The sequence below is a fragment of the Magnolia sinica genome, chromosome 1 (genome assembly GCF_029962835.1).
Source record: "Magnolia sinica isolate HGM2019 chromosome 1, MsV1, whole genome shotgun sequence".
Classification (NCBI taxonomy): domain Eukaryota; kingdom Viridiplantae; phylum Streptophyta; class Magnoliopsida; order Magnoliales; family Magnoliaceae; genus Magnolia; species Magnolia sinica.
In genome coordinates, this window is record NC_080573.1 from 43,170,702 (window position 1) to 43,301,508 (window position 130,807).

Genomic DNA, 130,807 nt, shown 5'->3' on the forward strand with positions numbered 1-130,807 from the left:
CCACAATAACTCCCTAACTCCCTCTCATTTTTACCATTTCCTAGTAAGAGTAGAGTGGGATTAAGAGAGAAAAATATTAGAAAGATTAGGGAGAGATTAAGAGAGAAAAGAAAGAAAGAGTAAAGAGAGATTAAAAGAAAAGAGAGTATTTAGGAGAGATTAGAAAGAGAGCTTAAGAGAGGGTTATGAGGGATGAAGAGAGTAAGTGAAAGAGAAAAATGAGATTAAAGAAGATTAGGGGTGAAGAGGAGCTTGGTTGGCCATCCGATCGTCGATTCGAGACGATCCAACCGTCCATCCTTCTAAGTGAGTACATGGGAGGGTCAAAACCCTCCCCTTATTTGTGATTTCTCTATGTTGGTGGGCCCATAAAGGTATGACCCACCTTGGTCATGTATTGAGTATGTGGTGGACCCCATAGTGGTGGGGGGCCATCCCAATGGCCGAATTTTTTTCCCTTCTTTTCCCTTTCTTTTCTTATTCTCATGATATTATGGGACCCACAAGTGGGCCATGCTATTGGAGAGCGTGTCTCGTATGCTATCATAGCGTGGACCACCTTGTGTGGCCCACTGTGATGTTTATTTTCTATTTAAACCAATTGATTGTGTAAACACACTTGGATGGTGAAGATACACAAAATAGATGTGATCCAAAGTTTCTTGGCCCCACCATGAGTAAATAAACGAATTTACAAAGTAAAGATTGTTAGTTGTTTGGATTTTAATTTGAGCTTGATAATCACTACACCAAAAAGACCATTTAGGAACGACCACGTATTTGGTTCCGAAACGGTTCTAAATTTTTACAAATGTGGAACTGTTTTAAGCCGTGCCAGAACCAAACACAAATCCCTTCCAGCTCTAATCTCCATCCCACTCCCTCACTCCCTTGCGCTCTCGCGCCTGCCCCTCTCCCAACCCTCTCTCTCTCTCTCTCTCTCTCTCTCTCTCTCTCTCTCTCTCTCTCTCTCTCGATGTCTCTCTCCCTCGTTCTCTTCGACGTACTGTCCCTTCATCGATCTCTCTCCATTCCCAATCCTCCCTCTCGATCTTCCTCCGTCTCAATTTGTCCCTCTCTCTTTAGCTCCCTTCTCTCTTTCTCTCTCACTCTCTCTATTTCCCTCTCCCTCTTCCTCTCCCTTCAACAGAAACAGCGCTCTTCGAGTCATTGATTCGATCGAATTTCGCAGGTGTGGAGTGGCTGGAGTTTGGATTTGGTCCGTACGCTTAGGGATCTCCATCCATAAGGTGCGCTCGCTTAGGTAATTTCCAGAGATTGATGCAAAATTGTCCATCTGCATTTAAATCTACATTTCCATGATTTTCCTTACTCAGTTTTTGTTTTCCCCCAACCAATACGATGAATAGCACAAACGTCTCAATCAGTTTTCTTTTGTTTGATTCTTTCTATTTGAATTATTATTATTATTTTTTAATTTGACTATTTTAAATACTTTAGATTCTTAGGAGTAAGACAATCATAGAGGAAAATTATTGATACTCTAGAGGAGTGTTGGATGATATGCATGCCCTTGGAAATAAACTAGAAATTGCACACATGGCACATAAGTAGTAACATTAAACCGTCCACCCAGTGCCCATGTATGGTGAATTAAAAAAGAAGAAGCTTAATTCATTCTTTAACTGTTGGATTGGTGGACATTTATTGGATGATTAAAAATGAAAATATCCAACGGTTTTCCACAAAAAAAGTGTCCATTCAGAGGTTATACGATTCTCTGATCAATCCAATCCTGAGATTGTGACTTTGAAACAATGGGCTGAACGATTTAGCCAGTTTTATTTGAGTCAAATGCCATGTATACGATTTATGACTGCCCGTGTATCAAAGCGTCATAGGCAGCAGAGGCACCCTTTTCCTCTCATATTAGTATAATCATCCTTTTGTAATTGTGTGCCACACTTTCTTAACATGTATGTTAGCATAGCCTTGGAAATGTCTTCCCTGGTGTTCTGACACGTAGCTAACCATGTGCACATTAATGGCTGCACTAATAGACATTTTCACTGGTGTGGTATCCTAATCCGACTCATGCTTACAAGACAGCTCGTATACATGGTACCACATGTGCGAACGTGGCACATGGGTTCAAGATTGAAACCGTCCATCAGGTGGCTCCTGTTGTTTACATGCCCATGCCGAAGGTCTGGCTGATCCAATTATCTGGTAGGCTACATATATTTTTTGGAATGAATGGATAGATAAAAAAAGACTTAGCAAAGTTTTTCTAACCCCGCCATTTGTTTCTAACATTGTGGCCTACCCAAAGACTGTACGAGGATGTTTTTGGGAACTAAACGGTGGGACCCACCTGATGTTCAGTTTCGATCTCGAACCATTTGCAGCATTAATATGTATGGTGTGTGTGTATATGGGATTAGCAAACCTCTTATTTGGTTATGGGAATTGTACAGCCCAATTGAGATGCATGGGAACCTTCAAAGAACAACTATTTGGTGATTTGATGGGCTTTGCTGAGTTGCCACATGCTTCTAGATGCGGCCAGGCGTGCCTACCTGGCACATGCCACGACAATCTGAGCCATTCTGCAAGTTGTGCTACAGTGCATAGATGCTCTGGCACAGGAGGAGCTAGTCAACTCATCAGGTGGGGCTACACGTACAGAAACAACTGAAGTGTTTTAAGAATATTTGCCAAAAATCCACATTTGACATGCACATTTAGACACCTGATGAGTTGACCTGCCTTAGTTTTGGGCAGTGAGTGGTCATCCACAAAGTGGGGCCCATCTGATGCTAGGCTTTTGCATCTACCACAGGTGCTAGGTTGGCAAGTGTGGCCTCGTGTAGAATTGTGAGCGGTCATAAGCAGAATCGTTGATTTGATCCAAGCACGACTAACATCTTGAAACATCATATTTTAAATCCAAAAATTTTGATGGCAAGTACAGATTCTGTTGAAGGATTATGTTAGCATTGTGGAAACATGCGGAAGGCATGCAAAAGAGACTTGCATGTAAAGATAGTGAAACATCTCGCTTTTAGCAATTTTCTGTGTATTTCTTGTGGCATAGTGGATATGCTCGAAATCATAATGCATAAATGCTGTGAATGAGCAAAAGACTGTATTCTACAGTCAACTAGTTGTGCTGGTCCGGCAGCTGTGCATGTTTGTTAAAAGCTCAAAAAGTTTATGTTCAGACTCCAGATAGATTGGGTCAACTCGAAGACTCAATCGCATCTTTACAATAATTAAATTAAGAATATTAAAGTATTAGTCAACAAAGGTACATCCATTGGGGGTGTGCTGTGGTTGGTCTTTTCTTCCTCAAGGGAAGGTTGTGAGTTGCTGAAGAGAGGCATCGGGAGTGACGAAAGAGAGAAGCTGATAAGTATGTTGTCTACCAAACATACTTTATCTTCTTAATAAGTAGAAACTGAGATAAGCTACTTGTGGTATAAGTAGCTTATCTTAAGCAACTTAAGAACCAAATGGCTCCTAAATGAGAATGCCCGATTTCGAAAAATAATATAAATAGAATCATCAATGTGATTGGATAACATACTCTATTGGATGGAATGAGATGGAAAAATTCAAAGATAAAGGAAACTCAATTCTTACAGTATGAAGATTGAGACTGCAATAACTTGCTGGTCTATGCTTCACAAAGCTTGCAATTGAACCAGCCTTTGCAATAATCCAACGTGATTCGCAGGATGGACATGGAAGAGTCTGTTTGTGCTATTTGTTGGTGGTAACTTTTCAATACAACACAATTTGAAATGTAGCTATTGCAGTAACGTTTGCATTCAAATCTTCTTCTTCTTTTTCATTCGTTTATAACCCAATGTTCAGTTGCTGCATTTGTTTTTGTTACTTCTCTCTCCCTCATCAATCACTTCTATTTAACATTTCATTAGGAATGCCATAGATTAGGCCCACAAAACCCCACAAATTAACATTATAAACTTCTCTTCTTCTTCTTCTTCTTCTTCTTCTTCTTTTCTTTTTTCTTTTCTTTCTTTCTTTATTTTATTTATTTATTTATTTTGAAAGATGATAGACTTCAAAATTCAAGACTAACAAAAGGACCACTATAGGTCCCTGCAACCTTAAAACATCGAATCAAATGCAAGCAAATTTAAATCCATGAATCCATCAAATCACCATAGAAGAGCAGCCAAAAAGACTCCTCTGTGTTAGTGTTGTTGTTTTTTATAAGCATTTGATTATACATGTGGATGATCATGCCAAATACCATAATTCCTTTCCCAGGGCATTCTGAAAACACTAAAAACTGTGATGAACCAAATGGCATGGTGAAAAGCAGTAACAAGCCATCAAGTAAAACAAAACAAAGCTTGTTTGAACAGATCCATACCAGATGGATTCCCAAAAACCTTTCAAAACAGGCTGATAAATCAAATGGCATGCTGAATAGTAAGAAAAAACAGTGGCCACTTGAAATTGTTTGAAGAGATCCTTAACCAGCTGATGAATCAAATGGCATGGTGAAAAGTAGTAAGACAAACAGTGGCCACTGGAACTTGTTTGAACCCTCCCTCCCTCTGTGAAGTGTCAAAATGCAGAACTGTCAGTTCAGTTGGAACTGTCTCCTCACCAATCAATGGCCAGTAAATTCTGACAATATTGAATTGTAGACTAAATGAACATATCAGATTGGAAACAGTTACCGACTGGCCATGTCGTGCATGCTGCAAACTGACTAATGGATAAGATATTTCAAAACAAGTGGTTTCAATTTGTGGTGGGTAAACTGCTACGGTACTCTAGAACCCGAATTTATTTGGGATCCTTTGAACTTACTGGAATTTACCAAGAGGTCAAAACTGGTACTATGTAATTTGTTTCCCATCTTTATGGATCAGCGCAGAAATTTGTTTGATTTGATCAATTTAGAATGTCAATGATTGTGTATTTGTTCATAAATGCCACTTTACAATATAATGTTTATCAATGAGAACCTAACCTTCTGGCGATTATGAACACCATTGACTCCAGCTATCACATTGCCTGATGCATATGTAGCAAATCCAAAAGTTCAAAATCGGAAGCATTCTGAATGCAAAATGGCATAATTTATAGATTGAAGAAAAGCATGAAGGAAACAAAAAGATTTTGTTGTTTGAATTCACGATGAGAGATAAGATCAGTTGCTTTCACGCAGAGTTTAAGAAATAACAAAACCATGCATGCACTTGATCAAAGCTTTCCAGTGAGATAGTAACTTTTGGCTCAACACTTACAGGTAGGAACATTAAAATTGGATACACATCAATGTAATAATTATCTTCCTTTATATTGGGCTTTGGTCACCTCTGCTGCTGGTATTGAGTTATGTTTGCTTTCTTTTTATTGGGCTTAAAGAATCAATCATCTTCTCAATAAAATAAAGCAAAATTCTGCATTTGGAATTTTGCTTGTTAGAGGCATTCAATGGCAGCATAGCAAAGATTTAATATTCAAGCATACTTTTTTCCAAACTAAAAAATACATGCCATTCAGGTTATGTATATGCAGTGGATTTTTCTTGACAGCTGGACTGGTTTCCGCTTTTCAAGGCCTCTTGCAAGCGTTCTGTGATTCAGAAGCTAATCCTTGAACTTCTGAATGACCACTATTTGAAAATTCCTCCAACTTCATGCAGCAGTCAGCTTGGTTCTTCCTAAATTTCAAGTAACCGGTGTCCATAAAGAACAAGCTGTAGAGTTCCTTTTTGAGCAATGCAGGCCAATCAAGAAAATGGGTCTTGGTAATTCATTTTGCGAGTTTCTTGAGCAAGGAGATATTGTAGGGTCTTACCTGGATGTGCAATGTGAACCTTTTTCACCAGGTCAACTCCTTTCGAGAGCTCAGTATTCTGATGTCTCCAATAGTGGTATTTTATTATTCTTTTATATTACTAATAAAATGTCACTTTCCATTTAATAATAAGGCAATAGATTATTACCTCTGGTTTACCATGAGACGACACTTGCTATCCACGAGATGACATTGAAGCTAACAAAAGGGACGCGCTCCAGTGGTACCAGTACCACCCATAAACTCTAGTCATACCAGTCAGATCTAGGGTCAGGTGCTGCATGAATGAAATCCCAACCGTCCATCAGATGCATGAAGCATGTTCATCTCAGATCCCCAAAAGCGGGCTGATCCGTGAATCCAGTGGACAATACCGGGCTGCAAGTTAGAAAGAACACCCACCCTTGATTTTCACTGAGGACCCACCATGTTGTTTATATGGAATCTATGCTGTTACAACCATACGTTTAGCCCGGATGAAGGATCAGGCCAAAACTCTGGTTTTTTTTTTTTTTTTTCAATTAAGATGGGCCACTGTGCAAATCAAGGGTGACGTCCTCTCTCACATTGTCCCTGTGTTGTGGCCCACCTGAGTGTTCAATGGGGCTGATTTTTGGCACATTGGGGTACTATGAGTTGATGTGTCTAATGGACTGGTTGGATGGCCTGTATATATATCATATGGGTCCCACATTTGCCTTGTACCAAATTTTAGGGGGGTACCGGTACCACTTGAGGCGTGCCTCTTAATTGTAACACCATACATCTTTTATATTTGAAACTTTAAATTATAGCCATGATTAGTTGGATAGCATAAGAACCTCCTAATATTAAGAGTAGTTATGTCGTACTCCTCTCATATGTAGTCACCACACCTCTTTACTCCATTTGTGAGAATGACACATGCATTTTAGAGATCCGACCTGAAAATCAGGCTGAACCACTCATCAGATGGACAATGATGCATGTCAAATATGTCTTGTCAGTTATCCTTTTCTAACTAATCAAATTCATACACATGTGGTCCGCTTGATGATTAGGCCAGGCCGGTTTCTCAGCTAAGGTACATTCACCTTGGAGACTTCCTGATAAATGGCCCAGGTCTCACTCAGGTATGTGCGAGCATGGCATATGTGGGGGAGTCAGTTTGGCAATTGGAGATGTGCGAGTGGTCTCAGCAGTCTTCGTTGAATGAATCAAGTAGCAATTGCGTCTATGCTTTGTCATAGGCATTGAAGCAGTTGAGTCAGGCAGACTCTATATTCCTTGTTTCAGATTTTGCATTTTGGTTGCAATAAGTGAATTCTTGATGCAAATCAGGCCAGACTCAAACAAAGGATCAACATTTTTACACGATCACCATGCTTCTGTACATTTTGTGTTTCCGAAAGTTAAAATTGCTTCTGATTTGATTTCATTATTACTTTGCCTACATCTGGTGTTTGCTCCAACAGGAAGATGCTGAAACTGGCAAGCAGTTTGTATTCTCGCGTTTGGATAGGTTTGGTTATAAGCTGCAGGTTGAAATTACGGTCGAAGCATATCTGGCCCCATATTCCTCCAGTGATGCTGCAGCATTGAGGTGTCATGTTCCTTAGAGATATCGATGTAATCCAAGCAACATGAGGCTGGGGATGCCTCATCCAAGACATTGAGTTATGGGACCCAGAGTTTGATTGTTGCCGGGGTCGACAATCATGCCATACCCCTTCAAAGTGCAGATTTTGCAGTTTCTAATGAGCAGGTAGAAGAAACAGAGGAAAAATCAAGGTCGGTCTTGCTGGAGATTTTTGGGGTGACTCTGATAACCCAGCTTTGGCTTCTGATAAGAGGCTGGAGACCTGCGCGGTTGAAGATACTCAGGAGGGGGATGCTGTTGCTGAGAGCAAGGAGATTCAGGATTCGTTTATCCCCTGCCAACAAAACCATCCTTCTCGTCAGGATGTTGAAACAACAGAAAACTGCTAGCCCCTTTGAGTGATGATCGTGTGCAATTGAGCGGCATAGGTTTGGAGAAAAGCAACAGGCCCACAAACGCTTAAAGGTCACACCTCCTGATGGAGAAAAGGAACACATGCAAAGCATGGCAAGGGATTGTGAATTATGAATTTGGCTCCAGTTTCCAAACTTGCAGCGTCACTGTTATGACTACTGACTTGAGTTGATCTCCCATGCTGTTCATATTGTAATGGCTTTTCTGTTACATGGTTCAAAGGTAGTAGCCGAGCTCAAGAAGGCCGTTTGGTCAGGTGCTTTCCAAGAACAATTCTCTTCATCAGATGTACATGTAAAATATGCTTTTCTCTTTTTCCCTGTTTCCATCACTGATGTTGATGTAGTCCCTGTAAAATATGTTTCAAATGTTTTATAATTTCGGGTTGTTGTGGAACTCCATCAATGGTGTGATTAAATTAGTAGATCGCAAATATAAGTCTTGTGCTTCTTCCCCAACCGACAATGATTGCACTGTTTAGTGGAAATGGTTTTTTCAGGCTCAAGGGTCTAACGAAATAGATTTTGTCATTGCTGGTTGAATTGTTTTCCTGTCCAGACCAAGTGCAGGGATCAAACTATGTTTTAGTATCAGTGATTTGGTTGATTAGACAAATGGTACAAACGACTTTGCTTCTATAAAGTATCATTTAGGATATATGTTTAGAAGCACAGTTGAATTGTATTGCAATCATTGGTATAATTAAATGAATTAACTAAATTGTAGTTTTTTTTTTCTTTTCAAAGTATTCATATTCAGGTTCTGTACCCTAGTTCTAACACTAGGTGACTTTACTTGAAACTTGCCCGAGTCAACTCGACTCAACATGATCTCGAGTTGAGTCACTGAAAAACACACTGACAAGCGAGACTCATTTGGGACTTGGCAAGACGCATAAAGTCGAGATGAGGCTCAAGCACCCAACCTTCCTGGAGAAATTCCCATCTTGTTTCCATCTTATCATTCATTGTATTTGTAACAGAATGAGTTTTTTTTTTTAAAAACATCGAATATAACAAACATCCAACGGTCCTATGTCAACAAACTAGGGTCTACAGATCAAAGCATAGTGCATGGAAGGAATCACCCAACCAATCGTTTGGACCAGTGAAACATCGACCCAGTTAACATAATAACCAAAAAAAAAGAAGCAAGTATATCATGTTTGAGGATATTTAGGAGACATTTGGATTGTAAGTTACTTTGGATAAGCTACTTATTTCATAAATAGCTTATCTCAGTTTCTATTTAATCAAGAAATAAGTATATTTGGTAAACAACGCCCCATCAAAAAGTAGAAAGGAATTTTGTTTTCAAATATTAATAGTAATTATCTGGAAAGTCCTTTTGGTACCACTCCTATCTACTGTTCATCATGTTGGACCAACCTTGTGGATCGTTTATTGTGAGCCCTACCTTTGATCTGGGTCGTCCATCATGCGGGATCCCAACTTGGTTTTGGGCCATTCATGATTAGGGTGAGACCTTTAATGTGCAAAATTCATTAGATAAGGCCCACATTTGATGTTAGTTATCCATCATATGTGGCCCACCAGCAATATTATTGTCCATCATGTGGGGCCCATCTTCAACATCTACAGCCCATCATGTAGAGCCCACCTTTGATGTGGACTGTCCATCATGTGCACCCACCTTCAATGTGGGCCATCCATCATACGGGGCTTGCTTGGATATGGGCCACTCATCGTTAGGCTGACCTTTGATGTGGACTGTCCATCATGTGGGGCCCACCATTATTAATTGGCCATCATGTGGAGCCCACCTTTGATGTGGGTTGCCATCATGTGAGTCCCACCATTATTAATTGGCCATCATGTAGAGCCCACCTTTGATGTGGGTCGCCATCATGTGCGTCCCACCTTCAATGTAGGTTGCTCATCTTGCCAGGCTTGCCTTAGATGTGGGTCATTCATAATTAGGAGTGAACTTTTGATGTGGATAGTCCATCATTTGAGGCCACTTTGATATGGATGATCCATCATGTGGGGCTCACTAGATCATCCGAACATTTATCATATGGTTTTCCAATACCATTAACTCAAAAAGAGTTCATAGCCACATGGAGTATATTCTCTTAAAGAATTTTGTAAATTGTTGTGTTAATGATGAAAATGAAGGAAATAATTTTGAATCTGACTCACTTTGAAATTCGTGTCCTATTGTGGTCTTGTGAAACTGATGGGCGGAGTTGATATGTCATATGCATCTCAGTGGGCTCCACACAGCTTCTGACCACATGGTAGTGGTCAGCATGGGCAATCGGCATCTATGTCATCTGGGAAAGAAGAAACGGTATTGTAATCGTTTCTCGACGCGGCTTCCGTGGATCCGTTTGTGGGGCCACGTAATGTATGTCTTATATCCACTCTGTCCATCCGTTTTTCCAGAACCCAGCAGATCTAAATAATAGGTGGACCACACCACAGGAAATAGTGGTGATTCACCGCTAAAACCTTCTTGAGCCACGAAAGTTTGGGATGAAGCTGATGTTTGCGTGTTCCATTCATTCATCTAGGTCTCTGTCATGTTCTCAACCTAAGAAGTTTTTAAAATGGTCACCGTCCACCTGAAATTTTGATCTGCTGAATTTTTGAGCTCATGCCATAAAATAAGACAGGAAACGGATGGAACACCATGGTAGGCCCTACAGTAAAGATCCACCGAAGTAGCGTCCTATTTTCTCAGATCGATCTGCATTTCTTCCGTGAAAATGATGATGTACGCGCTGACGCCTACACCAGCCAGCTAGCTTATGTCAAATCTGTGTGGGCCTCACTATAATGTAGGTGTTTCATCCATACTGTCCAGTTATTTTTTCAACTCATTTTAGGGCATGATCTAGGAAAACGCAGCAGATCCAAAGCTCAAATGGACCACACGGAAAAAAGTGGGATTCGAACGTTTAACGTTGAAAACTTTCTTGAAGGCCATAAAAGTTTCGGATCAATCTGCTATTTATGTTTCATTTCATCCAGTATGTAACCCTATGAACAGGTTGGATGACAAATAAATATCACGGTGGGCCAAAAGAAGATTTCAATGATAGACATCATTCTCCCCACTGTTTCTTATGGTGTGGTCTACTTGAGCATTGGATCTTCCTTATTTTTGGCATCATGCCCTAAACTGATGTGAAAAAATGGATAGACAGAATGGATAAAAAAGATATATCACAGTAGGGCCCACGGGACTTTGACACCAGCTAGCTGGTGGGTATTCGGGTCGCCGGCCCAAACCGCCTCCCCTGCTTGACTATTTATCAACGCGGAGACTTTTGTTGCACGCATCATTCGCTGATAACTCATAGCAAATATCCCATCTTACGAGCAAAGGTTAGAAAGATTTTGAATCGCTAGATTTTTCCAATTTGGTCCATCCAAAGGATTCCATCTCCACGGGAAAGTTACGAACGTTTCTTCTCCTCTTTCCCTTCTTTCTTTTTTACCACTTTTTCACGTTCCCCATACTTAGCTACTTTATTTTCAGATGACTTCTTCTTTTACTGAAATGGGCCAAATTCTATGATAGAAATGCAGTATAAAAATAACAAAATACAATAACGGATTATCTTAAGCCATCCCAGCTATGACCTTCAAAGGCCCCTCTCCCCAATTAATTTCTGTTTTTAAATCCTTCTCTGTTTTTCCCTGTATTGATGGTTCTCTTGAAAATTGGAACTAGATCTAAGCCATTCTGATTGACATATGATATCTGATTTCACTCATTCTAGATCTAAATCATGTATTTTGTTATCTTGCATATCCTTCCTCTAAAGACATGTATATTGTATCCTTGTTTCTTCAATTTGTACAAGTGACCTCATGGATGGATCTTGCTTTAAAGTCTCAATTGTATGATCATGACCCCTTGATTGGTGGTCCTGATGGTCAAGCCAAGGTCCTTAGATGCGATAGGCACTTGATAACCTTATCAAATTCAGGTCTGGGTCATCAAAAGATGGTACCTGAACCTGAAATGGGTCCCGATTGGACCCTAACCCACACCCATTGAATTATCTTCTTCATGGGATTGGTTAACCTTTTCTTAGTGTGGACCATTGGCAAAGTTATGCATATGGAGTTTACTAGTTTGAAAATTTAAAATCATTCAATAAAAGTGATTATCCTAGTAGAATCTTCTTGATGGCCCCCATATTAGTGAAAGGTGGATCAAAACCTGCATGTTTTGCTTGATTGAAAATCATATGATACTTGCATTTTGAGAGTTTTGGGACAAGAAAATGTGTGGTAACTTGGAGCTTTTTGATTGTACAAGCGGGAAACATGGTTCGTAATTAACTAAGACCTGTGATTTTGGCCTGCTCTGATTGGACCATGCCCCAATTATCTTCACGATGGGACAATTCTATCCCGATTCTAACTCTTCAATGTGTCCCCTGTGAGTAGACAATAAGGAAGAAAGCATTGCAACAAGCACCCAACTCAATAGGAAAACAGCTAAACGTTGGATTGGTAGGATTCTCTAATCTCGGCAAATTTTAAGGCGTGTTTCATCCACCATGAGGCCCATGAGGTCCTTTTCCTCAAAAACAAGATCATGCTCCTCACTTGTTTAAGTAAATACAAAGGGAAATTGTGAATAATTACTATAGAATTGAGATTAGGTCAAAAGTAAACAATTAAGTAGACAAGAGTTTGGCTCCTTTCTTTTCTAAACATGCATGTAAAAGTTATTTGTCTTGAACTTCTTAAGCATAACAACATTTCTCTTGTTATAAATTTTCAGTTCATTACAACACATCCAAATGATGTCTATGAACAAGATGCCAGTGCTCTGTAAATTTGGGGGTGACTTCATTTGGGAATCAAATAAGGTTTATTACAAGGGAGGCACAAATCACATCGTTCATGTCGATCCAGGGATTGATTACATCAATCTTGTATCCAAAGTGCATGGGACTTGCAAGTTTAATAACATTAGCAGTATCAAGTACAAATATCCTGGTCTAGATTTGGATTCACTTGTGTCGATTGAGAATGATGATGACGTATCCAATATGATGGAAGCATTTCCTCAAAGCAGTGAGCCTATTCAGCTCTTCATTTTTTGTGGCCAAAACCTTTCAATCCCCACTGTGAATTCCAGGTACTTAAAATACCAATTTGTTTGTGTTTGCAATTATGCAGTTCATTGATTCTCTCTCTCTCTCTCTCTCTCTTGTTTCTAACTCTCTCTGTTTCTTAAGTTTTCTGAAGCAGAATGCCGATAATGAAAATGATCAAGCATCATTGCAGAATTTCCATCAAAATGATGGAACACCTACACCTTTCTCATATAATACCAATGTCAATAACAATAATGTTCCAAGTGCATCAAATGATTTATGTAAAGTGGACTGCTTGTTGATGGATAATCAAGAATTACATTATGGGGTGGTTGGTAGTTGTGTTAATGACATGCCGAAAATTATGTCAGTTTTAAAAGAAGGCCAAGAATTTGAAGATGCAAATGCTTTCCACAAGGTTTTAAGGGAGTACACCATACGTTCAAATTTTGAATACAAGCGAACCAAGTCAGGTGGTGGCCGTTATCAGGCGAAATGCATTAAAGACAATTACTCATGGTGCATACATGCATGGAAGCTTCCCGACAAGCCTACGTTCAAGATAAAATCCTTGAAGGGAGATCATACTTCTAACATTGTGAATGAGTCAACAATGTCAAATACAAGAACGCATCGATAAGCCAGTAGGAAATGAATTCCTGATTTGATGAAGGACCGACTTTAGAAAAAATTGTGCTGTACACCCAAAGATATTGTCGATGAGATTAGTTGAGAATATGGAATCAAAGTGAGTTATGATAAAGCTTGGAGGGGTAAAGAATTGGCAGTAAAAGAGAGGAACTTGATTACAACTCTCATGGAGATTTGTGAAGAAATACAGAGAACAAATCCAGGAAGCACAACAAAGCTTAGTAGGTCATCAGACAACTCCTTGAGACTTTTTGTTGCATATAAGGCTGTCATTCATGGTTTCAAGCAAACATGCCGACCACTTATAAGGCTTACTTGTATAAAAATGGAAGGAAAATGCAGAGGCGTGTGGCTGTTTGCCATAGCCTTTGATGCAAAATACAATTGGTTCCCAGTCTCATATGCATTTGTTGAATCAAAGAACGTAGGGAGTTGGAAATGATTTTGTGATGAGTTGGCTCAAGTCCTGGAATGCATACCTAAATTAATATTTATATCAGAGATACAAGAAGGAATTCTTGAAGTGGTTAGTGGTATCTTTCCCCTTGCATGTCATCGTTACTCTCAGTGGGTTAGAGAAATTTGTCAGAAATTCAACTATGGGGATTTGAATAACCTTTTTAAGAGTGCAATTTATGAAGGGGGTCATTATGAATTCGATGCTTGCATGCGCGAAATTCATGATAAATATAAAGAAGCATGGAATGTTGTAAAGGATATTAATCCTAAGCACTAGGCCACTTCTTACTTCGAAGAGAAGCTTTATTTTGATGAGGATTATTATTATTATTTAGACTCGTACTATTGGTGGAACGACTTGCCTATCACTAGGGTGTTGGTAAAGTGGCACGATTTTATAATATAAATATTTAATAAAGCTTTTAATGATAGTTTAAAGTGGAACACACAATTCGTTCCTGGAGTTTCAACTCCCAGTCAAGGGTTCGAGTACCCATAGCATGAGTGTGTGGGGTGTTGGGTGCGTGTGTAAAAAAAAAAAAAAAATCCCGATCAAGGGTTCGAGTACCCATAGCGTGAGTGTGTGGGGTGTTGGGTGCATGTGTAAAAAAAAAAAAAACCGATTCGTTCCTGGAGTTGAAGAAATTATTTGTGTGGGAAAGATGATGTCAGAAAATTATTGTGCGTCAGGTGGTGCAGCAGAGTTTGAAGTTCGTGATGTGAACAATGCAAATGCAGATCCAAAGGTGGATCTTGAACGGCGAACATGCTCTTACCTTGAATGGCAAATGTGTGGGTACTGTTGCATACATGTCATTGCAGCTATCAAATACAGTGGACGTAACATACATGACTATGTTGATGTGTAATCCACGGTTGACAAATACAGGGAAACATATTCAGAGGTTATTAATCCATGGCATTTGGCTAACACAAGCCTAAGTAAAGGGAAGAAGAGAAAATATGTTGATATTGAAGATAGACGCCTTGTCTAATCCATTTGGGTACAAACAAAACAGGATATGATGATTAGTAGTTATCCCGAGGAAGACGGTGCTTGACCTCAGCATGTCCTTCCCTGCATCAACTTCCTACCAAGAGCCTGTCTTTCATTTTCTTCCACCCATTGTTTCAATAATTGTGCAAAACAATAGCAAGTGAACATCTTTCTTTTTTCTTGTATTAATCTTTTTAAAAATAATATAAGTAGTTCCATTTCCATACATAGAGACAGGATGTAAAATAGACTTTATACTTGAAAATGGTAAGGTATCAGCATTTGCTTAATGGATAAACCTGCACTAACAATAATTATCTTTTAATAGATGAGTGTGTTTTGGCATAGACTGGAAAAACACCTAAGCTATGTAGACCCATCATACTCTGTCATTGGAAAAACCCATTGAATTAAAACACAATGCCCCAAGCTTAGCCATGTTAAGAAACAATGCCCCAAGAAAGGAAAAAGAAGCTATGATGGATCCAATCATTATTCTTTGAATTAGAATCTATTTTGAATTAAAACCCATTTAAATAGAATAAAGATATTGCTGAATCCTCTCCAATGTCAAAAATTAAAGAGTTAAAAAGTTCGAATGGCTTTAATTTACTCCAACATCTCAAACAGTTTGTACTGTTTTAATTTATTAAAAATCATGAAACTTCATGATTAATCAAACTAATTTAGTGCGAAAATATCTTGAAATGATAGTTTTTGCAAACAAACACACCATGGAGGGAAAACAAAACACTGATTACACTTCTGTTTTATCTTCTTCGAGCGGGGTAATTCATCAAACTGGAGAAGATTTCATAGGTAGATTATCATGCTGAAAGTATGCTTAGACCTAACTTATCATGCTTCTTGTATTTTTGGTTATTTTATATAATAGATTAAGAATAACAAATAAATGAATGTTTGCTTTGTCATGCAAGATGTTTGTTTGTCCATCTAGTCCGTCCTAATTTATATCTGCCATGACCATGAAAATCATGTTGGTTGGTTCATCAAGTGGGCCACACTCAAAGGAAAAATGGATGGTTGAGTAGAATTAATGATGTTTATCTGATGACCATCAAAATTTCCAACCATAAAGTAATAATGCTCGGCCCAATCTGATGAATGGCTTGGATCTCACATACATGGTGGCCCTGAATGGGCCTTTACTACATCTAATTAAAGCATGGCTCAACAGTGCCAGTGATGAGGGGCCTACCGTGATGTATGGATTTTATCCATGCCATTCATACATTTTTTTTTCAGATCATCCTGGTGAATGAATCCAAAAATGAGGCAGTTCCAAAGCTCAAGTGGACCACACGGTAGGGATTGAATACTCACCATTAAAGCTTCTTGTGAGCCACAGAATTTTTGGATCAAGCTGAAATTTGTGTTTTCCCTTCATCCAAGTCTATGTGACCTCATGAACAGGTTGGATGGTAAATAAACATCAAGGTGGGCCCTAGAAAAGTTTCAATGGTGGGCGTCAATCCACTACCACACGATTGATTATCTTACCATCCAGATTATTGGATGGTTATGCAATGGTCATTTTTCAACAAGGTGTCCATGAATCAGTGGCCAGGATTGTTCAATCAGCCACAAAGGTGAGCTGCACATGAAGCGGCCTTAATCAATTCCATTTTAACGGCTCTGGGTAATGGTAGGCTGTGGGGCCCGTTTCGTGTGTAACCCAGATTGAGAAGAGAACAGGTGCACGTGCATGCAAAGTTCTGTGCTCTCTCATTCATCCATACAAGCACAATCATAAATACTAACACGTGTGTTCATCACTGTGGGAGCGTCCAGGCCAGAAAATCACATTACTCAACAATCTCAACCGTCAATTTTGCCCATTGAAATTAGACGACTAAACATTTATTCTGTGGAAATCAACTGAACGGTCATAAAAAGGATCATCCGATCAGTGTTATTGCTCCTTCATAGATGGGACACATAGGCACATGTACCGTTGGGGATAACACAAAAAATCTCCTTAATGAAAAGATCCTGGCCATCCAATCTTTGGCGTGTTTTCTGGACCGTTTGTAGCGTTTGTCCCATGACCACCCATGTTTAAACGGATGATTAAAGGCTTAAAGTCACCCAAATTGGGAGATTTTTTGGGCACTTACCCATCCATGACGTGGGCCATAAAATCAATGGTTTCGATCACCAAACCATGGCACTCACACCACGATGGGTGCCCATGACCTCGCGTTGAAACTCTTGTGAGTCCACCACACATTTGCAAACACCCACTCTTGAATTTCCACATGTGAAGCCCAGGCTTAGTTTATCAGAGCCGTTAATATGATGGCCTCATCATGGATTACCATCCCAAAAAAAATCCCAAACTGGAAGATCCCAATCATCTTATCCTTGGCTTTAATTCTTGGTGTCTTCGCCATTAAGGAAAATGCTTGAACACCTTGCGTGGGTTTCTCCAAGATAGGGGAACCTACTTCACCTGTATGAGATCCACACCATCCAACAGATGCATCACCCCTTGCTTAGGATTGATCCCAAAAATCAGGCTGATTCGGGGCAAAGTTGGTAAAATTTGGCAACAAACATTTGAAATCTTTCGATAAGAGTAAATGAGAATAATGGGATCCTTACTCTTGCTCCGGTGGTAGACTCTCGGGAGTTTCAACACCCGGTCAAGGGTTTGAGCATCCATAGGTGGTGAAATCCCACTACGGCGTGAGTGTGTGGCGTGTGTGCGTGTGTTAAAAAAAATTCAAAAAAAAATGAGAATAATGGGAATGCATATTTCATCATGATGATTATTATGATTTCATTATGATGCTGAGCAAATTTATGTTTTGCAGTCGATGGACGGAGAGAATATAACACAACACAACACAATGGTTACCACACTGCTTGGATGTTGTGCCCATTGCCTATAACATTGTTGTACTCGATGAGTATGCCACGTGTCCTAGCCTCCGTTTCATGTTCACTATAGCATTATGTGGATGGAGTAATCTCAATATGGGTATTTTATGATGATACTGCTTATTTATAACGTTTGGCACTGGTGATGTTTGTGTTTTCCCTTCATCCATCCAGTTCTATATGACCTAATGAACGGGTGGTCCCCGTAAGAAGGTTTTCACGGTGAGTTTTGCTTCCACATCAGTGATGTTTGTGTTTTCCTTTCATCCATCCAGTTCTATATGACCTAATGAACAGGTGGCCCCCGTAAGAAGGTTTTCACGATGAGTTTCGCTTCCACACCGGTGCTTCCTATGGTGCGGTATATATGGGCATTGGCCCTACCTAATTTTTAAAGAAAAAATTAGCACTGCAGACGAGTCCGTATAATGCCTTTTTTTTATTTTTTTTATTTTTTTATAGCTGCCCGAAAACTTATTTCACCAAACACGATTTTTAGGATACAGACGTTGTTATTTTGACGAAAATACCACTGCCTGTTAGGGTAAAGCAGCTGAAAAAAGCAGAGGTATTTTCATCTTTTTAGGTTCGTCAGTACGAACAGAGGTTTACTTTGGTGCTTAAGGTTTTTTTTCGGGTCCAATGAAAAAAGGTGGGTAGTACGTTGGGTCTATACGATGCAAAATCCCATTTTTAAACTCACACCCTAAATTAATCTGAAAAAAATAGATGTACGGCGTGGATCAAACCCATACATCATGGTGCCCTACGGAGCCCTTGTCTGGACGCATTAAGTAGATCTGTGTGGGGCCCACCATCATGCATCTGTTTATCTACGCCGTTCATCCCTCTTGGCAGATCCAACGCTCAAATGGACCACACCAAATAGTAAGCTTAGGTTGCATTAAATGCAAGAGTCATTTCTGGTGTGGTCCATTAGAGCCTTGGATTTGCCTGATTTTTTAGCTTATACCGTAAAATGACCTAAGAAAAGGGATGGGCATGGATAACAGATACATCAAGGTAGCCCCCACACAGATTAGGCCAGGTGGGAATTTCGGATGATCGGAAGGATTGCATCTTACCCCACCCGTCTCTAACTATGGGTAGATGTGTGGTGTCACGCCCCAAACTCAGAAACTGGGCTCCCGATTGCCGAATCCAGTGGCGACAGCCTCCATAGTACCCCATTCTTGGCTCCTGGCGCCCATTCACCAGGTTCCGATCCTAAGATCCTACAATGAGGATTTCTATAACATAAGTCTGATTCACAATGAGCATACCCAAGATCATAACATCATAACCATAGATAAATAACTATAAGAACAATATTACAAAATCCACTAAGAATTTAAACTTTTTACAAGTACAAGGCTCAAGGGGAAATACAAGGTCTATATAAAGAAAACTCTAAAAGGATCAACGTCACGCTCCAGCTCCTGCTCCGCTCTCTGGCCTCGAATCACCTACACGCATCAATCGTGCATAAGCTTATAGAAAGCTTAGAGGGCAGTGTAAGTGTGCGCAGGATAGGTGCCATGAATGCGATATCAGAGTATGTAGAAGAATGCGGTAAGACCATTAATACCACTAGCCGTCACAAGGCTAAGCAATGCAAGGCAGAAATACCATCTGCCAATCAAAGGATATGCAATGCGAGGCTATACAGCCAAGTGTCATATGCAATATGCAATGCGGTCATGCTCATCCTCATATCAAGTCCATAAATCAGTACAATTCCTCTTTGGGAAATCATCGGGTCAAATACACTACCTGCTGACTGCCGCTCTCCTAGTCGCATAGCCCAGCGAGCGTAAGAGTCCTCACTACCTGCCTGTGGACAGTCAATCACCAACAAGGCTTGACGGTAGCGGACCCATATACGAGCTGATCAAACTCAGCCTAGCTATTGCCTCCTCACTCAGGCGGGTAAGTCCGTACACCCCCTCCCAACCAACAATGATACAGTGGGGACGCGGCCTAATGGTAAAGGCACCGACACTCATATTTTTCACTCAGTCTCGGCGTTGGAGCATCTCCTGGTACCATGAAGGTTCTGGGACTTTCACCCAAGGACATCCTACGTGCCCTTAGTGCTTAAACAAACATTTTCGGTGTCCTAATCTGGTCATCCACGATATACCTGTGGAGGCTACAGCCCTGACGACGCTAGGGCAAATATCAACGTGCTATGCAATGTCAGATACATGAATTACACCAATCAACCATGCATCAAATCCTGTGCATCCAACGCGCTCAAGTGGGACAACTTCATCACTCAGGGAGTCCCATCACAGCCTGCCCAACAACATAATGCCATAACCAAACAACCATCCACCAAGCACACAAATGATGCCAATGAATCATGAAAATGACTAAGTATGCCATGAAATAATGTACTCTCATCAGGTCTAGGTACTTAGACAAATTTTCCCATGGAAAAGAAGGAACACAACCACTAGTGGGGGCCCAATAGCTTGGGGTAACCCACGAGACTAAGTAGACAATGCCATGGGCCTAAATGATGAGAATGGGCCTAGCAAAGGGTCTATGATGGACATTTAACCACCCATAGATGAGAATGGGCCTAACAAATGGGCCTAGAAGGGGTCCTCAATGGGGACATTTAACCACCATTGTCCCCTAACAAGGTGACCCAACAAAAGTCTACCTAGAAGCAAGGCCCAAGGCCCCAATACTATCATAAAAATGGGCAGCCACATACATATATATATATTTCTCACATAATGGCATCTAGATAATGGCCCAAACCTACAAATAACAACATGGGCCCATAGGGGAGATTATGGCCCAATAACAGTGTCACCAAAACCATGCATTATGTTGGACTTAGTGGGCAGCCCATAAGCCCAAGTACATAGGCAAAGATCATATCCATGTTGGGCCAAATGGGCCTTACAACGTCAACCCAACAACTAGCAAATTAGGTGGGCAATCAAGGACCCGATCACATCTATTTTTCAGCCCAACTAGTCCAGCACAATAGTAGAAGTAGCCCATATATACAACTAGGCTAAGCTTGGACGTTCCAGCCCATTAGGGTCTGCTGGACGTCCAAAAAAAAAATCTGTTTCATCTAAAGTCCTCATAATTCAACTAAAGTGGGCCTCTACGAGCACTAATTAAGCCCAAAAATTTAAGAATAAAGCATGAAACATACACACAAGTCTCTCGATATGGTGGGCCCCATACCCTTTAAAATTTCAGCCACATACAATGTACTTTTAATGTCCCTTGCTGGACTTTCAACCCACCTAACTTCCTAGGCCTACTGAGGTCCAGAAATTGGTAAAATTAAGTGAATATTAATTCCATGGTGGCCAGCAATATACACAGGGGGCCCCACCAGATGGAGAGTGGATATGCACCACATAAATCAAGTGGGCCTACTGTTGGACTGCAAGTCCAACAACAGCCCAAGGCAATGGGCATCCCACATAGGGGTGGACGATCCAAGGCCTGTACAGCCTGGCCAACATACATCAGGGTGGGCCCTACGTGTGGACGTCCACGTGGGCCACACCAAATGGGTGGATGGATGGATGAAACACTACATCATGGTGGGCTCAATGGGGGTGGGACGGCCAGCCCATGCTGAACATTAACCTCACCTGGGAGGTCCAGTAGGGCTGCTGGCCCAACAAATATGCCCCCAAAATGAATGGTCTGGATGTCCTGATGCACATGGAGAGGGTCCCAGCAAGGTGGGCCACCAAAAAGGGGCATTTAGGAGCCATACACACATGATTAACCAATTTTTTTAAAAAAGTGGACAATAAGGTTCAGAAAAATTTCTGTTGCAGAAAATATGCTGCTGCCCTCTACTTGTGCATCCCATTAGAGTGGGCCCAGGTCCACAAAAAATTGAGAAAATATGAGGCCAAGATCCCTTTATATGTATACATTAAGGTGGGGTCCTCAAAAGTGGCCCGCTATTTCAAAAACAATTTAATATTTTAAGTTTTTCATCATGCAGAATGACTAGTCAGTCCAGAAAAAATCTAGACCGTCCAGCCCTCTTGGCCCATTCTTTTGAGTACTCAAACAAAGGCAGATGGAGGTGGGATTTGGTACACTTCTAGGTGGGGTCCACACCTCTAGAAATAACCCAATAGTGGGGGGTAAAACACCCCTCTAATCACTCCATAATCCATGCTCACAGTCCAAAATATTTTATGGACAGCAATATAAATCTGAATAAAACTATCCAAAACTATTAATTAAAAAGGAAAATACCTCATCAAATTTGTGTTATGGTCCACCTTAGTGGGCCCTACAAATAACCAGACCAAACCCCCTTCCTAAAATCTATTACATGCACCACATATGGGGTAAATGGGACTTCAACGTCCATAGTGTGCACAGCAATAGGTGCCTACTATATTTGGACGGTCTGGACATTGCAAGGCCACTAAGTGGGCGACACACTCTAGAAATCAGATAATGAGGAAAGGAAAAAATCAAGATCCGGCCACAAGAGAGGGTCTCCACCACTATTGAGGGCCTCTCTTCATCTCAAACATTCACATCATCCACTATATACATTTACAATGAGGATCATAGACATGTATGGAATAAAAATTCAAATCTGAGGTGAGGATGCCATCCCCACCAAGATCTAGGGTCTAGATAACCCCACAAGGATATGCATCAAAAGAAAAAGCCATGATGGGGTCCATGGGGAGTAGCCCCATCCATGGAACATGCATGTAAGAAGGATGGGTCATGGGCCACATCCATGGAGGGCCTCCACCATTGCTGATGGGCCCACAACCTCCTAAGAGGAAAAAGAGGAAGATCTAAGATAAGAAATCTGTAAGTGCTATGGTCTTTTGCTCCTTTGATTGTCAAATTTTGTAGTGCCAAAACCACAATCTGTGTCTTGTGTAGCACATTGATATATCTGTTCAAGGCAATGCATCACATGTACAAGGACAATGCTTCAAGTCATGAACAAGATCTACTTCAAAGAAATGCAAGATTAAGTACATTGTTCACTCCTTTAAAGTTCAATGTTTTAAAGCGACATCGAAAGACATGTGGACTGTTCATACTCAAGACTCAAGATGAAGTACAACTCAAGTACTACAAAATCAAGCTTCAAAAGATCACAAGTTTAAGCTTCATTTTTTGTGGCCAAAACCTTTCAATCCCCATTGTGATTCCCAGGAAATTGAAATACAAATTTGTTTGTATTTGCGGTTATGCAGTGCATTGATTCTCTCTCTTTCTCTTATTTCTAACTTTCTCTTTTTCTGAAGTTTTCTGATGCAGAATGCCGATAATGAAAATGATCAAGCATCATTGCGGGGTTTGCATGAAAGCAATGGAACACTTGCACCTTCCTCACGTAATACTACTGTCAATAACAATGATGTTCCAAGTGCATCAAATGATTTACGTAAAGTGGACAGCTTGTTGATGGATAATCAAGAATTACATTACAGGGTGGTTGATACTTGTGTTAATGACATGCCGAAAAATATTTCAGTTTTAAAAGAATGCCAGGAATTTGAAGATGCAAATGCGTTCCACAAGGCTTTAAGGGAGTATGCCATACGTTCAAATTTTGAATACAAGTGAACTAGGTCGGGCGGTGGCCGTTATCAGGCGAAATGCATTAAAGACAATTGCTCATGGCGCATACATGCATGTAAGCTTCCTGACAAGCTTACATTCAAGATAAAATCCCTGAAGGGAAACCATACTTGTTATGCTATGAATGAGTTAACAATGTCAAATAAAAGAACGCATTGACAGGCCAGTAGGAAATGGATTGCTACTTTAGTCAAGGATGGATTCCAGAAAGATTTGTGTTGTACACCCAAGGATATTGTTGACAAGATAATGTAAGAATTTGGGATTAAAGTAAGCTATGATAAAGCTTGGAGGGGTAAAGAGTTGGCCCTAAAAGAGATAGCACTGGAACAATATGTTCCAAATCTTAGTATGCTTTGTAAAGACATTGAGATGACAAATCCAGGAAGCACAGCAAAGCTTAGCAGGTCATCAAAAAATTCCTTGAGATGTTTTTGTTGCATATAAGGCTGCCATTTATGGTTTCAAGAAAGCATGTCGACCACTTGTGATGCTTGATTGTTGGAAGATGGACGGAAAATGCCGAGGTGTGTGGCTGTTTGCCTTGGCCTTTGATGCACAAGACGATTGGTTCCCAGTCTCATATGCATTTGTTGAATCAAAGAACGTGGCGAGTTGGAAATGGTTCTGTGATGAGTTGGCTCAAGTCCTGGAATGCATACCTAAATTAACATTTATGTCAAAAAGAAAAGAAGGGATTCTTGAAGTGGTTAGTGATATCTTTCCATATGCATCTCATCGTTACTCTCAGGAGAGTCTGGTTGGAGAAATTTAGCTAAAGTTCAACTGTGGGGATTTGAATAAGATTTTTAAGAGTGCAGTTTATGTAGGGGATCATTCTGAATTCGATGCTTGTATGTGTGAAGTTCATGATAAATATAAAGCAGCATGAAATATTGTAAAGGATATTAATCCTAAACACTGGGCCACTTCTCACTTTGAAGAGAAGCTTTATTTTGAAGAGAGTTGTTATTTTGACGTTGTAGGTGAATGGTGGGATAAGTTGGAGGGATGGAGAAAGGTGTCTATCACTAGGGTGTTGGTAAACTTGCTCGATTATATGATAGAGATATTTAATGAAAGGCTTAATGAAAGTTCAAACTAGGACACACGATTCATTCCTGGAGTTCATGAAGAAATTATTTATGTGGGAAAGATGATGTCAGAAAATTATTGTGCGTCAGGTGGTGCAGCAGATTTTGAAGTTCGTGATGTGAACAATGCAAATGCAGATCCAAAGAAGGTGGATCTTGAACGGCAAACATGCACTTGCCTTATATGGCAAAGGTGTGGGTACCCTTGTGAACATGCCATTGCAGCTATTGAATACAGTGGACATAATGTGTATAACTACTTTGATGTGTACTCCACGCTTGCCAAATACAGGGAGACATATTCAGAGGTTATTAATCCATTACATTTGATTAACACAAGCCTAAGCAAAGGGAAGAAGAGAAAATACGTAGTAGAATCTAAGGTGTCTCTGACTGATTAGTTACCATCAGGATAGTGATGATGATGAAAATTACGTTTTAAAAGTTGTCTTCCACTTATCACTCGGCTGTATTTGAATTTGATGGTAATCTCTCCTTAAATCCAATTTAGAAAATAATTTCGCACATTCAAGCATGTCCAACGTATCGTCCAGCTATGGTATGAGAAATCTGTATTTTATGGTAATTTTATTGATCACCTGGCTGTTGAAACACGTGTTAACTCCCATCTTTCTTTGGAGTTAATAGGGCCGGTACAGTGCATGGGCTCATGCTTTATCGGATTAAACCCTTACGGATCAATTCCTCCACTTGACCTTATAGAATATCGCACACCTTTGAACTCATCCGATTGTTAGGACGATTGGGTAAACTGGACTCAAGGGCAAGGTTAGTATGATGTTGAATATCTCGCATGGGAGGCAATCCATCAAGATGTCATCAGGCCAAATTTCTTTGAATTCATTCAGCAACGGCTTTGAACTTGGAGGAATGTTTAAGGCCTCTAATTCCTCGCCCTTTACCATAATGGCATATACATCGCCGGTCTCCTTGGATTCCTCCATGAAATCCCAAATGATTAGGAGGGAACTCCCCTCCACCTTAGAAGCTTCAAGGTGGTTCTCTGGTGTCATAGGGGTAAGGACAATTTTTCAACCGTCCTTGATGAAGACGTAAGCATTGTCTCATCTACGGTGGCTCGTATCACGGTCTGACTGTCATGGTCAACCGAGTAACATATGGTATGCATCTATGTTGACCACATCACAAAGTACTCGATCCTTATAATTTTAACCAATTGAAAATGAGACAGAACATTGTTCGGTTACCTTGATCTCATTTACCTTTTTTCTCCAGCCAATTGAGTACGGGGAAGGTTCTATGTCATAGGTAGCCGCAACTTGTTCACCATCACCTTCGAGACGATGCTCTCGCTACTGCCACTATCTTTGATTACATCAAAGACCTTGTTGTTAACAGTACACCGCATACGGAATATGTTGTATCGCTATAGTTGCAACTCCTTTCGTGGGTTGTACAATAATCACCTCACGACCAAGGATTTGTCATGATCCTCGGCCAACCATTCTTCAACGCCAACTCCTTCCTCAGTGGCTTGTTCATCTTCATCAAATCCAAGGCCTTCTTCCACTGCATCATCATCAGTGCCCCTTTCGTTAATGGTCAAGTGAGTAGCATGGCATCAAGTGTCTGATAAGTGGCCTAGTTGGCCAAAGCGGTAATAAGTGTTAAGCCTTGGTCGACCATAAGGATTTGAAATCCTACTCAGACCCACTGTAGTGGGTGCCACACGTTGATGCTTAGATGGACCGCTCCCCATGTCACGGTTTACGGTTGCAGGAGTTTGAGGGCACCCTCCTATTGGTTCCTTTCCTCGTGCCAGTGTTGAATCATGCGTGGGACCCGTCATGTGGGGTTGAGTCAAAGGATAGGGCCGAGTAGGGACTCTTGCAAGCTATGTTTTCGCCCTACCTGCCAACTGAACCGCTTCATCCACTGTCCTGACTAGGTGTATCTAGACTCGGTCCTGAATTGTCATTCGTAACCCACCTATAAACCATGCTACCTTTTGCAATTTGATTTTTGACAGATCATTCCGTGTTGCCAATCACTGAAATTCTTCAGAGTAATCTATGATGGTTTGATTCCCCTGCTAGAAATTTTCGTATTGCTGGAATAATATATGCTCATAATCACTGGAAGGGAATCATGATAGAAGAATGTGTCTCATCTGTGGCCATGATTGGATGAGCGCCTTGTTTTGTCAGGCACGTGAGAGTTGTAATTTCTCCCACCATACAAAAGCACCGGATTTTAATTTGAATGCTATTAATTTTACCTTTTTATGTTCCGGCATGTCCATGTAATCAAAATATCATTCTACTTCGGATAACCAGTCGTAAAAATCTTATATTCACAATAAGTCAATAAAATTGGGAAGTTCGACCTTACCTTGATAGTCTCTATCAGTATGATCTAGTCGATCGCCTTTATGGCCTGGTCATCGGGCAAAGTCGCCATCGAGGTCATCGTCGCTGGAGCTCGACTCATCTACGGTAGCCCTACGATTCACCTCCAGAGGTGCTCTACAAACAATAGGGTTACGAAAATCAGGGTTATGCAATACAATGATCACGGGTGACTGAGCATCTTCTTGGGCTCGGGACGGAATTAGTGTATACGTAAGATGGTCCAGGGTTGCATGCAGCCTTTACATGGTCAAATAACTCTCCCAGTGGAAAGTTTCCATTCTTTCCAAAAGATAACAAATCCCTGGATCACCGTCCCTGGGATTTTGGTCCATTCCTTCGTTATTTGCCATTGGTTCAGAGGAGTCCTCACTCTGATACCAATTGACGCAGGGTTGGATGTGATGAGGTCAATCACCGTCTTCCTCAAGGAGATAACTACTCTGAATCCACGGAGCTTCTCTGGACTCCTCACAGAGATTCCTAGAATCCATGAGGGAAAATAAGAAATTACAAATAAATTCTAAGAATTTTGAAAGTTGATTGATATTTCATAAAAATGAATTTACAATCTTTTAAATAGTGATATCAAACTTAGGAAGAAGTTTTAGAATCAAACTCCCTAAAATTCGTGACTTACTATATATAGTAAACTTACTATTCATAGACGATCATGATTCCTACTAGTAGGGGTGTACATCGAGTCAAACCGAGTCGAACTGGCTTCAGCTCGACTCGGCTCGGCCACTCACTGACCTCAGCTCGAACTCGGCTCAGCTCGGTCCTCGAGCTTGATTGGCCAGTTCGGCTCGATTCGATCAGCAACTCGGGCCAGTTCGAGCCAAGATCGAGCCGAGTTCGTCTGTGCAACATTTTCACAAACACTTGGATTGTACGTTTAAAATCCCACTGTTTTAGTAAAACAACATAAATGGTTTTACAGGCATTTTATCAAACACCTTCTAAGCAACATAAAAAATCAAAAAAAGAAGGGTATTTGTTTCATTGATGTGATAGAATGGTAGGGTACATATCCTAACTTTCTTTTACATATCCTGCCTTCCCCGCCATCGTCCAGACACCGAATGCTAGTCAAGGTACATATCCTGCCTTCCCTGCCATCGTCCATATCCTACCTTTCTTCTACAAGCATCTCTTCCCTGCCATCGTCCATATCCTGTACATCATAACACAAGCATCTCTTCCCTGCCACACTCGTTGAGTCATTTCATCAAACACTTGGTAAGCAACATCAATATCAAAGTAACCGAGTCACTGAACTGGTTCGATTCAAGCTGGGTTCGATCCGAGTAGAGTCGAGCTAGGGCCAACTCGAACTCATTTTTTAGCTCAAAAAATCAGCTCAACCCAGCTCGAACTCAGCTTCGAACCGAGTCAAATCGAGCTTTTTCGAGTCGAGTCGAGCGAGCTAACCGAGCTAGCTCAGTTCGTGTGCACCCCTACCTACTAGACTTCATGGTTTTCGGGCAAAAATAGTAAGTGTCCTATTTGGCCTAACCACGTTATTCTCCTAAAATTTCTAAGCCATTTTCATGTTGGGCACGACTCATAAAGCTCAAAGGATCAAGAGTTATGATCGAACTAAAACTTTCTATAAGTAATAAAAATGAAATTAAAAAGTATTTTTGACCATCAATACAATGGATTAATCTCGTAAATTCACCGTGGCCAACCTAACATCGCAAGGTTGGGTGGCTAAAGTTGCCTCTCCTACCCTAAAATCATATATGTTACATCGAATAACTCATTCCAGTTTGTGAGATGTCCATTTTAGGATTATGATAGTCCTGATCACTTCCGCCTTCGATTGGGCATTCTATGGTACATCTTGGACACAAAAGTGTTTGTGACCCTCTCTACATCAGTTCCCCTACGCACGACTAGGTTTTTTTGGGCACTACAGTGTTGTGGAGTCACTTAGGTGTACCTTGGGACGATGTCCTGAGGATTGTTGTTGCAACAGACGAAGTATGGTTGGATTATATATGGGTTAGGGACACAACTTATAATCTTATATTTCACCATTAATATAGAATTATGCATGATCGATCTTAACTTCACATAACAGACGTGTCTTCTTTCTGTAATTAGTCACATCAATATGCAAACAATGTATGAGGGAAACTCATTCAGAGGTACGAAGATCTTGAATATCTGTTTGGAAAAGACCAAGCAATGGGACGCAACTGCACAATCGGTAACATTCCACCAGGTGTAAGTAGAATGGGAATTGAGGATCTTGAATATTCAATGACACGTACCATGGACCTCAATGATGATATACTTTTTTTGGGCATAAAAAAAAATTTATTATAGAGATAGTGGATCATATATTCATTGGTATTTTGATAGTAGGGAAGGCATCAATCTGGCAACCCCAAGCCCTACTGTGAAGTGCACCAACTTGGCAAACACAACCAGTACCGTGAATTCTCGAAAGCCACCGATGGTCATCTGCTCGAGCAAGATAGTTAGTATAGGAGTGATTGACATGATAGGATTTAGTGGGTGATTAAAATGATAAGGGAATGAGGCTATTTATAGTCTCAAAACCTGATTTTCTTATAATTATTAGTAATAGTAAGAGCAAAAGGTGGTTGAAGGGTTAGGATTGGAAATTGACACATGACATCTTCTCATGGGTTGGATGAGGTATTCAAAGGATAATTTTAGGCAAGGAAATGGGCATCAGAGTAAACATACCTCAATCGCACACTTAGGGTCGGGAAAAGGGAGATCCCACATGCTTGCAGGATGACACCCCAAAGAGGGAGAGCGTCAAGTGGCCGGCAGCAAGTTGGCTACCGCCGGTCCTCACTTGGACTCCCTACTTTGGCATACAACCTCCTCGACGCATGTGGAGGATCTAATATGAAAGTTGTTGTTTTGAGGTTTAGCACATATTTCTCCAACTGGACTTTCTTTTGGGCTTTGATTCGAACTTGATTTTGCCTGATTTTTCCATTCCTGTCCTATTGTGGTCTTGTGAAAATGATGGACGGAGTTGACATGTCATGGGCATCTCAGTGGGCCCCACGCAGCTTCCAATCACTTGACTTTGTAAAATTGTAGTCCAGAGGACCTCCGTTGTGGATCCACGTTGTGACGGTGTTGGATCGAACGGTAGACGGCCTACGGTACGGAAAATGGCAATAATGGTACAGTCCTTACTATAAGATTTATGGACCTTTCCTCGATGGGCAAAACAAGAGCATTGCTAAGCCCACACGCATGTACAAGACAGCTCATGTGCATGCAATCACACGTGCCATCCTGACAGAACTATGCAATATCCAAATCATTCATAAGGTGGGTCTCATCATATAGATTTTCTTACTAAAAACATGAAGGTGATCCACTCAGCAGGCGGACGTTTTAGAAGACTGGAGCAAGCTTTCCATAACTGTACATTTGTTTCGTAAATTAAGGCCTATCTGATAAGTGGACGGACCTGATACTTGAACTAGGGCATATATGTAATAGTAATCCTCTGATGGATGTCCAGCATGTACATGAGCTGCCTAGTAAACGTTACAGTCCATTGAGAACCTTGATTAGGCGTGCTGGATCATTTAATGTTGGGATTATTTTTTTCATTGAACGGACGGTCACGATCACTCGATGCATGTATTACACGTGAGATGTAGATTCGGACGCTTCTGCACCCTTTTTCTCCTTGGGGGACAAATGCACGTGTGTGACAACTCACAAAGCTGTACTAACTCAGCCACACGGCACATTTGTATGCCACTAGAGCTAGGCAAAATCCGACCCAATCCAACGGATCCGACCCGAAGGCCAGGATCGGGTCGATTTGAGTAAGCCCACTCAGATCCAAACGTACATCGAGTCAAATTCAAATCAGTGGCCAATCTGGACCGATCCGATCCGATTCGGTCAGGTACTATATAAGTAATACTTTTTATTTTCATTTTTTTACTACCCGTCTCACCCGAATAAAGCCCTAATCCCTCCCTTCTCTTTCTCTACCTGAATGGCGCCGCACCCACCCGTCTCTGCTCCTTTCTCTCCCTCTTTCTCTCATCTCCTTCTTTCTCTCCTCCTTTCTCTCCCTCTCTCTCCCGATCTTGATTCAACCGGCAAAATCGATTGGAGAGACTCAACTCAATCCAACTCGGTTCGACTTCCCTGACCGAGTCGAACTCGGTTCGGGTTAGGCTAGGAAGGATTCGAATCGGATCGAGTCAGCCCTGCTGGACTCGGTCCTGGATCGGATCGAGTTCAGGTTAGGTTATTGGAAAAATCGGAACGAGTCAAGTTGAACCCAATCCGATCCGACTCAACTCGATGCCCACCTCTATATGCCACTCTGGTCTTTCAAATCATGGGCTTTTTTATGATGCAACATACTAAAAAATTATGCTAAGATCCAACGATCCTAACCCTCAAATCAGTGGTAATCAAATCGATGGTTAATAGTTCAGAAATTCGAAATCCATATTGCAATCCACTCGTTAGCAATCCAATCATTACAATTTTAAAGTTCACGACTCATAAAAAGGGGCCAATGATTCTGGATAGTTTAGATTGGAATGTATATAAGCTATGCGTGCAATGGATGGCTAAGATGTGGCTGGAAAATGATAGTGCAGCGGTTAAGACTTTAGGGCATGTTTGGCCGGACGGATCCCATGGGATTAGGAGGGATGGGATGGGAAAATCCTGGGATATGCCGGACGGATCCCATGGGATTAGGAGGGATGGGATGGGAAAATCTCGAGATATGCCAAACGAGCCAAACAGACCCGATGAACTTGTCCCAGGATATATCAAACCCATGGACCTTAAACCAATCCATTGACATCACCATCATTACCTTATAATTGATCCCATCCCTCCTAATCCTGTTCAATCATGCCTGGGGCGTGTTTGGTTGGACGAATTGGAAGGGATTGGATGGTAAAATCCCAGGATATGCCGGGCATCCCAAACAGACTTGATGAACTTGTCCTGGGATATAGCAATCCCATGGATCTTAAACCAATCCACTGACACGACCATCATTACCTTAAAACTAATCTCATCCCTCTTAATCCCGTTCAATCGTGCCTGGGGCGTGTTTGGTTGAACAGATTGAAAGGGATTGGAAGGTAAAATCCTGGGATATGTCAGGCATCCCAAACAGGCCAGGTGAACTTGTCCCAGGATATAGCAATCTCATGGATCTTAAACCAATCCACTGACACCACCATCATTACCTTAAAATCCATCCCATCCCTCCTAATCCCATGTGATCCGTCCGGCCAAATAGGAGAGAGGGAATCCGGTTCGCATTGGGTCGTGGGATGTGAACCAGTGGGTTTTATAGTCCAAAAAGTGCGAAAGAAGAAACACTGTTGTAATTATTCGTGGGAAGTGGCTTCGGTGGATCCATTTATGTGGGGCCCATGTAATGTATGTTTCACATATCCACTCCGTCCATCCGTTTTTCCATAACCCAAAAATGCAAAGGATCCAAATCACAGGTGGACCACACCATATGAAATAGTGGTGATTCACCATTAAAAACTTCGTTGGACTAAAAAAAGTTCCAACTTATCAACAGATTGGATTGAAAATAAACATTCCATTGGCCCCAAGAAGTTTTTAATGGTCACGCTTCAATCACCGTTGTTTCCTGGGTGCGGTTCGTCTGATATTTTGATCTGCTGAACTTTTGGGGTCATGTCCTAAAATGAGCTCGGGAAACGGATGGACAGAGTTGATATAAGACACACACATACATCACATGGGGCCCACAGTAAGGATCTATGGAAGCCACGTTCTCTTACATCTCTGTATTTCCTTTGTAAAATGATGCCTGCTTGAGGACGGGGTGACATCATCACCAGCCGACTGGTGTCAATGCTATGTGGGTCCACCATGATGTATGTGTTCTATCCATGCCGTCCATCTATTTTTTCAGGAGAAATTTAGGACTGTGGACCCCACCTTTTGCCAGTTGTTTTTATGAAAGAAGACAAACCTTCTTTTGCAACTTAGACCTGCACGTGCGGATTACGAATTTTAGGACGAAAATACCCCTCCTTTTCACTGCTGTTTTTCTTCTCCCTTTCAACTATTTACTTTTCCTTTCCCTTTCCACTGCTACTTCACTGCTGTTGCTTTCACCCCTTTTCTTCGCCCGGTTATAAAGACAAAAAAACCCTTTGTGGGCCCCCCTTATCAACATTTGTCTTCTTCTGAAAATGGTCGGTCCAGCGAAGAAAGCACGCAGCACAGGTATATTTTAAACTCAGTTGGGCCCACATTGAATGTATGGGTATAGGAAACGAATTGGCTACTCCTCCGGTGCTCTGTAGGCCCCACCATGATCTACGTGGCTGGTGGTCGGTGCTCTGTGGGCCCCACTATGGTGTATGTGGCTGGTGGTCGGTGCTCTTTGGCCCCACAATGGTGTACGTGGCTGGTGGTCGGTGCTCTTTGGCTCCACCATGGTGTACGTGACTGGTGGTCGTTGCTCTGTGGGTCCCACCATGGTGTACGTGGCTGGTGGTCGGTGCTCTGTGGGCCCCACCATGGTGTATGTGTTTCATCCATTCCGTTCATCCATTTTGTCCGCTCAATTTCCATCTAATTTAAGGGGTTGAGCCCCAAATTAGATGGAAATTTCGCTAGTGGCCCGCTAGTGGAAAACAATGGTGATTGGATATCCATCATTTAAATCCTCTTGAGGCCCACTATACTATTTGTCTGAAATCCAATTTATTTTTTAGGTGATAAAGACCCAGATGAAGGCTAAAAACAAAGATCATCTTGACCCAATACTTTTATGGCCCCCAAAAAGTTTTTAATGGTCGATGTTCATTAAACACTATTTCCTGTAATGTGGTCCAATTGAGATCAGGATATACCTCAATTTTTGTATAATATGATAAAATAATCTATAAAAATAGATGGACGACATGGATGAAACACATACATCATGATGGGGCCCACAAAGCACTGAACACCAGCCATTGACTAGTGGCAGGGGGAGTAGCCAATCCGTTTCCTATAGTATATCCACGCTGTCCATCTGTTTTTCCATCTAATTTAAGGGGTTGAGTCCCAAATTGAAGCATATCAAAATATCAAGTGAATTATACCACGGGAAACAGTGGGCATAATGATTTTCTAGTTTGCCCCGCTGATTTCATGTTTCCCCGCTCAATTTCATGTTTGCCCCACTGATTTTATAGTTTATCCCGCTGATTTCATGTTTCCCCTGCTCAATTCGATGTTTGCACCGCTGATTTTCCAGTTTGTCCTGCTCAATTTCATGTTTGCCCCACTCAATTTCATGCTTGCCCTGCTCATTTCCGTGTTTGCCCCGCTCAATTTCATGTTTGCCCGCTCAATTTCATGTTTGCCCCGCTCAATTTCATGCTTGCCCCGCTCATTTCCTAGTTTGCCCCGCTCAATTTCATGCTTGCCCCGCTCATTTCCTAGTTTGCCCCGTTCAACTTCATGTTTGCCCCGCTCAATTTCATGCCTGCCTCGCTTAATTTCTAGTTTGCCCCACTCAATTTCATGTTTCCCCTGCTCAATTTCATGTTTGCCCCGCTGATTCTCTAGTTTGCCCCCGCTCAAAATCTAAACCTAAACCTAAACCTAAAACCTAAATGTATTCTCAAATCCCTAAACCTAAACCTTAACTTATTCTCAATTCCCTAAACCTTAACCTATAATCTAACTTAAACCTAAACCTATATTGTACACTTATAACCTAAAACTTAAATGTATTATCAAATCCCTAAACCTTAACCTATTCTCAATTCCCTAAACTTTAATCTATAACCTAACTTAAACCTAAACCTATAACCTACACTTATAACCTAAAACTTAAATGTATTCTCAAATCCCTACACCTAATCCTAATCTCAACTCCTTAACCTAAACCTAAACTTGAAAACCCAAACTTGAACCCGGTCCTGAACCCGATTTCCTAAACCTAAACCTTAACCTATTATCAGTTCCCTAAACCTTAACCTATAACCTAACTTAAACCTAAACCTATAACTGACACTTATAACCTAAACCTAAACATGTAACCTAAATGTATTCTCAAATCCCTAAACCTAAACCTACACCTAATCCTAATCTCAACTCCTTAACCTAAACCTAAACTTGAAAACCCAAACCTAAACCCGGTCCCGAACCCGATTTCTTAAACCTAAACCTTAACCTATTCTCAGTTCCCTAAACCTTAACCCATTACCTAACTTAAACCTATACCTATAACCGACACTTATAACCTAAACCTAAACCTATAAACTAAATGTATTCTCAAATCCCTAAACTTAAACCTACACCTAATCCTAATCTCAACTCCTTAACTTAAACCTAAACTTGAAAACCCAAATCTAAACCCGGTCCTGAACCCGATTTCCTAAACCTAAACCTAAACCTTAACCTATTCTCAGTTCCCTAAACCTTAACCTATAATCTAACTTAAACCTAAACCTATAACCGACACTTATAACCTAAACCTAAACCTGTAACCTAAATGTATTCTCAAATCCCTAAACCTAAATCTACACCTAATCCTAATCTCAACTCCTTAACCTAAACCCAAACTTGAAAACCCAAACCTAACCCAGTCCCGAACCCGATTTCCTAAACCTAAACCTTAACCTATTCTCAGTTCCCTAAACCTTAACCCATAACCTAACTTAAACATATACCTTTAACCGACACTTATAACCTAAACCTAAACATATAACCTAAATGTATTCTCAAATCCCTAAACCTAAACCTACACCTAATCCTAATCTCAACTCTCTAACCTAAACCTAAACTTGAAAACCCAAACCTAAATCCGGTCCCGAACCCGATTTCCTAAACCTAAACCTTAACCTATTCTTAGTTCCCTAACCCTTAACCTATAACCTAACTTAAACCTAAACCTATAACCGACACTTATAACCTAAACTTAAACCTATAACCTAAATGTATTCTCAAATCCCTAAACCTAAACCTACACCTAATCCTAATCTCAACTCCTTAACCTAAACCTAAACTTGAAAACCCAAACCTAAACCTGGTCCCGAACCCGGTTTCCTAAACCTAAACCTTAACTTATTCTCAGTTCCCTAACCCTTAACCCATAACCTAACTTAAACCTAAACCTATAACCTACACTTATAACCTAAACCTATAACCTACACTTAGATGGGCTCACATTGAATGTATGTAGTATATCCACGCCATCCATCTAAGTTTAGCGGTTGAGCCCCAAATTGAAGCATATCAAAATATCAAGTGAATCATACCATGGGAAATAGTGCGCATAATGATTTTCTAGTTTGCCCCACTGATTCCATGTTTCCCCGCTCAATTTCATGTTTGCCCCGCTGATTTTATAGTTTGCCCCGCTGATTTCATGTTTCCCCCGCTCAATTTCATGTTTGCCCGCTGATTTTCCAGTTAGTCCCGCTCAATTTCATTCTTGCCCCGCTTATTTCCGTGTTTGTCCCGCTCAATTTCATGTTTCCCCCGCTCAATTTCATGTTTGCCCTGCTCAATTTCATACCTGCCCTGCTCATTTCTTAGTTTGCCCCGCTCAATTTCATGGTTGCCCTGCGCATTTCCTAGTTTGCCCCTCTCAATTTCATGCTCGCCCCGCTCATTGCCTAGTTTGCCACATTCAACTTCATGTTTGCCCCACTCAATTTTATGCCTGCCCCGCTCAATTTCTAATTTGCCCCACTCAATTTCATGTTTCCCCCGCTCAATTTCATGTTTACCCCGCTGATTCTCTAGTTTGCCCCTACTCAATTTTATGTTTGCCTTGCTCAATTTCATGCTTGCCCCGCTCATTTTTGTGTTTGCCCCGCTCAATTTCATGCTTGCCCCGCTCATTTCCTAGTTTGCCCCGCTCAATTTCATGCTTGCCCGGGTCATTTCCTAGTTTGCCCAAATCAATTTCATGCTTGCCCCGCTGATTTTCTAGTTTGCCCCGCTCAATTTCATATTTGCCCCTCTGAGTTTGCCCCGCTGATTTTCCAGGTTGCCCCGCTAATTTTTTAGTTTGCCCTGTTGATTTCATAGTTTGCTCCGCTGAATTTCATGTTTGCCCCGCTGATTTTCTAGTTTTCCCTGCGCAATTTCATGTTTGTCCCGCTGAGTTTCTAGTTTGCCCCGCTGAATTTCTAGTTTGTCCCGCTCAATTTCATATTTTCCCTAGTTGATTACATGTACTTATTCGATCTAATACGAATCCAACCCATTTCATGAAGAAATTGTGACCAATTAACCAACCAACAAAACCAATTACAAATAACATTTTCTTGTTGCATCGAAACATATATGTGTTCACTAATCTGGCTAACGTTGAACTTGATAAAATGATATGGTTGAATAATTGAAAAATGAGATTAATCAGGAATACACATTGATCAGGAGAGTATGCATTGAATTTTTTATAGTTTGCCCCATTGAATATCTAGATTGCCCTGCTCATTAGGCAGTTTGTCCTGCTTAATTTCATGTTTGTCTCGATCAAATTATAGTTTGTCTTGCTTATGTTGATAGTTTGGCTTGCACAATTTTCCGTATTTCCCATTCCAGTTCGATCTCCATTTCATATGAAGCTTGTTCAAATTAATGAAATGCTACATTCTTTTCAACGTAGTCTGATTTTGTCTACAACATTTATCTTGTGAATTTTATGTTTGATATATTTTTTAATTCATCTTTGCAGGTGACGAATATTCTGCCGTAATCCCCAACCCAACATGTAGGTGTACACTCACATGGTGGTTTGATAAGGTGAAGGGTGGAGTGGATAAGCACGATAGTCGTCTAAATTTGTTTAGGCAATCTCCTTTCTCATTTCTATTGCATGTTACATCCTTTAGATTTTTAGGGGCTCTATTTCACCTTCTTTTTGTAAGATACAAAGATGATCTAGTATTTGAGATCAAGAGGAGGCGATTGCACTTTATCGAGATGGACTTCACCCTCATTACCGGTCTTAAGATTGGAGATCTAACTGTACCGAAGAATCGTTGCAGTACGAGTTCATTAAGAGACAAATACTTCAAAGAATATCCAGTATTAAAGAAGCAACTAATGGAGGTGTTTAAGAGATTAATTGACACCAATGAGCATGAGGACGTCGTGAAGGTTACCCTACTTCTAGTTGTGGAGCACTTTCTTAGGAGAACCGAACCGAAAACTGTAAGACCCGTAACCTAGCCTGTACCATTCCATAAACTTCTACGGTTCCCTCTAGTCGAGTTTCGGCGACCCGGGACGAGTAGATAGCATTGGCGCATGCTCTTGAGTCACATCCTGTAAACCCGAGCCGACTCAAAATGAGACCTATGTCATTTTGACCGTGCCGTCGCCGCGGTTCCGACGATGCGTCTTGTGCGTTAATACGATGCTCAGATTATAAGATCTGGCCCGTGCATTATCTAGGCCGTTGATCGCTTGATTGTGGGACCCACCTATCCCTATTGTTGTACTTCCCTAAAAACATTAATTACTATGATGTCACCCTAGGGGTGACATCACCCTACCATACCACCTTACCTTCCCTTGTCCCCATAAGTCAACTCATTAATTCCCATTACCTCACCATCCCTCTCTCCCATCACTCCCTTACATCATTTCTCTCTTTCACTTCTCTCCATTCCAAGCAATCCCTCCATGGAGCAACCCACGTCCATGGCTCCCATGAGAGAGCTAGTGTGGCCCACCTCCCTATCTCCCATCTCCACCATCCAATGATCATCTCCGCCATTGAAATTGTTTCTTTGGGGCTCTATCATGCATTGGCGGAAGAAGGAAGAAGAGATCTCGAGGTGGGTGCTCCTTTCTTTTCCTCTCATTTTTTTTGTGATGTGTGGCCCACTTGGATGAATCCCATCTTGAGGTATGTTTTATCCCAACCGTACAAGTCATGTGGACCCTACTTTATAGTGATAGAAACACACAAATATCAAGTTGATTTAAATATGGTGGGCCACGTTCATGTGGGACCCACCTTGGTGACACGTGGACCACCTACACGTAGGACCCACTATGATGATTGTGTTATACCTATGCTGTCCAACGTCCAAGGGACGCTGGACAGAGAGTGGCTAAAGTGGTGTGCGTGCATTGAAATGGTGGTGTACTAATAAGCAAAGGAGAGGAAGAAGAATAGTATTTGGAGGTGGGCTGCTCATGCAGGCCCCACCTTGATGTATGTATAAAATCCACGCCGCCCATTTCACTTCTCATCTCATTTTAGGCGTTGAGCCAAAAGATGAGGCTAATCTGACAATCAAGCGGGCCATACTGTAGGAAATGGAAATTTTTACCGTTGAAAACTCACCCAACGATTCTACATGCTGAAAAATACTCAATATTGGTCTTGTTTGGTCAATATTGAGCCGTGAGATGCAATGGTCAGGATGGATTTTCCTGATGAGAGCCCCACCTAAGAAATTCCCTAGAAAAATTGGATTTAGAGAAAAAAAAAAAAACACAGAACCAAGAGGCAGCGCTGTCAGAAGACTGCATGGGCGGGCGGACGGCCTGGCTGGACCTCACGGCTCCAGCCGTGGGCCCCACGTGATGCATTTTGAACATCGAAACCGTGCATTTGATGGGTCCCCATGGACCAGCCGTTCATCCCCAAAAATTAGCTGTATACGGAACTCGGGTGGGCCATACCATCTAAAATCATGTGATAACATGCCTAAAAATATAAAATCATCTGGTGGGGCCTCCTTGAGTTTTGGATGTGATTGAAACTTGGTTTGGACCCCTAACTTTATGGGACAGATATAATGGACGGAGTAGATCTGGTTAATGTGGGTCCCGCCTCGGAGTCAACACAGTAGAAATATATATGCATGCATGTACATTGACGTCCAGACTCTCTGGACGTCCAACGTTAAGTAGGGAGGATCCCATTGGCCCCAATGGTGGACCCTACCATGATGTATGTTCTACATCCACGCCATTCATTTGATAGGTCCCTTTATTTGATACGTTGGTTCTAAAAATCAGTTATAAAACGTTCTCGTATGGCCCACACCATCATCTTTCATGCGGTGGTATGTCAAGCCACATGGAATCAACTGTTGGGGTCCACATGCAACTTGGATCCACCTGAAACTCTGTTTGGACCCTTAAATTGGTGGGACACACACAATGAATGGGTTGGATTTGTGAACTACATCATGGTGGACCCCAAGATCACATAATCGTACCAAAAGTTTGGTGGACAAATAAATATTACAGTGGCTTAGTCCACGTGACTTTATAAAGAGGTTGTATGGCAAGTAAACATTGCGGTGGGCCCTTGGCCCATGTGACTTTATCAGATTGGATGCAAGTAAATGTTGTAGTGGGTCCAATGTCGTGTGACCCTATCAACGAGTTAAAATAATAATAATAATAATAATAATAATAAATAAATATTGTAGTGGGCCCTGTGTCTATATGACCTTATTAACGGGTTCGATGCAAATAAATATTACAGTTGTGGCCCAGGTTGAATGCAAATAAATATTACGTGGGCTCTAGGTTGGATGCAAATAAATATTATAGCGGGCCCTAGGCCCATGTGACCTATGACCAGATTAGTTTGGATGGAAAATAAACATCATGTTGGCCCCAGTTTGGATGGACGGTATGTTGGGCCCTAGGATGGGTGGAAAATAAACATTTTGGTGGGTCTTACTTAAGACCCATTTATGCATGTGTTGTGTCCACAATTGTGGACCTCCATAGCGGGATATGTGACTTATCTATGCCTTCCATCCCAATGGGACGCACCACGATGCATGTGTTTCATCCAACCGTCCAACCATTTTTGGAAAAATGATTTTAAGGTTTAGGATGAAAATAATACAGATTTATTTATCAAGTGGACCATAGTGCACGGTGAGGATTGAACGGCTATCTTTGAAATCTTGAGACCTTATGATTAGATTAGATGGGAAATAAATGTTATGGCGGGCCTTGAAAATTTTAGTAGTGAAAATCATTATCACCACTTATATTTGAGTGTGGCCCATTTGATATATATGGGGCACATTGGTGTGGCCCATTTGATGTATGTATGACCATGTTATGAGGCCTACTTTGATGTATGTTGTGGCCCATTTGTCAGGCCCACTTTGATGTATTTTTATCCACGCCATCCAGGGTAGGCACCCCATTATGATATATATAAGGTCTCATGTGTAGAGGACCATTAGTGCTGCCTATTTGATACAACCCACTTGATGTGTACGAGGCCCATTAGTGCGGCCCATTGATGCAAGGCCTATTGTGACATGTATTGGGCCCATGACGCGTGACCCATTTGAAGCGTATAAGACCCATGGGTAGGGCCCACATATTATGTATTTGAAGCCCATGAGCAGGGCCCACCTGAGGTTTATATATGGGCCCCATTAATGTGGCCCACTTGTATTTGAGGCCCACGGGTTGCGGCCCATGGGTCGTGGCCCATTGTGATATATACTCGGCCCATACGTCGTGGCCCATTGAGATGTGTTCCCGACCCATTTAGTGAGGCCATTGTGAAATATTCCTACTCTTGTGATGAGGCCCATTGAGATGTATTTCTGGCTCATTGATGCGGCCCACTTGTTGAATTGAGGCCCATTGGTGTGGCGTGTGGCCCAATGTATCGACCCACCGTGATGTGTAGGTCCACGTGCTGTATGTGTAAGGCCCACCTGTGATGACTATTTGAGGCCCACTTGTTGGATATTTGGGCCCATCTTATGTTTGACTCTATGTGGACCACTCCTTGGGAGCACTGTTGGTTAAATGTCCACCTTGCTGGGCAGTGATGGTTGGATGTCCACATGGTGACCCTGCCTTAGGCCTTATGAGGCCCATTCTCATCATTCTCTTAGTGGGTTAACCCAAATAAGTGGGCCCCATTTACCATGGACGGATGGCTCCATGCTACAAGATTTGATATAACCATGGTCGAGGGCTGATCTTTATATTATGATTGATCAGATGTTCATCTATGGACCCGGTCTTGTCTATGTGACCGGTCGTCGGTGTTGATTATCGAAGCTGATTGTTGGTGTTAATTATCGATGTAGATTATCGGTGTTGATTTGTCGAGGTCGATTGTATTGGCCGGTTCCGATTGTCGAGGCCGATTCTGAGTATCGAATTCGATTGCCATGGCCGATTGTCGAGACCTGCATGATGTATATGTGACCCGTAGTTGAGGGCCATTGTGATATGTATTAAGCCTATGATGCATGGTCCATTTAATGAATTCAAGACCCATGTGTAGGGCCCACATGTCCTGTGTTTGAGGCACATGGGCAAGGCCCATTGTGATGTATTCATGGCCCATGGGCAAGGCCCATTGTGATATGTATTAGACCCATGAGCGGGGTCCACTGTTGTGTATATGTGGCCTTTGAGTAAGACTCATTGTGTTGTATATTAGGCCCTTGTGTGAGGCCGTGGGCCCATTATATGTTTGACTCTATGTAGGCCATTCCTTGGGGGCAATGTTGGTTAAGTGTCCACATGGTCGAGGTCGATTATCGATGCTGGTTGTGGATACCGATTATGAGTATGTGACAACATAGCATCATGATACATGCCCATACGCATCATCTGCATGTTTGTTATGAGAGGTGGTTGATCATTGCATATGTCATTGAGCATGTTGTTATGAGACTCCTTGGTAGGTGGAGGTTATCTCACATGAGCACACGGTATGTGCAGGGGACTGATGCATGACTGGATTGTATGACTCATGCATCTCGCATTATGATTACTATACGCCCTAGCGACATCGGGGTGGCCGTAGCCTCCACAGCATATCGTGGATGGCCAAATAGGACACCGAAATGTTTGGTTCTAGCATACGGGCGCCATAGATGTCCCCTCGGTGAAAATTCTTAAACCTCCGTAGCCAGGAGACGCCCCGATATCGAGATCGAGTGGATAGATGAGCGTCCGAGTGCCGAATACTAGGAGGCCGCGTCTCCCACTGTGTCGTGGTCGGTTGGGAGAGGGTGTGGCCTTAGCCGCCCGAGGGTAGGGGGCAATACTAAGCTGAGTTTGACCAGCTCGTGAATGGGTCCGCTATCGACGTGCCGGATAGGTATTGGCAGACTATTGGCCAGGCGGATAGTAAGATTTCTTATGCTCACTTGGACTGTGCGGCTGGGAGAGCGGCAGTGCCATTTGGAGTGTACTAAACTCCAGTGATGATCCCAGAGATGAACTGTACTGATATGTGGATTTAGTGAGCAGCAGTTGCATACTCATTGATGCATTTATTCATTCACTATTCACTCGGGTTGGTGGTGCGCAACTATTTATTACGTGTGCCTTCGTAATGGCCAGGATTTCGGTTGGGGCGCGCGACTAACCTGAGATCAGGAGTTTACCACATTGCGTCTAACTATCCAAATTTAGGTATAAGATTAGTTTGGATAGAAGTTCATTGTGATGGACCCCATAGCCTGCGATACTACGTACATCATCCCGACTTCACACTCCAGTATGGTCATTCCATTCGCACCACATATTGCATGACATTTGCGGCGTACGGCATTTTAGGTTACTGTGCTTCTGCATTTATATGGTCTAGATATGGATGACGTATTTGTGAACAAATAAGGAATTATATACCCCATTGCATTCTCGGCATTTGATATTTGACTCTTTATGACTCCTCGTTTGCGTAGCTGTTATATATTGCGTATTCTGATATTGATTGGCTCATGGACTTGCTCGTATTTCCGCTTACTCTGTTATCGTATGATTTATGATCTTGTGAGTATTTCTGTTTACTCTGATAATTCCTGCTCTTGTCAGTATTTCTGCTTACTCAGATAATTCATGATCTTGCTAGTATCTTTGCTTATTCCGATATTGTACGATTTATGGATTACCAGTACTTCCAGTTTTTATGATAATGACATGGTATTGAATACTTGGCACTTACCTTGTGCACACACTTACACCACCTCCTAAGCTTTCTATAAGCTTATGCACGATAGATGCGTGCAGGTGTTATTAGGTTGCAGCAGCGTTGAGCTTGGAGCGTGCAGTTGTATTCTGGAGCTTTGATTTCGATATATGTATTTTCCCTTTCAGCATTGTACTCAAATGATTATATTAGTGGATATGTGATGATGATGTTGCCTTTGTCAATTGGGTAATCTTGTGGTTATGCTTATTACGAGTTAAATGTATATACAAAAAAAAAAAAAATCCTCCTTGTAGGATCCCAGGATCGGAATCTGGCATATGGACGCTAGGACTCGAGAATGGGGTACTACGGAGGTTGTCGGCACCGGATTTAGTAATCGGGATTCCTGCGAATCCGATTTCTGGGTTTGGGGCGTGACAAAAATCATGTGCAATATGGATTATATTTACCTAGTTGACTCGCTAGATGATTTCTATAGGTATCTCTAGGGTAGTTTGGAATACTATACAATATCGCAAGGAATCGAATCTGTTGTTGCTGCATCAAGTTCCCCTCGGTACACCGTATGTGGTTGCGTCCTTCCTCTACAAGTAAAAACATCTTTTACTTTATATATGTTTTCCCTCTATAGTCAATTATGGATTTTTAACCTGGTACAATTTCATTCTAACAGGTATGGGCAGTAGAGATATTACCGGCCCTACAAGACTGTGTTGTTTCATACGTTCCGCATCAAATTCCACGCTTCATTCAATATCGATGTTGGAAGGGTTGGAGGTATAACAGAATACATGCTATTTTCGAGAGTAAAGCTGTAAGTTTATATATATATATATATATATATATATATATATATATATATATATATATATATCCCCATCATTTACTTTGCTTAACTTGACGTATATGCTTTTTTATTTAACATTACTCTTTGTTCTTTTGCAGACAACAGTAGTAATGAAATTAGAACCAACGTTACGAGAATGAGAAACGGATGTCGTTCACTCTGTGCGTGACAGTTTCCAGGTGAGATGTTACGGAAAATGAACTATAATTTCATGTCTGTCATTGTAAAGTTATCCTTACTCTTACATATCCATCTATATATTTTTGTAGCTTACTGAGACCCAGGAAGATGAGGAGGGTAATGAGATTGATTACGAGGAGGGTGATGAGTCAGATGATAGCGATGAGAAAGGCATGGAGGGAGAGGGACCGAGGGATGGTATATCGAATGTTGTTCTTATGGAGGAATTTAGGATTGAGAGGGAAGAGTTGAAGAAGGAGAGAGCATTTGAAAAAAGAGAGGGACAAATTGAGAAAAGAGAGGGCAGAGATGAGAAGGAAAGAAACACTATTTAATGACAGGGAAATGTTATTGAGGAGGGAGAAAGATTTGTTCTTTGTGGACAAGGAATGGTTCTTCAAGGACAAAGAAAAGTTAGCGAATGAGATGGAGGAGTTTAATAAGGAGAAGGAAGGTAGTCGTACACAGAGGGGACGTAATGTGATGGAGGAGGAGGGTGAGGAGTTGAGGAAGAGAGTGGAAGTAAATGATATTGAAGATAATGAACTTGGACATGTGGATCTTGATGTGCAATCATATAGTAATGTCAAAGGTAATGTATGGAATGAATCCACTTCTCATGCCGTTTATGAAAGGAGAGCTAAAAGGATACCGAAGCCGTCATATTACAAGATTTCTCCATACTTGTCCTTGTCTGCATTCGATACAACCCCTGGGGCGGACAAGGAAAAGTTAGCGAATGAGAGAGATGAGTTTAATAAGGAGAAGGAAGGTAGTCCTAAACAGAGGGGGCATTTTGTGATGGAGGAGGGTGAGGAGTTGAGGAATATAGTGGAAGTAAATGATATTGAAGATAAAGAACTTGAACATGCATCCACTTCTCCTCCCGTTTATGAAAGGAGAACCAAAAGAATACCGAAGCCATCATATTACAAGGTTTCTCCATACTTGTCCCTGTGCATTCGATATAACCCCTGGGGCAGTTCGTGAACCCGAACAAGTAACAGTTTTTGCTACTTCTCCGATACCATTTCCTGTACAGATGGATCCTTTCAGGATACTATCCGCACAGGAGGTGAAAGAGGCAGAGGACTGGTATGAAGCAAACAAGGACATGTCAGAGGGGAAATGGTTAAGAACGATATGGATGAAGGATGCCTGGGTTGATAGCGAGGTAAGCATTACTAATTTATTCTCTATATGCATCGATTGTCATGTATTGTTATATGAATCTATGACGAAATCGTACTATCCTATTGATTAGGCTATCGACACATACATCGACTTCCTTGAGAAAAGGCATAACGCCCTCTCAATAGCATATCCTCAGGATTACAAGTTTTGTCCTATGTATTTTACGGTAAATATTTATTACGACAATCCATAATCTGTTTGAAAATTTTATTTTATTACATGTATTGAACTTTGATCATGTTTGTAACAGCAAAGCCTCGAGGGGTGTTTGCTGGTTTTGATCGCATATCAGGCCTCCAATTCAGTGTCAGAACGGTTGTCGCTAATAGGCCAGTTGGCTACGGCTTACGCAATTGCCAAGCAGTGAGATAAACCATACGCCAGACCGATTTGGTGTTATGAACTTGTAATGCACTCACCACAGAACATCATCTCTTACTGTTATATGTTCTATAATGTTTTGACTAATATATTATCTTGTGAATCATGAACAGGTTTATGCGCCAATAAATCATGACAATTCACATTGGTTTTTGCTTGTCATCTATCCTAGAGAAAGAGAAATCGTTATTGTGGATAGCTTATACACATATCTAACGCCGAAGTTCAAGCATAAGATGAAGAATATGACTGATGCACTCCCCGTTCTCTTCCATGCCACTGGAGATAGTACTGCGCTTGAAGGGAAGAAGTAGACCGTCAGATTCGATGAATCCGCGCCAAAACAGGACAATGGTTATGACAGCGGCATATTCGTGATGAAATTCATTGACATTTTGTGTAGCAGTCTCACCTTGGAGGGAATAGACATGCAAAAATTCACCTCCGATTGGAGGAAGTCAATAGCATATGATTGCTTGTCTACAGTCAGGAGGTGATATTTGTGCAGTGCATGGGAGAAAAATTTTGTAAGAATGTATTATTCAGAGTTTTACAGTAATCTTGGAGTGCTAAAAATTTCCAAGTACGTGAATTTTAGTCCGAGTTCCTTCTCTAATCATGATAGCGTTGGGAGGGTTGATCTGAATTCCTCTCAAGTCTATCGTGATTAGAGAAAGAACTCGCACTGAAATGCATATACTTCAAAATTTTTTGCATACTCGCCGGAAGTGCAAGTTTCGATGTATAGCATACTCTGTAATTTTAGTGAATGATGAAATGAACTTTATACTGTCCCACAATATTTTCAATTTGTCTTGATATGCTCGTCGATCAAGTACAATGCACATGGAATTCGATGCTTGGCAATTGCTCTAGATCAAGTTCGATGTCTCGATATTATACATTGTATGGATTTTATGCACAATGATGCAACCACTGTAGGGAACTTCCTACTCTTTTTTACTGCAAATGGGGTGATTTTTAAAGGGAGGTCAGAGATGTTTGTGTTTTCTCTAGGCCATGTTTGGAAAGTATGGGTTCATGCCAAACTGCAGCAAGGGAAAATGGGTGAGTATTATGTAGGGAATATTGTCACGCCCCAAACTCGGAAACCGGGCTCACAAAATTTTCGATCGCCGAATCCGGCGCCGACAGCCTCTGTAGAACCCTATGCTCGGCTCCCAGCGCCCATTCGCCAGGTTTCGATCCTGAGGATTTTCAACATCAGTTTGATTCGTAATAAGCATAACTAAAGGCATAACCCACAAGCAACAACCAAAAAGCTCCATCACATTTCCACTATGATTAAAAACTTTACAAGTACAATGAGCATAAAGGGAAATACAATGATGATGAACAAAAACTCCAAAATGATCAGCCACGCGTCCAAGCCTCAGCGCTGCTGCGATCCAACGTCACCTGCACGCAACGGTCGTGCATAAGCTTATAGAAAGCTTGGAGGGTGGTAAAAGTGTATGCTCAAGGTGGTAATGCAGTTATGCAGTATCAGAGTAATGCGGAACATGCTGACGAAGGCTAAGAATACCATAGCCGTACCAAGGCCATGCGATGCAAAGCATGAATGATGTCGACCATACCAAGGCCATGCAATGCGAAATGCAACTCAAGCATACAAATCCTCATCTAAGTCCACATATCAATACAGCTCAAAATCTGGAATATCACCGGGGTCTAGTACACTCCAAGCCAGATTGCCGCCCCATCGCGCACAATAAGGTGAGTGAAAAAGATCTCACTATCCGCCTGCCAAAATCGGGCTCAGCTTGTCAATAGCGGACCCATTCCTCGAGCTGGTCAGACTCAGCCTAGTATTGCCCCCTACTCTCGGGCGGGTAAGGCCGCACCCCCTTCCAACCGACCACGACACAGTGGAAAGCGCAACCGTCTGGTAATCGGCACTTAGCGCTCATGCACCCACTCGGTCTAGACGTTGGAGCAACCTCTTGGTACCATAAGGGTTTAGGGACTTTCACACAGGGATATCTATCGCACCCCATATAGAACAGTATTTCCGGTATCCAATCCTGCCAACCACGATACGTCTGTGGAGGCTACGGCCCTGATGTCGCTAGGGCGTACAGTAACTATATCACACAATGCGAATACATGAATCACACTATCCAGTCATGCAGCAATCTTGCGCGTATCGTGCGCTCATGTGGGGCAACACCCCCTGTATGGGAGCCCCTAAACCATCTGCCCGAAGGCATATGCTATGATCAGTCATTTCTCATATCAAGCATACGTATGATGCATATGATTATGAATCATGGAATTAAACATGTTATATGGGATGGATGATAATCATAACAAAGATGGGCCTAGACAGCCTACACATTAGACGTACGAGCCTAACAATGGGCCCTAGGGAAAGTCATAATGCGGACATTTAACCACACTACACTTGCAATGTGGACGTCAAACCAACATTGCTCCCAAGGCACGACTGCCACAAATATCATTACATAAATTATGTTGGGATCACACATTGCAATGGACCTTAGGTACATCCATTGGGCCTTAAATACATCAAATGAGCCCAATCACATGGGCCTTATATTCATTAAGTGGGCCACATCAATGGGCCGCACCAATGGGCCCTATGTACATCGCAATGGGCTATAACCCGTGGGCCTTAGAGTGCATCAAATGGGCCTACTCACATGGGCCTTATGTGTATCAAATGAGCCTCGCCAATTGGGCCCTATACGTGCATCAAATGGGCCTCAACCCATAGGTCCCAATGCATCTTAATGGGCCTTAACCCATGGGCCCCTAATACGTCAAATGGGCCTCGACCCATGGGCCTTTCATATAAATCAAAGTGGGCCTCAACCACGGGCCACAAGCAAACTAAGGTGGGCCTCCCACCACCATTATATTAAATATGATATAATATAATAGAGATATATATATATATATAATACATATAATATTATATATATATAAATATAAATATACACACACGCAAACACCACACACGCACGCACACAAGAGGCCCACCGTCCCTGGACGGTGGGGATAAAACACTTACATCACTGCTGGAACACATACATCACTGTGGGCTCCATGTGGGGCCCACCATAATGTTTATATTCCATCCAACCCGTTGATAAGGCCACGTAGGCCTAGATGAAGGGTGGACACAAATTCCACCCTGATCCAAAACTTCTGTGGGCCCAAAAAGGGTTTCAAAGGTAGAGGTTTAATCCCACTGTTTCCTACGGTGTGGGCCACCTAAGTCTTGGATCAGGCTGATTTTTGGAGGGTGGTCCACTGACCTTAGGGCCCACCGTATGAATGGATTAGATGACAAATAAACATCAAGGTGGGGCCCACGGCTACAGCCGTGCTTGGCTGTACGTCCGCCAATCCGTCCGCCCGCTGGCGTGCGCAGGCAGCGCTGCTGCGTTTCTGACACAGCAGCAGTAGCTGCTGTGTAGCTTGTTTTTATTTTTATTTTTTGATTTCTGATGTTTTGTGGTTTTCGCAGGTGGGGTCCATATTTTGACGATCCAGTCCGTCTAATGGCCTTCCATAGCTCAAGACAAGCAAAACAAGCCCAATATTGGGCCTGTTTCAGTGTATTGAAGCAATAGGGGATGTTTCAATGGTAAGCCCACTGTTTGTCATGCTATGGCCCGCCTGAAAGTCTGATTGGTCCCATCTTTCGGCTTAACGCCTAAAACAATCTTGGGAAAGGAATGGACGGCATGGATTTAATACATACATCAAGGTGGGACCCATATGAGTGGGCCACCCATATCCTTTGAAACAAGGTGATATTTGTGATTTCAAAACAAACGTCCAGCGTCCAGGGACGCTGGACGGTCTGGCCATGCAAGTGGGCCTGCTCAGGTGGGCCACCAATGATGGGTAGTGTGGGTACTACAACATGAAGTGGGTCCCACTTAGGCGACTTAGATAAAATACATACTTCATAGTGGGGTCCATTCAAGTGGGCCACACAACCTCATTATCACAAAAAAAAAAAATAAATAAATAAAAGGGAGAGAGATAGAGAGTGAGACCCGCGTGATGGAGGGACCCCGGCACTATGGGCCCTCCCTTGCACTAAATCATACATCAAGTGGGTCCCATTACATGTGGGTCCATGAAATCGAAATCCAACTGTGGAGATCCCTTCTCTACTAAAATAGACGGTCTAGATGACCCTAAGCATGCAAAGAAATAAACATCATGATGGGGTCCATGGAGAATGGCCCCATCATGGAATGATCATGATGATCCAAGTGGGCCATCGGCCACCTCTTAGGGTCCAAAGTGAGATCCAAACCATTGATCGGTTGGCCTCACTTGGCCCATCTTAAAAACATCAAAATCTATCCTATCAAAACACCCACCGCTTGATCTTCTTGCTCCCTTGGCTTCCTTAGCTCCTTATGCTCCTCTTTGATGGAGGAAGATGAGAAATGGATGGTTGAGATGAGAGATCTAAGGATGGAAAGGTGGGCCACACATGTAGCTTGGGAGGAATGGGAGAGGCTCATACGTATGGACTTTTACTTGGGAAAGTTTGGAAATGAGAGAGAGACTTGTAAGGGGGAGAGAGAGAGAGAGAGAGAGAGTGATGGGTGATGGAGTGATGGATGTGGTGGTGATGGGTGTAAGAAGCTTTTTTGACTTTTTTGGCAAAAGTTGTAAGAGAGGTATGGGTTTGTGTAAGAACTTTTTGACTTTGGGGCTTGCTTGGGAAAGGGTGGAAGGTGATGTGTACTTGACATGATGGGATTGATGGATTGATTGATTGATGTGACACCTTGTAGAGATTCCCTCGAAATTCGCACCCGCGGCGTTTTCCTCGCACCGAATGCTGACCCACATCTCCCAACCAGGGTATCGCCTCGGCGCGCAAGTCGCGGCATCGGAACCGCGGCGACGACGTGGTCGCTAAGGTATAAGTCCTGGGTTGAGTTGACTCGAGTTGACAGCATGAGAATCCAGGTCGCGCGCAAATACCGGTTAAGGGTTGAAGGTTGCCGGAATTCGACCGGAAAGACCGCGGAAGCCTATAGAACGGTACGGTCTAGGATACGGGGCTTACAAATATTAAAATTGAAACCTGTATGATCATTGTGCTCATTCTTCCAATGCACTCAAGTGGAATTGTATAATCCTTGTATCCATTTACTCTTAGTTGGATGCTTTTATTCACTTTTGAGATGGGACAAGGGGTTATCATTCAATCCCATAGACACATGACAAGGGTGCAGGGGATTAGGCCTCAGGCTATAGGCTATATCAGTTCTCTGAGTAACCCCTTGGAACTAGCTTATCAAGACCTTTATCAGGACCTATGCAAATGGTGCTCTCCCCAGAGGTATCCTCGGTAATATGATCCTTGCCAGATATTCATAGAAATTGATGGATTTCACATTTTTGCCTTGGGCATTATTTTGTTTTAGATTTTTTTATTTTTTTTATTTTTAAAATGATATGGTCCTTGATAGAGTGGAATGGCGGAACAGGATTCATGTTGCCAGCCCAATTAGTTGGGATGAGGCTTATACAAACTGAGATTTGTTACTTGGTTCATACCATTACAAAATACAAACTAAGATTTTACCTTCACAATAGAAAAGTGATCTTCAAACAACAAAAGTATTCGAGAAAATGTAAGGATTCTGCACTTCTGTTTGAATTTTGATTTTTACCTTTCTCATTTAAAAAAGCTCTAATCAGTATTTTCATATTTAAGGAATTGTTTGATACACCTTTTCACAATATACATAAGTTTTAGAAGCTGATGTTCGAGCTAGGGGTAAGGAGCCAATGCATTCTCTGCTTTTCTTTCTCTCTTGAGTGTGTATGCTCAGTAGTTCTGTTTTGGCCAACAGTTGTTGGCTGGGGCTCATCTTCAATTGGAGATTTACTTAGTGTTTCTCTTCAACAACAGTTGGCTATTCATTAGTATTAAGTTGGTTGAATTTGATGCTTTTTCTTTCACTAATAGTTGACTGGATGCAAGTGAGCTTTGTAAGATTACAAGTTCTAAGTAAGGAAATCCAAGGAAAATGGGGGGGAGTGGTGCATATTATTTAGGACTGTCCATCCATCTAGTGGTTTCTACTGTGGGTAGACAATGGCTAAAAATCAATACGGATGGACTAATCCTACCTAATCTAATAAATGGCCTTCAAAGCTAATGGTAGAAACAAAAGTTGCCGCCGACTATCAACCATTCGCCCATGCAAAGCTGGTGGCTAGGGCTGTATGATGCGTTCACAAGAATGAAGAAAACGGGCTCCGGTGAGTGTGTAGCACGTTGCTGCTGCAGAAGACCCACACATTTCACGCTACTATGCTTGTCATTCCTGCAAAAAAACATTTCCAATTTGAACAATCACAAGCATGCATTCCTATAATTTGGCAATCGTATACGAACTCCAAGATTTATTAACACCCAGTACATGTCCCCATCGCTTTCAACAACACATCTAATAGGTCTTGAGTACAAAACATACCTTTCAATGCAATGTACTTATTGGAACGAACATTTCAAGCATCATTTAAAGCATTGCTCAGAAGATCCATCAAAATTTTCATTTGGGACACCTCCATAGTTTAGTAGTGAAATTAAAGTGATATTTAGGTACGTTTTCCTTGGCTGGTTGCTAAAAAATACAAGCAGTAAAAACAAAAAACTAACCCAAACATAAACAATGATGGAATTTATTCATGTTTGTATCAATCCCTAGTGGGGGTGGCTAACATGGAGGGTATGTTCCACAAACTAACCCAAACATAAACAAAAAAATACACCAACAAAAAGGTATATGAATAAATTTCAAAATAAATACACCAAAAAAAAAAGAAGCAAAATTTGCATAAGTCGATATGATCTACATATCATCGATTTTATCGACGTAAGTCGTAGATCATATCGACACATTGTTGATAATATTGAATATAGATGACAGCAGTCCAGCAAGCTTTGCTGAAATTGCAGTGTATATCGATATATCGACAAAATGTCGATATATCTATAGCAGAAGACATGTCGATATATCGACATCTTGTGGATAATATCGAATTATGTCCTCATTTGTCCAGCGACCAGACCCAAAAATTCCATATTTAATCAATATATCGACAACATGTTGACATATCAATAGCAGATGACATGTCGATATATCGACATCTTGTAGATAATATCGAATTATGTCCTCATTTGTCCAACGACCAAACCCAAAAATTTCATATTTAATTGATATATCGACAACATGTCGATATATCGATAGCAGATGACATGTCGATATATCGACATCTTATGGATAATATCGAATTATGTCCGCATTTGTCCAGCGACCAAACCCAAAAATTGCATATTTAATCGATATATTGAGAATTTATAGATCATATCGACATAAGTGATGATACATCGATGATATGTCGATGATATCTACGAATTTAATAACCAGAAATGTACAGTCAATGTTATCGATATATCGTCGATATGATGCACGTAAGTTGTAGATATGATCAACATATCACAGATATAATCGACATAAGTTGTCGATAATATCGACGAGGTATCGATAATATCGAATCTAAAGTGCAAATGTGCAGCGAAGTTTTGATCCATTTTCATATTATGTTGATATATCAACAGCTTGTTGATATATCTATTGTAGATTTTTTGCCACTTATCGATATATTGATAGATTGTCGATAATATCGAATTACGTCTGAATGTATCCAGTAACAAAACCCCAAGAATTTCATTTTTACTTGATATATCGACATGTTCTAGATACTAGCGAGAGCATATTGTCGATATATCGACTAGTGGTCGATAATATCGATTAAAGAACTGAACTCTCCAGTGCTCTGACCGTTGAAATTCCGATAGTGTCGATATATCGACAACTTGTCGATATTATCGATGATGATCAGTTTTGAAAAAAAAAACTGCATTAACTGCTCTCACCAACCATCATTTATTTCTCTCAAATTCCATTTTTAGAATCCTTCTTCCAAAACGTTCCCTCCACTTCATCTTAACCGGATTTCTCCACATTAGCAATGGGGCTCTTCGAGGGATTTCTTCTTTGACAACTGAAAAATAGTATATGAGAAAAAAGTCGATCGAGCGTGCATCCAGCAATTTGGGATTCCACAGATTTTGAAGAATGTTGGGTGGAGTAATCTGTTAGATTTTGGAGGGACAGTTAGAAATGAGCAAGTGATCATATTTTTATCATACTGTCACTCGCCGGTAATGCACCCTGCTTCATTTCAGGTGACCATTGGAGAGACAACCACCACCATTGATACTGGGGTGGTTGCACAACTTTTAAGGATTCCAGCCACAGGTCGAGGCTTAACGAATCACGACATTGATGACCCAGCTGTGCGGCTAGAAATGACAAGGTATTTTTGTAAAGCACAGAATGTTCCTTGGCATAAGGGTAATGGACTAAGAGCAACGCACCTGGAAGACAAGTACAAGGTGCTACACAGTATCTTCACCTGGAATGTTTATTCGAAGGACTCGAACAAGTCTAACATTACTTCGTCTATATTAGATATTCTATACAACATCTGTCATGGTATTCGTCTGTGTCTGCCCACCATCATTACTCAAATAATTGCCGACAGCATAGCAACCACGAGAAGGGATGCCATTCCATTCCCACACCTATTATGTTTACTCTCCCGTCATGTTGGCCTGATGCCCACCACTAACCGACCCAGACCCGTGAAAATGTTTACACAAAACAACATCAAGCGCATGAAACTGGGGTTGAAAGGGGCTTTGACATCAGTAAGGCACAGTGAAGATTTTATGGGAGAGACAGAAGCAGAGGCAGCGGAGACAAAGGTTGTAGAGATGGACGCGGCTGAGACAGAGGCAGCCGACACCGACTATCCTACAGAGGGAGAGCAGCCACGATCCTCGTATAATCATACTAGTCGAAGGATGCCATACCATAACCGCAGGGCATACTTTGTCAGGCATAATGATGAGCAGGACAGACGAGTCACGCGACTGGAGTGGCTTTCTAAGGCCATTCAGAAGGGTATGGCATGGGTTGAGCATAAGATTGACACCCTTATTGCCACAATCACCTGCCGGCGTGATGATGTTGCTCCACCGGATGGCGGTCCGTCCAGCTAGACTGCATTTAGTCATGTCTGTTGGCTTGTGATCAAGTATCTTTTTGGGATGCCAAGCCTATCGGATATTATTGTCGAACTATTTCTTTAAATAGTAGCTTTAATTTTACTTTAACTGATACAGGGGACTATAATTTTAGTGCCTAAACTTGGGGTACTTATTTTGATTTTAGTATTTGGTGTTATGATGAAATTTATTTATGCACTTCCTCTGGACTGTAGATGGACTCAAGAATCTCAACCATGCCATTCACCTTTATCAAAGAATTCATTGTTCATAAACTATCCCCTCAATCCTCTGCCACACCCGACTGCCACTCTTATATCAATCTGCCCATTCGACAAAACTGAAAAAAGAACTCAGCCCAGCCTTAAGTTTACTACAGCTCGCCATCTAAATTCTTTTTTGGTGAACCATGTTGCCCATGGCCTCACCATGTCCCCTTCAAACTATTTATCTCTGACAACAACCAAGTGTGATTATAAATGAACTTCCTCGCTGACCTTGCATCTTCACCTCATGACTTTTGTGATTACAGTACGTGGTGTTATGAATTTGTTGTCTGCTTGGCAATTTTATATGTTTTCTCATGATATGTGAACTTTCTGCATTTGATGCCATTTGGATGCTTATTATCTTCTGGCTCTAATTGATTCCAGTCAAGTTTCGGATACTTATCAATGTGCATAATGAATTGCATATATGATTTATTTCCCTGAATTTGGTAAAGATTCAACTTATTTGTTTCCCTTACATATTTTATATTTTTATTGTACAATGAGAAATTTCAAATTTGGATCTGATCACAACAAGATTACTTGATACATATTATATCTCCTGTTCATGCTCTCAATCTCTTCTCAGCAGTAGACAAATTACCCATCCAGGAACCCTACTACCGAATCAGTTACAGGTTTGCTTGCTTTCGTGGTCTAGGAATGCCGATTATAGCATTTTATTCTCCGTTAGGAATGCCGATTAATGCATCAACAGCAACAATGGTAGCAGCAGCAATGGTGAGCTTCAAAACCCTCTTCCCTTCCCCTCCTACTAACATGCGCCTTGGGTACATTGATGTTTTGCTTATCCCTCATTTTTCTCTTAGAAAGGTATTTCCTTTTTTTTTGTATTTTTTAAAAAAAAATTTCATAAGGATAGAGCTATTTTGGGTTTCTGTTCTTTTGTCATGGGTGTGCAAGTAATGGGCATTTTTGCTTTGCCTTGTTATTATTATTTTAAATTTTTTTAGAGGTATAAGGGTAGAGTTGTTTTGGGTGTGTCTTAATTTGTCTTGGTTTGGCTTGTTTTGCTTTGAATTTGATTTATACAGGTTACTGTATGTTGTCATCAATGTGGTATCTTTCATATTTTTCTTTTGGTAAGTTATTTTCCCTTCTTTTTTTTTTTGAATTTTTTAAATTGTGAAAAGGACAGCGCTGTTTTGGCCTTTTGGGTTCTGTTATTTTGTCATGGATGTGGAAATGTGGCATTTGTGTGGCATGAAAACTGTCCTGTAGGGTCACATCCCCACTGTGAAATAGGATGCCTTAAAAGACAAACCAATCCATCAGCCACACCACAGAGAACAATGGACAACTGCCCAAAAACCTTCAAATTCATGTGGGGCCATTCAATAGTTGTACTGGCTAGGTATTTAAAGGTGACCTGTTATAATGGTGGGGTGACCCACTGGAGGATGGGTTATAGTTGCAATCACCTCATTGGCATTTCCATCACCCATCCAAACTGTTCATCGGGGCTAGTGAACTCTCCAAGGCTTCCTTGAAAAATTAGACTAATTGATAATTTATGTAGAACAAGTGACATAACTTCATGGATGACCATGATCAAAAGAAATCATGCAGGAAAGCTGGACCTAGGGCAAAATTAGACTAAACCCGAACTATAAATTCAACATGGAATTGATCCTTCTATCTGTTATAAGCGATTCATTGAAGTAGTAATTTGGTATCCTACTATATATCAAAGGCGTTTTCTTTAAAGCCATGTCATATGTTCCTTCCTGATTATCTATTCTCCACATTAGCAAATGATTTCAGATAATCTTTATGTTAATCGTGCATTCTGATGCAATAATATGCATAACAATTTTGTACTGAATGATGCAATGTGGCATAGAGAGATGCTATTATGTTGTGCTTCGTGAAGTTCTATTAGGTGTTGCTCCACCACCACACCCATCGCAAAAATGTATGCTGATTGGGACCATTGATCTGGTCGGATGCCTTGCTGATGGGGCACTCGGGACCTAATTTGAATCTCTCTATCTTTAAGTATGAAGGAGGTCCCATTTATCTGTTGTTATAAATGCAGTTTCCTAGTTGCTTCTCGATGTGAAATTGTTAAGTTGGATTCGTTCTTGAAAACTTTTGATCGAAATTTTTTTTTCCAAAGTTGAGCCAGTGATCAAATCTGCCTTTGATGGTTACAATGCCTGCATCTTCGCATACGGACAGAAAGGCACCTGAAAATGGGTGGAAAGGTGTGGTTGCCCATCGATGAGAACTAAATGGTTTATTTGAACTTTCAATTAAGTTCATCCAATCGGTTTGTGGAATCCCTAGCTAATAAGAGCGTAAGAAATCTTCTAATTGGATTAATGATCTGTTCTTGCTTTTAACATATGCATGGATAGCAATGGGCTAAGTGGTGAGATTCCTTCAACATATTCTAACGTGAGAAACATGAAGATCAACTAGGAGCAATACATAACTTTCAATTGTATGTATCATACAAAGTATGAGGAGACACACTCACAGGTAAAGCATATGCATGATTTCTTCTTGATTGGTGATGACAAATTTTTTTAGATGGGTGGATCAACCTATTCAGTTGCTTTTTCCATAAATATTTCAATGTGGACTGTGACTCAGATCAGACAGACACATTTAGTTGCCCCTCTTGACATGCATTTTTCAGAACTATATAGCATTCTCATAGAGCATATATCAGAGGATATTGACCATAAGGTATGCATCATTACTTCGTAACAGTTACCGGAATCAATTTTACTCCTCTTGCCAAGATTCTTCAGTCCGCAACCTCTAGGTTATACCAGTCGAAGTTAATTGCAGTTTCTTGTCTTTTGTACTACTGCAATGGTCACAAGACTAGTTGCTAACCTTCTTTCCGAGTTGAACCTGAATGTGCGGGAGATCCATTCTAGAAAGCCGCAGAGCTATAGAACCAGGGTTGGAGATGAGTTCCGGAAGTCAAAAGGTCTTATTCTTGTGACTTCTGATGTATTTGCTGTAACACCCTGAACTTTTCAATACCCGAGTATTGAAAGTCTTTGAGTGTTACCATGAAGTTTAACTTGATACGTACATGTGTACGACACTAACTAGCTATCCTAACCCTACATCCATTCCCCAACAAAAATTGAACCATTGGAAATGATCTTCTTTCATAGATCAAGCCATCTGACTGTAGACTTCAAGGTAAGACTCTCTGTCATGAGATCTAACGTATGTGTCTTCTCTTCAAGGAATTGACAAATAATCCCTATCCATAACAATTTAGATATGCGTTCTTTTGTAAGAATTGCTTAGTAACGTACCTAGAACTATGTGGAGCCATTAGATTTCACAAAACTCTTAGATCAATAATAATTATGAAAATGCCATCAACCTATATCCTGAATTCCAACTCACAAGGTTCTCAAGATCTGTTTCGTGTGAAACTTTATACCAGGCCTAATTATTATAAATTAACCGTACACATCAAATTTCAGCCCTTAGATCACATTAATTTAGCTACTTGATCCCTACATCCGTCCGTACACTTATCAGACCAAGATTCTGATCCGTTCATCTTGTTCACACCATATGAATATGTTTAACTCACCATTAGGATCAGAATCTGAGAAACTTTCATGTATAAGAAAGTCACTCGAATCTAACGTTATATAAGTCTTACCCCTAATCACTCCGGAAACCCACTTTGTGTTTACCTATTCACAAAACTGACCATACATCCACCCATATGCATGGTTAGAGTGCTAACCATAAAGCTTCCTTATTTTTAACAAGTCACCTGACCGTCCATCAGGTTTGGATCCGCCAAATGGGCCATCCGAATATCAGGATGAATCGGTCATTGTGAAGATCTTCGGGTTTAAGTCCCAACTACCTGGTAACTTGTCAATCGGAAGTGTACAAATTTTATTTTGAATTACGGAGTGTGCAAGCCACTAAAGGAGCATCTTGGACATCCTTGAGAGATCGGGGCCCAAACTGGACCAAGAGAAAGAGCACGAAAAATGAACAATGTCCGCCAAAATTCAAGGAATTCGTGCGGTGCACTTCGACGTAATGGATGTCAGAAGCTGGTTGAGAAATGAATGGCAATATCGTAAATATTCATGAATGTCATTGCATACTACCGTTGAAGCTAAAACATACCGTGCGGCTCACCCGATCAACAAATCTGCCCCATTTTTGGACCTTAATCCTAGCAGGGCATGTTAAACATAATGAACAGAACGGATCATACAACTACAAGTAGTAAAGTGGACTTCTCGAAAAATATCTCAATTCATTCAAATTTCTACGTGCATGGGATTTTACGGTAAATGTCATTTAATGCATTATCAGATCGTGCGGCCCACCTAAAATTTGGATCTACTTCAAATTTCGGACCACGGGTTATCACGGCGTGCCAAAGACGGTGAATGGAGTAGATCTTCCGAAAGATCATCACAGGTGGACCCCACCTATTTTGAAAAGAAACCTTCAGAAACTGAAAGTGACGGTAGTTTCCACCACCATGTCCCTACAACATATGGACCCAATCATCTGGTAAATTTCAGGGACTATTTTAACCATTGACGTTCAATTTCAGAACAATCTGACCATTAGATCAATGAGAATCTACCGCTAAAGCTAGGAATCGACCTGTATGGCCCACCTAGACCTTAGATCAGTCTAATCAATGGCCAAGGTCCGTTAGTGGAGCTTCTAGAACTCAATGGATGAAGTAGATTTGGCAAGGAGTTGGTGGACCCTACCTTTAGATTTAGAGTGTGCACACAGCACGTGTGCACCAGCAGCACACCGAATGGCATGCGTGGTCAGACCAGACTCTGACCCGCCATTTCCCGAAAATGGGAATCCTCCCGCTGCGCTGCCATTTAAAACACGGCTCGTGGTGTTTTTCCCTCCCCCATTTGATTAAGAAATGGCCCACCATGAGGGGCCATATCAATAATCCAAACCGTCCATTTGATCAAGGAGGTAGAGCTGACCAAAACCCAACTAACAGAACTGAATTTTAGGCATGTGTGGGCACACGAGAACCAACGCAAAACAGCCCAAAAATACAAAAATACCGAAAATGGAACTGTCCACTCCAGCTGGCACAATCCGCGTGCGCTCCTCACCCGCAATCTCGGACGTTCAATCCCAAGTAATCCCAGCCATTGAAAGTCCCTCTCCCTGCCTATAAATGGGGAGGTCCAGCCCTCTCAAATCTCACACAGATAGAGATGTGAGGAAGGAAGGAAATAGAGAGAACAGAGAGAGAAAAAGCAGGAAGAAGGAAGATGAGCCTAGCACTCACTGTCCCGACTCAGTCCGTGAGAAATGGACCGAGCCGAGTCAGTGTGAGTCCACGGCCACACCACTTGAGTGAGGGAGAAGAAAGAAAAGTGGGGAAAAAGGAAAAGAGATGGGTGTGTGCGTGTCAACCCGAGCTCGGGTTGGAGCCGACTGAAACAGGTAAAACTTTCTTTCTATTTTGAGGCTCTAAAATGAATATAAACTAAGCTCCGCCATGCCCCACCCGCACCTCAAACAAACCGCCAGACGAGACCCGGATCATAGCTGAAAATAACCACTAACAGAACCATGCACAGAACCGAGAACAGGCTCTGTTTGAAGAAAGAGATGGCTTGCGTCCAAGCACTGTTTCAAGGCCAAAACCGGCCTGAGTATGGCCCTGTTCTGGGACCAAGCAGTAGCGTGTAAATGGCCCCAGATAGTAGCTGAAACTGGGTTCTAGGACAGCTTACAAGTCAAGCCCTGTCGAGCTGCTGCACACCTCAAAATCGGGCTGAAAACGACCCAAGAGTCAGGGCGAAAACGTCCCTGCTCAGACCGTCCTTGGGCTGAGGGTAACGCTTGCCACCATGCTACTACTAGGCGCCGATGCTGGTCGAAAAACGACCCAGAAGAGAGCCTCGTTTGAACTAAAATTGGGGCCAGAAAGTGGCCTCCAAAACTGCTGCAGCAGGGGCTGTTTAACATCAGCCAGCACGCTGCAGGGTGCTGTGCACGTCGAAAACCAAGGAGGACTGCATGTGGGCTTCACCAAATGCAGGTGGGCCCTGCACAAACGCAGAAGGGTCGCACCCCGCATCAGCAGGTGAGCCTCACCCTACCACAGTTGGTGGGCCATGTATGTGGCCCCACCTTGATGACATGATTGTATTCAGGCCGCCCATCCATTTCAAACAGCCCTGGACGTGCAATCTACAAAATAAAATAGCATCTTATTATAATAATATAATCTATATATACACACACACACACATACATACGTGCACTTCTGGTGGGCCGCACTAAAGATCCGACCGTCCAGCAAGGGACGAAGTGTCCAGGTCGTTCACAAAGAAATGTCCAGTGCTGGACGGGTTACTGTACACGTTAACAAAAAAAAAAAAGAAAAAAAAAAGAAGATGATGAAATGATATGGCAAGTGACGTTTTGAGGCAATGCACATGTAAAGTGCTATACATATGTGGTGGGCCCCATGTGGGACCCACGTAGAAATAATGTTTAAATGCATTTGATATATAATATTTAAACACATGTTAGATGCTTGTGATCTATGGTATTTAAACATATAGTGGATGCATGTGAGGTTGATATAATATTATATATACTTGATGTATGAGGTGGCCCCATGTGGGACCCACCTGATACTTATGTCAAATCCAGACCGTCCAAGATCTGGACGTAGAACCACTATGGGGTGTGTCTTCTTCACGACGTCCAGCTGGGGACGGTGGGGCCCACTGTGACACATGTGTGTCCACACTATCCACCCAAACCGCGTGGCCACCACTATGGACCCCACCTTGGAGGGCCTGTTCTAATTCTGGCCATCCATCTGCCTAAAATCCTGACCGCCCATCAATGAACTCCAGCTGGACATGAACACCCTGAACCATAGCTCAACTGGTAGAGTAAGTAAAGACATGTGCTTCAGCACTTGAGGCCTCGGCATCGATCGCTAGTGGGGATGGCTAATGGAGAAATGGACCTGCTACCCCTCTGCGCTCTATCAACCCCATCCTGATGTAGGAGTCCTATCCAAGCCATCCACCCGTCTGGTGGATTTGTCCTAAAAGACTGAGGAGAAAAATAAGACGAACCCCCTTACCAAGTGGGCCCACCTCACGATGTGTAGCACCATCCATGAGACTTCACTATGATACATCTGTCAATCCAAGACATAGGAATACCTGACAAACGTAAACTGTAATTTTTAGGAGAATCTTTGAGTAACCCCGGACCTCAAGAAGAACTCAGGCCGAATTCGAAAACACTACCATACAGGTGATGATTCTTCCCCTTGAGCTTTCCATCTTCTCATTAGCTTAAGATATAGTTTTTATTTAAATTTATATTTGATATCTCTCTCTTATAATCACATGTGTTAGCTGGTGGAAATTGAATTGCTACATTGCCTATTTAATGTTCATCCTATATATTTGTTCATGAATTATTTGAGGATTGCTCATAGAACTTGAATTGGTACACCAGTGGGAAACCCCCACCTATATGTGTACACCCATACTTGGGATGTAACCCGACTGGTTGTGATAGTAATGGACCTTCGGCTTAGTGGTTATTGAATGGTGGTTTAAATTAACCAGTGATGTGGGCCTACCATCCAGGGTTGTTGTGTCCAACGGTTTTCAAGGATGGTCTTTTATCGCATGATTTTGATACTCGCCCTATGTGGCTTACTTTGATATTTGTCTTATGTGTCTTGCTTTGATATCGCCGTATGTGTCCTTGTCTTGGTATTTTTCCTATATGGGCTCGATGTTTTTATACTGTGCAACCATGCGATGGCAAGCCCCATATGTTATAATATGATTGACCACTAATTGACGGTTTTCCATTAAACATCCTAAGGTGGTAGTCTCATGAGCCGGGGATGGTGGTAATGGGACACTATGCCCGAGCTGTCAGCCTACGCTGGGCTCTGAGCTCCCCGTAGTGACCTTGAGCTTACCTAAATTGGCTGATTGTAATTGGACTAATAACGGTTTGGCTAATCATGCATCCATAGCATGTTAGCGATGACGGGTGGCTAATCTGGATGCTGTAGCACGTGCCCTTAGGATCTTAGGGGTATCGTTTCGCTAGCTCCCAGACCACCGACTATCGACCCCTGTCCGACTGGATGATTTTCCCAGGTCGATGATTTGCATGGGTGACGAGCCCAAGTCCTGCTGGATGTGCATCCCCAGGCCGATGTGCATACATGCATCCATGCATTTAAAAAGATTGCATCATGTATTGTTTTGATTGCTTTGTTGTTTTACAACTATGCTTATCTAATGTGGCGGTGTGTAATCTTGAGGGGAATTCACACTGAGCTGGCCACTCATCCATCAAATATACAACCGTACAGGTATTGCAGGTGACCCCGTATATTGGTGAGGAGCAGGCTATGGTTGACAGGTGCATGATTCTATTTGCTAAGGGTTGCTACATGATTTTACAGTTCAAGATTGTTGTAGTTTACCTTGTTTCACATGTAATATTATGTCAATTTTGTATTTGTAAGAATGGGGACATTGGTTTGTATAGGTCATTATGGGCAACCATTTGTATATTCTAAATGAAAATTTAAACTTCCCTTTTAGCTTACTTCTCCATTCTACGCTCATCTGCTTACTCTGATAAAGAAAAGAAAAAAAATACGTGAATTTTAACCATCCTTTAAGATTAACACTCGGGTTTTTGGGAAACGAGTCATATACTCGGGTCCTGAAGATTCGGGGCGTTACATTTGCACGTGGTGTTGATTATCCAAATGTCACCCTTGTTATGCAGGTAATATAGTGGATAATTTCTTTTTACAATATAAGGGGGCATTATGGAATGCATGTATAAATAGGGCTGACAATTGGTGCATTTTTACACGATATGCTATACATGAAGATCAACTAGGAGCAATATATAACTTTCAATTGTATGTATCATACAAAGTACATAAATTATACAATATGCTACACACCGAGTATCGGAAACTTGCACGACCGGCGATTATGCCCAGTTTGTTTGCATCGCCCACACTTTACTGTTTTCGATTCCTCTCCACGCGATGGAATTCTAAGCTTTTTGGGTCTTCCAGCTGACCTCCTCTATCTTGGAGGTTTAATCTGCGCACAATTCTCCTTCATCCCCATTGAAATTTCCCACTTGCTATTGTCACGTACTGGATACACCGATTCACTATACGTGGCCAGGTAATTATGCACCATGTAGAATGGGGAGCAGTATAAGTAGTGATCCAGATTGTAGTTTATGCAGGCTGATAGGACATGCATGCAAGGGTACCCCTTCACGCCAAACTCACGACATGTACATGAAAACTCACCGAGCGTCACCGTATCGTTATAATCTCCAACGACATAGTACTCATCTCGAGAAATAGCATGGCAGCGAACATCTCGCGCCTTCTGCACGATATCCTTTAACTGTTTCTCCGCCCATGGTGTCAATGGACCCACAAATGATGCCGTAGATTCTCGTCTCTTGTAAAACAATTCATGTATCTTCAGTATTACAGCCTCTATCAATTTCGTAACGGGGTATTCACGTGCTTCTTTAAAAAGGGCATTAACGCACTCAGAAATGTTCATTGTGACCAAGTTGAATCTTCTTTCTGGAAAGTGCGAAGATGCCCATCTCTCGTACCCGATTTCTATCAGCCATGCATGTACTGGGGGATTGGCCATTTCGATATCATGCATTATTTTTTCAAATTCGGCCCTCCTGCAAGTCTTCACAGCCATCCAGTAATACATCTCCAACGACTTGTCCTTAAAAGTGTCCACCATGTTTCTGTAGATGTGGTACGGACAATACCCATGGATTGCACGCAGGAAGACTTGGGGAACCTCTTTCATTAAACCTTTATGTCAGTCGGATATAATGACAAGACCTTCCACAGACCCTAACACATTGTTAAGGTGGGTAAGGAACCAATTCCAACTACTGTTGTTCTCTGATTCCCCAATGCCAAACGCAAGTGGAAATATATGATTGTCCCCATCTAAGCCTGTGGTGATGAATAGCACACCCTTGTATTTGCCCTTTAAGTGTATCCCATCAAAAGCCAATACCCTCCGCAATGATTTCTGAAAACTTCGTATGCATTATCCGAGAGCTAGAAAACATCTCTCGAACCTCCAAGTCTGTTGGTTTACAAAAACGACAATAACTGTCCCTGGGTTGGCCCTCCTCAACTCATGCAAATACAAAGGGAGTTGATTGTAGGAGTCTTCGTAAGACCCCATCACGTGATTAATTGCAAGCTCCCTAGCTTTCCATGCCTTCCAATAACTGATATGAATATTATATTTCTCTTACATGGCAAAGATAATGTCAGCTGGCCTCTACCCTAGGCATTGTTCAATGCGGCTAATAACCAGATCACACGCTAGCTTACTGCTGGCTTGCCAGTAATCGCTCTTCATCCATGTCATGCCGCACGTGTGTTTTGATTCATAAGTCCGTATTTTGAATATACCCATATCATTCTCTCGAGATGCATGAACCCTCCATTCGCATGCATCTTCGAAGCACACCACGGTAAATCTCCTGGAATTTGAGTATATTACTCTATACTGGAAATTATTCCGAATTGCAAATTGACTCAAAACATACTGGCACCGACTCTTATCCTTAAACGTTTGCCCAACAGCTATATCGGTCAGTTCACATAACAAATCAGTATATTCCAGCATTTTTGCATTGGTGAATGCATCATCATTAAATGGTGCGAGAAATTGATGAGTCATGAGGTTTGATGTATCGGGAAGGTCTCAAAGCGAAATGTCGCTTACACGCACAGATAGGATGGTGGATGATGATGGCAGATCCGCTGTTGATGCTAACGATGGTGTCTTGTATTCATAATTACTTTTAATGTCAACTGCACCACTGACTTGCATAGTCATGGCGTTTAATGTTTGCGGCAACTCGAGTAATTGATCATTGCTTACTACCACTTGTAATGGAGAGGGATTGTATTTGAATTCCACACCATACTCATCAGCCACACTGTCCACGTATGTTGTGGTATTGATGTGTTGGATTGTTTCGATGACTAACGGGATGAATTTATCCGAATGCTCAAACTGGTAAGACAAGAACTCTTTAACGTCATCGTCGTCTTCGATTTCGATTGGAGGCATTGATTCGTTAGTGCAAGGATTCAATACTTTCATCCTAATATCACAATCTTTTGGTCTGCACTTAATAATCTTGTAAATTCTAGATTGAAACTCCTCGTACGTAGTCTCAAGACGTAGCGTCATTTGTTTTGATGTTCCACCCGTGTACGAGTATCGCTTGTTTTCAAATTCTAACTCCCCGCCAAAAGAACACATAATTCTTGCAGCCATTATCTAAAAACCAATACAATGACACATTATCAGTGAATCATAAATCAATGGAACCATGCCATATGACAAAACTCGATTAAATAATGAAGGACCTTCGTCGTTAACAAATGGTTTCAAGTGGTGCTTGTTTAATTTTGTGATGCTATCTATCATGCCATTGAGCGAGGGAGGCATTATCAGCTTGAGCGAAGCACACATGAAATTCAGCAGAGCAACCTGAAAATTGAGCGGGTCAAAATAGAAATTTAGCGGGAGTAACCTGAAAATGAGCGGGGCAAGCATGAAATTGAGCGGAGCAAACTAGGAAATGAGCGGGGCAAGTATGAAATTGAGCATGGCAAACTAGGAAATTAGCATGGCAAGCATGGAATTGAGCGGGCCAAACTAGGAAATGAGCAGGGTAAGCATGAAATTGAGCGGGGCAAACATGAAATTGAGCGGGCCAAACTAGGAAATGAGCGGGGCAAGCATGAAATTGAGCGGGGCAAACATGAAATTGAGTGGGGCAAACTAGGAATTGAGCGGGCCAAGTATGAAATTGAGTGGGGCAAACTAGGAAATGAGCGGGGCAGGCATGAAATTGAGCGTGGCAAACTAGGAAATGAGCGGGGCAAACATGAAATTAAGCGGGGCAAACACGAAAATGAATGGGGCAAACAATATTTCGAGCGAGCATAGCGTGATATTGAGTTGGCTAAACATTTCTTCGAGCAAGCATAACATGATATTGAGCGGGGCAAACATTAAATTGAGCGAGCATTGCATAGATATTGAATGGGCAAACTGTAAATTGAGCGAGCATAAGATAATATTGAGCTAGGCAAACAGTAGATTGAGCAATCGTAGCATTATATTTATCGCAGCAAACATTAAATTGACCTTATCTACCATGAAATTAAGCTGGGCAAATTTTACATTGAGCGATCCTAGCATGAAATTTATCGCGGCAAACATTAAATTGACCTTATCTACCATGAAATTAAGCTGGACAAACATTAAATTGAGCGATCCTAGCATGAAATTTATCGCGGCAAACATTAAATTGACCTTATCTACCATGAAATTAAGCTGGGAAAACATTAAATTGAGCGAACCTAGTATGATATTTATCGAGGCAAACATTAAATTGACCTTATCTACCATGAAATTAAGCTAGGCAAACATTAAATTGAGCGATCCTAGCATGAAATTGAGCAGAGTAAACATGGAATTCAATGAGCGTAGCATCAGATCAAGTGAGTCCTGACATAGAATTGGGTGAGCTTCAAATTGAATTGAGCAAGTTTGACATGGATTCAATCGATCAACACATAAAATTAACTAAGCCTAATGCATGAAATTGACTAAGCCTAACACATGGAATTGACCGAACTTCGCATGCAATGCCATTGTACGAGTGTAGCTTTTTTTTTCAAGATCTATACCTCCGACTGCCGCAGTACCGGTCAAATGCAGGTGGAAGAGAGGTGCTTTGGAGTGAGGGAATATTTTGAACCTTTTCAAGGAGATGCAACCAGTTCGTTGGATTTCACGTAACCCTAGCCAAGATGAAATATGGAAAATGTAGAATAACGATATCTAGATGGATATCTAGATGCTTCATTGAGATTTCAGTCAGGAGAATGAGAAGAAAACCCTTCGTACTTCACTTCTTCGTTCGAAGAGAGTGTATTTCGTTAAGTGGAGCGAAAGCAATGCTGAAAAGCAGCAGCAGTGAAAAGAGTATGCAAAAAGGAGGGGTATTTTCGCCCTGAAATTCGTAATCCGCTCGTGCAGGTCTAAGTTGCAGAAGAAGGTTTGTCTTCTTTTATAAAAACAGCTGGCTAAAAAGTGGGGTCCACAGTCCTAAATTTCTCTTTTTTCAGCTCGTTTTAGATCTTGATTTTAAAAACGTAGCAGATCTAAAGCTCAAGTGGACCACACCACAGGAAAACTTGGAATTTGAATGTTTACCATTGAAAACTTCTTGGAGGCCACAAAAGTTTTGGATCAAACTTATATTTGTGTTTTCATTTCATCTAGGTCCGTGTAACCTCATGAACAGGTTGGATCACAAATAAATATCACTGTAGGCCTAAGGAAGATTTCAACGATAGACATCATTCTCCCCGCCATTTGCTGTGGTGTGGTCCACTTAAGTTTTGGATCTACCTCAATTTTGGGACCATGCCCTAAAATGAGCTGGAAAAATGGATGGACAGTGTGGATAAAAACAAATATATCACGGTGGGAACCACAATGCTTTGATACCAGTTAGCTGGCGGGTGTTCGGGTCACCGACTAAACCGCGTCTCATCTACGCGGAGACTTTTGGTGTTTGCCACCATTCTTAGTTGGGCTGATAACTCATAACAAATATCTCATCTTTCGAGCTAAGGTTATAAAGATTTTGACTCGCAAGATTTTTCCTCTCAAATACCGTCTTTGGACCATACGAAAGGAATCGATCTCCACAGGCAAAGGTACGAACGTTTCTTCTCCTCTTTCCCTTCTTTCTTTCTTTCCACTGTTTCACATTACCCCTACTTTATTTTCAGATGAGTTCTTCTTTTATACTGACATGGGCCAAATTATATGTTAGAAATGCAGTATAAAAATAACAAATAACAATAACGGATGATCTTAAGCCATCCCAGCTATGACCTTCAAAGGCCCCTCTCCCCCATTTAATTTCTGTTTTTAAATCCTTCTCTGTTTTTCCCTGTATTAATGGTTCTCTTGAAAATTGGAACTAGATCTAGGCCATTCTGATTGACATCTGATATCTGATTTCACTCATTCTAGATCTAAATCATGTATTTTGTTATCTTGCATATCCTTTCTCTAAAGACATGTATATTGTATCCTTGTTTCTTCAATTTGTACAAGTGACCTAATGGATGGATCTTGCTTTAAAGTCTCAATTGTATGATCATGACCCCTTAATTGGTGGTCCTGATGGTCAAGCCAAGGTCCTTAGACGTGATAGGTACTTGATAACCTTATCAAATTCAGGTCTGGGTCATCAAAAGGTGGTACCTGAACCTGAAATGGGTCCTGATTGGACCCTAACCCACACCCATTGAATTATCTTCTTCATGAGATTGGTTAACCTTTTCTTAGTGTGGACCATTGGCAAAGTTATGCATCTGGAGTTTACTAGTTCGAAAAAATAAAATCATTCAATAAAAGTGATTATCCTAGTAGTATCTTCTCCTTGATGGCCCCCATATTAGTGAAAGGTGGATCAAAACCTACATGTTTTGCTTGATTGAAAATCATATGATACTTGCATTTTGAGAGTTTTGGGACAAGAAAATGTGTGGTAACTTGGATCTTTTTTATTGTACAAGCGGGGAACATGGTTCGTGATTAATTAAGACCTGTGATTGGCCAGCTCTGATTGGACCATGCCCCAATTATCTTCACGATGGGACAATTCTATCTTGATTCTAACTCTTCAATGTGTCCCCTGTGAGTAGACAATAAGGGAGAAAGAATTGCAACAAGCACCCAACTCAATAGGAAAACAGCTAAACGTTGGATTCGCAGGATTCTCTAATCTGGGCAAATTTTAAGGCGTGTTTCATCCACCATGAGGCCCATGAGGTCCTTTTCCTCAAAAACAAGATCATGATCCTCGCTTGTTCAAGTAAATACAAAGGGAAATATTGATATAATTACTATAGAATTGAGTTTAGGTCAAAAGTAAACAATTAAGTAGACAAGAATTTGGCTCTTTTCTTTTCTAAACATGCACGTAAAAGTTATTATTCTTGAGCTTCTTAAGCATAACAACATTTCTCTTGTTATGAATTTTCAGTTCATTACAACACATCCAAATGATGTCTAAGAACAAGATGTCAGTGCTCCGTAAATTTGGGGGCAACTTCATTTGGGAAGCAAATAAGGTTTATTACAAGGGAGACACAAACCGCATTGTTTGTGTTGATCGAGGGATTGATTACATTAATCTTTTACCCAAAGTGTGTGGGATTTGCCAGTTTACCGACATTAGCAGCATCAAGTACAAATATCCTGGTCTAGATTTGGATTCACTTGTGTCGATTGAGAATGATGATGACGTATCCAATATGATGGAAGCATTTCCTCAAAGCAGTGAGCCTATTCAGCTCTTTGTTTTTTGTGACCAAAAATCTTCAATCCCCATTGTGAATGCCAAGTACTTGAAATACAAATTTTTTATGTTTGCAATTATGCAATTCACTGATTCTCTCTCTCTTGTTTCTTTAAGTTTTCTAATGCAGAACGCTGATAATGGAAATGATCAAGCATCATTGTGGGATTTACATGAAAGTAGTGGAACACTTGTGCCTTCCTCACATAATACTAATGTCAATAACAATTATCTTCCAAGTGCATCAAATAATTTATGTAAAGTGGACTGCTTGTTGATGGATAATCAAGTGGTTAATAGTTGTGTTAATGACATGCCAAAAATTATGTCGGTTTTAAAAGAAGGCCAAGAATTTGAAGATGCAAATGCTTTCCACAAGGCTTTAAGGGAGTACGCCAAACGTTCAAATTTTGAATACAAGCGAACCAGGTCAGGCAGTGGCCGTTATCAGGCGAAATGCATTAAAGACAATTGCTCATGGCGCATACATGCATGGAAGCTTCCCGACAAGCCTACATTCAAGATAAAATCCTTGAAGGGAGATCATACTTGTAACGTTGTGAATGAGTCAACAATGTCAAATACAAGAACGCATCGACAAGCCAGTAGGAAATGGATTGCTGATTTGGTAAAGGACCGACTCCAGAAAAAATTGTGTTGTACACCCAAAGATATTGTGGATGAGATTAGTCGAGAATATGGGATCAAAGTGAGTTATGATAAAGCTTGGAGGGGTAAAGAATTGGCAGTAAAAGCGAGGAACTTGATTACAACTCTCATGGAGATTTGTGAAGAAATACAGAGAACAAATCCAGGAAGCACAGCAAAGCTTTGTAGGTCATCGGACAACTCCTTGAGACTTTTTGTTGCATATAAGGCTGCCATTCATGGTTTCAAGCAAGCATGCCGACCAGTTTTAAGGCTTGATTATTTGAAGATAGAAGGAAAATGCCGAGGTGTGTGGCTCTTTGCCATGGCCATTGACGCAGAAGATGTTGGGTTCCCAGTCTCATATGCATTTGTTGAATCAAGAACGTAGGGAGTTGGAAATGGTTCTGTGATGAGTTGGCTCAAGTCTTGGAATGCATACCTAAATTAACATTTATATCAGAGAGACGAGAAGGAATTCTTGAAGTGGTTAGTGATATCTTTCCATATGCATCTCATCAATACTCTCAGATGGAGCTGATTGGAGAAATGTGGGAGAAGTCCAAGTGTCAGGATTTGGGTCTGCTTGATTTGGATCATCTTTTTGTGAATGCAATTTATGCAGGGGGTCATTCTAAATTCGATGCTTCCATGCGTGAAATTCATGATAAATGTAAAGAAGCATGGAATTTTGTAAAGGATATTAATCCTAAGCACTGGGCCACTTCTCACTTTGAAGAGAAGCTTTATTTTTGGAGGGATTATTATTTAGACTTGTACGAGTGGTGTGATGGGTTCGAATGGAGAGACGTGCCTATCAGTTGGGTGTTGGTAAGGTTGCACGATTATATGATAGAGATATTTAATAAAAGGTTGGAAAAAAGTTCAAACTGAGACACAATCTTGGTTCCAAAAGTTAATAAGTTTATTTCTTTTAAAGAGATGTTGTTAGAAAATTATCGTGTGTCAGGTGGTGCAGCAGAGTTTGAGGTTCGTGATGTGAACAATGCAAATGCAGATCCAGAGAAGGTGGATCTTGATCGGCAAACATGCTCTTGCCTTCTATGGCAAATGTGTGGGTGCCCTTGCATGCATGTCATTGCAGCTATCAAATACAGTGGATGTAACATACATGACTATGTTGATGTGTACTCCACGGTTGCCAAATACAAGGAGACATATTCAGAGGTTATTAATCCATTGCATTTGGCTAACACAAGCCTAAGCAAAGGGAAGAAGAGAAAATATGTTGATATTGAAGAGAGACGCCTTGTCTAATCCATTGGATACAAACAAAACAGGATATGATGATTATTATGATTTCATTATGATGCCGATCAAATTTATGTTTTGCAACCGATGGACAAAGAGAATGTAACACAACACAACACGGTGGTTACCACAGTGCTTGGATGTTGTGCCCATTGCCTATAACATTGTTGTACTCAATGAGTATGCCACATATCCTAGCCTCCGTTTCATGTTCACTATAGCATTATGTGGATGGAGTAATCTCAATATGGGTATTTTATGATGATACTGCTTATTTATAACGTTTGGCAGTGACTTTGTTGCTATTGTTGTGTACCTTTGTGCTTACGCTATTTACTGTTTGGATTACACAAATTGCAATGTCATAAATTAATAATTAAAATATTTATGCTAAGAATTTATTAATGTTTATGCTAAGGTATTTCTGTTGGAGAGATGTTGTCAGAAAATTATTGTGTCAGGTGGTGCAGCAAAGTTTGAGGTTCGTGATGTGAACAATGCAAATGTACATCCAAAGAAGGTGGATCTTGAACGGCAAACATGCTCTTGCCTTATATGGCAAAGGTGTGGGAACCCTTGTGAACATGCCATTGCAGCTATTGAATACAGTGGACGTAATGTGTATGACTACTTTGATGTGTACTTCAAGGTTGACAAATACAGGGAGATATATTCAGAGGTTATTAATCCTTTGGATTTGGCTAAAACAAGCCTAAGCAAAGCGAATAAGAGAAAATAGGTAGTAGAGTCAGAGGAGGAGCCTCTGACGGATTAGTTACAATCAGGATAGTGATGATGATGAAAATTATATTTCGCAGCCAATGGACAGAGAGGATGTCACACACAAGATGGTGGTTACCACAGTCGCGTGGATTAGGTACTACCCCTGCCTATTCGGAGCTCGGGACAGGCGGAGGCGCCGAGGGCCATTGAGGGGCCAATGTGATCTATTAATTTTATCCAACCGTCCATCCATTTTTACATATCATTTTAGAGTACTGGACGAAAAATAAGGTAGATCAAACTCTAAAGTGGCCCACACCACAGGAAGCAGCGGTGCTAAGGATATCCACCGTTGAAACCTTTTTGGGATCCACCGTGTTGTTTATTTTCCATCGAACCTGTTTATATGGTCATATACACCTGGATGAAGTGAAAAAAATAAATATCATCTTGATCCAAAACTTCTGTGGCCCCTAAGAATATTTCAACGGTAAGAATTATTTCCCCACTTTGTGGCCCATTTGAGCCTTCGATCTTCTCTATTTTTGGTTTTCTATTCTAAAATGATATTTAAAAATAAATGAATGGTGTGGATAAAATTAATACATCACGTTGATCCTCAGTGGCCCTCGAAGCCTCCGCCTGCCCCAAGCTGCGAACAGGCGGGGGTAGTACCTAATCCGCGCCCTTCCCTATAATATTGTCACCTAATGCCATGGGAGTGAGCCTATTCACTTTGGTGTTTGGATCACACAGGATGGATGACTTAAATACATATTTTGATTCATGTAATGTTTGGTTGTACATGGAAAACAACCAACAATCTCAAAAACCATGTTTGAAAACTACACTGGGAAGTAAGGTGGGGCCCACCTTGATGTTTGTGAGAAATCCACCCCGTCCATCTATTTTGTGAGATCATTTTAGGACATGCTACCAAAATTCAAGCGGATCCAAAAGTCAAGTGGGCCATTCGAGAGGAAACAATGGGGAAAGAATTTCCTATTGTTGAAACCTTCATGAGCTCCACCTTGATGTTTAAATGTCATCCAAATCGTTTATAAGGTCATTCCCATCGGGATGTACTGACAAGTGACAACATAGAAAACCTTAGCGTGATACAAAACTCTTGCGGTCATATGAATGTTTCAATGGTGGTCACTCAATCCCCACTGTTTTCTCTTGTGTGGCCTACTTGAGTTTTAAATTTACCTTGTTTTTTGTTGCATGCCCTAAAATGATATGTTAAAATGGATGGATTCCTCACAAATATCAAGGTGGGCCCCACCTCCTCTCCTAACATAAGAACTTCAACCTAAAAGCTTTTAGGGGGAAATCCCATATATTTCGGAAATCCTTATTGAGCTTATTGAATTGCAATCCATGAATTGAATGGTATTGAATTGTATTGGATGGGATTAACATCATTATTGCACAATGATTGCATGTAAGGAAATACAATGGTATTGTAGCCATCCAATCCCATGTTTGGTATAAAAATTTTGCAGAGGGAAAACACGGGATTAAGAAAATTCATGTTTGGTGGACCATGGAATTGTAATCAATGGATCAAATTCACAACGGATGGTGTTCACTTGTACACAGATATAACCAGAATGTCACATGTTAACGGTTTATATGGATGGACGGCATGGATAAATGCATGCATCAATGTGGGGCCCACATGTGTAATGGATTTCAAAATACACTATAATCCAGCACGGGACTAAATGTAATTCCATCCCACCTAATCCCAACCTTTCTCATTGTAAGACCCATGACCCCGAAATCTGGTTTGTACACTAGATAGCCGTTGACTATAGGTCCATTGGCCTCGAGAATGTTTTGACCTAATCATAATGTTGTTCTGTTATCAAGCCGCAAGCCGTATTTTAACCCGATATCTGAATTTAAGATATGGACTTAAAATTAAACAATCTGAGAAATGACAATTATGTCCTTATTTTATCTGACGGAGCTCCACCATCGAGTTTTCAAAATCCATTAGGTCCGAGAGCCTAACCATTGTAACCGTAGTCGAGTTACGGAGTTAATGGCGAAAACGGCATGTCAATAGGACACCCGGAGTGTAAGTTATGCATAGATATGTACATGTATATTTTGAGAAAACATACTCAAATGACCTCGATGTTTTTAAACTCCTTAGAATACGTTAGTTCCAACTACTTAAATAACATTATTATATTGCTACTATAGCTTAACCTTTTCAAAATCATCACAACACATCCCATAACCCTTTAAAACCAATTTCAAGTCCACACATATGAAAACCCTCTTGCAGGATTTTATTTTTCAACACTCTTTCTTGTTGAATGTGAAGTTGAGAAGAAGGAGAAAAAGAAAAGGAAATAGAAGCTGAGATTGCAAGTCAATCCTTTGATAGTTCCAAGTGAGTGTATAGATTAGGAGCACGTATATGTGTACGTTGAGGTTCTCTTCAAAACCCTATCGTTGAAATTTCTATTTTACAGTTAAAGAATTGCTGGATTTTCTGTTTTAAGGTTAGGGATTTCTGTTTTAAAGTTAAAGAATTGCTGGATTTTCTGTTTTAGGGTTAGGGTTTCGCTGGATTTTCATTTAGGGTTAGAAGAGTGAAATTTCTGTTTTAAAGTTAAAGAATTGCTGGATTTTCTGTTTTAGGGTTAGGGATTTCTGTTTTAAAGTTAAATAATTGCTAGATTTTCTATTTTAGGGTTAGGGTTTCGCTGGATTTTCATTTAGGGTTAGAAGAGTGAAATTTCTGTTTTAAAGTTAAAGAATTGCTGGATTTTCTATTTTAGGGTTAGGGTTTCGCTGGATTTTCATTTAGGGTTAGAAGAGTGAAATTTCTGTTTTAAAGTTAAAGAATTGCTGGATTTTCTATTTTAGGGTTAGGGATTTCTGTTTTAAAGTTAAAGAATTGTTGGATTTTCTGTTGTAGGGTTAGGGTTTCGCTGGATTTTCATTTAGGGTTAGAAGATTGCTAAAATTTCTATTTTAAAGTTAAAGAATTGTTGGGTTTTCTGTTTTAGAGTTAAGGATTTCTGTTTTAAAGTTAAAGAATTACTAGATTTTTTGTTGTAGGGTTAGGGTTTCGCTGGATTTTCATTTAGGGTTAGAAGATTGCTGAAATTTCTGTTTTAAAGTTAAAGAATTGCTGGTTTTTATGTTTTAGGGTTAGGGTTTTTGCTGGATTTGTATTTAGGGTTAATAGATTGCTGGATTTTCTTTCAAAACCCTATAGAAGACTAGCTTTGCTAATTTAAATTCGTTAGGGTATTGCTGGACTTTCTTAAGGTTATGGCTGATTAGATGAAATGGGATTTTCTACGTTAGTTCACTAGGTTATTAATGGTTGATGTAGATGAAAGTCATACGTAGTTCTAATGGGTTCTCTCTTTGTCCCTTACATCCGCCCGCTATCTGTTTGATAAATTGTTTCAAAGAAATATCCTACATCTTTTGAATGTAGTTACTTCTTGAGAAAAAGCATGCTTGTAGCAGGAAGTCTTATAGCAGAATAAATCCCGGCTTGGAATTAGATTGGCTAAGTCATGTGCATATCATATGCATGACTCATAGTTGTTGTATCATTGTATGTTTGAGAGTGCATGATTCATATCCTGATATGGTGATCATAGTGGGTTGTGGTGCGACACACGATGTGTCTATGATGAGTATGTAAACCGTCTAGATGCATGATGTATTACATAAGACCCTTAAGAGGAATTTAAATGTGGAACTTAAATATATAAGGAGACCACATGAGGAAGGTCGTCCTAAGATCACATGAGGAAGGTCGTCCTATGTTTGCTTTGAAAACCATGACATATTGTGCTTGTATGTGGACTTGTGCATATGGTAATTGTAAATGCGATAAAACATACTTTGTTATAACTTGAGTTGGACACCACACCAGAAATGTGTAATTCGATAGGACATGATTAGAGGGTCCGTGGGTGAAAGTCCCTAAACCCCGATTGGTACCAGTGGGAACGACCAATACTTAGACCGGGTGGAAAAACAGAGCGCTGAAATGCCGAAATACCAAAGTAGGCAGCGACTCCTACCGACGTGTATCGATTGGTTGAGAGGTTTGACCTGACCTGCTTATGGGCAAGCAAATATAGGTTGTGTGTGATAAGCTCGTAAATTGTCCACTATCGTTTTATCAGGCGACTTATTAGTTCTCGCTGTTAGGCAGATAGTGAGGTTTAACACAAGTGGGTTAGACTAGTTCGGCCCATGAACTATGTAGTCCCACCTCTGTAGTTGACCACGGTGGAAAAGTCTACACAAGTGGGTAGTTATCATATGCGAGTCCCACCTCTGTTTTAGACCCTGGTGGTCCAATTGAGAAATGTGGAAAGTTATGAAAACGTTGAAAGAGTAGGCATTGTATCTTTATTTTATTGTTATCGAGCCAGAAAAGATGTGCATTAGAGGAGCATGACATGAAACATGCATTTTCACTGCACACACGCACTCACTGTGCTCAAGCTTTCTTTCTATTTCTTTGTTACAAGTGAGAGTAAGGAGCTGCAGGAGTAGAGGCTACGGACTTCAGTTGTCCTTTTTGTGTTATACATATCAGTGTATATATTTTTTTGTTTTGTAATACCCTGAATATGTACAGTAGATATAGTAAATATGACATGGTTTATGTTCCTTTTTTACCTTGATGTGCTCAGTTGTACACAACCATATATGTTGAATATGATGAAATTTTGAGACATACCTGCTTGTTGTCTTTACTTTCAGAAATCCTCCTTATGGAGCCCCGCTTATGGGACTTAGGATGTGATAGTCACAAGTCCCAAAATCGGAGTTCTACGGAGGCTGTCAACCAAAATTTGGTGTCCCGTAATCATGGATTACCAACACTTGATTTAGGGTCGTGACACCCATCCTCACCAGATGTGGGATGAAATCGCATAGGGCCTAATGCAATTCTATCCCATCTAATACCCCACGCCAAATGCCCCCTGAGTATTTAATGCGTGCGTGAGGCGGGGCAGGACCTGGATGTAACAAGAACAGGCCAGATCTGTGTGGGGGCCCACAGGGGCCCACCATGATGCATCTGTTTATCTATGCCGTTAATCACTTTTCTCAAATCCAACGCTCAAATGGACCACACCCAATAGTAAGCTTAGGTTGCATTAAATGCAAGAGTCATCTCTGGCATGGTCCATTAGAGCCTTGGATTTGCCTAATTTTTGAGGTTATACCATAACATGACTTGATAAAAGGGATGGACAGCTTGGATAACAGATACATCATGCTAGCCCCCACACAGATTGGGGCGGGTGGGACTTTCGGATGGTCAAAAGCAGATTGCATGCTACCCCCACCCGTCTCTAACTCCGGGCAGATATGTGTGAGGGCCCATTGTGATGTGTCTATTTATCCATGCCATCCATCCCTTTTATCATATCATTTTAAGGGATGAGCCCAAAAATGAAGCAAATCCAACGCTCAAGCGGACCATACCAACTAGTAAACTTGGGTTGCATTAAAAGTTGATGCAACAATCATCTGTCCTAGAGTTTGTATAGTGAGATCATGCTTTCTAAGCAGTTTATAATGACTCTTTAATTGTTGCAAATCATTTTGAACCACAAAACCAAGATTGAATGCATATCTTGTAGAGTTCCAAGCTTCTTTAGTCCACCCTGTATCTGATCCTTTTCCCAATATTAGTTTGTTCTATCAATATTCCAATTAAGAAGGCTCATTCCAATCTACTTTGCTGCGGTTATGGGAGATGGGACAAAGTGCAAAAGCTTATATTAAGGGCCCGTTTGGATACCACCAAATAAGTTACTTTTCCACTTGCAACAGTAGATACGGGACTTATTTCAGATAAGTACGTTTGGTTTATGATTAGTTAATAAGTAACTTTAAGTACTTGATCACTTTGGTTAATTTTTTAGCTTTTCTACTTTTCATGAGTTGCTGAACAGAGGCATCAAGAGAGATGAAAGAGAGGAGAGGCTGATAAGTATGTTGTTTACCAAACATACTTATCTTCTTAATAAGTAGAAACTAAGATAAGCTACTTGTGGTATGAGTAGCTTATCTTAAGCAACTTAAGATCCAAACGGCCCCTAAATGAGAATGCCCTATTTCTTACAATAATATAAATAGAATCATCAATGTGAATGGATAGCAAAATCTATTGGATGGAAGAAGCACAAAAAATTCAGCGTGGGTAGTTCTTGGATTTTGTTAAGATCATATGCATATGGTTTATTAACAATAATCTACGTATGGAATCAGACAGCAAAATTCAAAGATAAAGGAAACTCATTTCTTACAGCATGAAGATTGTTGAAACTGTGATCACTTGCTGGTTTATGCTTCACAAAGGTTGCAATTGAACCAGCCTTTGCAATAAACCAAAGTGATTTGCAGGATGGACCTGGAAGAGTTTGTTTGTGCTATTTGTTGGTGGTAACTTTAAAATACAAAACATAATCTGAAGTAGCTATTGCAGTAACTTTTGCATTCAAATCTTCTTCTGAATCACGGAGCTATTGCAGTAATGTTCAGTTGCTGCATTTGTTTTTGTTAACATCTCTCCCTCATCAATCACTTCTATTTAACGTTTCATTAGGGATGCCATAGATCAGGCCCACAAAACCCCACAAACCCCACAAAATAATATTATAAACTTCAATTCTTCTTTTCTTTTCTTTCTTTCTTTCTTTATTTTATTTATTTTATTTTTTTGAAAGGTGATAAGCTTCAAAATTCAAGACCACCAAAAGGACCACTATAGGCCCCTGCATCCTTAAAACATCGAATCAAATGCAGGTAAATTTAAATCCATGAATCCATCAAATCACCGTAGAAGAGCAGCAAAAATAAAAAGACTCCTCTGTGTTAGTGTTGTTGCTTTTTATAAGCATTTGATTATACACATGTGGATGATCACACCAAATACCATAATTCCTTTCCCAGGGCATTCTGAAAACACTCAAAACTGCGATGAACGAAATGGCACAGTGAAAAGCAGTACAAGCCATTAAGTAAGACAAAACAAAGCTTATTTGAACAGATCCATACCAGATGGACCCCAAAAAACCTTTCAAAACAAGCTGATGAATCAAATGGCATTGTGAAAAGTAGTAAGAAAACACAGTGGCCACTTGAACATGAAGAGATCCTTAACTGATGAATCAAATGGCATGGTGAAAAGTAGTAAGACAAACGGTAGCGACTTGAACTTGTTTGAAGAGATCCTTAACCAGCTGATGAATCAAATGGCATGGTGAAAAGTAGTAAGACAAACAGTGGCGACTTGAACATGTTTAAAGAAATCCTTAACCCTCTCCCTCCCTCTGTGAAGTGTCAAAATGCAGAACTGTCATTTCAGTTGGAACCCTCTCCTCACCAATCAATGGCCAGCAAATTCTGCCAGTATTGAATTGTAGACTAACTGGACATATCAGATTGGAAACAGTTACAGACTGCCCATGTCATGCATGCTGCAAACTGAGTAATGGATAAGATATTTCAAAACAAGTGATTTCAATTTGAGGTGGGTAAAATGCTATGGTACTCTAGAACCTGAATTTATTTGGGATCCTTAAAACAGATTGGAATTAAGCAAGAGCTCAAAACTGGTACTATGTAATTTGTTTCCCATCTTTAGGGTCAGCACAGAAATTTGTTCGAGTTGATCAATTTAGAATGCCAATCATTGTGCATTTGTTCATGAATGCCACTTTACAATATAATGTTTATCAATGAGAACCTAACCTGCCGTCGATTATGAACACCACAGACTCCAGGTATCACATTGCCTAATGCATTTGTAACAAATCTGGAAGTTCAAAATCAGAAGCATTCTGAATGCAAAATGGCAAAGTTCGTAGATTAAAGGAAAAGATGAAGGAAATAAAAAGATTCCGTCGTTTGAATTCATGAAGAGAGATAAGATCAGTTGCTTTCAAGCAGAGTTAAAGAAATAACAAAACCACACCTGCACTTGATCAAAGCTTTCCAGTGAGATAGAAACTTTTGGCTCAACACCTACAGGTAGGAACATTAAAATTAGATACACATCAATGTAATAATTATTTTCATTTGGTTTAGCAAGAAATGATAGAAACCAATTGCCAAAAAGATGCATCAAGAACACTCACAAGGATAGAAACCCATAATCCTAAATGACTAGAAAACTATTCTTTGAGAAAGAAAGAGCTTCAATACACAAAATGACCATATTGTTATTCATGTCCTCATAACATCACAAGCATGTATTGATTTAACCTTGACAAGCAGGCAGAATATGCATGTTAAAACTTAGAAGTCAACAATGCAGGGTGTAATGGAGTGGTTCATGCAATAGGTGTTATGATGCAGGACAATTAACCACTTGCTCTAGAAGCTCGAACTGTTAGAGTATGGCGAATTAATCCCTTTATCTCATAGCCCAGACCCCACATCTCATGGGTTTTAAGACCTCGGCCGAACCCCCTTCGTGGGCCCCAAATCATATGGGCTGCCCACCCCGAGTGTGTCTCGGCATCCCATGGGCTACCCCACTCGAGCCCGGTGTGAAATGAGCATTAATCACCCCTGGTGAGGAGTCTCGAACACGAGACCTCCTCCATGGGCCGCACCCACCCCGAGTGTGCCCCTGCATCCCACAAGCAACCCCACTCGAGCCCAGTGTGAAAATGCCCCTGCATTAATCACCCCTGGTGAGGAGTCTCGAACCCGAAACCAACCTAGCTCTGATACCAAATTTGATGCAGGACAATTAACCACTTGCTCTAAAAGCTCGAACTGTTAGAGTATGGCAAATCAATCCCTTTCTCTCATAGCCCAGGCCCCACATCTCATGGGTTTTAAGACCTCGGCCGAACCCCCTTCGTGGGCCCCAAATCACATGGGCCGCCCACCCCGAGTGTGTCCCCGCATCCCACGGGCTACCCCACTTGAGCCCGGTGTGAAATATGCATTAATCACCCCTGGTGAGGAGTCTCGAACACGAGACCTCCTCTGTGGGCCGCACCCACCCCGAGTATGCCCCTGCATCCCACAGGCGACCCCACTCAAGCCCAGTGTGAAAATGCCCCTACATTATGTTAAGTCACTTAAGAATACTTACACGAATTTTTATTTTTATTTTTTAAATGAATAGTCTTCCCTTTTTTATCCAAGTGAAAGTGTGAGTTTGGGGTTTGTCAGTTTGAGATTAATAAAGTTTTAAAGTTTATTACCTAAGAGTCGTATAAATAATAATAATAAAAAAAAAACAAATGCGACGAAAACATAGCTTTCCAGATGTTTAGGGGTTGTTTGGATCATAAGTTATTTAGATAAGTTTCTTATGCCTTGAGTAGCTTATCTTGATTTCTACTTATTAAACTGAAGTGATTAACTTTAATTTAAAAAATAAAAAATAAAAAACTACTTATAATTGATCATAAACCAAACTTAGTTATCTCAAAAAAGTTACTTGTCTGCTGCTGTTAAGTAGAAAAAGTAATTTATTTGGCGGTATCCAAACAGGCCCTTAGTGTTTACTTCAAATTGTTTCTAGGTCACAAGACTCACAAGTAGGTGCATGTCCATGGATTACCATGAACTTGAAGTACAATCATACGGACAAGCTTTCTGCAAGAGTACCAAGGAAATTTGGAGCATTGAAACTATAGGAAGCAGCCTATAGCCACTTCCACATTAGCAATCAATATATTATGGTGGGACAACTAGAATTGTTAATACTTGGAAATGGGAGTGATCAATGACTTTGATACTACAAAACAAAAAACTGGGGTGCCTAAGTCAGATACTTGAATAGCTGGACAAAAGTAAGGATCTCCCTTTCCCAACACTTGAAAATTGAAACCTAGAATTTGTTGGGATTTTGAACTCTAAATTATCAATTATTTTGGATTTGTGGTGAAGCGCACCAATTGAGCAAGAAATTCAACACATGATATTGCTAAGGGAATGTTTTAACCTGATGAATGATTATACTCATCAGTAGAAACCATTCCTCACCATACACATATCTTGAATTTTGAATTTTAATGATCCACCACAATCAGTCTTTTGTTGTAATAGATGCCCATACCCAGAGAGTCAAGAACATAAGGTTTGACACCCATATGGCCATATCACACATTAATATCAAGTGTATATCCTACAAGCCATATCCATAGATCGTTGAGCACAAATCCCATTGTAAATCACAATGGAAAGGTATACAACTGAGTTGATGGTAACATCAATGAGCTATTTCATATTTTTCCATAAAATAAAAAAAAATAAAAATAAAAAATAAGAGGAGGTTGGGTTATTGAATCAATGAGATTTTGATACCCGACTCGCAAGAATGAACAAGAATACATCCTTAAGAATGTCTGAGAAGAGAAGAATAAGAATTATTTTTTTTTTGGAAATTAAACTACTTGCAAAGAAAAACAAAAGCTCATAAACATGGAAAATATAGAATGCCTACCTCTCCTACACCACCTCCCCTTTTAGAGGTTAGACCCTAAAGACAATCTTTCTGAATCTTTAATGAAATCCCACAACTATTAGATTGATTTAAAATCAATCTATAATTTATTTAAGATAACAAAAAATAAAATAAATAAAAAATCCATTAAATACACCCAAAATCTTTAGTCATATCTTCCACAAATGGCAAATGCAGTCTCTAGCATTTAGGCCCCAAATTTTGAACAAACAATCCAAAATCAACAGATGTTAGGCCCTATGGTGGGCCTCCGAATTGGAAAGAACTTGAATCCAGCGAGTTGGACATTTCATACAAATAGTGGAGGTTCAATCCAATCTTTTTAATTCATCACCCATAATCGATGTGCATATAGAATAAGTCTTGCTCTTCCATTTCACCAAGTATAGCTATATTGGCCCCGTCGAGTGTTAGTGGCCTTCATGGGCAATACTTGTTGCTTCTTTCTCTTTAGGAGACATTTATCCATATCAATAATGACTTCATCTTGTACGTCAAACAGCTCACCATAGTACTTGAACAAATCCACCATATTGAAAGTCGCCAAGATATCTGAAAATTCAATCTCTTGGGTGTTGTCACCCAACCAGTGTTTGAAATATCAGTATTGTGTTACATATCGCACCCTTGGGATATGAATACGTATCGGTTATCACATGGGATATATCGGTTGTATCGCAAAACGTATCGTTGTTCTTGAAAACATGGGGAAACATTGGGAAATTGGTTGAATTTTTCAATGAAACTTCAGTTATTGTTAAAAAAGACATCAATACACACTTATAAATCAAAACATTACAAAAAACAAGTTGACATAAAAGGTTTTCTTTGTATGAGGTCCTAATCTAAGCGTTGTCTATCTAAATAGATGCAAGTATATTCAAAGTCTATTTATACAATTTATAAATGTAAGAAGACATGTGGAAACACAACCAATATATTCAAAAGCAAAAGAAGAATCACTAGATCAGGTTACATACATGTTTGATTTTATGTTTGAAAACAAAGATTGCAACCGATTTGCAAGAAATTGGGAATTTTTGATTTTTTTTTTTTCAATTTTTTGCAACTCAGCCCATCTCCCAAATCTTGAAAGCATAACTATTTGCATGAAAAATCGTAGATTTGTAACAATTTCTTATTTAACATAATTTCTAGAAGAAAAAAAATGTTCGAAAATCAAAAATGCTCACCAGATCGAACATGTGGGATATATCCCACTACTTGTGTGTTCGTATCGCAGAGGTGGGATACAAGATATATCGTGGGATTTATCAGCCGATATCGTCGATACTTAAACACTGCACCTAACATCCTCTTGATTTGGCATGGACCAATCTTCTTACACTTGAGCTTATTGTAAGTTAACCTTGGAGATCTTTCTTTGTGGAGATAAACCATGACTAAGTCACTTTCTTTATATATCTTCTTGCAATAATATTCATTTGTAGCATCTCAGTACTTGACTCTACTCTCTTTGATATCTTTCTTTTGCTTATTTTTTCTCTCTTTCTTTTGAACTTCTTTTTGTTGGACTATTCAATTGGTAGGAGTTCGACTTTTGGCTTGTCCGATTTGGTAATGTAAAAGATTCGGCAAGTTCAAACCTAGTGCCAAGTCAAATGGTGTTGAATATTGTTCATAGGAGGAAGCCCAACTGCGAGATCCTTAGGCACCAAGTTTTGATGTTCACGAGGGTGCTTTCACATGAGAGGTGGAACATCCAACCATTTTCTTCTTTAACAACTACGACAAATGTCCCTTTCCTTTCTTTTTCATACTTCTTTACACTAGGAAATTGTTTACCCTTTCTTTATCAGATTAGACCGTTGGGAGTTATTTTATTGGGTGCAATGTGTTATTAACACCATCATTGACAAAAGAATAAGTGTTAACCTAAGTTATATGCACCATATCTCAATCTCGCAACCATAGTTTCTCTAACAAAATGTGGTAGTCATCCATGGGGCCACATCACACCACACATCATCCTTGCACCTAGATTCAATAGAAAAGGAAAGTAGGCACTTGAAGTTAACAAAGACTTCACCCTTGTTTTCAAACCAACAAATTTGACATGGATGTAACTGCTTATGTTCTTTCAGTTTTAATTTATCCACCATATCTTGTGAGACAATATTCTCACTACTTCCCCATCTACCAAAATCGTGCATATCTTCCCACCAGAAGTGCAAGTGGTGCAAAAGTATTGTGTCTCAACCATTATCCCTCATCAATCACCCGAGGCATAAACAGCACTCTAGTGGATAACCATCTACTCACCCCTATCACCATACACATTTGTTACATTCTCCCCACTATGTGCCCCATCCTCATATACATGTTCTTTATATTTTTGTGCCATCCTTGGCTTTCATACAATCAGAACTGTCATAAACAATTCTCCTTCCTCAAGAAAATTTACTTTCATTGCGGATTGATGTTCAGGCAATGAAAAGAAATACATCCTAGTTGCTCACACTTAAAGCATTAGAAATGAGTATTGTTTTACCCCGCCTTGGCTGCACTAACCCCTTGTCCATAACCACCTCCCACCAGGTTGGTGTTTGGCTTCAATGTTGGATGTTAGCCCATCATCCCTAAACATATGGATGGCTTAGCGGTTGCCTTACGTGAGAAGTTAGCATGTTTTCCATTGTTAATGAAAGTTCTTGTGAGGCACCAAATCGTCTCCCAAGTTCCCAACTAATTATCTCATTGCAAGTATACATACATTAGACATTTTAAATACATCTTTTAAAAAACAAGGTATTAAAAAATAGTCTATGTAATAGTTGTTATGGTCGTTATGTGACAGTGGGAATTGTTATGCATCACGGGGCCGTAATAGCCATTACGGAAAAAAATGGCCCATAAAGGCCGTTAACGATCCATTATGGGGCTAATGCATTTTTTTTTCTTTCTTTTTTTTTTTTTTCTTTTTTTTTGATATAAAGGTTGTAACACCCGAAATGACCCGTATTGTTATTGTAATGAAGGTGGCCGCTATGGCCACCATTACCGTTATTAAATACCTTGTAGACAAACAATTTATTTCTAATGTCCTAATTAAGACTATTAAGATATCTTGAAATCTTTTGGTCTTCATACTCAAGAAACACTGCCACAATGTCAATGTATGGAACTCCTTAGTATATTCATTTATTAATTTCTTTCCTTAACGTAGATTGTGACATCTTGATAAAGACACAGGCATAAGTCGTTGCTAGGATCTTCCTTTTAATTTTTTTTCTCATCTTTTCCTAAGAACTTACTTTTTCCTTATCCTGACAGATTTTTTCGGCTTAGAAATCATTCCAACATGCTAACGTGTGACTGAAGGACTTCATACCTAACCTAACCTTCAGATTGTCCGCAATTTCTTTATATTGACGCCTTTTCCACATTGCTAGGCCAATTGATTAAGTCACCAGCATGCAAACGACTATGGAATTTAGGAATTTTTTACCTTAACTTCAGACTCTCTTTCACATTGCAACAATCAAAGAGTTCAATCATTGGTATCATCACAAGTTGGGGCTGACCGTTGTTGGTTAGGACCTTGGTAGGAATCTTCCCCTAGTGCCCATGTGCTCCAACTTCAGTATCTAGATCCCTCTACACTGGAGCTCTCCCACTTGATTGGTGAGATTACCTACCATAGCATGAGTTAATCTACTCACTCTGTAAGCAATGTTTTAAATAGCTACGCTGCGTAGCATGTAGCTTACGCTACGTAGCGTAGCTTAGCCTTAATGTTACATAGCTCATGAAAATAGCTCAAGTCATGTGTAGCCTACGCTACATGATAATTTTAATGTGCAACATGCTACATAACTACACTACACGTTATGTAGCTCACATTACAAATTTTTTTAACTACAACATTAAAATCAATTGATGCTTTCAATGATTTGTTACATTTTTTATTTTCAATAAAATTAGTTAATTTTTCACTGCTTTTAGTAAAAATAATATAAGTGACAGCATTTTTTTTTGAACTATGAATATAAGTGACAGCATTAAATCAGTTTCATTGCTTTCTTTACATTTACACTTAATCATTACCCTATATTATTTTAGGTTAAGTTTAGTTGCAACAAATATAATGAAATATTGTTAAATTTTATTATTAATCAGTCTAATTTGGTCCAAAATATCATGAAATTGGTGCAACTAAGCGCAACCTTGATTAAAAATTTAGAAGTAGCATGTAGCTTACGCTACTTACACCTCACACTTCATAGGGGTGAATTCTACACTACATGCTATTTGCTATTTAAAACACAGTCTATGAGTACATGGATCAATTGGATTACTTACACAAATTCTTCATGCGTCACCCCTTCGAAACCATTAGGGAATGATGTGGAATCAAAATCCCCCCAACAAGCACCTGCTTTGATTCCAAAATAGTGCAACCCAGTTATTTCAATACTTGGATCGCAAGAATGGACAAGAGTATGCCCCCAAGAATGTTATGAGATTTCAATACTTGGATCGCAAGAATGGACAAGAGTATGCCCCCAAGAATGTTTGAGTAGCAAGGAATGAGCAACTTCAATGAAAATTAAAATTCTCCTTACAAAGACTTACACAAAAACTCATAAATGTAAAAAAATGTGGAATGCCTACCTCCTATAGCACCGCCCCCTTTATAGACCCTAAAGACAATCCCTATGAATCTTCAATGAAAATACACAAACTATTACATTGATTTTAAATCAATCTATAATTTATTTACAATAACAAAATCACACCAATGAAGATTTGGTTTTAAATAACAAAAGAAAATCTATTAAATACCCCAAAATCTCCAATCATATCTTCCACATCAGCCCCCCTATCTTCCACAAATGGCAAATATGATCACTGACATTTAACCTCAAATTTTGCAACAAACAGCCCAAAATCAGAACATGTTAGAACGGTGGGCCATGGGCCTGCGAATCCACATAGTCTAATGGTCCAAGCATTAAAACTACAAGTGGAGTGCAAATTAACACTATATGCTGCATTCACATGCTACAGTTTAATCCCAGAAGGAAAAAAGTATCACTTCAACATCTTCACTAGACCATACTGTTATCAACTAAATATGAGGATTCAAATTGAAATATAGACACAAAGATGCACAGATATCTGAATATGATTTGTTTTTGTTGATTTAGATAAAAAGTGATGTCTGCAAACCAATATCTTCCCATTTCAACAGATCAGTAATACTTGGTTCTCTTCTCCACCAGATCTGACTTGGCATCCAGTCATCATCATCATCATCATCTGTAAGACCCGTGTCCTAATCCGTACTGTTCCGTTGGCTTCCGCGGTCCTTCCGGTCAAATTTCGGCAACCTTCGCACCGTATTCGGTGTTTGCGCACGATCCTAAACCAGGTCCCGCACACCGACATCAGCTTGATCCGAAAGTTGTATCATAGCGACCGCGTCGTCGCCGCAGTTCCAACGCCGTAACTTGCGCACCGAACCGATACCCAGGCAAGAAGATGCCGATCTGCGTTTATTCCGAAGAAACACCGCGTGTTGCAGATTTCGAGGGAATCTCTACTATAAGTCCCATCAATCAACCATTAAAGCATCCCATACCTCAAGTGCAACAACCCATCTCCATCTCTCTCAAAAGTCTACCCCCCTTTCCACCTCACCACTCCTCTTTTTCCCATTTTCAACATCACACATACCCCTTTTACAATTTTTCAACCCAAACCATCCCCCATCACACCTCACCCATCCATATCACCCCTCTCTCTCTCTCATTTCTCATATCTCTCCAAGCAACCCAAGCCTCTCACGTCCAACACTCCTCTCCCAAACCACAAGTGTGGTCCACCTTCCATCATCCATCTACACCATCCCATCTCTCATCCACACCATTAATCCCCCATCATCCACCATCCAAGGCATAGGCAAGGTGCATTTGAAGCCAAGGGAGAAAGGAGGAGGCTTAAAGGTGGGTGATCTACCGTTGTTTTAAAATTTTAAGGGCCACTTGTTGTGGGACCCACTTAATGTATGAGTTGTATCAATGGAGGGCCCGTAGTGGCGGGGTTCCTCCTCTCCATCACCGCTTCTCTAATTTCTCTCTCCCTCTCTCTCCCTCTCTCTCTCCCTTGCATTGTGATGGTGAAGATCCACACCATCCATTGTTAAATGGGCCCAATGCCCTTCTTATTATGTGATATATTTTATATAATATATATATGATATATAATATAATATATATTATATATATACTATATATAATATAGGATATTTATATATACTATGTGTATACAGGTGATTAGTGGGCCACATCCACGCGGGACCCACCACAATGAAGTGTAATCCTATGCCGTCCAACGTCCAGCCTGGACGCTGGACGTGCTATTGGTGGCCGAGCAATGGAGTATACACTGACATGGGCGGTACAAACGAGCTAGCCAAATGGTGGGCCACTCATGCAGGCCTCACCTTGAAGTATGCATATAATCTAAGCCGTCCATCCCGTTTCCCAGATTATTTTACCCGTTGAGACAAAATTTGGGACCAATCTGAAAATCAAACGGGCCATACCATAGGGAATAGCGATCCTACCTTCGATTTACTCCATTATGTTCCTGTATAAAAAAACAGCCCAACTTTGGACTCTATAGGTCTGTATCGAGTCACAGGGACCCATGGCCGGATTGGATCTTGTCGATGCGGGCCCCATCTACTAAAAACCGTGGAAAAACAAAAAAAAAAAAAAAAAAGAAAGAGAGAGAGCCGTTAAAGCAGCAGCAGCAGCGCTGCTGCTGCAGTGACGGGCGGCCACGAGGCAGGGACCCACGGCTCCATCCGTGGGCCCCACCATGATGTATATTTTGTATCCACACCGCCCATTTGGTGGGCCACTATCTGACGTGGACCCCCCTCTAAAAATCAGGCCAATCCAACGCTCGGGCGGCCCACATCACAAGAAACAGTGTGAATTGAACTCTACCATTGAAACCCTTTCTGGGTCCACAGAAGTTCCAGATCAAGCTGAAATTTGTTGTTCCCCTTCACCCCGGCCCGTGTGACCTTATGAACGGATCGGATGGAAGATAAACGCTATGGTGGGCCTCACATGGGACCCACAGTGATGCATGTGTTACATGCCCACCGTCCAGACGGACGGTGGGGCCTACTTGATGTATGTGTTCGTCCGCACCGTCCTCCTGGACGGTGGGACCCCTCCCTGCTGCACGTGAGTGTGCACGTGTGTGCACGTGTGTATGCATGTGGGTGTGTGTGCACGTGTGTATGCATGTGGGTGTGTGTGCACGTGTGTGAGTGTGTGTGGATATACATACATACATATTTATATATATATATATATATATATATATATATATGTATATATATATAATATTATATTATTATTATATATAATATTGTATATATTTACATATATTAATATTATATATAATATATATATATATATGATGGTGGGCCTCTATGGGCCCCACCATGATGCATGTGTTGCATCCAAGTTGTTCCACCATATGGCCGTTGTTGAGGCCCACTTAATGTGTACTTGTGGCCGTTGTTGAGGCCCACCTGGATGTGTATTTGTGGCCATTATTGAGGCCCACCTTGGTATATACATAAGGCCCATGTGATTCGACCCATTTAACGTATTTAAAGGCCCATGGGTTATGGCCCATTGCAATGTACATAAGGCCCACTAATGCGGCCCACTTGATTTATATAAGGCCCATATGAGATAGCCCATTTGATGTATCTGAGAACTATGGGTCGAGGCCTAATGAGATGTATATTGGTCCATTGCAATGTGTGATTTCCTATGGTTTGTGTAATGGTACTTTATGGCGGGCTATGCCTTGGGAACAATGTTGGTTTGACATCCACATTGTAAGGATAATGTTGGTTAAATGTCCGCATTGTCACACTCCTTAAGGCCCACTGATAGGTCCATACTTATACTCTGCAGGCCGTCTAGGCCCATCTCTATGATACGCAGAGCCCATCCCTATATGCATGTTTAGTATAGATCCATGACTTATTATCATACGCATCATATGTATGACTGGTATGAGGAGTGATTGATCATAGCATATGCCTTCGGGCAGACTGTTACGATAGGCGGAGTTGCCCTGCATGAGCGCATGGTTTACGCAGGACTATTGCATGACTGGTAGTGTGACTCATGCACTTGCATTGTGTGATTGTAGTTACTGTATGCCCTAGCGACATCAGGGTCATATCCTCCACAGACACATCGTGGATGGATGGAGTGGATACCAAAAATACTGTTTATAGCATACGGGCGCCATAGATGTCCCTGGGTGAAAATCCCTAAACCCGATGGTACCAGAGGATGACTCCAACGTCGAGACCGAGTGGATGTACGAGCGCATGAGGGCCGAATACCAGGAGGCCGCGTCTCCCACTGTGTCGTGGTCGGTTGGAAAGGAGTGTGGCCTTACTCGCCCGAGGGTAGGGGGCAATACTAGGCTGAGTTTGACCAGCTCGCGAATGGGTCCGCTATCGACGTGCCGGATAGGTATTGGCAGACTATTGATCAGGCGGATAGTGAGGTTTCTTACGCTCACTTGGACTGTGCGGCTAGGAGAGCGACAGTGCCATTTGGAGTGTATTGAACCCCGGTGATTATCCTGAATGAGAACTGTACTGATACATGTTGAGGATTGGCATGCTTAAGTTGCATTTCACATCGCATGGCCGTGTTATGGCCGATGGCATTCACATCTTGCACCACATAGCCTTGGTACGGCTGATTGCATTCATGTACTCATCCACATGATTCCGCATTACTCTGACCTTGCATTTTGAGCACCCTTATATTGCGCACATACTCACACCACCCTCTAATCTTTCTATAAGCTTATGCACGATTGATGCGTGCAGGTGACACCAGGACGCAGTCGCAGCCTTAGTCTCGCCGTATTGGAGTGTGCAGCCGAGCTTCTGGAGTTTTGTTTCTTTTATTACATTGTATTTTCCCCTTTCAGTCGCATTGTACTCAAATGTTTTTGATCATAGTGGATTTTGTGGTGGTGTTCTTGTGGTTATTGTTTGTGGGTTATGCTTTTGTTATGCTCATTATGAATCAGACTGATAATTTGAAACCCTCCTTGTAGTATCCCAGGATCGGAACCTGGTGAATGGGTATCAGGATCCGAGAACGGAGTTCTACGGAGGCTGTCGGCGCCGGATTCGGCGATCGGGAATTTTGTGAGCCCGGTTTCCGAGTTCGGGGCGTGACATCATCTTCTTCTTTTTCTTCTTCTTCTTCTTGAAACTGATGTTCCTAGTCATCTTTTGGAAGCAAAGATCTGAAGGACCAATAGAATTATTTTCCTTCTTATTTTCTTAGGCTCATTTCCGTTCCTTGCAGTTGTGATGTTTGTGCCACTTCCACAATGCAAAGAACTCCAGTTGCAGCAACATTCCACATCTAAAATCCTTTAAAATCCATGTACCAGAAAATTGATTTCTTCTCATAGAAGTGAAGATTTGAATGTATCTTATTGATGTATATAGTAGAAAACAAATAATAGTAGGAATAATCGAAAATCATACAGTAGACCAAGGAAATAAAATTCCAAACACAATTCAAAATGAAGCATTGAATTGAATACATGGAAACAGAAAACTCATAATTCAAACACAATTCAAAACGAAGCATTGAATTGAATACAAGGAAACAGAAAACTCAGAATTTCAATCAAACTTGCAGAAATGATAACAGAACAGAACATTTCTGAAAATCTTCTAATTCACTGAATGCAATGAATTCACAATTGCATATATTTGACACAGAATTTGATATCATATATCAGAAGAAAAGAAAACTGCAATACTATGGGATCTTTCCATTTTACCTCATTATAGATGAATAACTACAAGAAAAGTATACAACAAAAATCTTCAAAAAGATTGAGAAATTCACACTTCTAGATAGAAAAGATGTTAGGATTCTCATCTCCATCGCAATCTCAAATTTATCAGAAAATTAATGAACAGGAAAAAAAGAAAAGAAAAAAAAGATTGTTTCATGGTTTTGAATATCAATATCGGGGAGCGTATCAGCACTAGCTAAAAAACGATACAATATAGGCGTCGCGTATCGACATCGGACCTTATTGGACCATATCAGCCTAAATCGGTCGGAAAAAAATAATAATAATAATAAGCCAAAGAATTAAGGAAAAAACTAGGAAAAATAAAAGAGAAAAATAAGATATTCAAAATTCTATCCATTTTTTTAAAATTTTGGACATACATATGATGGTGTATCAAACCATTCCCTGATGAGAATGTTGTCTGTCGGTTTTACTTGTTGAAGGTTAACTAAATGCACCCTAATTGAACACAAATCAAGCATAATTTGGTGAATTAAGATCCATCACATTGAAATACAACAAAAAGAAAGTGGAAGTGTACCCTTCTTTCTGATTTTTCCCATAATGGTCCACTTCACTTCACTTTATCAAATCACATTCAAATCATTTTTTTAATCCAAAAATAGGCCTAGATCTAGCTTAAAATGAGCTTTTAAGCTTCCTCTTTGGTTTAAATGAAAAACAAAGGAGACGAGTGAATTTTATTTATTTATTTTTTTTTAAGAATTCAAAATTGGGCTTTCATGGGTGTATCGGCTTGCGTCAACTTGTATTGATACCAATACAACCCCCTATAACATATCGTCTCGTGAGTCGTGACAATACAAATACAATACAGCCATATCAGCCAATACAATACCAATATTCCAATATGTAGATCCTTCGTATTCTCACATTTGAATGAAAACCAAGTATGAAAAAGGATGCATGCTTTGATATTGAATCCAAAACTTTAAAAAAACCATATAAAAAATCCCTAAAGCTTTTAACATATGAACAGAATGAAAAGAAAACAAGTACCTTGTATTAATATGTCTAGCTGATCGTAAATAGGGAAGTTTGCCTTTCTAAAAAACTTGGCTTTAGTATGCACCTATGATAAAAAAGAAAATAGATTCTTATTAGTGAAAATCATGCACAAACTAACCATCAAAATAAATCCTAGTTGATGAACTTACTAAGAGATATTGGTTCCACACTTCCGTGTTAACAGTAACAGCATGGAAATGATCATCCCAACCAAACCCACTTTGTTGAACAAGTGTTTATAGAATGTGATATAGCCTTTTGAGCAGGTGGTAGCAATTTTTAAATTTTGATATGATCAAATTCTAACCCAAATCTAAGATTGAATGCATCTCTAATGGACTTCCATGCTTCCTTATTCCACACCAAGGCATTGTGTTTCCCAATATTAGCTTGCTCCATCAATCCTTTAACTACGAAAGTGTCGTTTGCTTCATTCCAATTTGCCTTGCTATAGTCTTGGAAGGTGGGGCCAGGTGCAGGCATCTTATATTCAATGTAATAAAAAAGGGTACATTTTTTCAGAATATTGTTCACAATAGATAGCATTTTCTAGTAAATATTGAAGGAAGCGTGAAAAATCACTACATGGATACTTTCTTGGATCGAGTTAGAATCAATTGAACAATGGAAGAATAAGATATCAGTTTATTGATAGCACAAGATGACAAAATTCAAAGAAAAAAAGTGAAGAGGACATTCGAGCATTTATGGCTAGACGATCATCACATGGGGCCCACGAGGCCCAAGTCGCATTCCTAGCTATCGTTGAAGACCCCACACTAGGTAGATGCGCCTGGGTTGCTTGTTTGGAGTGTTTGGACAGTTGGATTGCATGGGCACATCGATCAGCCCGTTGGATCGCACACGATAGACCTTTGGACCACTCTTGGTTATGGCCCATCTTGATCATGGACCACCTTATTGGCCATGAATAGTTTAGGATAGTTTAGAATTATTTGTTTTGAGTAGTTTTTGTCATTTATTTTATTATTTTTGGACTATTTTATGGTTTACTTAAGATAGGGATTTTTCATGAGAATTCTTTCCTAAGAGAGGTTTTTTGTAAAAGTCTCTTTCTGATACTATAAAAGGTTCGGACCCCATTTAGGGTTTGATGATTATGAACCATGAATGAAAAGAGTTTCCTCTCCTTCGCCATGCGATTGAGCAATTCATCCTACGATTGGATTGATGGTGTGAAGCCATTTGGAGAGTGATTCCCCTAGTTATCCTCTTATTTTCTCTTTCTCAAGGTACTTCTCTTCTCATCTTTCTTTCTTCATCATCTTCTTCTATTTCTTCTTCTTTTCTATGATTCTAAACGAACCTAGACCTAACCTATACCCAACTAAACCCAAGCTCCAACCATGAATGGTACCGTGGGAACAGTATCGCATGAACAATGTTCGTACGGACAGCCCCAATCCGTGGCCCCCCTGCTTCGAATATTTGACTTCCCTCTTCGCTTAGATCCCCTTTATCAAACCCTAAATATAAATCCCTAACCCTAACCCTAAGATTCCCAAAATCCCCAATCTTTCCAAACCCTAATCCCCAAATTTGAACCTTAATCCGAATTCCCCTAAAATCCTATAACCCTAAACCTAATTTCCCCAATTTTTCCTAACTTATTAACCCTAAACCCTCAAATCCCTATCCCCAAAATCCTAAATCCCTATTTCAAAGCCCTAAATTGCTAGTTTCCTAAATACTCTAAACTTATTCCCTACATTCCCTAACCCTTAAAACAACCCTAAATATGCAAAACCCATAGAACTCAAGTGATTCCATGTACGTTCAGATTTAATACTTAAGCTAAGTGGGAGTCATATCTTCTACATGATCCTAATTACTTGATACTTCATAAAAATCACATTGCGGGACTGTTAGGTGTCTTGAATCTTAACATGTTACAAATCTGAGTTTCTTTAACTTGTGGTAGTTTAGCTTTATTTTGTCTTTTGATTACTCTAGTTAATCCACTATCTAGTTTCAACACATCGTATTAAGTTAGATCATCGCATCCTGCATCAAAAGAAGGTTGAAGAAACAGTTGTTTTCTTCAACTAATCCGTGCAAAGTTTAGAAAAGAATAAGACCACACCTTCACTCGGTCAAATCTCGCCTTCAAAATAACTTTCAGCTCAACACTTATAAGTGGACAAACTCAAATCAAATATATATCAACTTTGAAAGTATCTTCCTTAGATATGGTAACCTCTCAAGCAAAATTTTACAAAAGATTTCCCTAGTATTTCTTTGGAGGATTGTGTCGAAAGTAGTTGGGCTCAATCTATAGTCATTAAGATAGAAAGCTCAACACTCCGATGCTCCCGAGTTGAAGTTGGTGGTAGTTCTCTTGGGAAGCTGATTCTAGCCAATAGAAGTGCAAATCAGAAGTATGGTATCCAAGAAAATGCCATGCATGGAGCATATACTCTAAGCCTCATAACAATCAGTTGAAGAGAGCTGAAAAGTTCAGTGTGGGAATTTTTATCTTTTGAAAGGCCTTATTGTGGAAATTTTTTGTTACCTTGGAACACCTTTTTCAACAACAACTAGAAACAAGGTATTCCGTTTTGATAATGGTGGCCGTAACGGTCACCACCGTTACCGATACGGGTATTGGCCATAATGGTTGATATGGGGTGTAATGACCATTACAACCCCCATAACAGTTGAAAATTTTTTGTCCAAAATCTTCTTTAAAAAAATATTTAAAAAATCCAGAATAATGTAAATATTCCAAATACGTATTCATTTTTATTTTGAATATGTTTATGGTTGTGTAACGGTCCAATCTTTGGTGAGAGTGTTGTATCTAGTTGTCAGGTGAATTTATGAACATGGTTATGTGTCTCTAATATTTACACATCACAATCAAGCATTAGAACAAGAAATCGAAAAAATGCATAAATACCGCTTTTTCAATTTTTTTAAAAAAGTAGCCCTCGGAGCTTCTATTCACCCAAATCACTTCAATCTACGACGGTTTTAATCCTAAAAACTATAGTAAGAGTGGTCAAAATTTATTGTAGAATAATCTTTTTAAAAAAATTGGAATGAAAACAAGTGAAAAAAAAAAGTGAGGAGAAAAATGGATTTAAATTGAAAAAAAAAAAAAAAGTGGTCATTTTTCGACTATTACAGGGCTAACGGTCGTTGTGCCCAGGACCGATACAGTCCAAAAAAACCCAATTGCCCCGTTTCACCCCCGTATCGCATGATGGTCATGCCGGTTACCTATTCGTATTGGCCTTTACAGTTATATCGTAATGGAAACAGAACACCTTGACTAGAAATGGAAATAGAAATGGAAATGGGATGTTAGAGAGCTTTTTCTATTTCCTAGTAAAAATTGTTCACTTTTCTAACATTATATCTATTAAATATGTTTGCAAGATTTTCAGAAATACCTCTCAGTTGATAAGATATCTTTCATGATACCTCTCACGAAAATTCTGGACTTTAAACAAGGATTTTTCCTGAAAATGGAAATGGAAAGAAATGATTTTTTGTGGAGATGGGACATTTCCACGAACTCGCGAAAGAGCAAACTATTTGATTTATGTGGGGATGTGTATTTCCACATAAGTATTTCTACGCTCCCAAACTCTCAACTTTTCATGCTTCATGCTAGTTTTATGATTTGATTATGCAAGTGTAGCAGTACACTGAAAGAAGCAGAAATAAGAGATGATATTCTTATTGTGTGATGAAGCAAATCAAATAGGAGAAGATATTTTGAATCGTATCTGCTTTCACTTCCCCCTCATTTGTATGTCATGAGTAGGCAACATCTTCTCAGCATACATGCTAAATCAACACACTTGTGCAATCCAGACCACATTGAGCACACCTTGGCTAAAACATAGGCAATCCACTCATTAGATGGGATGCACTTCACAATTTATCTGATGAATAAACTGGTCTAATTTTTTGGCAAGGCTCTTCTCACTGCGGGCTCCACCTAAGGAATGAACTATATCTAAATACCTCATATCACATACAAGCCACATTGCCATGTGTACCAAGAAGAGAGCCACGAATCCCACAGCAGAAATCACAAGCATAGGAAGCTGCTTCTACCAAATTCCACATTAGCAGTCAAAATCTCCAAGTGGGGCATTATTAAAATTTACCAATATCGACGTTAGGGTAAAAGGGAACAGTGTAACATGAGCAGCAGTACCCCCAATTTCCATTCCGCCACCTAAGAACAGGAAGGAATTCCAATGCAAATGGTGAAGTTGGGACTGTTTAAAACCAGATATCTTAACACTGCAGTGGACCCTCAATTTCCCGCCACCTGACAACAGGCAGGAATCCTGATGCAGATGTAACTGGGGACTGTTTGAAGCCAAATATGAAAACACAACAGCGTAGCCTCAATTTCCCGCCACCATGAGGACATGCAGGAATCCCAACGCAAATGGAAATTCTGAAGGTTTCAAACCAGATATGTTAAAAATGCAGCGCGCATTTGATTTCCCACCACCTGAGGACTAGTGGGAATCCCAATGCAAATGGAAATTGGGACTCTTAAAAATAAATTAAAAAAAAAAAAAACAGATGTTAAAACTGCAGCATACCCTCAATTTCCCCCCAACTAATGATGGGCAGGAATGCCGATGCAAGTGGAAATTGGGACTGTTTGAAACAAGATATGCTAACACTGCAGCGTACCCTCAATTTCCTATCACCCAAGGATGAGCGGAAATCATGAAGCAAATGGAAATTAGAACTGTTTGAAACCAGATATGTTAACGCCGTCGTTGATTGGGTATTCCCCAAGGGTACATAATGAACACAGCACACCCCAATCTATAGGAATCCCGATGCAGATTTACAGCGGTATATTTCACTGAGAGAGAGAGAGAGAGAGAGAGAGAGCCATTAGTCTGAGAGAGAGAACCATTCGTCTTACCCCCAACATCCCACCCACTCCAGCGAGCAGCTGGCGGGAATCCCAACGCATATACAAAACGGGATCTCTCCGGATCCCATCTCGGAACTGCGCCAAGATTCCCGCCAACCGGCTATCAGTGGCTAATTCTAGGCCACGCTGATTTATCGGTGGACTCCAGAGCAGAGGCACGACCTAGAGTTCGATCTTAGTGAGAATGCGAGTAGCATTTCAGGAATCACTCCGGGAACTAAAAATCAGAACGAACGGATATGAAGAAAACACCAACAATCAAGATAGCGGAAATGGAGTCTGGGATTGAATCCTTGGCGGTTCATTTGGGAGGGAAAGAAGGCCACATCGATGGTTAAGTCATCTACGAGAATGGGCCCAGCAGCCGTCCGACGGTTCAGCTTCCTCTTCTCCCTTCTTCTTCCTCTTCTCCTTCCGTCGACAAGGAGCGATGATGGAGGATGGAAAGCAGAAAAAATAAAATTAGAAAGAGCTGAGGGAGGAGGAAAAGAGAGTAGTAGCTATTTGATACGCTGAGAGAACGTGATGGATCAGACGCATGCACTCATTTTTGTGATTCGAATGTATGTATGAGCCATCCATTTTCCAAGCAATTAATAAGATAGTTACAACGATTTAATGAATGCAATTCTCAATAAACACATGCAATAAAAAATGGAACGTGCAAGATGGACAGTCATTGATGATTAAACCCATTCCTACAATCAATATCATCAAATTTCCTTGTAATGATCAGATCAAGGCAATTCAAGATGAAGGCACAGGTAATATAAAAGTGAGATAAGCAAAATGGACAGTCCAAATTCGTTATTACATCGGATTTCTACTGTAACGGCCTGCCCCACTGCCAACACAGTAGCCTTTAACCACTGGTATCTCGCCCAGGTCTTTTTTCAGACCTCGCCCACTCAGCGTCCGCCCACATGTGTCACAGTATTATGTCACAATATCTCCCACCGAGAGCAGAGCCGTCCACGGCTCTGATACCATTTGTAACGGCCAGCTCAAGCGCCACGCGTTGTGCTTGCAACAGGTGAGCCTGTGTCCAGTGACAAACAAAACCACCATTGTGCACTCTGATGGCAGTTGGATTGGACAATATCATGGACGGGTAGATGCTGATGTAGGCAGGGCCGGGCAGGCCTGTGCGAGCTACCAGTATCCTTACCCCAAGTGATGCATTCTGTGGAATGTGGCATTGAGCAGGAACAAATCCGTGAGGGTGCATTTGGGCTGTTGTGGGCGGGGGCCTGAGTAGAGCCTGGTCGAGCTACCGGAATGGTTGCGACCCAAAGTGAACAATATTGTACCTTAATTGGTGTGACGCGTTTTAAATTTGTGAGCCTCAGCAAAGTGGACAATATCGCAATGGTGGAGCAGGCCATTACATCTACCATTAAAATTGAAAATCAAAGGCAATTTATTTTGTTTTGCCCTAAAACACGTGATTTTATAAAGACAAGTTATTTACAGAGGCTGTATCTCCACTTCAAGACAAGACAAATACCCAAGCAGGTAAAAATGCTCAAACGCTGCAAATAGGAAATTGGCATTTTCTCAGCAAAACAAAAACAATATTGCAAAAAGCCTAGAATTTTTTTTGTATATCAGGACTCACCCTACCTCTTATTTATTTATTTATTTTTAATCTTCTCTATTTTTTTCAAAGCTTTTCTGAAACTTTCCTTTATTAACATTACGTTATTGACATCTCAGCCACTGTGGGGCCCAATGAAAATATTTAATTTATCTTTATTCATAAAAACTATATATCTAATAAAAAAAAAGAAAAAAAAAAAAAAAGAAGAGGCACAACCATGCCAATGTGGCAATTTACAAGCGAAACGGTGGGGCTTACATTGTATGGCCCATTTTCCACGAACTAAACCAATCAGATATCTTAGCAGTCACTTTTAGGAAAACTTTAACCATTCATCCTATTGGCATGATTTTTGTACCATGGACCATTCGTGGTAGGGCCCACTAGATGGAAGGTCCTCATTCATACGTAGGACCGCCACATGTATACTGGTGAGGTGTTCTAACATATTCCACTTCATCCGAACCTGTTCATATAGACCTCGTTGAATGGAAATTACAAATATCAGCATGATCCAAAACCACCGTGGCTTTTAAAAAGTTTTCAACGGGAGTGTTTAATCCCCACCGTGTAGTAGACTCTAGCCTTGGAACTGCCTCAAATTTGGACGGTTTGGATAAAATCCATATGGCCCTCATATCACAATCCGGATTTCCTGCTAATGGGTTTCACGGTGGAAACTTAGGTGGGGCCCACCGTGATGTTTGTGAGAAATCTAAAATGTCCATCCTTTTTGTTGGCTCATTTTGGGTTGCCAAAACTGACCAAAAATGAGCCGGATCAAATACACAAGTTGGTCGAAAACTTAATAACCGAACGTCCACAGTTAAAATATTCGTGGGGTTACAGAAGTCTTGAATAGGATAATATTTGTTCTCTCAGTTCATCCCATTAAGAATGATGTTATGAACAGTATAGATGCATGACATGTAAACATCACTGTCAACCCAGGGAGGTTTCAACGGTAATAATTTTCCTACCCACCTTTTCCTTTAGTGCGACCCACTTGAGTCTTGGATCCTGCTAAATTTTAGTCTTGAGTCCTAAAATGAGATCACAAAACAGATAGACGGGTAGATTTCCGAAACAAATCACGGTGGACCCACTTAAGTTTTCATTGCAGGAACTTCCTGCGTCCGTTCCTAGCTAGATACGAGCAGGGTAGTAAGTAGTAACCAATCCGCATCCTGGCGTTCCTATCCTATGGTCAACGCGCTTGTCCCCATACCTCTCAACATTTGCTTCTGTGACCTTTTCTATTAGGACCACCTGCTTAATCATTTTTACATGAGGAGACTTTGGTGCTAGTAACTCATCTTACGAGCAAAGATTGAAAATATTTTGAATCATATCATTAAAGATTCTTCCTCTCAATTACCATCTCTGGTCAATTATTTTCTCGGGCAAAGGTACTGAAGTTTCTTTCTCCTCTTTCATTCTTTCTTCTTCCTATTCTTTCACATTCCCTCTTACTTTATTCCAGCTGAGTTCCTCCTTTTGAGGTATCACATGGTGATTTTTTTACTGCCATGTAACAAATGATATTAATAGAGAGAGTATAAATTTAATATGGAAGGTACTCATCTCAACCATACCCCGCAGAGGGTATATATGAATCAATTCCAACCTCTCAACTGAGGGCTTTACACTTTTCTTTTCTTTTCTTTTCTTTTTCTTTTTTTTTTCTTTTTTTTTTTAATATTTTTTAAATATTTTTTAAAGAAAGGTGTTTATGCAGCAAAAGATGATTGATAAACCCAAAGGGAAGTGGTGTGGGTGGATTGCCGGATCCCTAACTTTGAGCACCACTGTAATGTATGTCTTATATCATGTTCGTTAGGATCTCAAGGGTTTAATAACCTGACTATACATATTCTATCAGTCCTGGTGCTTTTGGGGTATTGGTTAAGTTCTTAACAATTGGTATTAGAGCCAACACTGCATCTTGTGTTCACCAGATAGTGAAAGCTGCCACAGCATCAAAAGGGCTACCTGACCAACTAGAGTGCAACTACCACACATTGGTTAGGTTCTTAACACATGCCATCCATCTGAATTGCCAGCTCATTTTAGGGCATGAGCCCAAAATTGAATCAGATCCAAATCTGAGGTGGAACACAAAGCATGAAATAGTGGTGATTGAACACCCATCCTTAAAAACTTCTTAAGTGCCACAAAATTTTTTGATTGAGCAGATATTTGTGTGATCCCTTCATCCAGGTCTATGTGACCTTATTAATGGGTTGAATAGAAAATAAAGATTACGGTAGGCCTTAGGAAGTTTTTAATGGTGGGCATTTAATTAACACTGTTTCCTGTGGTGTGGTCCACATGAGATTTGGATCTGCTTGATTCTTTGGATCATGCGCTAGAATGATTGTCAAAATGGATGGGCGGCATGAATATAATACATATACATCATGGAAAATTGACCAGCATGTGAAGCAATACATGGGAAAATGATTGCCTAGAAGAGGGAAAATTATATAACACGTCTCAAAAGAAAAGTTACGTAGAAGACGAACTGCTACAAAATTCTCCCTAAACATGACAGGCCCAAATCAAACTCAAGAAATGCAAAGCTCTCTTCTCTAGTGCTCTCCCTAAATGTTTGATGTACATTTGCATCCACCTCTGCAATGAAGACTTGCATAGATCTCCACTAATATTGAGTGATCAAAGGCCCCTCTGGATATCTCCACTGTTTTTGCCTGTATTGATCGTTCTCTAGAAAATTTTAACTAGATCTAAGCCATTCTGAGCGACATCTGAGATCTGATTTCTCTCATTCTATATCTAATCATGTGGTTTATTATCTTGCATAACCTTTCTCTAAAGACATGTATATTGTATCCTTGCTTCTTCAATTTGTACAAGTGACTTCATGGATGGATCTTGCTTTAAGGTCTCAATTGGATGATCATGACCCCTTAATTGGTGGTCCTGATGGTCAAGCCAAGGTCCTAAGATGTGATAGGTACTTGATAACCTTATCAAATTCAGGTCTGGGTCATCAAAAGATGGTACCTGAACCTAAAATGGGTCCCAATTGGACCCTAACCCACACCCATTGAATTATCATATTCATAAGATTGGTTAACCTTTTCTTAGTGTGGACCATTGGCAAAGTTATGCATCTGGAGTCTACTAGCTTGAACAATTTAAATCATTCAATAAAAGTGATTGTTGCAGAAGAGCCTACTCATGATGGCCCACCATATTAGTAAAAGGTGGGCCGAACCTGCATGCTTTACTTAATCGAGAATCATATGATACTTGCATTTTGAGAGTTTTAGGACAAGAAAATGTGTGGTAACCTAGAGCTCTTTGATTACACAAGCAAGGAACATGGTTCGTGATTAATTAACACCTGTGATTTTAGCCAGCTCTGATTGGACCATGCCCCAAATATCTTCAGGATGGGACAATTCTAACTCTTCAACGTGTGGCCTGTGATTAGACAATAAGGGAGAAAGAATTGCGACAAGCACCCAACTCAATAGGAAAACAGCTAAACGTTGGATTGGTAGAATTCTATAATCAGGGAAAATTTTAAGGCATGTTTCATCCAACATGAGGACCATGAGGTCCTTGTCCTAAAAAACAAGATCATGCTCCTTGCCTATTCAAATAAGTGCACGGGGAAATTGTGATATAATTACCATAGAATTGAGATTAGGTCAAAAGTAAACAATTAAGTAGACAAGAATTTGACTCTTTTCTTTTCTAAAACATGCATGTAAAAGCTATTGTTGTTGAGCTTCTTAAGCATAACAACATTTCTCTTGTTATGATTTGTCAGTTCATTACAACACATCCAAATGATGTCTACGAGCAAGATGCTGGTGCTCTGTAAATTTGGGGGCAACTTCATTTGGGAATCAAATACTGTTTATTACAAGGGAGGCACAAACCGCATTGTTTGTGTCAATCGAGGGATTGATTACGTCAATCTCTTATCCAAAGTGTGTGGGATTTGCAAGTCGACCGACATTAGCAGCATCAAGTACAAATATCCTGGTCTAGATTTGGATTCACTTGTGTTGATTGAGAATGATGATGACGTATCCAATATGATGGAAGCATTTCCTCAACGCAGCGAGCCTATTCAGCTCTTTGTTTTTTGTGATCAAAACTTTTCAATCCCCACTGTGATTCCCAGGTAGTTGAAATACAAATTTGTTTGTGTTTGCAGTTATGCAGTTCATTTATTCTCTCTCTCCCTCTTGTTTCTAACCATCTCTGTTTCTTAAGTTTTTTGATACGATGCAGAATGCTGATAATGAAAATGATCAAGCATCATTGCGGGATTTACATTAAAGTAATGAAACACTTGCACCTTCCTCACATAATACTAATGTCAATGACAATGATGTTCCAAGTGCATCAAATGATTTACGTAAAGTGGACTGCTTGTTGATGAATAATTAAGAATTACATTATGGGGTGATTGGTAGTTGTGTTAATGACATGCTGAAAATTATGTCAGTTTTAAAAGAAGGATAGGAATTTGAAGATGCAAATGTTTTTCATAAGGTTTTAAGGGAGTACATCATACATTCGAATTTTGAATACAAGCGAACGAGGTCAGGCGGTGGCCGTTATCAGGCGAAATGCATTAAAGACAATTGCTCATGACGCATACATGCATGGAAGCTTCCTGACAAGCCTACATTCAAAATAAAATCCTTGAAGGGAGACCATACTTGTAACGTTGTGAATGAGTCAACAATGTCAAATACAAGAATGCATCCACAAGCCAATAGGAAATGAATTGTTGATTTGGTGAAGGACCGACTCCAGAAAAAATTGTGCTGTACACCCAAAGATATTGTTGATGAGATTAGTCAAGAATATGGAATCAAAGTGAGTTATGATAAAGCTTGGAGGGGTAAAGAATTGGCAGTAAAAGAGAGAAACTTCATTACAACTCTCATGGAGATTTATGAAGAAACACAGAGAACAAATCCAGAAAGCACAACAAAGCTTAATAGGTCATCGGACAACTCCTTGAGACTTTTTGTTGCATATAAGGCTGCCATTCATGGTTTCAAGCAAGCATGCCGACCACTTGTAAGGCTTACTTGTATAAAGATGGAAGGAAAATGTTGAGGTGTGTGGCTGTTTGCCATAGCCTTTGATGCAAAAGACAGTTGGTTCCCAGTCTCATATGCATTTATTGAATCAAAGAACGTAGGGAGTTGGAAATGGTTTTGTGATGAGTTGGCTTAAGTCCTGGAATACATACCTAAATTAACATTTATATCAGAGAGAGAAGAAGGAATTCTCGAAGTGGTTAGTGGTATATTTCCCCTTGCATGTCATCGTTACTCTCAGTGGGAGCTGGTTGAAGAAATTTAGGAGAAGTTTAAATGTTGGGATTTGTTTCAGATTTTTATGAGTGCAGTTTATGTAGGGGGTCATTCTGAATTCGATGCTCGCATGTGTGAAATTCGTGATAAATATAAAGAAGCATGGAATATTATAAAGGATATTAATCCTAAGCACTGGGCCATTTCTTACTTTGAAGAGAAGCTTTATTTTTCTGAGAATTCTTATTTAGACGTGTTACGCGATTGGTGGTGTGATGAGATTGAATGGAGAGAGGTGTCTATTACTTGGGTGTTGGTAAACTTGCATGATTATATGAAAGATATATTTAATGAAAGGCTTAATGAAAGTTCAAAGTAGGACAGAATATTGATTCCCCCGTTGAAGTTATAATAGAGAATTACACAGAGGATGATTATTCTGTGTGTGGTGGTGCAGCAGAGTTTGAGGTTCTTTGTGCAGAAGATGCAAATACAAAAAAGGTGGATCTTGAACAGAGAACATGCTCATACCTTGACTGGCAAGTCTTTGGGCACCTTTGCAATTATGCCATTGCAGCTATCGACTACAGTGGACGTAACATAGATGACTATGTTGATGTGTATTACTGGGTTGACAAATACAGGGAGACATATTCAGATGTTATTCATCCATTGCATTTGACTAATACAAGCCTAAGCAAAGGGAAAAAGATAAAATATGTTGATTTCGAAGAGAGATGCATTGTCTAATCCATTGGGTAAAAACAAAATAGGATAGGATTATTATTATGATTTTATTATGATGCTGATCAAATTTATGTTTTGTAGCCGATGGACAGAGAGGATATCACACACAACACGGTGAGTCTCCTAGTGCTTGGGCCTTGTACGGGGAGGTGGGTGAGATACCTGACTTTGGGGCCACCTTGATGGATGTTACTTACATCCATTCCGTTCAACCTTTTTGACAGTTCATTTTAGGGCATGATCCTGAAACTGTAGCAGATCTAAATCTCAGTTGGATGACCATACCACAAAGAAACAGTGGTGATTGACCATTAAAAACTTCTTGTGGGCTACGCAAGTTTTGGATCAAGCTGATATTTGCATGAGTCCTTCATCCAGGTATTTGTGACCTTATTAAAAGGTTGGATGGCAAATTAAAATTTCGGTAGCCCGAAAGAAGTTTTTAATGGATGAGATTTAATCACCACTGTTTCCTGTTGTGTGATCCACCTAAGATTTTAATGTGATTCATTTTTGAGATGATGCCCTAAAATGAGCTTTCAAAGGGGATGGAAGGGCGTGGATTTAAGCTACGTAAATCACAGTAGGCCCCACCGTCAGGGATCCCACCCACTTCGCCGGCTCGGTACCCTTGCCTATGCCACGTGTCCTAGCCTTTGTTTTGTGTGCATCATAGCATTATGTATATAGAGTAATCTGGACATTGGTTTTTTATGATGATAATGCTTATTTATAGTGTTTGGCAGTGAATTTGTTTCTAATATTGTGGACCTTTGTGCTTATACTATTTGGTGTTTGGATTACATAAATTGCAATTTCATAAATTAATGATGAACTAAGTAAATTATTATTTACTTGTTTTTTTTTTTAATAATTGAAATACTTATGCTAAGAATTTATTAATAAAAAAATCTAATCATAAGGGTATAAATATCAGATGGTCAAGATCATTTGACCATGTAATTTTCAGGCTGCCATAAATGCATTATGGTGTCCACAATTTAGACGGTATGGATTGAACTAAATATATTAAATAATTATTTAACCTTTTGACAAATGGCATTTAATATGGTCAGTCCAACTGGCACTAGAATGGGGATTGCCCACTCCCAATACAGGAATTGCAGTTGCAAAGGAGCATGTGTCACCATCGAATAGGCGGCACATTCTAAGATGGTCCCGGATTTGAACTGTCCATTTATTCAACGCTAGTTTATAATCACAATGATCAATTATTAAACTCATCAGGTGGGAACCAGTGGGTGATGACACGATGTGATGAATCTCCCAACCATGAATCAGATTCACGCAATCTGCTCATCAAGTGAGCTTTTTCTTTTTCTTTTTAATTCTTTTTTTAAATTATTTTTTAGGCACACCCACACACCATAATAGGTACTATAACTCATGACCTTAGTGTTGAAACTCTTATGTGCCTACCACTAAGCCATGTGTAAGGACCCATCTAGTGAGCCGGACCCCATCAAGTGAGCCTTACCATGATGATAGGATTTCCAATATAAAAAAATATATATATATGCATATACAATCATCAGGTGGGCTACACCGTGAAAAAACAATGGACAATAATTCAAAAACCTACTAATTGAAGTGATGGTCCACTTGGTTGGTTGGATTAATCTGATTTCTTTAGCATCCTACTTCCATGGTTGGACAACCGTCTTGAACAGGTTACATCCCACAAATACAGTGTTGATCCCATGTGCCCCCGCCGATGGTGCTAGCATGGCTATCATGCACTATACAGTGACCCTTAATTTGGAGAAATGGTATGATTCTCAACTTAATAACCTCAAAAATTTTCTGTGATAATTGACCCTTGGTTTTAAATAGCATCCTTGGCTGAGATTTTGCAACTCCACCCTCGAGGAAAAAAGCACAGTACAGGGCCCATTTGAACGGTTTATCCGCACACGGGGAATTGGGATTTGGCTCATAACAGTGTTTAAGCATCGAATGCTCCTTTCAAGGATACCCCAAAACGACCCTTAGCATTGTTTCAGTTCAAACATGCAAGGACCAAACGTTGGATGATTTGGATCTCTCGGTCTAGGAAAACTTAGGACATGATCTTATATGGTGTTGTCCATTCTTTCAACAGTCTAGATTATTGAGCTATTAGCCCACTCTAAGGAAATGAAGAGTATTGGGTACTTTCTTAATACGTCATACTTGTCACCTTGAACCAACCTCCATCTGTGTCCTTAATATCTACCCTCCATGTGGCATGTCCAGGCATTATATGTCCATGTGGAATCTAACGGCATGGTGAACACACAACAGATTCATACGTTCCGGACTCCCATGATATACCCTACCACCAGTTTTTAAGCTGCCGTGTCTCGTTCACTATACACGTGGCATGCATGTGAGGCCATCTGGACAGTCCAAACCGTTATCTTACCTAAAACTCCACCGATTGAACAATCTTAACCATCCAATTTTGCTGACCGAATTTGAAACACCGAGAATTTCATTCTCAAATAGTTACCGTCTATTGATAACCAACAGTCAGATGCGTTACGGCTCATAAACATGGTTTCCAGCAATGCTCCATCGACCGTGGTTCAACGTTCTGTAGGCCGCAGTGGCTCCCTTCTAAAAACTAGCCAGGCAATATATGCGTGCGTATGTGCGCACTAAAAGTTAAAAGTGCTTCTCGTTGATTAAGGACCCATTAACAATCCAGTCGATCATTGTGAACCATTCATTAGGTCTAACCCACACACAATGTGAATGAGCCAGGTTAGGGCCGTGCTAACCTCTGTTCAAGCTCAGCTCACATTGTTCAACGTAGACCCAAGCACAACTTGAACCTGTGATGGGCTCCACTCAAGTCTAGCTTGAACATGGAATAGAGAGAGAGAGACCTTTCCTTCCTCATCTCTAATGAAATCTTCAAGGAGAAAGCTCTTGGTTTACATACAATCTAAGACTTTTTTGGAATCCATATCTTGCTCTGAATGGAGATGATCTGTTGTTGAACTTCAAGATGGGCACCCTTTAGATCGTGACTTCCTGACCGTGGCAAGATTCGGTCAACTGCCATTCTCTGTCTCCATCCTCTAATAGAGGGTTGGATTGGGTGGGGTGGGCCGGTGGGGTTTTTATGTTTTGTATTTTACAAAATTACCCTGTAAAACTTCATGGGTCAGGCCGGGCTGTATTTGGGCCAGGCTAATGGGTTGTTGTATATGCTCCAAATCTGACCCATTTCAAAAATGGGCTTCGCTTTTCAGCCTCAGCCCAGCTCTCGGACCTGATACTTCAGTACAAGTCTGGCCCGACGGGCTAGCCCAGCCCTTTGGCAAACCATAGACTGCTATAATTATCTGATGAAAAGCCAATGGACCCATCAAATGAAGGTTCAGCTTAACAATTGGACCTGCTTTCACATCAACAATCTGGACCAACCATTTTACAGGAAGGTGATTGGATTGGCAGAGTCATTTGGACTGAACCTCTTGGATACAGTCCAGACGGACTGATTGGACGACTGTCAACATCCCATGGCAACTTTTAGCACTCACGGTGCACTCGAGCGCAGGTTCATTTTTCTACTTCAACTTATAATATATTTCAATAAGACGACAACAACATCTCTTAAATAAGAAAAAGGATGTTAGCTGGTTAGTACTATAAACTGATAGGAGCTGAAAGCTTTTTTGTATTTGACACAACTCAAAGGGATTGAATATATAGAAATTACAGTCATATATACAAGGAAAATAATAAAATCAGAATCATGTACCTATGGAAACGAATTATACAAGGTATACTAGCTATACAAGGTATGTGAGCCTGTCTAACACCCCCCTTCAAACTAATGCTAGTCATCGACAAGTAATAGTTTGCCAACTAGAAATAAGTGACATGCAGAAGTGAGGTACTTGGTGAGAATGTTGACAATTTGATCATGGGATGCAACATGTGGAAGAGAAATGAGCCCGGACTGAAATTTCTTGTGGATAAAGTGACAGTCAACTTCAATATGCTTCGTCCGTTTATGAAAAACTGGGTTAGAGACAATCTGAATGGCACTTAGATTATCAACATGGAGTGGAGTAGGATTCTGCAGAGGAATGCCCAAGTCGATAAGAAGTCCACGTAACCAAACAAGCTCACTACACGCAGCGGACATCGTCCAATACTCAGCTTCTGTGCTTGATTTGGAAACAGTGGTCTACTTCTTACACTTCCAAGAGATGAGAGAACTGCCAAGAAAAATACAGTAACCAGTGGTAGATCTTCGTGTGAGAGCTCAACTGGCTCAATCATCATCCGAATAAGCACGAAGGTCCAGAGTCGCCGTGGAGGAGAAGAACAGTGATCGATCTAGAGTTCCATGTAGATACCGTAGGATGCGCAACACCGTAATCATATGAAGAGTCCGATGAGTGGAAACAAACTTACTGATGACTTGGACAGCGTAGACAATATCAAGTCGAGTCATAGTTAAGTAAATCAAACTCCCAACCAAACGGCGGTATAAGTCGGGTTGTGCAAATAGATCACCATCGTTACGACCATATTGAACATTAAGTTCTAAGGGAGTCTGAATTATCTTCTGATCCGTCAATGATGTCAAGGCGAGAAGATCCTTAGCATATTTACGCTGGCTGACCAGAATTCCACGTTTAAAACGTGAAATTTCAAACACAAGAAAGTATGTGAGATGGCCAAGGTCTTTCGTCTTCAAGGATGATTGCAGAACTTCTTTTAAAGCTGAGATGCCAATAGCATCGCTACCAGTCAAAAGTAGGTCATCAACATAGACGAGAACGATGACAATTCCGTGAGCAGTGGTGCGCAAAAATAAGGATGAGTCATGACTACTTTGAGTAAAGTCAGCATCTGTAACAACATCGTGAAAGCGTTGGAACCATGCCCGAGGTGCCTGTTTGAGGTCATACAGGGCTTTCTTTAGGCGGCATTCCTTATTATCAGGGATTAAAGAGGCAGGAGGAGGTTTCAAATATACTGTTTCTTGGAGGTCACCATGAAGAAAAGCATTTTTCACATCCATCTGAGCAAGTGGCCAAGGGCGAACGAAAGATATTACCAGAAGAGTATGAATAATTTTCATCTTTGCCACGGGAGTGAATGTCTCATCATAATCAATTTCGTATTCATGTTTGTATCCCTGAGCGACAAGTAGAGCCTTGTATCGATCCAATGATCCATCAGAATTGAGCTTGACAGAATAAATACATTTGCTACCAATTAGCTGTTGAGGGTCAAATATTGCATATCAGACCCATTTATTACATAGATTTACACACATGATACCGCTTAATGGCTTCCTGAGTGTATGAAGTAGGAATAGAAACAATATCCAGAGTAGCATTCATGGCAGACATAAAGCATATCAAGCGATCAGGCGCTCGATGTACACGATCGGAACCATGTAGCGAGGTAGGTTCAGGATCTGCAACAGGTACAGTAGGTTCGGGTTGAGTAATAGGTGGTGGAGCTGTACGTGGTCGACGCGAGTAAACCTGCAACGGACGAGGGAGAGTACTCGAGGCAAAAAGAATGTCAGGAAATGTGGTTAGACTAGGAGATTTTGGGGCATGCGGAGGAAGAAGAGATGAATGAAAGGCAATATGTTCAAGAAAAACAACATGTCGTGAAACCCGAACATGACGAGAAACCGGATCATAACAGCATTTGATCCTTCTGAGTTTCTCCAAATCCCAAGTACATACATTTGATCGATTTTGGAGATAGTTTGTTATGCTCACGTGAAGTCAGATGAACATAACAGATACAACCAAAAACAAGAAATGTGGAATATGCGGGAGATAAGCCATTGAGAATAAAGTATGGAGATTTACTATTTAGAATGTTGGTTGACATCCGGTTAATCAAGTAAACTGAATATAACATTGCTTCCGCCCAGAAAGAATGAGGAACACTCATAGCTGTCATCAGGGTATTGGCAGTTTCAACAATATGACGATTTTTTCGTTCAACCACCCCGTTCTGTTGTGGAATATCAGAATAGGTGGTCTGATGAATAATCTCATGACCCTGAAGAAATGTACGAAAATCTGTTGAGAGATATTCCCCCCCTGAGTCAGAGTGGAGAGTTTGAACTGGAACCCGAAATTGAGTCTCCACCATAGAATGAAATATCTTTAATTTTTCAAAAACCTGTGACTTCGAGTGCAAAAAGTAAATACAGGTGTAACGTGTGAAATCATCAATGAATATAACATAGTAACATAACCCAAATAGAGACAAAATTAGTGAAGGACCCCAGACATCTGTATGCATTAGTTCAAACATAGAAGATAATTTTTGTAGTACTTAGAAGAAAAAGAATACACTTACTTTTTGAAAGACAACAAGATGAACAAGAATAATCCAAATCTTTTTTTATTAAGAGAAACATTCTCTAACATGCCAGAAGAAAATAACTGAATTAACCAATCGGAATGTGGATGACCAAGGCGAAAGTGCCACAGTTTCCACAATTTATTTGCCGAACAAATATCTGATGAAAATGAAGAAAAGAAACAACGAGCCGGAGTGACAGATGGATCAAAGTCCAGCACGTATAGACGACCATGCCGCCTACCCATCCTAGGTACTTTTCTCATTGCCAGATCCTGCACAAAACAACAGTTAGGAAGAAATATGAATAAACAGTTATTGGATGTGAGTTGACCAACTGAAATTAAATTGGAGGAGAGGCTAGGGACATGAAACATATCACGAAGGGTGAACTGGCAATGAGCAGAAGGAGAGAAAGTCAATGATCCAACGGACTGAATAGGTAGTCTAGTGCCATCCGCAGTAGAAATAGCCTGGTTTCCGGTGTAGGGACGAATGTTACGAAGATGGGATACAGCACCAGTCATATGATTGGAAATACCCGAATCGAAGAACCATGTAAAAGATAGGGATATACCTGACATACCGGGCCTGAACAATTTGTTATAGTATCGCAGGAGTCAAAGGTGATGAAAGACCTTCAGCAGAAACAGTAGATGCAGAATCACTAACAGACGCCTCGGAAGAAATAGTGGCAGCAGTAGCAGAAAGAGCACGACTACCACGTCCATGGCCAAAAAAATGCATAGGCACGTGTACGGTAGTCCTGAATACCATGACCAGTCCGTCGACAATAAGCGCATCATTCTTTGCATTGAGCGACAACATGACCCACCTTGTTGCAGCCGCGACAAGTCAAAGGAGTAGAACTACGTGTTGGTGTAGTGGTGGACACAGCAAGCATCATATCAGATAATCCCGGAGTTGAGGAAGGAAGAGAGAGAACTTTCAGTCGTTGTTCCTTAGCTAATAAATCATTAATAATCGAATTCAAGGAAGGAGGAGGGCTACGGTTCAAGAGAGCAGCCCGACAATGCTCAAATTCTAGACGCAACTTCATAAGAAATTATTGAACTTGCGCACTCTCGCGCATAGATTGGAATATCTTAAAGTCATGAGGAAATGTTGGATCCATCATAGTCATCTCTGTCCAAATTGTGACAATTTTGAAGTAAAATGATTGAACACTATCGTCACCTTGAGTAAGGTTAACAAGATCCTGTTCCAGGCGGTATAACCGGGCCGCATTACTTTGTTGATAAATTGTCTGGAGATGTTCCCATATTGCCTTAGCAGTGCAATGAGGTGTGAGGCCAATAGCAATGGACCGATCGACCGAATCGAGAATCCAGGTAATAATCCGTCTATTGTTCATTTCCCAATCAGCTAATTTGTCGGCATCTGTGGAAGTGGGGATAGAAACAGATCCATCAACGAATCCCTACAAACCACGACCCTTGAGGAAGTTTTGAAAATGGATGGCCCATAGAGAATAGGTGGTACCATCAAAACTACAACGTGGGGCCTCTATACGTGATGAGTCCTTGTCCATTGATCTGAAGGAATGTAAAGCACGTAAAGAGTTGCAGCAGAAGGTGTTAGCCAATCGATACCAAGACCTCAATGTTGAAACAAGGTATCTATCACTCAGTCTACCACTTGAGCTATGGATCAGGGTGTCTGAGAATTCAAGGTTTGTATGCCTATTTCTATTTATGGTCCTCTACTAACATCAGCATTGCTATATGTTGCTGTAAGATGAAAAAACTATAGGAAAAAAAAAATGGAATATCATTTCTAATCAATGAAGTCAACACAAACAATAAAATATCATGGAAAAACAACATAAATACAAAAAATAAAAATAAAATTTTATTTATTTATTTATTATTTTATTTTTATTTTATTTTTAAAAAAAAAAAAGGAAAACCATTCTTATAACACATGCATGATCATCCCAACCATATCTATTATGTTGTGGATGAGTTTGCATAGTGAGATAATGCGTTCTAAGCAGTTTATAATGACTCTTTAATTGTTGAAAATCATTTTGAACCCCAAAACGAAGATTGAATGCATCTCTGGTAGAGTTCCAAGCTTCTTTAGTACACCCTGTATTTGGTCATTTCCCAATATTAATTTGTTCCATCAATTTTCCAATTAAGAAGGCAATCACATCTCATACCATTCTACCTTGTCGCAGTCCCGGGAGATGGAACAAAGTGCAAACAGCTTATATTAAATGAAAATGCCAGATTTCTCACAATAATAAAAATAAAACCATCAATGTGAGTAGATAACATACTCTATCAGATGTAAGAAGCTCGAAAAATGGGTAGCTCTTGGATTGAGTTTAGATCAAATGCATATGGTTTATGATACAGGACATGAAATTTAAAGATGATATGCAAGATTTCAGGCTTAGATCATACTAATTCAGAACAATCACATAATAATTTCACATCCCACACAAAAGCTCAAACATTCAAGTAATAATTATCTTCCTTTGGTTTAGCAAGAAATGATAGAAGCCAATTGCCAAAAAGATGCATCAAGAACACTCACAAGGATAGAAACCCATAATCCTAAATGACTAGAAAACTATTCTTTGAGAAAGAAAGAGCTTCAATACACAAAATCACCATATTGCTATTCATGTTCTCAGAACATCACAAGCATGTATTGATTTAACTTTGACTAGCAGGAAAAATATGCACATTAGAAGTCAACAATGCAAGGTGTAACAAAGTGGTTCGTACAATAGGTACTAAGTCACTTAAAGAGTACTTACATGAATTTAAACAAAAGAAGGGAAAACGAAAAAGGATAGTCTTATGCATGTTCTTTATATTTTTGTGCCATACTTGGCTTTCATACAGTCGGAAGTGTCATAAGTAATTCTCCTTCCTCAGCCAAATTTACTTTAATTGTGGATTGATGTCCAAACTAGTGAAAAGAACTATGTGCTGATTGTCCACACTTAAAAGTATTAAAAATGAGTGTTGTTTTACTCCATCTTGGGTGCACTAGCCCCTTGTCCATAACCACCTCCCATCAAGTTGGTGTTTGGCTTCATTGTTGGAGGTTAGCCCATCATCCATAGATATATGGAAGGCACAATTGTTGCCTTATGTGAGAAATTAGCATGTTGTCCATTATTGATAAAAGTTTTCATAAGGCACCAAATTGTCTCCCAAGTCCCCAATTAATATTATTTCATCACAAGTATATATACATTGGACATTTTAAATATATCTTTGAAAGATAAGGTATTAAAAAATGGTTTATGTAATACTTGTTATGGTTGTTACATGATGGTGGGAATTGTTGTGTTATGGGGCCATAATGGCCGTTGTCAATCCATTACAAGGCCGATACAAGTTTTTTAAAGGTTGTAACAACCGTAATGGCCTGTATTGTAACGGTAATGAAGATGGCCGCTATGGCCACCATTACCATTAATATCTTGAAATCTTTTGGTCTTCATACTCAAGAAACCCTGACCATGATGTCAATGTATGGAACTCCTTAATAAATTCATTTATCGATTTGTATCCTTGACTTAGATTGCTACATCTTTGATAAAGGTCACAGGCATAAGTCACAGATAGGATCTTCCTTGTAACGTTTTTTTTTTTCCTGAGAATTTACTTTTTCCTTATCTTGACAGATTCATCCTTCTTATTTTCTTGAGCTCATTTCCATTCCTTAAACATGGGAGTTATGCATTGTGATGTTCATGCCACTTCCACAACACAAAACTCCAGTTGCAGTAACATTCCACACCTTAAATCCTTTAAAATGCATGTACTGGAAAATTGATTTCTTTTGATTTAAGTGAAGATCTGATGCTATCTTATTGATGTATATAGTAGAAAACAAATAATAGAAGGAACAATTGAAAATCATACAGTAGACTAAGGAAATAAAATTTCAAACACAATTCACAATGAAGCATTGAATACAAGAAGCAGAAAATTCAGAATTTCAATCAAACTTGCAGATCAAGAAAAATACAACCTACTATTATGAAATCTCAAAATTTTAAGAAATGCTAACAGAACAGAAGCTTTTTGAAAATCTTCTAATTCACTAAATTCAATGAATTCACAATTGCTTACATGGAATTTGACATCATATATTAGAAGAAAAGAAAACTGCAATACTATGGGATCTTGCCATTTTACCTCATTATAGATAAATAAGTACAAGAAAAGTATTCTACAACAAAAATCTTCAAAAAGATTGATAAATTCAAACTTCCAAATAGAAAAGATGTTAGGATTCTCATCTCCATGGCAATCTCAGAATTATCAGAAAATTAATGAACAGAAAGAAAGATCCTTTCACGGTTCTAAATATTGGTATCGGGTAGCTATCGGCTCAGCAAAATATCGTACAATGTATCGGACCGAAGAGAGAGAGAGAGAGAGAGAGAGAGAGAGAGAGATTCAAGAATCTCTCTCTGTTTTTTCTTTTTTCTTTTTTCTTTTTGTATTCTGGACAGGCAAATGATGGTGTATCAGACCATTCTTTGATGAGAACGTAATCTGTTGGCTTGACTTGTTGAAGGTCAACTAAATGCGCCTTAATGGAACACAAATCAAGCATGATTTGGTGAATTAAGGCCCATCACATTGAATGCAATAAAAAGAAGATAAAAATATGAAAAAGAAAGTGAAGATTTACCCTCTTCTTTTTTTTTTTACTTTTCCCATAATGGTCCGCTTCGCTTCACTTTGTCAAATCTCATCCAAATAAATTGTTTTGATCGCAAAATGATCTAACCTAAAATAAGCTTTTAAGCTTCCTCCATGGTTTAATTGAAAGAGAGAGAGAGAGAGAGGTGACAAGTGAAATTTTGAAGATTTTTTTTTTTTCAAAATTGAGTTTTACGGGCTTATCAACCGTATCGACCCCATATCTATGCCAATACACCCTATATCAGCCAATACGGGTCATATTTTTCATATCGGGTTGATACGGCCCCCTACCATGTATTGTCTCGTGCCGATACAGATACAATACGACAGTATCAGCCGATACAATACCGATATTCAGATATATGGATCCTTTGTATTTGCACGATTGAATGAAAACCAAATATGTAAAGGAGGCATGCTTTGACATGGAATCCAAAACTTTGAAAAAAGAAACATATCAAATAGAAAAAATAATGAAAAACTAAAACTTTTAACATTTCAAGAGAATGTAAAGAAAACGTTCAGTCTATTAGTATGTCTAACTGATCCTAAAGAGGGAAGTTTGCCATTCTAAAAACTTGGCTTTAGGTTGCACTTATGATCAAAAGAAAATAGATTCTTATTAGTGAAAATCATGCACAAACTAACCATCAAAATAAATCATAGTTGATGAACATTTGTGCGTTAGCAGTAACAACATCGAAATGATCATTCTAACCAAACCCACTTTGTTGAACAAGTGTTTGTAGAATGTGATATAGCCTTTTGAGCAGGTGGTGGCAACTTTTAATTTGTGATATCAAATTCTAACCCAAATCAAAGATTGAATGCGTTTCTAATGGACTTCCATGCTTTCTTATTCCACACCGAGGCATTGTGTTTCCCAATATTAACTTGCTTTATCAATCCTTCAACTAAGAAAGCGTAGCGTGCTTCATTCCAATTTGCCTTGCTACGGTCTTGGGAGGTAGGGCGAGGTGGAAATATCTTATATTTAACGAAATAAAAAAGGGTACATTTTTTAGAATAATGTTCATCATAGAATGCATTTTCTAGTAAATATTGGAGGAAGTATGAAAAATCGCTACATGGATACTTTCATGGAATGAGTTAGAATCAATTGAACAATGAAAGAATATGACAACAGTTTATAGATAGCACAAGATGACAAAATTCAAAGAAAAAGGTTGAAGAAACAGTTTTCTTTTTACCTCAAAGAAAGAAGGAAAGAAAAAAAAAAAAAACTGTTGAATCATGCAAAGTTTAGAAAACAAATAAGACCACACCTACACTCAGCCAAATCTTGCCTTCAAGATAACTTTCAGCTCAACACTTACAAGTGGACAAACTCAAATAAAAAGCATATGAACTTCAAAAGATCTTCCTTATATATGGTAACCTCTCAAGCAAAATTTTACAAAAGAATTCCCAGGCATTTCTTTGGAGGATTGTGTCCAAAGCAGTTGGGCTCCGTCTATGGTCATTAAGATAGAAAGCTCAATGCTCTGATGCTCTTGAGTTGAAATTGATGGCGGTTCTCTTAGGAAGCTGATTCTAGCCAATCAGGAGTATGATATCCAAGAAAATGCCATGTGTGGAGCATATACTCTAAGCCTCTAATAACCAGGTGGAGAGAGTTGAAAAGTTGATGTGAAATTTTTTATTCTTTGGAAGTCCTTGTTGTGGAAATTTTTTGTTTCCTTAAAACACCTTTTTCAACAATAACTGGAAATGGAAATGGAAATGGGATGTTAGAAAGCTTTTTCCATTTCTTTGTGAAAATTTACATCGTTATGACATTTCTAATGTCATATATATCCATTAAATATGTTTGCAAGATTTTCAGAAATACCTCTCATTTGATAAGATGGCTTTTATGACACCTCTCACAAAAGCTCTGGAGTTTAAATAATGATTTTTCCTGGAAATGGACAAAATGGATTTTTATGGACATCTCCACAAACTCACGAATGAACAAACTATTTGGTTTCTGTGGGGATGCTAATTCTATGATTTGATTATGCAAGTGTGGCAGAACACGGAAAGAAACAGTGATAATAGACATGATATTCTTGTTGTGTGATGAAGTAAATCGGATAGGAGAATGGTTTGAATCGTATCTGCTTTCACTTTCCCCTCATTTCTATGTCATGAGTAGGCGACATCTTTGCAGCACACATGCTAAATCAGCACACTTGTCTGATCCAGACTATTCCTGTGGGGTTACTTTCACCACACCATGACCAAAACATAGATAATCCACTCATCACATGTGATGAACTTCACAATTTATCTGATGAATACACTGGCCTAAATTTTTGGCAAGGCTCTTCTCACTGTGGGATGAACATAAGGAATAAATAGATCTAAATCTCCATATCACATAAAAGCAACATTGCAATGTGGACCAAGAAAAAGAGCCACGAATCCCATAGGAGTGACTCCTTTTGGCAAGCATTACTTGAAGAGAAATCACAAGCATAGGAAGCTGCCTTTACCAAATTCTGCATTAGCAGTCAAAATCTACAAGTGGGACATTATTAAAATGGACCAATATCAAGGTTAGGGTAAAAAAAGGAATGGGGTAACACAAGCAGCTTTCCACCACCTAAGAACAGGTAGGAATTCTAATGCAAACGCAACTTGGGAGTGTTTAAAACCAGATATCTTAACACTGCGGTGTACCCTCAATTTCCCAACATCTGACAACAGGTATGAATCCAGATGTAAACTGAACTTGGGATTGTTTGAAGCCAAATATGAAAACACAGCAGTGTAGCCTCAATTTCCTGCCACCCTCAGGACATGTGGGAATCCCAAACGCAAATGGAAATTGGGACGCAGCGCACACTCAATTTCCCAACACCTGAGGACGTGTAGGAATCCCAATGCATATGGAAATTTGGGGTGTTTAAAAAACCAGATATCTAAAAACTGAAGCATAACCTCAATTTTCCTCACCTAAGGATGAGCGGGAATGCAGATGCATGTGTAGATTGGGAGTGTGTGAAACAAGATATGCTAACACTGTAGCGTACCCTTAATTTCTTGCCACCCGAGGACTGAGGAGTCCCGATGCAAATGGAAATTAGGAGTGTTTGAAACCAGATACGTTAACACCACTGCTGCAGATGCTGGTGGTTTGGGAGCAGATTGGTTGTTCCCCAGCACAGCACACCCCAATCTGTGGGAATCCCGATGCAGATTTATGGCGGGATATTTCACTGCATAAAAAGAATAATCGTAAGAACCCACAAGTCACGCCCCCAGCACGCAGTTTGCGGGAATCCTGATGCAGATCTAAAGTGGGATCTCTCCAGATCACATCTCAGAATTGTGCCGGGAATCCCGCCAGCCGCCTGTCAGCGGCTGATTTCTCGGTGGACTGCCGAACAGACGCATGACTTAAAAGAGCTCGATCTCAGTGAAAATGATAGTAGCATTTCAGGAATCACTCCCGGAACTGAAACGCAGAAAGAAGGGACATGAAGAAAACAACAGCAATGAAGATAGCGGAAATGGAGTCTGGGATTGAATCCTAATTGACGTTTCGTTTGGAAGGGAAAGAAGGCCATATGGACGGTTAACTGACCTCCCAGAATATGCCTACGGTGATATGGATTATCCAACCGTTCAGCTTCTTCTTCATCTTCTTCCTTTTCTCCTTCGGCAACAGAGTAACGATGGAGGAGGGAAAGAAGAAAAAATAACTCGAATGCACTTAAAATTCATGTACGTGGCATGTATATAACTCAACTCTCTCCAAATGAGGCTATATTAACAAATGTATGTATCTTATTTTTCATTTTATCACAATTTGATATCTGCTAAATCCTGAAGTGAAGATATCATTCGGGTTTGATTATTAATTTATGCACCAAATAAATGGGCCCTACTATTTCAACCGTTCAATTTGAGTTCCATCTAATCCATATGTACAATTTGTTAGTCCATTGCAGGAGAAAAAGAAAGTAAAGGCTCATGTTACCATCTGCGTTAGGAATTGCGAAAATTCTTTCCTCCACTACTCGACCGCTGCATCTTACAGGTGAGAATGTGACAAGCATGATGTTTATATGCCATCCAAACCATTCATGGAATTATTACCACTCATATAAACTGTAAGAACAAATATCATCTCAACAGAAAACTTCTGTCACCACCAGGCGTTCAATCCCCACTATTTCGTGTGGTCTAGTCCACATGAATTTTGGATATATGCCAAATTTTTAGAATCATGTCCTGCTGTTGTCTTTCAAAACAGATGTACAGAGTGGATTTGTAACGGACATCTCTATGGGCCCCACACAGCCCCGGGCACAGAGATATCTCCATGCCCTGGGCACATGCAATCCGCTCTCATCGACATGAGCTATCCGTGCATTTTTAATAAGGGGGGGAGTTTGTACTGTGGACGAATTGATATCCCTCATCTCCCACCGTCAAATAGTGATGAGCGGGAATCCGAGTTCCAAATTGGCTTTTGAAGCTTTTGTTTTGGATTCATACCCACCCTAAAGTAAGGCCCTTTCCAACCACCCATTTTTATAATGCGCATATGGACAACCCATTAAGCGAATGACCACAGCAGGCCTACTCAATTTACGTCCAGGACCTCCCACACGTATGTTTGTACATAAGCATGAATCATTTATTAAGACCAGTGGCAAATGACTGAAAAACAAAGTCAATTTGACTCAAGGGGGTGTTTGGATAAGTTACATTAGATTATCTACTTATGTCTCAAGTAGCTTATTTTAGTTTCTACATACCAAGTTCAAGTAATTAACTTTTATGATAAAAAAAGTTACTTATAATTGATATTAAACCAAATTTACTTATCTCAAGTTACTTATCTCCTGCTGCAAGTAGAAAAAGCAATTTGTTATGTGGTATCCAGACGGTCCCTAAGTGCAGCGCACACAATTAAGAAAGACGATAAGTCGTCTCGTATGTTGGGATAGATTTCATTCTCTCTTTGTATTTTTTTTATTTTCTTCTTTGTTAGATTTAATCAATTGTAATTTTTTTTTTTTCAAGACCATTTTTCTTATATAAATTCTATTGTTGTTCTCTATAAAAATACATGCAAATTATATACTATTTCAATTCCTATTTTTCCTTTCGTTAGTTTTAGTCGAGGTAAATGTTATCCAAAATTAAATAGGTAACCAGTCATCAAAGGCTCCAGAGTCAATCAGAACATGTATAATATATTTTTGTTTGTAATATAGTCAATGACCCATCATTATTTTAGTAATTTTAGCTATTACATAATTAACTAGCCCTGGCTTGTAGAACTTATGGCCTCACAGGGGTTTCAACACTAGGTCGATGGCTTGAGTACCCATAGGTGGTGGAATCACACTACGAGTGTGGAGTGGGTGTAAAAAACTAAAAAAGAAAAAACTTATGGCCAAAATGCCATCATAGACAGCATATTCAGTTGAGCTATGCCTGCTAAACCCTCAACAACAATCTCTCAAACCTCACCTCGTGTCTATGTGTGTTGAAAGAGAAATGGTACTCCCTAGAGAGTATATGTTGCTCCTCTTTCATGCAAGGGTTCTGACACTAATCAAATAATTAGTTAAGCTGTTTACTTGGATGTATTGAAATTGAACATTAGAAGTGAAAACCATGTACGTATAACTTGCATAAAGATTTTACTTCTTGATATTGGATAGTTGTTTTTTTTTTTTTTTTGTTACCATGTTGCATGTAAATTCCCTCTTTTCATAGTTTGGGCAACTTTTTAACTAGCAATACGGTACCAACAGATCCATAAATTGCTAGCACTAGATTTTTACCATTGGAATTCATTGATATTTGCAACTATTATTGGTTTTTTAAGGAAATTAATCACCTGCAAGACGGTGTGGGCCAATTGGTTAGTAGAACGTAAGAGTTTTTACAAGTCCCTAAAGTGCTTTGGTTTCAGAGGTTGATACATTCCTTCTCCATCCATGGTCAGCATTGTTAAAATAAAAAATAAAAATAAATTATATATCAAGTGACCTTGTTCTTAAGGCAAGGATAAGTGAAGAGCGCAGGTTTTCGGTTATTCATTTTGAACAGTGATTTGTTATGCTTAGCCTTTTTTCCTTTTTTTTTTTTTTTTCCTTTCATTTTGGTCATTATAGATACTCATGTCATTTGAAAATTGTTATCTTAGACTATTGTAGTTGTTGTCGTTTAGGAAGGTTTGGCGAGAGCAAAGAGTGTTTAATGCAGGGTGGCAAATAGCCTTTAGGCTAGATCTGACATGCTATACTGAAGCATGTCCAAAGTCAAACTCATGATCCAAGGACCTGTGTTCAGATTAGCCCAACTTGTGAACTAAGGAATTCAGCTAAGGTTAGGCCCACCATCAATGTAAGATAATTGGAGCAGGGCCTACTTGTCTGGTCTGAAACTCATGCCTGGAACCAGCCAATGGTCCCAAAGTTGCCTGGACATGAGGCAACAGGGTAGCCCAATTGCCACCCCAGTTTATTTCATTCAAGCTGTCCATTAGTCAGGTCACACTGTGTAGGTGCGATGGTCCAAAAATTGGGTTGGTCCACTGGCTTTTGGTCCTTAGATTATACAAAGAAATTAATGGTCTTGTTTGAGGACATTAATCTTAATACCGGCTTAGATGATGAAGATCTTAGATATATATGTTGGGGGCCTTGTACAAAACCTTAGGATCTAGCCTCCCAGAACAAACCAGAATTATGGAATAATAAAGCAATGAAATAAATCAAAGCATCAACCACACACCACACGAGATTTTTATATGGAAAACCCTCAAAGAGGTAAAAAACCACGGGACATCGTCTAGATCAACAATTCACTCATGCAGGAGTGGATAAACAATGAGAGAATAAAAGAAAAATGAAGAGATCTCACCAATTACGAAGACATAGAAGCGCTGAGATATAAATTGCACAGTAGATAACCTCCACAAATAGAACCTCCATTCTACAAGCTTCCTCTCTCTTTCTATCTCTCTCTCTCTGTCACGCCTTTGATAGCCCTCGTGTTTTTCATATATCTAGAAAAACCTTAGGAACTCCTATTTATAATTTTAAGAAACTCCTTTCCACATCCTAGTTACGAAAGGACTCAGATTTTCGCAATCCGCAAAATCGCGAAATGAATCTACGTAACCACGACCGGTCGAGACAAGACCACGACCGGTGGAGAACCACCTTCGACCGGTCAAGCACCCGGGAGAAAACTAACCCAAAGTCGTTGTACTTTGAGTAACGACTGATAGGGCTCACGACCGGTCGAGCACAGGGACAAAACCCCATCAAAACTCTCCCTTTTTGACCCAGGAGGGATTTACTTTCTTCAAGCAAGCCCGGTTTCTACAAACCTCAAACTTACCATTGAGCAAAGCCTTGGTCATCATGTCTAACCCATTATCGTCTGTATGGACCTTCTCAAGCTGTAACACTTTCTGTTCCAAAGTATCCATGATCCAGTGATACCGAATCTCTATGTGCTTTGACTTAGAATGCTGACTTGGATTCTTACTCAAGTGTATAACACTTTGACTATCGCAATAGACCACGTGCTACTCCTGCTTCAGGCTAAGTTCTTATAGCAACCTCTTCATCCAAAGCATTTCTTTACATGCTTCTGTGACTGCAATGTACTCGGCCTCTATCGTCGATAATGCTACGACCTTCTGTAACTTGCTCTGAAAAGAAACCGCTCTCCCTGTAAACATGAATATGAACCCCAATGTAGACTTCCTGGAGTCTATGTCACCTGCCATATCTGCATCTGTGTAGCCCTCTAACACAGGTTTTCTGTCACCATAGCATAGGTACAACCTGGATGAGCCTCTTAGATACCGCAGTATCTATTTCACCGCTGCCCAATGCTCTTTACCAGGATTGACAAGATACTGGCTGACAACACCAACTGCATATGTTATGTCTGGGCGTGTACACGCCATAACATATATCAAACTTGCTACAGCAGATGCGTAGGGTATCTTCTGCATCTCTTCAACCTCTGCCTTCGTCTTGGGACACTGTTTGTCGCTCAATCTAAAGTGACCATCTAGTGGAGTACTGAACGGCTTCGCTACATTCATATTGAACCACTCTAGGACTTTCTCAATATACCGCTCTTGTGACAGTCAAAGCTTCCTGCTACTTCTGTCACGGGTTATCTCCATTCCTAGGATCTGTTTAGTCGGGCCCAAGTCTTTCATTGCAAACGACTTGCCCAACTCCTGTTTCAGCCTGTCGATCTTCTTGATGTCTTTTCCCATAATGAGCATGTCATCAACGTATAACAGTAGAACTAAGAAATCACCATCTGAGAACTTGCGTATGAACACACAGTAGTCCGACTCCGTTCTGTCATACCCATGCTGTAACATGAACGAATCAAACTTCTTGTACCATTGTCGTGGAGCTTGTTTCGGCCCATACAAGCTCTTACTCAACCTACACACCATATGCCCTTTGCCCTTGACTTCAAACTCCTCTGGTTGGTGTATGTAGATCTCTTCTTCCAGGTCACCATGGAAAAAGACAGTTTTAACATCTAACTGCTCTATCTCCAGATCCATGCTAGCCGCCAACCTAAGCAATACCCGTATAGATGTTATCTTCACCACTGGTGAGAATATTTTCTCGAAGTCTATACCCTTTTTCTGACTGAACCCTTTCACCACAAGTCTCACCTTGAACCTCGTCTATGAATTCTTCTGCTCAACCTTCTTTTTAAACACTCACTTGTTGCTTAAAGCTTTCTTGCCCTTACGCAGTTTCACCATATCATAAGTGTTGTTCTTATGCAAGAATTTCATCTCCTCTTGCATAGCTTTCAACCACTCCTCCTTATGCTCGTCGACTAGGGCCTTAAAATAATCTTCTAGCTCTCCCCCATCAGTCAGCATAATGTACTCTTGCGGCGAGTACCTCTTAGACGGCCGTATATCCCTCGATGACCTCCTCACCTATGGCTCAACAGATGGATTAAGTGGGGGCTGCTCCCCTGGTCCATCTTCTTAAGAAACTCCCTCGTCCTTTACACTTTGTTGTACCCTCCCGTTATCAGGCACCACGGGAGGAATAACCAGATCCATGTCCTCTAGCTCACTTGAATTAGGCCAGTTCTTCTCTGGCTTACCAATGTCTTTTATATACTGATCTTCAAAGAATACCACATCTCTGCTCCTGACAAGTTTCTTCTCAATTGGATCCCACAATCTGTAGCTGAATTTTTAATCAACGTACCCTAAGAACACACACTGTCTGATCTTCATATTGAGCTTAGACCTCTCATCCTTTGGTACATGAATGGATGCCCTGCATCCAAATACCCTGAGATGACTGTACGATGGATCCTGTCCAGTCCACACCTTCTCATGCACTTCTCCATTCAATGGGGCTGATGGAGACCTATTTATCAGATACACCGCCGTATGCATTGCTTCTCCCTAGAACGTCTTATGCAATTTCGCATGGGATAACATACATCTGATTCTCTCAACAATGGTGCGATTCATTCGCATAGCTATACCATTATGCTGGGGGTTCTTGGGAACCGTTTGTTCATGCCGTATATCCAAGGACTTACAATGCTCATGAAAGTCACTAATGTATTCACCACCATTATCAGTGCGAATGCACTTCAATGATTTACCTGTCTCTCTCTCGACCATAGCATGAAATAATTTAAACACACCAAAGACATCTTCCTTAGATTTCAAAGCATAAACCCAAACCCTCATAGATACATCATCTATAAAAGTAACAAAATACAATGCCCCACCCAAGGTTTTTGTCCTCATCGGACCACAAACATCAGAATAAACCAAATCTAATTCATGCACTTTATTAACATGAGAAATAGTTTTAACAAATGAAACTTTATGTTGTTTCCCTGATAAACAATCAAGACAGGTTTTGAGAGGTGTACCTGTCACGTCTGGAAGGAGCCGCTTCCTCGCTAGTAACTGAAGCCCTTTTTCACTCATGTGGCCTAGACGCCTGTGCTACATGTCAATAGTTGAATCTTCTGTTGTATTCAACCCACCCTTGCACACATTGACACTTGCCTTGTACGGGGTGCAACACTTCTTTCCTCTTGCTGCGATCAACGAACCCTTGATGAGCTTTCAGCGCCCACCAGCAAACTGGCTTTCATAGCCATCATCATCCAACCTTCCCATCAACATCAAGTTGAGGCGAAGGTCTGAGATATGCCTCACATCCCTGAGAACCAATGTGCAGCCCACATCGGTCTTCACACAAATATCACCGACTCCTACGATCTTTGATACGCCAGAATTTTTCATCTTCATGGTCCCATAGTCACTTGACTTGTAGCTTGTGAAGAAGTCTCCGTGTTGAGTCGCATGAAAAGAAGTTCCTGAGTTAATCACCCAGTAGATGTCTTGACTCGTAGCCGTGAGACATACATCATGATCCGCTGAAAGAATAACTACAACGTCGCCATCTGAAGCGACCGCAGTGGAATCTGATTCTTCATCCTTCTCCTTTCCTTTTCCTTTTTTGTCGTTCTTAGCCTTACGACATTCATGCTTATAGTGGCCCTTCTTACCACAATTTTAGCATTCAACATCCTTCTTGGTACTCGACTTACCTCTTAATTTATCTCGAGTTTTTTCGCCCTTCCTGTTCTTTCCTCTCCCCCATTCTTGTGTCACAAGGGTCTCTTGCTGAGTAGACCCCTGAGACTTCCTCCTTGTCTCCTCATTGAAGAGACAGCTAGTTACCTGTTCCATAGATATCTTTCCGTCTAGCGCGAAGTTACTTAGAGACATCACCAATGTCTCCCAACTGTCAGGCAACGAACTAAGAAATAGCAAAGCTTGTAATTTGTCATCCAGGACCATCTTCATAGCGAAGAGCTGGTTCACTATATTGCTGACCTCATTCATGTGCTCGGCCACAGAACCACCATCTTTGAACTTGAGATTCACAAGTCGCCTTATCAGAAAGATTTTATTACTGACTGTCTTCCTCTCATACAGCCCTTCTAGTTTCAACTATAGGCTAGTGACTGAGGTCTCTGTAGACACATGGTGGAACACAGAATCATCCAGCCATTGTTTAATAAACCCCACCGCCTTTCGGTCCATCTTCTTCCAATCATCATCAGACATATACTTGGATTTTGCTGATATACCTAAAATTGGAGAATATAAGTCCTTGTAATAAAGTAAGTCCTCCATCTTAGCCTTCCATATGGTCCAGTTAGAACCATTGAGGCTGATCATCCTTGATGAGCCACCTTCCATAATTCAAAATCGATCCTACCCGTTCAATGAACTTGGCTCTGATACCACTTTGTTGGGGGCCTTGCATAAAACCTTAAGATCTAGCCTCCCAGAAGAAACCAGAATTATGGAATAATAAAGTAATGAAATAAATCAAAGTATCAACCACACACCACACGAGATTTTTATGTGGAAAACCCTCAAAGAGGTAAAAAACCACGGGACCTTGTCCAAATCAATAATCCACTATGAAGTAGAACATTACAACCTTCTTCACTCACGCAGGAGTAGATAAA

The 130,807-nt window shown here is 40.3% G+C and overlaps 2 protein-coding genes and 1 long non-coding RNA gene across 3 annotated transcripts; 2 read left to right on the top strand and 1 right to left on the bottom strand.

Moving 5' to 3' along the window:
- Window positions 1–10,979: 10,979 nt before the first annotated feature.
- LOC131247132 (uncharacterized) lies at window positions 10,980–72,462 on the top strand. The gene is made up of 3 exons (XM_058247572.1): window positions 10,980–12,928; window positions 23,181–23,924; window positions 72,346–72,462. Exons 1-2 carry the CDS (start codon window positions 12,588–12,590, stop codon window positions 23,500–23,502), a joined length of 663 nt encoding a protein of 220 aa, XP_058103555.1. The 5' UTR covers window positions 10,980–12,587; the 3' UTR covers window positions 23,503–23,924; window positions 72,346–72,462.
- On the top strand, window positions 69,713–72,547 carry LOC131247121 (uncharacterized). Its single transcript, XM_058247563.1, has 3 exons — window positions 69,713–69,853; window positions 71,194–71,553; window positions 71,626–72,547. Exons 2-3 carry the CDS (start codon window positions 71,213–71,215, stop codon window positions 72,545–72,547), a joined length of 1,263 nt encoding a protein of 420 aa, XP_058103546.1. The 5' UTR covers window positions 69,713–69,853; window positions 71,194–71,212.
- A 9,271-nt stretch (window positions 72,548–81,818) lies between these two features.
- Window positions 81,819–100,840, bottom strand: LOC131247142 (uncharacterized). Its single transcript, XR_009171551.1, has 4 exons — window positions 100,521–100,840; window positions 99,010–99,078; window positions 95,585–95,657; window positions 81,819–82,191 (listed from the first exon to the last, which is right to left on the bottom strand). It is a non-coding gene; the product is annotated as an uncharacterized LOC131247142 (long non-coding RNA).
- Window positions 100,841–130,807: the final 29,967 nt, after the last annotated feature.

Bases quoted from the DNA above. Each gene is read 5' to 3' on its own strand.
- LOC131247132 (XM_058247572.1), top strand. From the start codon at position 12,588: ATGATGTCTATGAACAAGATGCCAGTGCTCTGTAAATTTGGGGGTGAC. The intron at 12,929-23,180 runs GTACTTAAAATA...CTTTTTCTGAAG, and splicing joins ATCCCCACTGTGAATTCCAG to TTTTCTGATGCAGAATGCCG.
- LOC131247121 (XM_058247563.1), top strand. From the start codon at position 71,213: ATGATGTCTAAGAACAAGATGTCAGTGCTCCGTAAATTTGGGGGCAAC. The intron at 71,554-71,625 runs GTACTTGAAATA...TGTTTCTTTAAG, and splicing joins ATCCCCATTGTGAATGCCAA to TTTTCTAATGCAGAACGCTG.